Here is a 121,896-nt window from a genome sequence, read left to right as displayed (position 1 = left end):
GGGCCTGCCCTGCGGCAGCGGGGGCGCTCCGGGGCCGCCGCCCGCCAGGCTGGGGATGCGGAGGCTGCCGCGACCCCGCGTGCGGCGGCCACGGGCACCCGCCGCCCCCGCAGCCCCGAGCCGCTGCCTGGCGGGGGGCGCCGCCCGGGGCTCCCGCAGCCCCTGTCCCGGGCCAGCCCCCGCCCGAGGCGGCGGCAGCGGCCCGGCCGTGGTCGGCGGCGCCCCCGCGGGCGGCGCAGCGGGAGGAGGCGCCGCCCCGGCCGTCATTTCCGCCGAGTGCGGGGCGGGGGAGGGGGCAGAGCGCTCGCCTCCTCCTCCGCGGCGGCCGGAGACACAGAGACCCAGAGCGGGGCCAGGGCAGCTCCGCCGCCGCTGCCGCCGCCGCTGCCGCCGCCGCGCCCGCGGGCCGCGCCGCCCCGCCAGCCGAGCCCGGCCCGGCCCCCGCCCGGCATCCCTCCCGCCCCCCGCCCCGGCCCGGCCATGGGGAACGCAGCCACCGCCAAGAAGGGCAACGAGATCGAGAGCGGTGAGTGAGGGGGACGCGCCGCCGCCTCCGCCCGGCTCCGCTCCCGGAGGAGGGCCTGGGGCCGGGCCTGGTGCGCCCGCCCAGCGCCGCCGCCGCCGCAGGCCCCGCGGCCTCGGGCCGAGCCCCCCGCCCCTACAGGCCCGGCCGCGGCCTGCGCGGCGCCGCGGGGTGCTCGCCCGACCCCGGCCCCGCCGCGGGGCTCAGCGGACTCTGGGGAAACCAGCGGGCCAAACCCGCCTGCGGCCGCCGGGCCGAGGCCGCCGCTGGGCCGCGCGTGCGGCTGTCCCGCAGCAGGTGTCCGTCCCCGGCGGAGGAGGAGCCCCCGGCGGGGCCGCGGTGTCGGCGGGCAGGTGTCGGCGCCTCCGCCAGCCTCCATCCTCGCCCCGGCCCGCTCGCTTTCCCCACCCCCGAACACACCCTGCCGGCGGGGGAGGCCGCCCGCCCGCCGCGCTCCGTCTGCGGCGGGAGGGTTTTCATCCCGCTGCGGGGAATGTAGGTCAGAAACTCCTGTGCCCGCCCGGATCGTGCAGCCCCGGTGACCCCGCGGCCTTGCCCGCGCCCCGCGGCTCAGCCACAGCCCCGCGACGTGTTTACATCGCTCGAGAGCGCGCTGGGAGAGCTCTCGGTACAGCGTTGCTCTCCTGAGCCCTGGGTAAAATGGAAGACAAAAGCATTGATCTGAACTCGTCATGGCAGGGAGCTTTCTGCTGGTGTTTCTGTTCGTTTGTTTGCTTTGTTTTTGTTGTTTTGTTGGGGTTTTTTTTTTCCCCTGTAAGTATTTCAGCGTAACTTTAAACAATATAAAGGCGATTGAGCTGTTGGGAAAAAAACCCTAGACTTTTTTTTTTGTATGTTGACTTCCTTACTTCGCTTCTAGTAAAAAACTTTGGGTATGTTTGTGATGGATAAGAGTAAAGACAAGACGTAGTGAGCAGGCAGTTGTGCAAGCTCAGTGTTGTGACAACAATACCCTTTGTTACTGGAAAATCCTAGGGCATTAAAATGGAAAAGAACTTTAAACGTCGAAGTTAGGGGATTTTGTGGGTTTGGCTTTTTTGTTGGTTGGGGTTTTTTTTCAGTTTGTGTACTTTTTGTGTATTTACTATTGAGGTCTGGGGTAGAACTGGGTAACCCGATTTGCATAGGCCGGGTCCTGCCCACACAGCATTCCTCTGGTTTCCCAGGGATCTGCAGTGGGTATTTCCAGCGGTGGGACCAGGGGCTCTGCTTGATCTACCTAGTTCTGGGATTGCTTTCACCTTTCAATTTTTGTGTCTTAGCTCACTATTGTTATGGACCTCACAATCCAAATACATTGAGTATTTGACCATTATTGTTTAGTGGTTTTATTTTTTAATTGAGTGCATTAATTTTGACGGGAAGTATTGTAGCCTGGTATTTTAGTATTTATCACTATAAAGATTAGTGTGGGGAGAGGGTGGATTGTTTGAAGTTCTTCAGATGACAAAACACTGCATTTTGTACTTCATGGTAACTGTACTGATATTAGTTTGTGCAATTAAATAACACTACAACACACAGTAGTAATGCATTCTCGTATTATAAAATACAGTCATTTTTAAGTTGCAGAAGGAGTTTCTTTCAGAACCTCTCTCTCCCCTTTTTAGTGTTTAAAAATGAAGTGCTGCTAGAGCCATCAAGCTCAGATGTCTAATTACTCAGTATATTTAGCAGCAAAAAGCTCTGTAATGATACAACTCCTGTAACTAGGAGAAGAAATTGGTCATCATTGACATACTGCTGGGAAAGACCAGGATTCACTTACCATGGAAGATTGATAATATATGAATACTATATAACTAATAAATTATTAGAAACAAAGTTTGGTTTACTGTCCATGAATGTTGATTTTAATCTATTCATATGATACCTGGCAACTAAAAACTAAAGAAATATAAAATGTGTTGGAGCTATAATATTTCTGAATTATCTATTTGCATTGTTGAACCAGTTTTCTAGTTTTGCATGTTAAGTGTCTTTAGTAGCATGTATTCCAGACTACAGGACACTGAAAATGAAGTTGTTTGAAGGGGTAACAGAAGAGTATCCAGGTTTGAATTCTAAAGGTGATGTTATGCCCTTGATCCATGCATGGAGCTTATGGAATTGTGTGGATCAAGGACATGCTAAGGTCCCTGAAAGAACAATGAAGGGTAACGCAGCTTCCCCTGATAACTATACTTACTAGTTCATGAAATGTAATTTGAGACCTCTTTCACTGTCGATGGTCAGCACGGTAAATGCTGTTCACCTAATTATGGTCCTTATATCCTTCTCACTTATTGTAGCTTTCCATGTATATTCAAATATCTTTAGTACTTGTTACTTCACTTAGGCTATGAAGTGGAATAAAACCATGTGTATGTGAACACCAGTAGTAGATGAGAGCAAATGTTTTGGAGTATTTCTGGGCTGAAGCTGCAGGTGAATGGAATCTGAATACTGGTGGTTTCTTAAGTTTGGTCACCAAAAGAGTGAATCGGGCTTGTGTAGCAGGGAGGGCAAGATACCTGTGTGTGTATACACAAGATGGAAAGTTTCAGTGTAGTCTGTTAGGGGTTTATTTCTATGGCCTTCTGTTCCAGCTTCTCCTAATATGCATTGGATTTTGATTTGGAGGACTAAAATTAGAAGTTGTCCTTTAGTTACAAGAAGCTTAAGGGTTCTGTACCCATTTTAAACTTTATCTGTTTTAAATGCCTTCATGATTTTCCACAGGGCACAGCAACCTACAAATTCTGAGGGCCTTTTAGAATAGTAATACAAGTGTCTTTCATTTGAAATCTGGAGAGGCACAATTATCAGTTGCCATAAAAGTTACTCTATTTGATTTCTCATCCTAATATTAATTTAATTATTCTCTTCATTATTTGTTGATTTTTTTCAGCTGCTCAATTTGCAGTAGTTGAGAACTTTTGCAACCTAGAAGTTAAAAATATCAACGTGTAGTAAGTTACATTTTTTTTTAAAGGCCACAGGGAATGTTCCTTAACTTGTTGCAATTAATGTAGGAAAATTTTAGCTTTATTATTATTCATTATCTTGGAATAATTTGTGAAAGTAGCATGAAACATAACTACAACACATCTGAGGTTTAAAAAAGGTCTCATAACTTCTTCAGCAAGTGAATCTGTTACTTTCAAAATCATTATTGATTTTATGTGAAACAGGATGTTTTAACTTTACTAGAACTACTTTCTAAACTAGAATGAGTGTCAGCCCTACAAAAGTATGTAGTTTGTAGAAAGTTGTGTGTTTTACTTCAGATAACACAATAATACAGATTTTTAAAGTAATTATGATGTATGGCTCTGAATTATTTGCCCTATTAGATATGCAAAGGGATGTCATACATGACAGCAAGAAGTTTGGCTATAAATGAAGAGTAATCCCACTTGGTGTTTTCTTTATGGTTTTTGTTGGGTTGTTTCTCCCATTGTCCATTCCCCTTTTCCCCCCAACAGTGTCAAGAGTACTTAGTTGTGATGTTGTCTGTTTCTTTGTAACCACCTGGATTAGAGACCAGGTGATTAACATACACTCTTCAGGGACTGGAAGATTTGTAAACTTTCTCTTCTTCCAATAGATCTTGATGACATGGGCTTGGCTTCTGAGTTTTATTTGCTGGGATTCGTATGGTCTTTGCTGCTTTTTCTGTGGCAGTATGTGGTAGCAAATTGCTCTTAAAATGTATTTTAAAGGGAAACAATACATGATATTCAAAGTATAATTCTGTACATGTGTCTTCTTACCCGGTAGCCAGATCTCCGGCTTTATTAATCCAGCATGATTTTACTAACTTTGGCTTCTGTGGTCTTTAAATAGCCAAGTACAGCATGTGTGATGTGTATTCTGCATGTGAGTTTTATGTTCATTCACTCCTCCTTCTCCTCAAAGCATTCCCTACAGTATCTTCAGTATGACAGAGTTCCCATTATAGTCAATTCTTTGCTTTTTAACTCCTATAATTATTCTTTAAGTAGTGCTCCTTTGAAGTGTGCTTGACAGGAGGATGCAGCCTTCTACTTTTTCTTTTTCCAGTAGATTTTAGCCTCCTCTGGGTATATTTCTTAAGAACTGAGGGGTTTTCTTCTTATTTTTCATGTGCATTCAGTGCTGGGTCATTCTGTTGTATTTTCTTGTTGAAGACCAAAAGACACCACAAGTATATTTCTTGTAAAGATTAGATGAGGCAAGGCTCTATCACTGCTGACCTTGGTTAGATTAAAATTGGTGAAGTAGAGGTGAAAAGCTCTGTATCCATTGCTATCCCAAGGTTGCTAATTCCCTGTCACTTTTCCAGAGACTCTTGTTTGAGTGGTTTTGATCAGAGTGTAGTTTTATTCAACAGAGAGTGTCTTTTCTTTTGTTCATTGTATTTAACTCTCCAATTTTGAAATGAGTAGCTTTTGGAGCCTTGTTATTGGATTAGAGCATCATCTTAAATATGTATTGTATAAAGAGTAATTAACAATGTATATTGGAGTGGTGCTGGAATGGTCTGCAAGAATAACATCTTTAAACAATGTATGTAAAGCTTCTTTCCCACTGTGTTGGGGTTGTATCATCTATTAATCAGGTAGGTTTCAGCAATAAGAAAATAAGAAATAGTTGTAATTACTCGCTGAAGAAATATCTGAAAATTCCTCTGCTGTAATCACCAATGTAAGACTACCAGTATCCACCATGTGAAGAGAGGCACCATCTGAAAATTCTGCTTTAATTAAAAACAAAATGCTTATTCACAGCTTGGACTAGCAAAGAGAGAGGTTATCACTCATTAAAGATAGCCACTTGGTAGCATAACAAAAGGTCAGAAGGGCCTCCAAGTGATAAATTGGTTTGTATTTAGCTGTTGTGGTTAGGCCTTTATTACAGGCTCAGACTACTTTAAAGACAGAGTATTTTAAATTGCTTGGCATTCCCTTGTTGCTGGGTTTGTTCAGTGTTTGTTCATTTACCCTTATATCCACATTCATAGAACTGACAGAATCAAAAGTAATATCTTGAATAATGCTGGGATTTCTCATATTCTTTCAAGTCACTTTATTCCTTAGCCTAATTAAGGCTTTGCTGTGCTGCAGAAATGAAGCCTCTCATTGGTACAGGGAGCAGCATGTAAGGATGCAGCAGTGCAGGTTACGGTGTGGAGTGAAGGGCTCTGCTCCACTCCACACCAGTCTGGCAGGGAGTCTTCTCCAGGTAATGAAAGTTCTTCTGGAGCCCACAGATCCCTCCTTTGGAAAGGCTTTTGGATGGCTTTCAGATTTTGTGTTTTGTCTGCATCCTTACTAGGCATCATAAAGGACTTGTTTGTCCAGATGCTTTTTTTTTCTAAACTACAGTGGTTGATTTAATAAAGAATATTGTTTCTGCTATACAGCAGGTGAGTTCCAGATCAGATCTGAGTAGACAGGTTTGTTTTGTATTGTTTTATTTAATCAGTGCTTCTAGCATTTAAAGCTTGCAAAGTTCTCAGTGTTAGGAACCTTGAGTCAGTGGGGATTTTCCTTATAAACTTGTGAAATTTAGGGCTAGAACTTGGTAAAAAGTCTGCCCTGCAGTGCTGCTCTCAAGCTTTGTCTTCATTTCAGGTGCAAGGTGCTATTTCATAAGCGTTTCTTTCAGTTGCAGTTCTGCTTTTCTGTCTCCTGCCACTTGTTTTCCTGTCTGTGTGCCCTCAAGTGTGCTGGAGCAACTATTTATGAGACAACAAGGTGAACTGAATTTGAGATTGATCTAGGTTAAAAATAACCCTACAGAAAAGGGAAAGCAGAAGGGACTTTAGTTAACCTGGATTTGGCTTCCTGATCCAGTTCACTGCAGCCACACAAGCAGTTGTACCAGTGCAGGTGGGATATGGCACAGAGAAGAGAGTGAATAGCAGGCACTAAATAGGAGCTGCCTGACCTACTGCTGTTGCCAAAAGGAGAGCTGTGGTTTCAGGCTGTACTGCAAGTATTTTCCTTCCATAAGCAGTTTCTCCGCTGTGAGGTAGAAATGCTTCCTGGGAAATGGGAAAGAGAACAAAGTAGCAGTGGAGCTCTGAGGAGGTAAGTGAAGTGAGAAATATGCTGTCTAGAGTTACAAAACTAGAAGATAAAATCACTTTGTTTCCTTTTATTTTTTTTCCCTTCCGCTGCAATGGTTGGGAAAGGATCGCACGCGTTTTATTTCTTCGTTATCCTGGTGTTCAGGAGGGCTAGTCGTAAGCTAGGACCCCATTTTGTTTGTACAAACGTAACATAATTTTTTCTCTGAAACCCACGTGTTCTGTTTTGGAAAATAAGGTGAATATTGACAGACAGGAAATGAAAGTGAGTCTTGGTTTGTGAAGCAAGAGAATTGGAATACAGCAGTTTAGAGGGTATGCTATGCACGGAGCTAAAGGGAGATGCTGCCCTGCCTGTGGTGTTGGGATCAGCAGCAGTAAACAAGAGTCTCTTCAGGGCTCCTTTGAGCCTCTCTTTGCCATCTCCCTTGCTGTTTCTTCCGCATCTCAGCAGAATCGTGTCTGCTAAGAGTAAGGTTTCACAAAACAGCTGAGCCCATCTGGTGACTTGCACTGTTGAGAAATCAGGTTTTATTCCTAGAGCCGTCATGGGTCACAATTAAAGTGTTTCTCCAATCCACTGTTAAGGTCTTTTGCATAGGCAGAAAACAATGTGGGTTTTATCTCTTTGGGTTATCCATAATTATTTTTGCACACCAAATCAATTCACTGAGGTGTCAGATGGCAAGAGACAGATTCAAAGGAAGCGCTGAAAGCACCATTGGCAATGAAATCATCAGGTGGCAAGAAAAAGGAGTCTATTTTTTTAGCATTGAGCTCTTTAAGACCTTACCCTGCTTAGTACTTGAAAAAATTACTACTCTAAACTACCACTTTATTGTATGCATTTGTTCATATAATGAATTAATTCAAAACTTCAAGTTTTTGGTGGGAGACGTTAGCACCTAGCAGTTAGACATCTAGAGCTATATATGAAGATAGAGGAAAAATAGAGCAAAAACATTCTTTGTTTCCATCCCTACACTTGCCATATGGGTCTTAAAGATAATAGTATTTTAGAAGAGGGGTGTTTTTTTTCTTTTTAAGTTTTTCATTTTATATTTATATGGTCCTTTTTGTTTGGGTTTGCTTTTTTCTTTTTTTTTTTTTTTTTTTTTAATTTGATATTCAAACTAAGAAATGTAACAAAGTTTTCATTTCTGCCATTAAAATGCTCTCTGCTTTTCCCTGCCCAGAAAGAGAAGGTGTTTGCTGGCTTCTGATAGAATGAGTTCTGGTACATATTCCTTGTTATACATATAGTAAGGGTTAGGCTAACTTCTTAACACTATGCTACGCAGCAAAGGTGTGGAAACACCTTGGTGTTTGTTTTGTGTGGGTTTTTAAAGCCACAAATTTTGTGACTTTAGAATAAGCAACCAGTTTCTCTACATTGGGATGTCATCTATCTGTAGTTCTGAGCAATAATTCTGAAGGTTTTAGAAAAACTTTTCCGTAAATCAGGGAGGCATATTAATATGCTCTGCATGTAAGAGCTATATGGGTGTCCAGATTCTGAGAAAGCAAAAATCTTTTCTATAATGCAGCTGATCTCCACCAGAGAAAGCCTCATGAGCGTTTTGAGCCAAGTTCTCCCCTTAGGAAGGGCAGAGAGGCACGGTTCTACTTGCAGTGACCCTTTTCTCTAGAGAGACACAGTAGTTCTGTGATACCTTGCTACTTTTGTGTTAGTCTATCTTACCTGTGATGTTAAAACTAGAGACATAGGAAATCCTCCTTTAAAATGTTGCTAGGTGAATGAATATCTAAACCGTTTGGTGATTTGTAAATGTAGTTGTTAGTTTGTTATTCTTCTACTTATTAACTTGTATCTTTTTGCTAAAATACTGTAATATTTAAACAGAGGATGTCAGGAACTTTTTGTTTCTTCTATTTCATTCTGGTTAAGCTGCTTCCAGGAAGTATGTACTCATTAACATACTGCACTTGCTGCTAGCACTTGTCTGTAAACCCAAAGACATCCACAGCTGCCATGTGGCTCAAGAAATTAAAACAAAGGAAAGTGCATTTTTGGCAAGAAGATGGAAACTTGAAAGATAGAAAAGACTGTTACTTTGCCTGTGCCTAGGATCAGTTTGCTTTTCCCTCTCACAAACAGACATAATTAAGGGTGTATGTACTCTGCTACTTCAGCAGTTGCATTGTTACAGTAATTAAGGTTAGTTTTGATTGCTATAACATTAGGCTGTTTGAAATTCTTTGTCTTGTAGCAAGTAGCAGTAACAGTTTTATTGTGTATGTATATTCTGATTGTTAAGCATATGATAATCTAGCCTTACTTTGCACAGGGTGAAAATGTGATTTAACTGCACCAAAGTCTATCATTAAGATAAAGTTTTTAATGCAAATTCCCTGTATTCAAGCATTTTATTAACTGATCCATAGATTAATGGGGAGGATGGAGTTTTGGTCAGGATTTCTCATTGAAAAACAGGGTAGGTGGTAAGAGAGTGAGAGGAAAAGCATTGCATAGCTTAAATCATGCCAAGCCCATTTGAAAGATGACGGTATTTCCCTCTAGCAGGTACAATGAAAGGAGGTATGTTTTCATTGACTTTCATTTTCATTGACTTGATTTTATATTGGGCAGTTTTGAAAAATTCAATGCCAAAATTGTATGTTTGCTCCTTGTGAAAACTTGTGTAGTGAGAAGCACACCCTGCAAATATCAGCACTGGTGCTTTGGGAACTATGGCTTAAGCATTCTAAAGCAGTAGACTGCAACAGTGCATCCTGTATTCAAGCTGGATTCTCTCCATTGGCTGAAAAATCTACATTTGTAGTGGTACATGTTTATGTGAACAGAGAGAAATGAGGTGCTAGATCTTTTAGCTTAATTCAATGGCCTATATGAATACCAAATTGCAAAGCAAGCAAGTTTTGAAATTTGTTTATGTGTACAGCGACTTCATGGGATGTGGAATTGCCTGGGAGCTTGAGTGTAGTGCTTTGTAGTGGTTCATAGGGTGTTTCCTGGTCCTTTTGCAAATTAGCAGGTTTTTTTTTTTTTCCTTTGGATTTCTTGAGGGTGAATGATCAGATGCAAAACTGACACTAAACATCATTAGCCTCAGTTTTTCACACAGATTGCACTAATACTGAAGAAAGTTCTGTTTCTATCTAAATTTGTTCTATTGTTATGACATGCTTTCTGCCAAAACAGTTGTTCTTTTGATACTACCTACTTCATCATCCAACTGTTCATTTAATATTCAAATGCAGAATTTATTTCATTTGCATATTAGCTTAGGTTTTTTATATTGAACTCCAAGGTAGGACATTCTTGAACTTTAAATGAATGTGTTCAGAGTTTGGGGTTTTTCAATTTCAATTAACAATTCTCATTGTTAAGCAATACTTATTACCACGTGTTGGTGATGAGCATCAAACACCTTGCACCTCATGTGAACACTCAGGAGAAGGTTGGCAAGGATGGAATGATGTCCATGTGAAGAATTATTATGTAATTGCTATGTAAGTGACATCTCTTATCTAGAATAGCTAGAGGGCATGATCTGTAAAACTGTGGCGTGGGTAGTGAGGAATGTCCTACACTTGTTTTTTTCTTGCTTTTTTTAAGTAACTGCTTTGAGTCATTGTTTCTGTTGGCTTTTTTCTTCAGAACAGATATCAATTTATTCCTAATAAAACATGAGAGCCCTCCTTGACAATGAGAAACTACAGAAAATGAGGATGGAGAAAAACAGGCAACATGAGGTAAAAAAAGGAATGTGGGTCGAGACATGTAAAAACAGGGAGCCAAAGGGAGCTCTAAGCAGAGTATGGTTTGGGTCTTGCCTACATACTCCCATCCCAGAAAAGGGAGCTGATGAATGCTGGCCAGAGATGCTCTGCCTGAGGAGGTCAAAGAAAATACCACATGTCTGGACATCCTGAAAAGCTTCTTCTACCTGCTTGCAGCTTGGTCAGAACAGTAGAGTCTCTGATGAAGAGATCCTGCATCATGTGGAGCCTTAGAGGGGAAATGTATAAATGTAAAAGTGAACTAAGAGCATCTTAAAAGGATGTTTTGGAGAAGCTGAAGTAGAGGTTGTTATTAATCCCGCTTGGGCCATGGCATACATGTGTTCCACCTTATCCCAGAGGGAACTAACTCTCAGAACCCCTGGCAGAGCATTATGGATGTGCTCATGTCTTTAATGTATTTTTCCTGGCTGGGCTCTGGATTTAGCCCAAAGTACAAGCTGATCCACCTGCCATCGTGCTTCTCCTGATCGTAGGAGATCCCATCCTCTGCTGTCTAGGCAGGGCAAATGGTGAAAAAGTCAAGTATGAGGGCATAATGGAATTTTCCAAGATGAGGTGTGAAGATGAACAGGATGCCATGAAGCCTACTGAAATACTGCATGGGGAAGACATGTATTTCACGTGACAACAATCTTCTACTGGTGTTACTTTTGCCTCAGTCTTATAGTTGAGTTCAGCTCTTGCTACAGAGGTGGCAGAGAGGATACTGACCACCTTCATGCCAGACGCCCAAAGCTGCATTCCGTGGTTTTGTTCTGCCACAGGTTCCAGGTGTACTTGGCACATTGTATAGTTTCAGCCAGTTCTTGTGGGGGTTTTGGGATTCTTGTTTTGGTCTGGTTTTTTTATGGATAGTGTCTCTTTAGAGGCTTGCTACTTTCAGGAGCTAAAAGGGTATTATGAAATTCTTCATTTCAGAAGAGTTGGGATTTTGTGGTGGTGGTGGTTTTTGGGTTTTGTGTTTTCTGTTTTTAAGCAGATACTTGGAGCTATGCCATTTATTAAAGAAAAATGTTTGCTAAGTAATTGACAGGAGAAATATAGAATATAATTTGGCCAAATAACTGTTGTGCTTTTCAACTATAAGACAGTGTTGTATGATGATTTGGTTGAATTTTCAAACCAGTTATAGCCCCCATTACTCATTGCTGTTTCTTAAGAGTGGTTTTCTCAGGACCTCTTTTAGAAGCAATTTTATAGTGTCTATTGGGCAAGAGTTTTCAGAGTAGAACCTGATTTTTGCTGGTATATTTTTGAAAAAACCCAAAACATGGTTGTACTGTCTCCAGCTTGAGTTTTGAGGCTATAATTACAAAACGTTCTTCAACTTGCTGCTTATGGGGTACTTACGTGACCAATTTTCTTTGCAGTAAAGCTGACTTGAAAAATGCCTGCCCTTACCATCCCTGCTGCTCTGCTCATAGCTACAATTCACTGCCCTTCCTGTGCTGATACAGCTGTTCAAGGACTGCTCTGATGTCTCACCACAATGGTTAAGACCCTTGCTCCCACCAGGCTCTGCTGTTTTAACCCTTTATTTCATGGACCTATCTTAAAACAGTGCCCCACCTTTTGTTGGGCTGATACAAAGGAGGGCTGCAAAACAAGGGTGAAATGGTATTGCAAGTGGCTTTTGCACTGAAGAAACACACATTTCACTGAAGGGAAGAAGAAAATGCTACTGTTGCATGGTGTTGATCTCACCTTTTGGATACGTTAACATGAGATGGTTTTTAGTTTGAGGGGCTCTTTGGAGCCTTATCTTCATCCAGAGATGCTACTGACTGACTTTGTAATGATATGCATCACCATGCCATTCTCAAGTACTATCAGCAAGAGTTGTCCCATTTTTTGCTTACAACTGAGACTAAAATAGTGTTTGTATCATTTTAGTTCTGTTAAATGTGATTTATCCTCATGGTTGTCAGACCACAATTTATTTTGACAAAGTTATCAAAAAGATCACCAGCCTTCCTCTTCATATCTTTAATTGCTCCAGAATGTTCTCAAGTATTTGTTAGGACAAATAAAACTGGAAGATGACTAATACATACATACTCCTTTTAGATACAGCATGTGAGTAGGGAGTAACAGGAGGGAGAAGAGACATGCAGAACTGTGCATCAGCACGATGAGAGATGCAAAAGAATCCCATACCAGAGTTAGGTTAAATGGTAGGATAAAGCTAGAGATGTAAGCATTGCAAATTTAGTATGATCTTTGGCAAGAAAAGTTCAGGCATCTCTTGCATTTATCTTTTCTGCAGTTGAACTGAATTTTCCGCTTAATGATAAAGATTTTCTGCAGGATGTATTTTTCATTTAAAATAAAAATAAAGTTCATAGCCTTACTGTCCCTTCTTTCAAAAATAACTTGTGATAGTTCTGCCTTTCTTTGTGTGAAAATAATTCCAAACAAAAAATAGTAGTTGGCTGGTTTTCCACAGTTCTATTCACAACACTATAATTTTCTCCACCAACTAAATTGACTCATTCATTTCCACTAATACATACAAACTTACTTGTTCTGCTGGCAGTCCTGCTGTTAAGAGAACTAGCCCAAGACACAGTGGCTGAGAAAACAGAGCAGTAGGTGTTCAGTATGGAAAGCATGAAAGTGCAATCCTTTCGCATGCAGCCCCTTTGGACTTGGACACAAATTTTTCACCAAGAGAGCTACCAGCCACTGGAATAATCTCCCCAGGGAGGTGGTGGACTCCCCAACAGTAGGACACTTAAAGTTCAGCTGGACAGGGTGCTGTGCCATCTTGTCTAAGGTGTGCTTTTGTCAAGAAAGGTTGGACCAGGTGAGCTTGAGGTCACTTCCAACCTGGTATTGTATGAGTCTCTGACATGTTACAGAGAAGCTGAGTAGCAGAGCAAGTCTCTTGAGCTTGAGATTGTTTGTTTGATACTTGTGCAGCACTAGAGAGGGCTTTAGAGAAAGTGACTGCGAGCTGGGAAGGAGACAATAGATAGGTAGAGTTTTAAGAATTAAAACCAGGGTGAGATTTTTGATTCTTCTCATGGTGTGAACAGTCAGATAGTCTTAAGAAGGCAAGAGTTATATGAAAAACAGTTTTGATTTTTTGTTGAATGTATGTTTAATAATGAAAAGGAGACATTTAGTGAATTTGGGGAAAATGTATGCTTCAGTTGCAAAAAATGGAATATATTCAGTTTATGGGTGTAAGCCACAATATTGCAATTTTCTGAGTCAAAATAATAGTAAATACTGAAGAAGGAAGATGCAAGAAAATTAAGAAATAGTATTATTAGTCCCTATTAAGTATTTCCTAATGATACAGGTATCAACAATAGCATTGTAGCATGGAGAGTATTTCTTTCCCCTTCCAAAATACGGAAGTACACTAATGTTATGTGTTTAAAAAAAAAAAAAAAAGAAAGAATTGTTGACATGTCTCTTGATGTTACTCCTTTTTGGGACCCTTATTTCCCTGCTGATAAGAGCCCAATTGCCCTTCGTTGCACTCCAAGAATATGATGAAACACTAGATCTCTCTATTTGTGGTTGCATCAAGAACTATTCAATGAAAGGTAGCATTAAATTTTTTCTGGTGTTTCATCACATGGCAGAGTGTATTCTCTCATGAAAGATTAAACTGCAAGTGCTGCTGACATCTGTTATTGTTTGGGAAGTTCTCATTTCTTTGTGTAGGTGGAGGAGGGTTATCTGAATCAGAATTACTTGCCTGCTGCAGTGTCAACTTTGCAGTATCCTCTGAAACAATACCAACCACAATAAAACCAGTATTTCATTTTTATAGATACCTGTACTTACTAGGGTGGTTTTGTTGTCCAAACACAGAGTAATTGTCACAGTACTGGATAATTTAGAACTGAACTTAGAGGACTGCAATGTGAAGTACTAAAATACTGTGCTTAGAATCAGACATCATTGCTGTTTAAAGAGTACTTCCAGCTAATCATTCTGTTCAAGTACTTCTTCACTGGTGATAGTATTTAAAAAGGGATGGCAAAATTAGAACAGTTTTGAAAGATGACCTGCAAGCAGATATAAATCTGGTCCTTGAAATTTTTACAATTTAAGAAGGCAAAAATGTAGTCCTAACAGTAGCTTAACATTTATCACTGCTTTATACTTAAGTATTCATAGTGTGTGTATTGATGGAGTTCATTTAAGTGAAGGAAAAACTCTGAACAAAGGCAAGAAGAAATTTTCCTACCACCACCTCTTAATGATTTTTCATGTTGGAAAGAGGCCTGTTTCAAGAGAAAGTCTTTTAATATGTCATGGGGGACTTTTTAAGCAAATGTGTTTGATTCATTTATGTAAAAGGAAATAAAGTGTATTTGAAATATTTATCCTCTTAGAGAATTTTTAATTTTTTCATTTGAATCTCAGAATGTGTGGGTCATACTGCTATTCCAAACAGCAGTCATTTTGATCTGAAGATAATGATATATATGTAAGCTCTCTGTAAATAGGCCATCAGTCATTTGTAGTCTATGGTGGTGGTATGGTAGTTAAATTTTGAATTTGGATGTCTGGTTAAGCATAGAAAAATTTGGACATTTATGTTGAAAGTCAATTTTTTTTTAATTATGTCATTAATAGGTAAGGGATCTGCCTTTCTTTTGTTATTCTATTGGCACATACTAGCATGGTGCAATTAACATTTTTTCTTAACTCATGAATTTTTTAACCTCTTAACAAAAGCATTTTTAAGAAGACTTTCACTTTCAGAAACTGAAAATCTTTTCAAAGTGAAATCATATATTCTGGTCCTCTGTTAGACAATGCAAGTATGGCATTTTCATTAATTCAAGCTACATTTTCTTGGTGATTTATTAACAAAGAGAATCTAGCTTAAGAACAAATTAATTTATGAGGATCAAGTCAGTTTGTCTAAATTCAGTGTTTCTATTTTAGTACATGTAACAACAAAAGATGTATCTCCTTCACTGTATTTTCTTTACATTCTTTGCATTTAATGATTTTAATGATAAACACTATTACGATTCTCACTAAAAGAAAATACTTTCTTGCCAAGAAGTGTTTATACACCATGTGTCTGTCTTCTGTTTTGGGTTTTGTCTTCTAAAGTCTGGTATAGAAAGTACTGTGGGCTAGCCAGTTTGTCATTCTTAAGGAACTTTACCCCTCAAATCCTGCGTCTGTTCAGGTAATATTTAAAAAAGAGAAGGGATGTGTACATCTTGTTGAAACAAGGTGTCATGGGGTGTTTTTTAACACCTTTTTTTTCAAGAAGGTATTTTTATCTCATATTACAGTATAATAGTGCTGGTTTAAATAGTAAACAGTGATGGCTATTGCAAACTAAAAACTATGCATTTAAATTTTTTTAACTACTAGATATTAGTTAAAATTTGCTTTGCTTAGAAGTAAAGGTTGCATTATTTTAGTGTGGTTTTCAGTATCTGACTTCGCTTGGTAAGAGTAGGATTATGCAAACACTTCTTATGCTGTCTGTTCTTACTATCAAATTTGTGACATTATGGGCTGGGTAGATTTCTAGTGAAAATGAAGGCTGGAAATGCAACTTTCCTGTTCTTGGTAAATAAACTAAAAAGTCCACAAAACTCAAACCAGTCAAATTGATGTTTTCAAATTAAAAAAACAGGCAGCTCACTGGTGAAATATTTCAGGAGGGAGAACTTGTGTACTTGAGTATCATTTGGGAAAGATGAGTGTGTGTTGTTTCTGAGGGGAGTCAAAAACACAGCAAGAAAGACCCAGACAGAGTTTGAGCAAACAGTGGAAGATGGCCTCTGAAAAACACAGCAAGACACTTTTTGACTGAGCATGGCTAAAGAAGCCTTATTATGGACTTCTCACGTTCATTTCTTTGTAGAGGTAGAATTTTATACATTCTTTGTAAAGACCCAGGATTGAATCAAGATAATCTGCAAAGAGCAGCATTTCACCTATTTCTGTTCAATGATGGAAACAGGTAACTTGCTCAGGTCAAGTAGGTAGCAGTGTGCATTTGTGTGAGGAGCATGGTTGTTTTTTTCTTGACTGGCAGACCTGTAATGTTCTGTCCCAAAGGTTCTTTTGCTGTATCACCTAGTTCCTTGCCTTCATTTTATGGTTTAGTGTTTCTGTCAACAGGCCGAGATGTACCTTTTCAGGTGATATATAATTTTCCTTTCCTGGGCAGTTAAAAATCAGTATATGCTTTCTGTATAGAAACAGCTTCTCAGAGTTTGTGATCGCACACCACCAGACATAAAGCGTGCCACTTTATTTTGCAAAATGTACGATGGTCTCTTGCTGCTAAGAAAGTTTGTGATTCTTATGTAAATTTACAAGCTTTAAAAAAACTCTGGTGCAACTATTCCAGTTCTGTCAGGCCTCTCTTGTCCATAATAAACAGTCATCTTAAAATGAACTTTTATGGTTATATAGCTCTGATAACAATTGAAGGATTCCTTGCTCGAGCAAATTAAAATCAGTCTCATGATGGGGAGGGGAAGGATTTTATTAAGGAATTGAAATTATTTCCCTCATTCCTATAGATACTTCTTATGATTCCTCTTGAACTTCTTTCAGGTGTAATTAGCATACACACAACAGCCCCTCTCTGTTTTTTCATTACACCTTTTTTCCAAGCTGTCTTTCCATGTAGATCTGTTTTGGACAGATTAGTTTTGTATCCATTGTGGTTTTGTTCATATTGGAGTTTTTACAGTAGTACACACACACATTCCTTTAAACCACTTTCTACTGAAGTTCTATATGAAAGTTACTTGATTTGTTACCAAAAGTTTAGCAGTGCAGCAGGTAGAGAATAAAATAAAGCCTTATTTTGCTCCCTGCTTGTTTTCTTCCTGTTCTAATAGCTTTTATTTCTTCTTTGTGAAATAGGCACCCAAATACCATTTCATCATTGTGGGGATAAAAAAGCAGCAGTGCCTACAGCTGAAAATCATATGGTTTAAGTAACTTGTCACAGAACAAAGATAGTGTCTGCTCTTCAATGATGGTATTCAATAGCCTGTGGCAGCAACTTGTCCTGATGCTGCTGAAGGCTACTCCATCCTGCTTCCAGAGTTCTGTAGATCTTTCCATCCTACACAAAGGAGCTCAACCAATACGTTTCCTTCACTGCCTAATCCTGAATGAGTGCCAGGATAGTTCCATACATTGTTCTGCAGGAAGTACCAGTCTGGGGAAAAACGAATACATGACCGTATCTGTTGTTACAAAGAACATGTAAACAAGGGCCATGCAGATGTTATTAAAAGAATGCTAATTCTGACTTTTTTAATGCCTTTGAATGCAAAAATTTGAAATACAAAAATAATGTCTTTAAAACATAGTTTTCTGTTTGAATTAAGGTATGTAGACAATTCATTGTTTATACAGTTTGATTTGTAAATGCCTTCCTATGAAAAGGCAGTAAACTTTACTAGTCAGTTATTGTCTTTACTCATAAATATTCATTATCAGTATGACAATAGTGGTTTAGTTGACTTTATCCAGTGTCACTTGAATTCCTGGTTATTATTTTTAGAATGTGCAAAAAAGCTAAGAGGTAATACAGTAGGTTTTTCAGTGACATAGTTTTTAGCATGCATATTTTTATGTTCAAGTTAGAGGAATTTATTAAGAATTTTAGGAAGACATCAATTTGCATAAATATTATTTCAAGTTTAAGAAAGACAATTTGGGATCATAAGAAGGGAATAGGTACTGGTGAGAAGCCTTTGCTCTCTGGAACTCTTAGGGAGTTCTTTTTTCTAAGCTCAGAAGTACTCCTAAACACTTCCTTAAAAGCCCACCCATCAGTGTTTTGTAAGAATAACAGAAACGTGTCATGCTCTGGTATCACAGTATGAAAATTGTTTGTAGATGCTATTTGGCTCTTATCCGAGGTCAAACTGCAGTATTTGTTGACCTTCCTACTTAGGCTTGATGCGCTGAAAATCTGGGCTGTTAAACTTGGGAGTCATATGATTGTCTAAATCCTTACTTCTCATTCGCGATGTTCCAGAAAAACAAGGCAGAGGCAATGCAATCAGGCTTAACAGTCCTATTGCTTTTAACCATTTCTGAATTTCTGTTAGGGAAAGTGTAGCTTTCGAGAAAATAATTAGCTAATTAAATTAATTTAAAGTTAGTTGGCACTATTAAGCACCTTTCATCTGTAAACTGGCAAGTAACTGCAGATATTTATTAAACAATTAACTCATTAGAAGACCTAAGCACACAGCAATACAGTGAAGTGACTTCTTATAATTACTATAGGCTTATAGTAACACTTCTAGTAACTTAAAATAATGCGTATCTTCATTTTTTGCCAGTTATACATTTAAATTGGCAGTCTGTTACAGAGAGAAAACTATACCTTATTTTATGGCAATTAGTATATCAATTTACTTCACATTCTCAAAGTGCTTATTAATTTTAGCTCAAAATAGATCAAATGTACCACATGTGACTGCTGTATCATAATACTACATATCTATTTTTAAACCTAAATGGACTCTGGGAAAGCACTTTGCAAACTTTTGGCTTCTATTGCAGAGCAGGTTTCCCATATGTTCCTGGGTAAAGTGCCTCCTAATGGGGTCCTGGAGTATCCATTGGTCTTTCTGGCCATGTTTCAAGCTTTTATGTTTTTTAATTAAAAAACCCTGAAATAAAGTCAGGTGAATTGTGTAAATTCTTTTTCAAAATGAGCAAGCTGGGGAAACTTCATCTTCTTCATTTCAGTCCTGAAAATGTTCAGATGCTGCAAAGGAAGATGAAATTTATGCTGGACATCATGAGCTCAGAATCATAGTAATGGTATTTTGTTTTGAAAATGCTTTCTGTGTGAACTTACATTTAACACCAAAGAAAAAATTACTGTTTCCCTGTGTGTAAGTTACAAGCTTTTCAAAACTTAATGTCTGTTTTTAAAAATACACCAGCTCTTGGAAAGCAAACAGTCTTTACCTTTCTCACTCTGCAGTCATGGAGTCATGGCTCAAAAGTTATGTTTAAGTTAATATGTATTTTGTAATGGCCAATTGGGATCTCTTTATCCCCACTGCATGTGGTCCAAGTTAAATGTTAGGACTTTTCTATCAGAATCTCACCTCACCAAATTATCAGTCATGAAAATGGATAAAGTAAGAGAGAGTCACCAAGGTAGTAAGGAACTTGAGTCATTTCTAGGTTGAAAGCAGCTGTAGAATACAACAGATAAGTCTATGGGAGAGCAGGTGAAATGTTACTAAACTGGGTGGTTCCGTGGCTCTGTCAGAGCAGGCAGTGCTGTTGTACACTGATTGTAGTTGGGCTTTTGAGCATAAATGTGTGTAATAGCTGCTTGTAGTAATTCAGTCTGAGAGTTACAAAAATACCAATGACAAGCAGCACCATAGATGCCAGTATTTAACAACACATCGTAAAGGAATATTAATTATTTTTGCAGTCTGAGCTGCATCATAATTTGGGATCCAAAGAAGTACTGTTAAGTGGCAAACACTGACAAATGCAATCTACAATAGACTTTAGATGTTTTCATTGCTTAGCCTGTGAGCTAAGGAGCAGAAGTGCTCTGGAGGCTTTCTGAAGTTGCTTTTCGTGCTGCAGTCTTGGCTCTGGCTGAAGAGATAGCACCCCAAGGTCATATATTTGTTTTTTATTTCATATGAAGACATCAACATATTAATGATGCTGCAGCCACTAAGTTTTACAGCTTAATGTCTTAATCAGCATCTGTAGCAGCATCAGATAAAAATGAAGGATAGCAAAACAAGATCTAGCAAATGTTAGCATTTGAGGGGTTCATTTTCTCAGCATGCCCAAAGTGTATCTGCAGTTTGGTATTCATATCCTAAGTCAGCTATAGCCAAGTCATAAGTTGCTAAATTACTGAAGAATATTAAAGAAATGGGTGTTTCATCTTTCCTTTGTGTCCACTTGGCAGTCAGTAACTAAATTAAGCTTCATTTCAGTTTGAGAACTGAAAAGAGTTGAGATTGTGTTAAATCACTTTTTGGCCTTTGACCTTCTAAAATGAATGTCTAAAACAGAATTAAGGGTGAACTTGCATATAGACATGGAGTATTGTCCTTTAAATTTAAACAGCTGAAAAATTGGGGCAGTGAGGGGTTAGGCTATTTTCTTCTCCATGTACAGTGATAGGCCAGACCTTTTTATCTGGAAAATTTTTGCCTACACTACACTCTTGTAGGCTTGCATTGTACAACTTTTTTTTTAATAACATAAGAGAATAAAACTGTTCTAATTGTTTGAGACTGCTGGTAAGCATGCTTTTTCTTGCTCTATAACTTACCCTCAAGCTCAGGTTTTGCTTTCCCTCACAGAAGTGGTTTCAGATGCAGAGCCCACATTCTGTGCTTCCTTAGCTCCTTGTTTCACTTTTACCTCTGCCTTGTTCCAGATCCCTAATGCAGTCTTGCTTCAGTTCGCAATTCTTTGCCTGTTAGCCCTTCCTCTGCTTTTTTTTTTGCCTTTCCTCCGCCCAGTTCTGTTGTGAAATTCTGATTTTTGATGGAGTGTTGGTGACATTCTGGTATATTCTGATATTGTTATGTTCCCCATGCTTTTGTGTCATAGTTGTTCCTGAAGTGGACACTTAATGGCAGAGGAAAGGAGAATATTTTAATTTTAAGCTGTGTTTTAATGGCTCACTAATTACTTGTAAGCAAAGAAGCAAGCCTAGTTTCCTTCATCTTTCATATTTCAACCTGGTTTAGCAATAATTAAAGTTGCTGGTGTAAATATGTCTTGGAAAGATCTATTTCACTCAGTATGTTTTCTTAAGAGGCCTTAATTTGGGGTTTATTTGATTTAGGACAAAAATCAGACCTTATTAAATGTGTCTTTTTTATGTGTACTTATAATTCTCTTGATTTGTAATATGTCAGCCAATTTATATTGTTTACTGTCAGAAGTGTGATGTTAATCCATCTTGTCTGATGCAAAAAAAGAATTAACAACAATGTTTGAACTTGAGGATGCCAATTTAAGCATGAAACATCAAAATAAGTCTTATTTTTAATTTAAACAAAAAACAGTTTTATTTGAAATTGTTTCCCTGTGTATGGCTGAGTTTTCTATTAAATTTCAGGCTAGCGATTATTTTCAGACTACACAAATTAATGAGAACAGATGGAATGTATGATTAGAAATTTTGGCGTATTGAGCAGTCAGGCTGAACTGAAAAATACTTGAATGCATAATATGTAGAACGAAATTATATTAAAGAGGTATTTGCAAAACCAGAGGTGCAAAAAGATTCTGTGAAGAAAGGCAGAGAGAACATCTGAGCTCAGCCTCCACTGCACGCTGCACGGGACATGAGTAAGTGGCCTCTTGTCCCACAGGTGGCTGTGTCCAGTCATGTGTCTGGAAATTGTATCTCTAGATGTGAGTGCACTCCTTTAAGGGAGTGAAACAAATAATTTCAACAAAAACTGTCTAAGTGAGAGGAAGGAGGAGAGGAATTTTTTCAAAATACTGTGTAATATATATATATTCATGTAATGATGTTCATATATGATGTTCAGAATTAAAATATTTACCTAGCGACATGAATTACATTTTTTAATAGTATTGAGAAGAATTTGTCTTTGTAGAAAAGGAGAAGAGTTAAAGGTTCATGCTGAGTTTGCTGCCCTGCTATTTTCATACCTATTCTAGGTGACTGCCAGCATTTTGTTATCAGGGTTGTTATGGTAGTTATGGTTTTGTATGCAATTCTTCTGGAAGTGTGCTTTTCTTATCTATATTCCTTGAGTTCGTTGCTTTAAGTAAAACAAAATTTGTACCCAGGCTATCAGCCTTTCTTTCCTGTTTCTTAGAGTGAGTATATATGTACCCGTTTTTCCTTAGAGCAAGGAAGGAAGATAAACTTTGTGAATGGTGATGAGGCTGCAAGTTTTCCAGCAATGTATAAATGTATTGTTAGCCTTGGACAACTTTCCAGAAAAATCATGTATCAGCAGTGCTTTCAAAAATTGCAGTAATACTTTGCCTTATTTGGCTGATAAATTGAGCTGATATTTTCTTCTGAAAGTGTCAACTTTACCAAGATGAATGCAAATGTCATATGTTACCTAATAATAATATATAAGCACTCATTTTCACTTCAGATAAGTATTCATTTAGGCTTTTATTTCTTGTAGTTTAAGTATTGGGCTTTTTTTATCATATTGGAAAGGTGAGAAGAGGGCTCAGTTACTGCAATTACTAAGTTCATTATTTTGATACTTCACTTAAATGGGATGCCATGTGTTTCCTTCCACCCACCCTCCCAAGAGTGGGGGAAGGTGGATCTTATAGTGGAAATAAGTTTAGAAAAAATTGCCCAATGTAGTGCAACTGTTACCTCATTTTGGCAGTTGGCAGTTTTCTTGGGTAGATTTTAACTTGAGAGGATTTGGAAGAAAACCAGAACCTTCCCACATGCCATGTGACTCCCAGAAATAACAATTCTGTATTGAGCTTGTTAGGAAGAGCTATGAGCATCTGAGACTGGCTCAAAGTGAAACATGTTTGTTCTTCCAGGAGGAAGAAATGAAGCCTCTGGCTAGTTACAAACTTTTAAGCATTTTTTCCCAAAATGGTTCAAGTAAATTAAGATGAAAACTCAAGAGATGTCTTCCAGTTCTGCCAAATTAGAGAGATTTTTATTTCCCAGAAATAAGAAGGGCCTGTATGATGCTATCATGGGATAGACTTTACCCATTCAAAAGAGGAGTATTCAAAACATTTTCTTTGTTTTGGAGTAATCACAATTAGGATGGCCTGTCTTATGATGTGACCACTGCCAGATGAAGGATAACATTCCCAGTGATTAGCAGGAACCCCCTAGATGGTGAAGCCTGTTTGGCAAATGATGTGCTCTCCCTGTGTGCAGTGTGCAGCGGAGGTGTGCACTGGAGCACACGGTGGTACCGAAGACTCACAGTATCCTTGTTCAGGAGGGTATGGGGTTGATTGTCACTGCTTTGAGAAGTGGCTTTTAGTGGCAATTCACAGTATGAAATACAGTGATTTTCAGAATGCATTTTTAATTACTCTTTGCTCTTATTTCTCTTCAGAGAAAATGAAAGGTAAATACAATTACAACTAATGGACATTCTTGTATCTAATTAAAAAGTAGCTTCAGGTAGATTTACAGGAAGGTTTACCTGACAGTTAAAAGTTTATATTACACTTAATTTAAAATTATTTCTTTATTTATTTTAAATATTGTTACTGTGGAAAAGTTTATTCGTTGTGAAATGTAATGGAGTGAGCCCTATTTCAAGTAACCAGCATAACAAAAACCTGTTTATTAGAAAGAAAATATTTGGTTTTTAAACAAAATGCAAAATTTTCAAACTTCTCAGAATAAAAATATTATGTATTATCAAGCACTCATTTTGCACCAAAAATAAGAAAAAATTTTATGTTCAGCACAGCTTGTAACTTATTCTCTGTAAGCTGGTGAAGGAATCACTAGTTTCTTTTGATCTTTTAAAAAAAGTCTTTGATCATGTTGCTTTGAAAGGGAAAATACAATTGAAAGGTTGAGGATACAGTATTAAGGAATTATATCTTTGCTGACATTCATATTGCATGTGGAGCTGGCATGCCATGTGAATTGTTTGACTTTGTTCAGAGAATTACAAAGATTGGTGTATTTTTTCCATAAAAAAAGAAGAAAAGAAACACTATGCATTTAATCTTATAGTGTTTCTATCCTGAAAAGTGCTTTCTGCTTCCCTGTGCTTTTAAAAAAGTATAAAAACAAATTAAATAATACTTTTAGTCATGTATTTATCTCATTCTTTGTAAATGGAAGAGTGAAAGAGATCTTTTGACCATTCTTCTTTTCCAAGCTTTAGTTGTTTTGGCCTTTGTTGTAAGGTAACACTTGGAAATGCCACAAGGTAGTGTGGACTGGGAAGCAAAGTGCCTGTTGCTTACTGGTAAACACATTTCTTAAATAGCCAAAGGCAAATGTTTAAGAATTTTTTTTTCCCTTGGTAAATTATTTCTGTTACATCCAAACATAAATACTATTTAAGAATCTATTCAGACTAGTAGTAAATAAATTCATTTTATGTGAAATAAACTCAATGTAAGTTAGAATTTATAAATTAAAATGCATCACAGGGAAAAAAGTAAGATCTGTGCACTTTGTTGCTGCCTCACTAAGAAAAATAGTCAATAATTAGAATGTCGGTGTGTGAATTATTTCCCCTCTAAAAAATCTGAGATACTCAGTTGTGTTTGTACAACACATTACAGACGAATGACTGAGTACTTTTAAAATTTTCTGTTCAGTATTACAGTTCTTGTACCTCACTCTTTGTTTGGTCTTAAACCAGCAGATGGCATTTGTTACTCTGTTTAAGTGCAGACTAACATAAATTTTGTCAACACACTGTAATTAACTTCAGTATATAGAGAAATCTTGTTTTCTGAGCTGTGCTTCTGATGCCTCTGCATTCGTGCAAGTTCCTGTAGTTGAGATTCCACTAACTTAGCACAAGGTCTGTTAGGGGCATATAGCAAACTCCAAAATGCCCTCTTACACATTGTGCAGGCTCTTGTCCTGTGGCCAGCAGTATCCTCTCTACTTTTCAGGGTTTAGTGTCAGTGTTCCTCTCTAGCTGCTGTGGGGGGCAGTGAGTGCGTCACTCGTTCCACTGTTCTATAGGGTATCTGAAGTTGAGCAGGTTGGTAGGAGTGGAGGGACCAGGACTCTAGGGCAGCCTGTAATCTGGTGAGGCACTGGAGTACAGGGGCTGTGTAGTGGTGAGCACATCTCTGCAACACATGGCCAAATGTTTTGTACTTCAGATCATACTTTATGAAAGCCACTACTGTATTCTAATTTGCACTCCATACTCCTCCAGTCTATGAAAAAGTACTGTCCCTTCCAATAGAGTTACTTTGAGTTTGATTTCTTTCTTATTTGGATATTTTTCTAATTGAACCGAAGTGTCATATAATCAAGGAACTCTCCAGTTTTGGAGAAAAACAAAGGTATAAATTCAAAATATTTAGCTCAAGGTGGAGTCATTTGTTTTTGTTTATTTTTTCCTCTAGGAAGTGTGCTGGTGATTTAAAATGCAGATTGGCTTCCTGAAAGTGCTACTAAAATGTCTCTAGTTGCTCTAGTATTTAGCATTCTGGTCTTTTACTGTACAGTACAGATCTGATAGTGGAGTGTAGCTGCTAATATAGTGCATATTTTTTGCCTATGATACTTCAGTTAAGGTGAACATTTTACTTCTGTGCCTTCTCTTACTTCCTGCTATTATCCTGTGTCAAAAATTACCTGTAAATGTGACTCCATATCATTCAGGGTTAATAATAATTTGCTATGTGAGGCACTCTGACTCAGAACACGTTATGCTTAATGTGTCCTCGGAAGGGGTTTTCTAACCTAAGTGTGCCTCTTATGGGGCAGTTCCTTACGAGTTTCTTTAGCTAAGTAGCTAAACCAGGGAAGGATAGACCAAACCTGTAGATTTTGGGAAAAGTAGAGCTGCTCTACCCAAAGCTCCCTGTAGCCAAGATCCTCTCCACAGCCGCTTCTCACCTGCAGGAGCCTTTACGGTTCCTGTGAGAGCCGGATTTTCAGCATCCCTGTTCTGATGGGAGAATGGCCAGAATGGAAGCAGGGAGCTTCTCCTTGAACCCAGTCAGATACTGAGCAAAATGTCTGCCTGGTTCTTCTGATTCAGGAACTTCATCTTACTCATTTTGGATCGATAACCCATTAATGCTCATTATTAATCAACAGTAGTAATTAGTTTGATGTAAGTTAAGTGGACCAAAACCTTTATTAGCTGTTAGGTTTTTCAGAGTGGCAGAGCTACTGAGTTCATGCTGAATTGCTTAAAATTTAATCTTGGATTTTAATTTAAAAATTCCACACACTTAAATGTTTTTTCTAGACCTCATTGGTTGAAAAGCAAAAACACTTTACTCCTGGCAGACTACTATTTTGTGTAAATATAACAAAAACCACTTACATAGGTACTTTCCCTTTTGCTGAAAAGTAACAAGTTTCATACAAAACTTCTGATTGGCTGTCAAACTATTGTAAATTGTGCTAGAACATAACTACAGAGGGTTATTTGAGCACTGTGTGATTTGGAAGGGCATGGACCAAGCAGATTTCACAAGTACTTTCAGATCTCTTGTACTTATGTGAAAGCAGCTGTTTCAAAGATGTTTCCTGGCTAACCTTTGTTTTATTATGGAGCAGTTGTGTAATTTTTATTCACATTCTGCCAACGTCGATCTTGCAGTCTGAACTGTTGTATTGGCAAGCACCAGTGAGCACAGCACCTTGAAGGAAGCTGTGAGAAAAGCATGGAGCAAGGTGATGTGTTAGAAGAGAAATCCAGTTGTCTTTGGCAAATGGGACAGTTTTGTGGAAGATTTGGCCTTTGTACTGAGAGAGCTCTCTGTCCCCTTCTTGTTAGCACTAGATCTGGGACTATGATTACAAGGTATTTGATTTCAAAAAGGCCAGATAATGTGTTGGTAGAAGTGAAGAAACTTGATCTGCTGCCATGGTGTGTGTCCACAGAAAATCACATCATCTTAGATGATGAATTTGTCAAATTTTGACAAGAAAATTGATGGGAAGAGCAAAAACTTTTAGCTTACATATGAAAAAGCAGATGCTGAATTTGATGTTTTTCTTTTTTTTTTTCCCCCTCCAAGTTCTCACTTATTTTTTTATTCATTTCATGGTTAACAAATAAATGATGCTGTTTGACCATGTAAGCTTACATTAATGCTTCCTGCTAAGAGCTGAAGGTATGAAATGTGTGCTGCAGTTAAACTGGTGTACAGTAGATGCCAGTAGAGACCTACTGAGTCAAAATAGAAATATGACCAGTGTTTCCATAGCAACAACTTCCTCCTGGCAGTCCTATTTATAGCAGTGCTGCAGTCCCAGCCTCAGTGCAGCTCTCGGAGGGACTCTCTAGGAAGGGTTAACCTTGTTAGAAAAAACACAGGCATAAAGGTGCACTAAGACTGTATAGGTTTGCTTTCTTGTGTTTTATTAAACAATGAAGTTACTGATTGTGTTTGTTTTCTTTATGTATGTTTTGAAAAATCTTTGTTTCAAAATGGAGAGCCATTAAATCTGTAAGCTGTGAGCAAATACTGCTCCTCCTTCCATGTGTTTAAGAAGAAATGCAACCTAGTGGAATAGTGCTGGATGTATAGTGAAAATCAAAACACATCTGCTTTTTCAAGAGCCTTTTTCTGTCTCTCTTTCTACCCATAATTCCTTCGGAAATATGCATGCCTGGCAAGACTCAAAATGGATTGTATTCAATTACATAATTTTGGATGAAAATGTAGGGGGGTTTTTAAGTTACAAAAGGGCTATCTGTATACTTCGTTTTACATCCTTTTCTTTCAAGGCTTATTTAACTAGAAAAATACCACACATATTGCCTAAGGCTTATAGCACAGACACTCTCAGTTTATATATATATATATAAATATAGTGTAATAAATTTGAGAGTCATTAAATGCTTATAAACGTTCGTATTTTCTAATTCAAAATTAGATACTTAAATTGTTTTCTTTTTATGAAATGTGTTGTCTGCGTCTTTCAACTTACAAATACTTTATTGGTCAATAAGAGACCTGCAAAATTTGGCAAGATCCCTAAGCTCTTAGAAATGGAGGATCCCCCACTAACACTTTGTATCAAGTAATTGCTCATTCCTTTTGTAATGAATAATAAATGCTGAAGTTGGATTTTCATCTTTCATTCTTGAAATAACTGATGCATAAAGAAGAAGATGTGTTTCATCAAGTCATCAATTTTTAAAGCAAATAAATAAACTTTCTTTAACCTCTAGGAAAAAAAGTTCTTTATTAGTCATTTATAAGGTTTAAGTTATTTTTTCCATTGATTACAAAAAAAAAAGCAGAAAAATGTTGCAGTATATCTCTTGAATGCAGATAGAGGCCTCCTGTGAAAAAAAGAAATATTTCAGTTTAAAATAATATATTTAATATTTAAAATAAGATAGAAAATAATATTTTTATTAAAGAAATAGAACATGAAACCAGAAAAATACTAAGTTTCAAGATTTGGAATTAAAACCTAAATTTTAGTTGGTTGTAGGTTATCTGAAATTATTTTTGTATCCTAAACCCATTTTTCTAGGTTCTTTCAAGGAATACAGTTAATTGTCTTTAAAACTCTTGTTCTTAATTGCAAGGTTCTCAGGGTTAACCTTCATTAAACACTAGGGAATGGTGTTATTTGTACAGTCCTGCTTTGCCTTAATATAGAAAAATGCACACATTATCCTTTAAAAATATTTAAAACGATTTCCAAGTAAAGTTACAACACATGGTAACATGCTGTTACTCAACCATCTGGGTCCTTTGAGGAGAGAAGTGTTCTCTCTTTCTTAATCCTTCATTTTTAAGGCTTGACTGGTAGGGTAAAATTTCTTCTTAGAAATTAAGAAATACCATTTTAGCAGAGATCATTAAAAACAAATTGTCCATGTAGCTACCTGGTCGATTCTTTTTCAGCAGGGAGCTGGAAGGTCTGTGTCTGGGTTATAGTGCTGTGTGTTGTAAAGTGCCACAGGGCATCAGCCCCTGGGAAATCTGCCCAAGGTCATGGGCTGGCCATAAGGAAACGTGTAAAGGCTTTGTTGCCTTTATCAGCTATGGGGACCGCTGTGTTAGCCCTTGTCCTTGGCTATCATCATGATGGGTTTTTTAATAAAATTATGGGAGAATTTTTACTGAAATACTGTTTATCAAAATAGCAGAATTTGCACATGCAATATTCAAATTCAAAGTTGAATGTCTTACCGCTCTGAGTTTTTTTATGTGTTTTTAAATTTTGCCAAGATTTGGTGGCCAGAAGATAGCAAAAATAAAATTTCTGTCTAAAGGAAATTAACATTTCACTGTTGACTTTGGCTGCAAGAAATTGGAACTTCGTTACCTCTTACAGAACAGAAATTTCAGATTCTGTTTTGCATTCTGTTCTTCCTCTGTAGCATATAAATTACTTGGTGTAATAATTAATTGGAAGATCAGTGTGTCAGTAAGATAAAAGATTAAGTAAAAGGAAATAGGAAGTTCTGCCTTTAAAAATCATGGACTTCATGTGAAAACACTGAAAGCCATGTGGGATGTGGGTTTGTATGGTAGCTTTTTGTATTGTCATTGGGCAATGCCAATCAATGCCAAGAATTTCCTAGGTTAGGGAAGTGTATTACTATCTGTGAAAATGTGACCAGCACTTTCTTCTCATGTTTTATGTGTGCAGAACTTCTGTAACTGTGTATGCTGGCTGTCGTTCATAAAATTCTGGCAAACTCAGGCTTTCTCTTAGGATTTCTTCTAACAATTCCTTTATGGTTTTCACTTAAACCACTTACTTCTGTGATGTCAGAGGATGAGTATTTATGATTCTTATTTCTGGCTCCTAACTCAACTGTCCAGGTCAGACATTTGGGTGCATTGAAAGCTCTGAAGTTTGGTGGGCAGAGTTGCTCTGTGGCAGTTTCCACATCTCTCCGTGGACTCAAGATGGCTGGCAAACTCTAACTTACATAATGTGAATTTTGTTAGTTACTGTCTTTCAAATCAGGGAAACAAAATGGTTTAGCTGAAGACCTGTGTGAAAGATAAGATGACAGTAGTGTAAAGGCTCAGAACCATGGGAGAGGAGAGAGACAAGATAAGCATGCCATCATACGAGGTAATTTTGTTTACTGGAGAAAACAGCCAAAATTAGAGAGAATATGAGTCTCTTGGAAAGATTCCCTCAATGCCCAAAGACTTGCAGTGAGCTACAGGGGGAGCACATCTGTACAATTCCAGAGAGGCTCTTCAGCTCCAGGAAGTTCACCATGCAGGGAATAAGCATCTTGATGTTGTCTTAAGTATTCTTTATGTTGTTGTGTAAGAGGTGCATGGCCTTACTCTGTTTTAAAGTGTTTGGTTATATATGGTGTGTAATATTTCCTCTCTGCCTATTTGTGACACTTGGTAAGGCAAACAGATCCTCATGATCTTCACTACCTCTTGTTTCTGGCAGCAGAGCCTTGAACCAATGGGATGTTGTGGATGTCATAATTGGTCTTGGAATAGAACAGGTGAAAGGCTGGAAGGCATGAGGTGGCATGCAGGGAAGGCTGCAGCACCAGACCCTGATGGAAGAGCCCCCTAGTCACCACCAAGACAGCTGATGCTCACCCAAATTGGCAGATGGCTGTGCAGAATGTAAACATTTAGGCAGTTGATCCAAATTTTGAATAGGGACTGGCGAAAGAACTTATATTTCCAGAGTACCTGGAGCCTGAAAGCACAAGGCATTCCTGGGCTTTGTGTAGGGTCTAGAAATATAATGGGTTGTGCTGGCTGAGGCTGATCACAACTGTAGCAGTGCCCATGAGGAAGAATGTAGCCAAATTTGTAAAGTCTGTCTGTCGGCATTTTTATTGTTTTATCATTGCAGTGGGCAGTTTGTCAACATGAGGGTTTTTTTCTGAGGCACAGGGCTGTTATGAAATGATTATATAATGTCCAAGGGTGGGTATCTGCTGACATTTGAAAACTATGCAGTGAGAAGTATGGTGGTGAAAAATGAGAGGTATGTCTTTAACACGTGTTGACTGTAAGACAGGAGACAGATTGTGGAAAAGATATTTCAATCTTTCTTAAGAATAGCCTAAATTTTTAAGAAGCCACATTGTAGATGTGCAGAAATATATGTGTTTCCATTTTCACAAAAATGAATATTTAGTATTACCCATTGTAAGCATGCAAAATTACATAATTTGCAAATTAATATAATGTTAAATGCAGCTTTCAATTTATTTTCCTTCTATTTTGTGGCATTAAAAATTACACTATCTAGACTACTCCACAACTGAAAATAGTAAAATTTCTTGCAAAAGAATGAAATCTTATCAGTAAAAAGTTAAATGCATTTGGTTCATTCACAGAGTAAGTAGAACCAAGTTTGAAAAAGTAAAATGCAGTTGTGTTTAAATGTGTGATAGAATTCAACTTCTTCAATGATTTTTTCCATAAAGGAGGAAAGCAATACATTTTTTTCCTCCAGTAATAAAATAAGTTTTATAAAGTAAGTAGTGTTTGCCAGTAACTTCCTTGCTTAGGAAGTTGACTAGTTGAAAGCATGAGTTTACTAATGATTAGATTCCAGCGGGTTACGTTTGCTATGATGATGTAGTCCTCCATCTTGATAACAGGGGAGGAACTGCAGAATAGTTACTTTTGGTTTTTTTCACACATGGTTGTGGTAAATTAAAAAAATATCTATCTACTTTCTAATCTTTACTTCTGAACAGGCTGTTTGTAGTACTCATAAAATGTGTATTTAAATATGAAGTGTAATGCATTAAAAAGCTATGAGAACACATGCTAGACAAATTATTGCTTGTTTGTTTTTTAAAAAACAAAACACTTTTCAATTTACATGAAAAGAGACTTTTCACTGAAGAAACCAGTACATCATAGAGCTTTCCTTAACAGGAAGTAGAAGAGAGTCGTGGTTAGCAAACATTGCAGGCAGGAAGCCCGACACATGCACAGCTCTTTGTGGCGCTGGGTTGTCCAGCTGCCTTCAGATGTTTTCTCTTTTGCTTTTGTGAGCGTCGCTGGTGTGTGTAGATGGTAGGGCACAAGGAGGTCCCTTGTAACCAGGGCACGGGGACAGCCACGGCGCTGCAGAGACTGGAAGGGTTCGCTAATCGCCTCTTCCATAGGCACTCCAAGAATGGTGCGCATGAGCAGAGGGCGGCTCTGGAAGATGAGAGCCAACGGTGCTCTGAGTTCACTGTCCAGTGGGACGAAACAAGTAAGTGTGGGGAGGGCATTGTTTCTTTTATAGGTATTTGCTCTGCGGTTTACCTTGGGAATGAAGTGTGACCACTGATGTGTGATACGTTCTGGGGCAATTTTATAATTCATTACCTAAAGGTATTAATGGGAAGACCATATTGCATCAGGCAGGGGGAGATGGGGGCTGGTTCATGGGCTGGTGGCTGGCAAGAGAATTTATCCCTCTTTTCCTTCTTTTCTTTCAAAACACAGTTGACTTGTTTTGGCAAGCCCCCCCCCCAGTTCTTACTTCTAAATTACTTCTTTCATTTTCAGATTAAATCAGCGAGTTCAGCAGAAATAGAAGACTCTAACTAAAGACTAGAATGTTTAAACTTTGAAATAGGCAGACAGATTAAACTTCTAATTATAGGGATTTTCATAATTCATAGTTTTCTTTTAAGGGATATATACATCAGAAACACTATAGTGGTAAACAATATAAAATTGTGTTTGATTTTAACTATTACATATTAACTTAGTGTGGGAATGCTGATTAGCTTTAATTTCTTAATTAGTGAACATTTTACAGTATTATTAGTATGGATTAAAGTTTTCGTGATTGTATTTGGAGTAATAAAAGAGATTTCCAAAAAATCACAATCTAAAAAAAATGACATTTGATTTTCTTTTTAATTTTAAAGCTGTGTAGTATTTTGCAAAGCAATTCTTGTCTCTGGTTAAATACTCATTTTAAAATGTTACAATATGGTAATTTATGATAATTTTGTTCCAAATTTCAGATTCATTGATGGATTTGAGATAGCACAATTATTTCAGTTGAAGATAGGCCATGTTGGAAATGCTTAGCATCACAGTGTTACCATGAAGAAAATCAGTATTTATACTTCTTGCTTGAAATTTAAAATATTGTATGAGTAGGGAGTGAATCTATTCTCAGAGGATAAGCAGTAAACATGGAAACAAAAAGGTGTTAATGCAGTGATCTAAAATAGATTAAATCTAGGTCTCCCAAATGAGATGGGAAAGAATTGACTCATTTTGTTAGGAAGATAAATGATGAAAGTGCATAAATTCTGAGCTTTCACTTCTCCATAATATTTTCAGCTTGGTAAAAATAGGTGCATACTTGTGTTTATGTAGAAGCTCTTATTTATGTAAATAGCTATCTGAAAAAATAACTCTGAAGCATTTTTGTTTATGTAACGTGAAGAAAGTAATGGTAATGACCTACTGACACTCACAAATTGCGACCTGTTTGTGTACAAGTCTAGTTTTTCCCCCTCTGTGTAAGGCAGGCTTCCTAGGGTGGCATGTTTGATGAGGAAATGGACTGTTGTGTCTCTTGATAAACATGGTGAAAATGGCTGTTCTGTGAATGCTATTTTAAGTCATAGTTAAGCAGAGCAGTTGCATGCAGTTTTCTGAGCTGAAGTTGCTGAGCTGGTAGCTGAATTATGGGTGACTGTGTAGCTTTGGTTTTGGGGTGAAATTCTGATTCTTTATCCTAAAACTCTATTTTCAACTTCTAGATTTTTTTTTTAAATAATAATTTAAATTACTGTAGGTACCCATGAACTGAGTGCACATTTAAAGGTTCTCATTTTACTACCACTGTAGCCAGAGTGATAGAGAACATAAGGAGTACAGTGGAGGAGGTTATTTCTGTCTACTTCTGGCTCCTAATTAGATCTTCAGAAAAATACATCATCTCTGAAAATAGTTTGTAAAACATGAAAGAGAAACAAGGTGTTTGTTCATTCTGTTTTGGTTGCTTTGTTTGTTTGGGGGTCATTTTGTTTCGTTGCGGGGGGGCAGGGGGGGTTTATATCCAAGAGTGCAGTGTCATAGAATTGCCTAGAGCCACTGAATTCAGCTTATAGATTAATTTCACAGAAAGTTTAATGAATAAGCAGTGGTTTAGAAACATGCTGGTGTTTGTCTTGGAAGGATATTTGAATATTCTCAAATATTCTGCCAATGTCACTGCAACTTTAAAACCTTAGTGTAAAGTTTTAGGTGGTGAAGCTACTTAGCAGACAGCATGAAATACTCTTGAAGTTCAAGGCAAAAGCACTCTGATTCCTGAAAAAAATTGGAAAGTGTCTTCTCAGAATTTCTCTTGGTTTAGGCTTCAGGTAGAATCCATTTGAAAAGGAAGTTAATGTATTTATATCTTCTGCTGTAATGAAATACAATAGCAGGTCTGATTCTGTTCTTTTACCAGCAGTTTCTGCTGAAGCTCTGGGTTTGCTGAAGGGGAAGGAGCTGCTGCCTGTTTGGGGTGGACTTTGTGTTGTGGGTGGCTGTTGTCAGTGCTGTGGGTTTGAGTAAATTGCCATGTGGTCTATGGCCTTAGGGGATTTTCAGTGGTTGAGTTTGAAACTTAACATCTTTGCTTTGTTATTTTGGTACATAAAGCGTACACTTTCTCTGACTTGCCTTGGATACTTGGTTGATGCATGAAATTAATGTGTTTTGTAATATGCTCAAAGTCCAGTAGGGCAGAGGGTAGCACAGGGCACCACGGGCCTCGGAATCTGTTTTAAAAAGCTGACTGAGCACACATGTGATGGTGCAGCCTGGACTGGTAACCAGGTCAGTTGTGCTGCACTGCCCAAGGGTGAAAGGAATGTGATGGCAGCCATCAGAACAATGCATTTCATTCTTTGTTTAGAGGTCTTGACTGTGACCACTTACAACTATATGGAGCCTACATTTTGATTTTTGCTTTGTTTTTTTAGTTGCTTGTTACTCTTTGTAAAATTGAAATGGGAAAGGAAAGGAGAATGGGGCTGCTTGGTTTTGAATGTAGAGACAGGAAGATCAGTGTGAGTCTTACATTCTTGAACCAGTAAAAGTGTTTTCCAAATCTGCATAAGAATATCTACAACTTGGATAACTGAAATGGTCAGGAGAGTCACCACTAGTGCATCTGCCATCTTCATAGTCCCTAAATTGAAAGTGGATGGGTGATGAACAGTCAAAGGAATATCATTTGGTCTCTGATTCAAAATAATACCAATATACTTCCAAATACAGTAGAAGGATTTATAGAGATTTAGCTGAATAGTTACTTGTATGTGTGTATGTAGAGAGAGAAAAATGAATACGAAATATAAAATAATGTACAGAGCATACTGTATGAATTGCTTAAAGCTTTAGAATAACTACTAGTTGGGTACAAGTCAACAGATAATTCTGGTCTAAGGTTGCCATGGAAACAACCAGTGCTTGATATAATTGAGAACATCTTAAACCCTCCTGGTGTTTGCATGCTTTTTTCCCCTGCCATTTTGAGTTGCTTTAGACATGAATAGGTAGCATTGGTCAGAACAGTAGTAGCTAATGAGCAAAACCAAATACCCGTGTCCTGAATATTGATTTTGATATTCTACTGGTATCTTGTGCTTTGTAGTTTTTTGCATCACAAGGAGCTCATAAGGAAGAGCAGCTCTCTGGATTCTGTGTGCTCTCTTTCTGGTTAGTGTGTAAGTGTGTTTAGAGATTGAAGCACTGATTTGGTAGAGATTAACATACTTCATCAACTGTTGGATTAATATTTGGAGCAATATGTTTCTGAAAACTAGCTCTTCAGCATGAATGGTAAGTCTTTTCTATTCCCTTTTGACACGTTTTTTTGTTCCGTCTTCACAATCAGGGAAAATCTACCAGGTTTCCCTTTCTTGTCTGCAGAGCTGCATCGACTGCTGATTTCTTTGTTTTTGTAATCGACTCACTGTGTGTTTCTGTGTAAAATTATTAGTCTTAAAGATTTGCAGGTTTTTTATTAAACAGTTTGCTTTGCATGACTGGTATTTAGTGTTTTAAATTTTATTTTAAAGCTTTCTTTTGGAAATATCTGATTTGGATAATTTTGTAATTGAATATATACATGTCTGTTCACTTAATTTTCTGTGCCACTCTAAATTATTTTCTGGGAATTGATACAAATCAGAGAGGCCTTCTGAAATTATTGTAATCATCATCTAAAAATTCTGATCAGGCTTTTGTTGTTTTTCATCTGAACCAGCTTATTCTGCTATAATTTTTGGTCTTCTAAATGCTGGGATGGCAGAATAGTTGAGGTCATTCATGGAAGTAAGGGAGGGGAGTCTCACTTGAAATGAGATACTATAATAGATCTAGTAAACTTATCAGGCAGGTATTTACTTTCCAAAACCACCTTGACTATTTATTATAAGGTACTTTGAATATAATGGAGTTATGAAGTGCTATATTCTTACTTGTAATATTATTGAAAGTTGTTTTTTAAATATATACTCTGTAAATTTGTTTCCTTAGAAAAAGATACCCTTTGAAAATTGTTTGCAAAAAGCCCAAATATGCTAGTTTCCGAAATGATGCCTTTTTGTTTCAGATAGTCTGGAGCTTTGGAAAATGACTTGAGACAGAGTTTTTTTGAAAAGAAAGAGCAGTTAATCATGTATGTGGGGTTTGTGTGCATGTGTGTCTGTGTGGTTTTGCTTAATCCTACAAATTTAAAGGACCATTTTTACAAAGATTTCTCTTGTGTATATGGCATGAGATAAAGACTGGGAGGAGTTATCCCACTGCCTTATCTAATATCAGCTTGTCTATACTTATCTCATACAAATGTGTTGAGGTCATCTTCCCCAGAATGGAAAGTGTGGCTGTCATTTCCTTGGTGTGCAAAGTACAAATGTCAAAACTGATACAGTTATTAAGACAGTGTTTCAATACTTTGTACGTACATGATGGAGATTTGTGGTACAGCATCATTCATGGCTGTTTAAGTAAACCTAAATGCAGGCTGTCCCTGAAAGTGGTGTCCCAGCCCCTGGTGGGTGCTCCCCACATCCCTGCAGGGGTGCTGGCAGGTAGGAGCACAGCCTGGACCTGGTGGGGACTTGGTGTAGCCACACGGGCCCACGGCCGGCCTGCACTTGCCCCGCAGGGACGCAGTGGCATCCCGACATCCCCGCCACCAGCTGCCCTTGCTCAGCCTCTGGGGGAAGTGGGGGGAAGTGACAGCCTCCCTGCACTTCCTCCATGTCGTGCGGCCGCCTCGTCTGCTCACGGAGAGGTCCCTCCTGGGGTCTGAAAGTCTCTGCTTTTCACCACTTGTTACCAGGCTGGCTTTTCCATCGCGTTTCTCTTACCATTTTTCATCTTGCTGTTTCTCTTACCATTAGGTGTAGCCTCCACAGGAATTGAGATTTGTGGAAATCAGCTCTGTGAATGTTGAATTTTGGGTGATTTTGGTTTGGATATTCTCTTATGATTGAGTTACAAAAGGAATAAATTTCACATAAGCTAGGTGAGAAAGACATTATAATTGTTTGTAATCTCAACAATTGCCTTGGTTTTTTGTTTCTTTAGTGGTGTGGGTTTTTTGGGGGTGGTGGTTGTTTTTAGGCTTGGGGTTTTTTTCTTTGCCCTGGAGGTTTATTCTGCATTTTGCATCTGCAGATTTCATTCATCTTGACATGCAGGCTCCCAGTTCCATTAAAAAATAGAAATAAATAGCTACAACTTCTAACAGGTGTTGATTCCCCATCAGAAATACCTATGAATCTAATTTTGACAAGGGAAAGATGACTATCTCCTGCTCCATCAAGATTCAGTCTTTGCTGTAAACATTTCCCAGTTTAAACCACTTAATGCTTTTCAATGCACTTTTGTGGCTGTCTTCACTGCAGCAGTGTTACATTACACCCTGTCAGCGGACAAAATCAGATGCTTTCCTTGTGAAAGATAGCCAAGATGCAAGTGAAACCTTGATGAAAACGTGATGTATTTTCTTCAATTGCAAATACAAGTGGCTAATTTTTTTCCCTTTTATTTCTTTTTTTTTTCCCCTCCCCAAAAAAAAGCTCTGGTTACATGATTAGATTTTTTTTCCTAGAAAAACTCAAAGAAAGAGCCGGTTTTTAATTTCTTTGGACTTGGATTTTTGTTTTGAACAGCTTGAACAGATAAAACTGTAAGGTCAAGTAACTTTAATAGCCCCAGCTCCCAGGGGTGAAAGGTATAGTCTGCTACATCTTCCGTTCCACTAAGAATAGGCTTAATATTCTGAAGTATCACTAATTACATGATTGGGCTACTGCTTTCCAATACTGCAAATGGAGGCAATTGCTGGTACAGACATTTGTACTCAAATGGCAGTTACCAGAAGTGTGTGGAGACAGATGGAACAGTACATGGAAAGGGCGTGAGCCACGCCGATGGACTCTGCTGAAATGTTGTCCAGTTTTGTGCACACTAGAGCATAGGCATGTGTAAGGAGTGAAGGGAGGTAGTGTAAATATCTTAGTTATGTGCCCTGGGAACATTTTTAAGGGCAAGGGACAACAAGTAGCAACTGATTATTCCTGCTGCTCAAAAGATTATAGAAAATGGAAGGATGCCATGGAATTTCCGGGTGCCAGAACCATACAGCTTCCTATGTGTGTCTCATGGGGCTAATTAACGCTTTCTTCTTTTCAAAAATTTCCCACTGTTACCCATTAGCCTCTGACAGCAAACTAGGGCAACTTCTTGGGTGTTAACTTGGGTTCATGTTTTGTTCTAGTTCTTGTACAAAATATTTGAAAAAGGCAACACAGAAGTTGCTGCATTGACATTGTTCTTAAAATGCATCCACGTAGTGAACACTCCCTCACAGTGCTTGGTTTGGGATAGAAGCAAAAAATGAGTTTAATAGAATCAAGGTTTCTTCCAAAGGAACGGAAATTTGGAATCTTGAACTTTGACTGACTTTAGTCCCCATTGCATTACTTACGTATATTTTGTTAGGAGAAAGATTTGTTTCTTGCCCTGAATTTTAGTTTACATCTCAAATTGTTTATATATTTGTTGCTGGTTACTCTGAGAGTTGCTGTTAGTTTTGCTGTTACAGGCCAAAGTTCACAGGAGTTCCCCAGCTTTAATTATGGAGGTTCTTACAGAGAGTTTTGTAACTTGCACAATGTTTTTGGTGTTTTTCCTTATTCATTCTTAGCTGTTGACAGATACCCCAGCCCAATAAGAATTAATGCAGTTTAGTTTCTTTAGCTTTCTTTTTTTTTTTCAGGTTTTGCAGTTCAGTTCTGTGCAAGTTTTATGCCTGCCTTTATGCCAAATAAGTGCTGAATTTACCCAGTTTCTCTCTAAAATATCATTCTTTATCAAAATGGATAATAAACACTCTTACCTACATTTGCTTGCCTTAATCCTGAGGCAGACAAAAACTTGTTATTCACTCCATGTGTTGAATTGTGAAATGTGTTTATTTACATAAGACTTCCTTATTCAGGAAGCCAGTCTCTGCTATTTAAGGGTATAAATGAACTTCTCCTGCTTGGTTGGTTACTGCAGGCAACCCTTTCCTGTAAATATTGAAAGCATGTTCTGCAGGAGATATGTCAGTGCAGTGATGTGTCAGAAGCTCAGATCTTGTGAAGAGATGAAGAGCTATTTTGCTGATTTACCCTGACAGCTATGAAGATGTCTTGCTGATCCCAAAGTATCTATATGAAAATTTGTGGAGTTTTATTAATGCAAGGGCTGGGACAAGGTAGCTTATGGGAAGTGGACTTTGACATGAGGGCACATAGACCAAATTTGGTGCACCTACTATTATTTTTATGCCTTGTATTAAACATTTGATAAAAAAGAAGCAACAAAATAGTTTCTCTTCTCAAGTAACTTGTTAAATGCATCCATACAAGGAGCAGCCCCTGCAGTTGTTTAGTTTGGAGTATAAGGAAGAAGTTAGTTTAGTAAAACTTCTAAAGATTACTTTTAGAAGGAAGATCTATTTGTGCATGAGTGTGTGTGGTATTATTCCTGCTTGCAGGGAATTCATTAGTCAATATGCAGATCAGATCAACTACCTGCAGATTTATGCCTACTGTTGCTAATAATCTAGCCATAAAGCCTTGTCTCAGGGATAGCTGCCTGGCAGTATGTTACCCTTTGTAGTCACGGAACTTTTACAAAGAGGAAATGTGGGGCAGTAATCTGCGGAGGGAAGTGGGTGCTGACCAGTTAGCCAGAATCTTAATGGTGCAGAGGGCTTAACCAGAGGGAATCTGCAGCAGGTGCTGTAAACATTCTTCTTGGTAAGTGGTTTTGACTGTAAGAGGAAAATCTGATTTTTTTTTTTTTTATTTGTATTAACTACTAGAATTTGCTAAAAACCTTTGCTCAAAAATGTGGTACATTTACAAGATATTTTATAGTAGTGCCCTAGAAAATGTTGTTCTTGGAACTCATTCTTAAAGTGTATTCTTTTTCTTTCTCCCCACATGGTAACCATGGAAATATGTGCACTGCAGGAACAAAAGATGTTTGAATTTTCAAAATTCTCACACAGTTTTCAGTTTTCTTTGTTATATTGTTAATATCTGTTATATTTCACACAGGAAGATAGTCTTTTACACTACAGGTCCTGTGGTAGTTGTAACATTTTAGATTATTTGCTGGATAAAGTTCAGCAACAACTATAGAGGATGGTACTGCACAGCTGCAGCTTAATTCCCAATTGCTTACAAAGTACCTCAGTGTATGATAATTTAGGATATTACGTGTTAAGGTTCTTCACACAGATTTTTTCTGTATGAACAAATTTTTTAGGTAGGGAGTGTTACGTACTGCATTTGAAAGTAATTGTATTAAACACATAATTAATTTTAAATTTTAAGATAATAGAATTATTCAATACAATAATTGAAAATCAATAGCTTAAAATTAGATTTCTCAGAATCCTTTTCAGCAGTTCTGTGTGGTGTGTTTATGGTCTTGTCACACTAGGACAAGCTGGTACCCTTTCAGAAAAGGAGCAGTTCTGTCCCCCGTATTTGTCCATTTCCACCCCACTTCTCCTTTCCCTCACCTCGGGAAAAGCATTCATGGGAAGAAGAGGGAGCTGCTTCTCTGGTCATTCCCTGCCTTCTGCCCATTACTTTTTAATCTGGGCTGGTTCCCTGACCTGGCTTGGCAGTCAGACCCAAGAATGCTTTTGCTCTTTCAAGGAAGGTCATTACAGAGAGGCAGGAATGAGTGACTGTGAGAGGACAACACTGGGGTGTGGGGGCTTTTTGAGCCCATACTGAGCACTGAACTGTAGCCTAACAAACCAAACTGCTATTTCTTGGACTTTTAAGCCTCAAATCATATGGATTGTTGCAAGAGAAGAAGCAGATTTATGAATATGTCATCTCCTTCAATGAATGCTTCAAGGGCAGGAAGAAGGTATGAGAGAGACTTCTTTCATTAAGCCAAAGACTAGTTTTAACATATTCCAGAACTAATTGAATGCCAGTTCGAACTGGTTCATTTAGAGAATTGAAACAAAAACCCCAGCTCTAATCAACCAGCAAAAGGTTGCTAATAGCACTTTAATTTGAAAGGAAAACTTGGTTAATAAAGAGAGGTGCCAGCCTGAGGGACCAGAATACCTTAAGGTGGCATGGAACAGCTCTTGGGCCACCAGGAATCTGCAGCAGACTTTGTCACATCCTATACATGGATGGGCAGATGAAGCTATTCTGCTTGTCAGCATTGAGGAAATCTTGCGTATAATTATTACTTCAGGATTTGAATAATAGATCCTATTTTGGATCATAAATTTTGGTTGGCTGCTATGGGGGTTTTGGCATTTATCTTCTGTTGAGAAGTCACTTCTTAAAGTATGTTTGTTTATTAATTTTGATGAACATTGGGTCTGGGTTGTCTTGTAGATCAAGAAAGCAAAGTTTTATCTCATCTGTATATTCTTTTGTGGAAAATGATTGAACTGGGACATATATGCATGTACAGCTCTGCTGAACAGTGCTAGTACAAGATTTGGTTGCATTTGTGACTGAAAAACTTTACTGCTTTGCATCATACATTTGACTTTACTGATTTACAGTATGCATTTTGCAGGGGGTTAAACAAAATTTCAGGGATTCATATCCTAAGTGACTCTGTTACCTGGTTTGCTTCTGTCTCCCCAGAGTGGCCCCTGTTATACTACACTTTTTGGCATTAGCAGGGTTTACCACTTCTGAAGCAGTACTTTGGTATTTAAGAAAAGAACAAGGGAGAAAGACTGAGCATTGGATTTGGAAATTAAATTAATATATTATCTGTAATAAAAATAGAAGGAAGTCAATCTGACTGTGGCAGTTGTGTGCAGTTGTGTGCAGTAGAGCATCTACTGCTCAGAATTCAACAAAGATCAGTGTTATCTCTGATAGCTGAAAACCTGGCTCCTGTTCTGGTGTGTCTTAATCTGTCACATCTCTTGTGCAGGCTGTTGCTGTGTAGCCAGCCAAGTAAAGAGGTGAACTGGGTTCTTTGCAGAACTCTTAACTGTTTTAAATTTGCTTTTATAAAATTCACAAAATACTGTTTAGCTCAAGACATCCAAATCATGGACAGGATTAAAAAAAGATTTTGCCTGTGTTCCAAAATTGAGCCGTAATGGATAAGAGCAATTTGTATTTTACAATTGCTTCACGTTTTAAATTAACTCCTGAATGTGCTTCTACGAAGATCAGATTCTAGTGCCTTCTTCTCGTTTTTAAGCACAGCAGCTGTAACTGGCCTTAATTTACTGTTCATCCTGTTTATTTCTCTTTTTTTCCCATGCCTTTCTCCTTTCCACTTCTTCTTGTCCTTTCTGGTATTCCATAGAAAGGTTTATAGTTAGATAATTAGCGCTTCCATTTTAATAGCAAACTTATATTAAGTTAATAATTCTTCCATGATCATGTATCGACTAAGAACTTTCAGGTTTTGTGTTTCAGCAAATGGGCTCTTTCAGAACTGCTCCATGTGTTTGGCTCTTTGTTTTTGGGGAGTGTTGGGTTTTGGTTTTTTGGTTTGGTTTTTTTAACTGAAGGAAGGTTCTTACCCATTTCAGCTGGTAAGTTGCTTTGCTCTGCATCACCTGTTTTTATCATAGTTAGTGTTTAAAGAGAAATATAAAGTCAAAACCTTGCTCTCAAAGAATCATGATAAATGAGAAATTGATGCAGTTCATTTACCTTGCCCTAGCAGAAACAAGACAGACTCCTTGCTGGTCAGCTCTTCACAAGAGGGCCAGTGGCTGTATTCACTGTCCTGAATAGGACTGTTCAGACAAGGTGGACTTGCCCTCGACCAGGCTTATATCACCTGGACTTTTTTCATCCACCATTTTCATATTGTGAGAAACAAGGTGTTTTGGTTTTGTTGACAGTCTGTTTCAATGATACCATTTTAGTTTGTGCTTTGAAGTGTTTTCCAGCTATTAAAATGTTAACTGGTGCTCACACTGCTTCCTCTGGGTGTATAATAATACTTAACGCTTAGCTGTGTTCATTTTGAAACACTTGCCAGGGCGGAGAAACCTTATTTTGAGCCTTGTTATATTATTCCTGCTAATCAAAAGAGAAATTTAAAAAATTAAGACGACAGGTTAATGGTATAAGAATGGGGCTTGGAACTGGAATCAGAAGTTTCTCACTTGCTTCTGAAATATGGTACCATAACCACAGGATTGACTGAGGTATCTATATACATCTTGATAAAGTTTAAGGCTATAAATACACTTTTTATAAAAATGCAATATACATATACATTTACCAGAATCTCTTCATACATATTCATTTTTCCATTAAATGATTTAATTAAATAGCCCATTTAACTCCAGACTTCAAATGATTATATTACAATTTTGGAACAAAATTTGAATTGTATTTTGATAAAGGGCATTTTAAATACCAGACAGAGATTGGCATTTAGCACAGCAGATGGGGGTTTGTAGTGGTGCCCAGTGTTTAGTCTTAATCAGTTTAGTTCTTGCTTTCTTGCTGTGAATCCTAGCCAAATACTTTTTTTTTCCCCCCCTTACAAAAAATAAAATCCTGGCTTGCTGGCTCTTGTGGGAGATGTGATTGAGGATAACAAATACTGTGCATGTGGGAGGTGGGAGAAAGGCAGAGTAACTCATGGTAACTCTCAGGACTGCTCCATCTGTGACCCTTTTCCCTCTGCTGTCATTGCAATCCTGCAGCTGAGAGGTCCTCACCCTCTTGATTTTTTCCAGGAACTTTTCTTCTGATTCACTTGCTCTTAAACTGTGTTTTAGGTCAAAGTACTCATACCCTTGGTTAACAATTTTTTTATAAGCATGCTAACTTTTCATACAAAAGTTGATCAGTAAAACAAGCAAACATATTGTGAACTGTGTGAATATACTAATACAGAGCAATTTCCTCTTGTTTGGGGGTGGGTTCATGGGTGTTTCGATTTTGTGTGTAGCAGAGTTTTTTCATTTGTTTGGGTTTTGTTGGTTTGTTGCTTGCATTTTTTTTAATTTCTCCTATGCTGGCATTACCTAGGAACCTCTGGGTTCCTCTTCCCTCAGAGCACTGTTCCAGCAGACTTTCCTGCTTATCCTCATGTTGCCTTGGTTCCAAGTACAGCTCCCCACAGGCCACCTGTGATATGCAAGGGGGTAGCTGAGATCGTATGTTGTAGTGGTTGCACTGCTTCTGACCAAGGTGAACCAAAGTAGGCTGAAGCTGTAAGACTGCTTCAGGCCATTCAGTTGTGGTCCTGGGCCGTTATTCCATTTCTTCCCACCTTCTTCCGGATCTCACCAGATTTTCTGCTTTGGGTGTTTGCATTGCACAGAACCTGCCTCCTGCAAATGCTTGCTCATGCTGGTCACGGAGGGCTGGGTTTTTGATGTGTGTTTGTGCTTGCCTAATCCTGGGACAACTGGTGCATCCTCTCCAGTTCTAACTGGTGTCCTTCCTGGCACGTTCAGTTGTTTCTGCTGTGGTCCTTGTTGTTGTACTGGTGCTGTTACCTGTGCTTTGCTGTCTCCTTCCAGTACCTTCCTTTCTTGAGCAACAGCTCCTCTGGCTTTGGTTTCAGCCTCCACACTCCAACTTCTACTGTACCAGTAAACCCAGTCTGAGTAGGGTCTGTTGCTGATCTGTGCATACACTCCTTCCCCACTCTCATCTTCCCTTCCCTCAGCCATAGACAAATGATCCTTGCTCTTCAGTGTTTATGGGAACCTGTATATCCACATCTCTTTCCTTAGTTCCTTTTTTTTTGACAGTCTTACAAAATTAAATTGTACTCATATGGTGTCCATACCGGATCCTGTGTACATTCCACTTTGCATACAGTAACTTCAGCTGTGCGGTTTAGACGTCTCAAGTTGCTGTTATTGGGTAATAGGACTGAAATCTGATTGAGATTTTTTTTTTGGAGACTGCTTGGCACTTCTGTGCTATCTACCACATGCCATGCAATTCACACATGCTGTCTTCTGGAACAAAGTGCTAAGTAGTGGGAAGATCACCCGATTACAGGTTTTATTGTGATCCAGCATGCTGTGATGAAGATAGATACACTATTGTTAGCAACAGTTCCGTGGATGTGTATGTCTTGGAATAGATTAATTATTAAAGATGCCAGCTTGATCTCCTGAAGTTTTCTAAGATGTGCTTATTTCTGTGATGCATCATCTTTTTTTCATACTGATTTTAGCTGCCTTTGGTGCTTTTTTTCTTTCTTTGCTCAAACATTCTGTGATTTAGCATGAGTCATTCTGTCTGTGTGGGAAAGGGCTGGTTTATTACAGGGTCTGTTCCTGAGTGGGGAGGGGAAAGGGTGGAATGTATTTGTGTTTTTTATGTGTTTGTTGTGGAAATGCATAAAACTTTTTTTTCTTCTTCTCTTTCTTTCCTCTCTTCATCATCTCATCTGTGTGGGTGAATGTTCCTGCAAACCCTTGGGGAACCTATAGAGACGTTTGGTATGCTCATTCCTTCATTAGTGCCCAAAGTCACAGATGCTAGGTACAGTTATACTAGAAAAGCAAACAAGAGCCACATTGTCATATTGTAAAGTGGCTAAAAATGTGCACTTGAGGACAACCTCTAAGTCATCATCTAATACACCTGTTTGTCATCGCAGTAATACCAGTGGCCACTGCTACCCAGTTGGTGTAAATTTTGGTTCTGCACTTGAAAGCAGAAATTAAATCTGTTCTCCTGTAGCAAGAGCTGCTCTTTTGTGCTTGAGAGATAATTTTCAAAAGTTCAAATTCCAAGTCGTGTTCTGAGAAATGACTGAAGTGCATGCACTTTAATTGCCTAAGTTCTGTTTGTAAGCACCTGTGGAATTGTGTTGAGGTGTAGGAGCCCAGGTGACCTCTGAAAGTGAGAACCAGGCACAATTTGATCTACTCTCTCATTAGGATGAAATCATGGTTTTAATAAAACACAGCACAAAACATGTTTAAAAGACGGGGATTTGCAGATAAATTATTACCATTGGGTAGCTGTATTTTGAAAATTTATGTTCAATTCTGCTTTCTAAGAAAAGAGAGCCAAAATAAAGTAGAACAAGGTAGGAGTTTTGTTGCAGGAGAGCTTGTGGCTTAGTGGTATTCTAGAAATGAGAGATTTTTCTCACAAATCCACAATTTGAATATTTCCAGCTGGATCACATTTCGTTCATAAACAGCATTCTTTATTCCATAAGAAGAACAGAGACAAAAATGACTGTAAATGTCATTGTATATTTTTATAAATACTGAATAGTCATACTTCAGTGCAAAATATGTGGAAACTTAAAATATTTATTTATATGAACAGAGATGGCATAAGGGATATTTAAGACATATGTACTGTAATAACATGAAAAAACAACACCAGTTCATGTTTTAGTTGTGCTATATAGTGTTAATGTTCTCTTCTAAGCTACAGCCGCTTCAGTTTGAAGGCTCAGCTTTTTGGTAGTCTTAATGATTTTCATGGGTTTTTTCTTGTCATTAAGAGAAAGTATTTGTGCTACTTCAACATAAATTGGTGTTTGAAAAACTGTATCAGTATTCCTCATTTGATCAAGTCATCTCTGTTCTCCTAATGGAAGAAGGATCATCAAACATGAATTTGGGCATTGCTAGTTTCTTTTTTTTTTGTGTTGAAAATTATTTCACACCACAGGAAATCCTGTCCTCTCTTCAAATTAGGATAATTAAAAGTCATTACATGAATAACCTCTATAACTTAAAAACAAAGGAAATATTTTCTACACACAGGATAAATATGTAAGCATTTTTTGCTGATTAGCCACTGAAATATTTTTAACTCTCAGTTAGTTTTAATACCATTTTAAAATAGTTTCTTTGATATAAACTATGTTTTTATTGCTCTACTTAACCATAAGTTTAGAATACTGAATATGTTCCTCCTCTGTGATATTGCTCGTTTCTCTTAAAATAAAATTACTGAGCGGATATCATCTTTAAACGCTTTTCTGATGTTGAGGTCTGCCTGAACTTTTGACAACTTTTGTGAAATTTCCATTTTATTTATGCTCCATTAGAGCCAGCAGTAGTGGGAGCCATAAACCTACTTTGAGTGTTTTGTGATAACCAGGTCCCATAGCACACCCAAGAAGGGGGGGGGAAAGGGAAAAAAAAATTTACAACCAGCCTTCTCCAGGGCTGCTGTTGTTTTTACTGCTGCTGGAAATGTACCAGTGTAAGAAGAGAATTTTTGAAGTTTTCTTTGTCAACATTAGTATTCACTGAAAAGTACAAAGAAGTTCTGATTCATCAGGTGATTTGTTTACAACCTGTTATAAACCTAATTTTTTGACTGTTGAAATGTAAAATACAGTTGCTAAAACACAGATTTCTAGATACTGACCAGAATAATCTTGACATATTGCTGTGTATTTTTAGCAATTGCTTGTCCCAGAACGTCACAGTACAGAAAAGCCACTGTTATTAATGTAGTATTATGTGAAATGATTCAGAGAACACAAAACAAGTATGATATTTTCTTGATTCTGTGACTCTTTCAGAACCACAGCAATTTCTGAAACACCTCCCATTAATGACTGTGCATGAAGTAATCTGCATTGATCTGGCTGAGCATTGATATTAAAAAAAAGAGAGCAGCTGAGAGATGATCTGAACAAAATATGTTGGTGCACATTTTAAACAGTCATCCAGAATTTTGCCATTATAGTTTCCTTCAATTTCAATGGAAAATCAATATTAAAACTTCATATTCTCTGACTGTGGGCATGCCTAATATGCAATGTCGTTGTAGCCCTGTGCTTTGTCTTTGCTTGCAGTAATGCTGTCCATTTGGTCCTTGAGCTTGCAAACAGCCTTTAAATATAGGTGATGAGGGGAAAAAGCAATGAGATTGACATTACACTCAAGCAGCTGAAAGAAAATGCAACATTTATTTAAAGAGATAAGAAGTCAATCTTTGTGGAATGGCTATTTATAAATGCCAGGTGGTTGGTTTTTTCCCAGCTGAATTAAGAATGTCTAACATCACCTTAAAGCTTGCTTGCCTATAGAGTATTGTGAGCTATTAGAGCTGGTAAAGTTTAAGTAATTTGTGTAGAATGATGTAGTTACTTCAGAAAGCTTAGATATCACCTGGAGATACGGTACAAGTTCTAGAGACATCGATGCTTGCTTTCATCCATGATGAAAATAGCATATTATGAATTGAAGAAAGAAGTTGATAATGAAGTTTATGTATTTTGTTAACAAAGCATCTCCATTGCACCTATGATTAATTATATTAATTAAAATGTACTTTTTTTTGTGTGTTTTCAGTGAAAGAGTTCCTAGCCAAAGCCAAAGAAGACTTTTTAAGAAAATGGGAAAGCCCCCCTCAGGTATCACTCATTTAAGCATTCAGTAATTTTCTGTATTGCATTTTTTGGATAATGTTATCAGTGTGTTGTCAGTCTGTAATGAGCAGTGCAGAAAACAGAAATCATTTTAGTGCAATTCGTAAAGGAGTTTCAGGTTTTTTAATGCCAGCTTTGTCACTTTTCACTGAAGTTCATCAACAAAGGTTCTCAGGTCTTCTCCAGATATGAGCTGATGAAATGCTCCGACTGAACAACAATTTCTCTTATGAGAATGATGTTCGCAATCAACATGGCAAGACTCAAAATCTATTGGCATGTTTTTAGTTGGCTTTTTTTAATAACCAGAAGTGTTGGCACATCTGTAATTTACCATGTTAATAATTTCCCCCATAATAGTAAGTGGAATTAAGAGTATTAAGACTACTGCATAGGGCTTGGGAGCTGGTTAAGGAGCTTGTTAGAGAGAAATCTTGTAAAATTTGAGATTTGGGGGAAGGATCATTCTTGTTCTAAAGCAATATTTGAGATGCTATGGCAATGAATGTCTGAGAAAATGTACTCAGGGATGTGGTCTCCAGTCAACTCTCATGTAGAACTGTCTTTAGAGCTTGGGGGATTTTGAATGTTGTAATATTCTTGATCATTAAGTATGAGGGGGTTGTTTATCTGCATGTTATAATTATGATCTGTTTACTGCTAGATGTTCCTTACTAAGCATGTATGGACAGCTGTATGGACAAATTAAGGAAATGTTGATATAATTCAGTTAAGTCTTCTTCTGGTTTAATGAGTACAATGTAAAATCTCTTTTTAAAATTTGACAGGTATCACATTATAACAGTATAGTTGGCTATAGTTTCTTTGATAAATGTAATATTACTCAACTTTTTTCATAATTGAATTCATACAGTTAAAATTGTCTTTGTGTATTCGTTTGTAAATAATGTGATTATATCCTACATGTAGAATACTGCTGGCCTAGATGATTTTGAGAGGCAAAAAACCCTTGGAACAGGATCATTTGGGAGAGTAATGATGGTGAAACATAAATCCACAGAACAGTATTATGCTATGAAGATACTGGACAAACAGAAGGTTGGTAAATTTATAGTGGGGTTTGTGCTACAGAAGAGTTTGATGCAAATGAACAGCTACAGCTGTGGCTGAACTGAGTTGCACATACTGTGCTTTTTCTTATCACACTTGGATACCAGTGATAATTTAATGCTTTATTTTCTTTTTTAGCCAGTAGGTTCAGTTGTTGGGATTGTATAGACTTTGTACAATTGCCAGTAACATTAACAACAGGCTAAAGAGGCTTTAACTAGTGTCCAAGGCATTAATAAAATGTTATTGGGTAAATTCTTTGCTTAGATTTTGTAAGGTGGCCTGTATATTCTTTGGCAAAAGCAAATTGTAGTGCTATAGTTCAAATAAACAAAAAAACTTTTGCAGGGTAGCTCAAAACTCTGGAAGACTCTTTAGATCAGAAATTCTCAAAATTTTCATTTGTGAACCGTAACTGAAATTAAAATTGTCTGCATAAATAATTTCTTTTCCATTCTTGATCCTATGAGGTATTACTTTCTGTATGTTTAATTATGTAATAATCCTGTTGCATCTGTAGTAACCTTGTAGATAGAACAGGAGTCTCAGAACAGCTGTCGCATAATGGACATTTTCTGCGTTGAAAACTTCAGTGCTGTAGTCTGAGCCTGTATTGTTGCTCCAGCCTGATTTTTTTTTAGCCGTTTATTACTCTTAGATTAAGTAAGCAATGTCATTTGATAAAGTTTGAATTTTAAATAGTACAGAATTCCAGAATGCAAAGAAGTGTTTTAACAGAATTTATCAATACAAGTAGTTTTTAATGGTTTTGACAAGTTTTTCAATAGTGCATTATTTAGATTAGTAGATTCAAAAGTCCTCAATGTAAGAGCTGTTCTAACTTTCAAGACACTATACGTAACTTTGCTGCTGTATAACAAAGGTCATTTTAAGAGAATATTAATCTGGCAAAGAGAACTTAATAATCTGCAACTAACAAAATCAAAGTCAGCCTTGCCTCAATGTGGACTTTTGCACTTAGGCATTATTACATTTCTGAGGAATTTTATGTAATGGAACTATGGCAGTGACATAGTCAAACTGTTTTGCCTGAGTTGCAGTTCCAGTATTCTTTACATGTGATTGGGGTCCTGGACCTTGAATAATGGTTCATTTAATGAAGGACTGCTTTATAATGGTCATACAAACAGAAACTAAAGTAAACTTGCCTTTTAGTGTCAAATCTGACATGATGGGGTTTTTTACTCAGAAAAGCTGAATTTTTTGCAACTAAAGCATTCTCCTATTATAATGGTTTCTAACTTGTATTTTAAAAAAAATCCAATTAAGTTAAAATTACATTCCACCATAGTACAAATAAAGACAGCCCAGACCATTTCCACCCATGTGGAAATGTACCTCAGCATTACCTCAGTATGGCTGGTAGCATCCTGCAGCCAGAGCTACTGTAGCATCTCAGTGCTGCCCTAAGAGCCCACCACCAAATTTCAAATTTTCAGCTGGTTTTTTCTTTGAACCCTTTTTCATGAATGGCTGAGTTGTCATCACTGGAGCAATTTAGGAAATAATACCTTACTTCAGAAAGCTGCCATAAAAATACTCAAGGATTTTAACAAGAAAGATAATTAAGTTCTTAATTACTCCCTTAAGTTAATTAAGGTAGTAATCTACCTCTTAAAATTGGAAAGTTTTTTGCTGGAAAAAGCAAAAAGTCACATTTTTAACAATTGCAGTGGACTTGTAGTAAATGATTCCATGGGATTATAAAGATGTTTGCATCCAAACATCAGTCTTCTGTTAGTAAATTAGATGGTTCTGTCTATAAAAAGAAGTCTTGATGTGTTCCTTTATGAAATACCTGCTTTTTCAACTTAGCATAATTATTTATTTATGTGTTCTATTAGAAATATATTAGTAGCTTCCATTAATTGTTCAAAAAATAGGATATGGTTTGGTGAGAACATGTTTCTGTTTCTTTGTTTATTACAGAAAACATACAGATATCTGAAATCAGACGATGGGCAGTCTGCCTATAATTTTTCATTTCCATTTTACTTGGGGAAAGCATCCCGTGTATGTCTTTGTTATCCAGTCTCATGCTTGATTCATAGAACATGAAAAAAAATGTCATAGATGTTGATGCAGCCAGTAGTTTTCTGTGTAGGGATGTTATTCCTTTGTCTGCCTTGCATTAGGAAGGCTGTAACATGCCAGACACCATTTCTATAAGGGAAGGTGACACTGGCCGTGCCCTGAGCCTGGGCTTAAGTGTGAGCAAAGCTGTGTCTGAGGCCCTAGCTGGACATTCTGAAGTGTTAAACAATAGCTTCAGCCTGGGGTACTGCTGCCATCCCCCTCCAGTACCTCACTGGGAGGGGCTGCAGGAACAGGGGTGAAGTCTTGTCTGTGAGGTGTACAGCTGCAATGCCAGACAAGAGCCTCAGCTTCTTACTTGGAGGGACAAGGTCATTCCAGTACCGTAGCGTTTTAGGGATGAAGGAGACACTTCCCACAAATGAGTCGATTTGAGCAAAACTTTATTTGTACCCTAAAGATCTGGGATTCAAAAGAGATTTAATGGTTTTTAATCATTATTTCTTTTGTATGACATTTATTTCAAAGCAGTAGTAAGTTTTTTACAGGTACTACCTTTTGTATCTAAAAGTTAAATTTATAAATACAGTTTCAGGCAGGGTTGATTATCTCTTATTTATAGCAGTTAGATTTGATTTCCAAACATAAAAACAGACTTGTTTTGATCACTCGTACTTTTTCTTCTTGTTTCCTATGGAGCAAGGAAAAAAAGTCCTAACTTTACTTGAAAATCATGCCATTCTCAAAATGAGTTAGAGATAAATTGTGCAGTAGGGATTAAGTAAAATGGATATAATTCATTATGCAATGTTGGGGTTTAACACAAGGAAACCAATTATTAATTGCTGAGAAAGAACAATTATCAGAAATCTGCCACTTGCTGCCTTGTTAGCAGCCTAACATTTTAATGGATTACAAGAAGTAACCTGTTTATAAAAATGGAGATTTTGAATTTGTATTCTCCTTAGTTTTGTCACTAATGTGTGAGCTGTGTAACATAAGCCTGTTTACTCCTGTTCACAGGTAACAAAATTCATAATTAAATGTGTCCTACACAGTTTCCTGCCTTTCTTAGCAAGGGTCCAAGGATCACGTGGATTTTATTGAAGTGCTGAGGAAGTATGTCCATAACAAACACATGCAATTCTTAGAAAATGCAGAGAGGTTTTCCTTACTGACTCTTACACTCAGCAAGTAGGAAGAAGCATTATTTGTAGAGTTGTCTGCCAACCATATTGCACAAGTGTCACTCTTTAAATGTTGTTAGACTTTTTAATCCTTTATTGGTTCTTTTATTGTACTAGGAATCCATAAGTGAAGTTACAAGCTTGCTTTCAACTAATTGTTTAACACTAAAAAATTTATCGACAACTATAAAATATCACACTTAAGCTGAAGATTGTTTTTTGTCTCCTAGGTTGTCAAACTGAAGCAGATAGAACACACACTGAATGAGAAGAGAATATTACAAGCAGTGAACTTTCCTTTCCTTGTTAAACTGGAGTATTCTTTTAAGGTAGTCATTACTTTCAAAGTAGTTGTTGGGTTTCAGGGAAGTGCGTGCTTGCACTTGAGATATTAAAATGTATAACTTTTACAGTACCATAGTTCAAGTATTTTTGTTTTCAAAGATGCTTCATTTGGCACTGTTGCCAGGGCTTGAGTAGGAGTGGAGTGCACTCGTGTACACTTCATATACCCCGGTTCATCAGGTAATGATTGAAAGGATATCTCCAAATAAAAAAAAAAAAATTAAATTAAATTAAACTCGTCAGAGTTTTCTTTTGGAGGGCAACTGGAATTTGTAAAGCAAGGGAGCTTTTAGGCATTATTTTATCTTAGAGAGATACCAAAGCATGTCTTCTGTACCAATATGTAGAATGGTAAATTTGTAATTGTTCTGCAGATTTTTTTGCTTGAGATTTATACTTGAGGCAGGTCTTTATGACAGTTTTAACCATGAAGGAAAGAACTTTGAGCTTAGCTTCTAATTTCATGACAGTACTAGTCAGTCTGTAAAGAAATGGAGTAGCTTTCTAGTTTATACAGTGATATGTGCCTTCTTTTCCTTCTTTTTTTTTGTCTTTTTTAAAAATAATTTTAAATAAGCAGACATGTTATTTTTAGAGTTTTGAGGTTTGGGGCAGGGGCTGTGCAGACAAGAATATCTCAGGTTGTCACATATAAACATTTAAGAGTTCAAAGTCTTGCCTGGCAGTAGGCATCTTACCCTCTCTTCCTTCAGGTCTCTTACACACCATTCTGCATCTGGACCTCACTAATTATGTTTATAATTTGCTTTAAAATAGATTTCTTGAGATATGTGATGGTTTTTTTGCATCTTTTCAATAATTTATGCCCATGTTGCATTATATTTGTCAATGTCATCGGATGGCTACAATTTTTCATTTTCATTTATTAATAAAATGTACTCCACATAGGAGTTATGGAGACTATAGTATGCCTGATACGTATTTGTGTGTGTTTACTAGTTTCCTTGATTTCCTTAGGACAATTCTAATTTATACATGGTAATGGAGTATGTTCCTGGTGGAGAAATGTTTTCACATCTAAGAAGAATCGGAAGGTTCAGGTAAGAGTATTAATGACATTATTCCTTTAAAAAGGCTTAATTTGCTGATTTGGGAAGAGGGTTTTATAAATTTTTTTAGCATTGAATAAAAAATTCTGAAGGGTTAAGTGCATTTAATTTACCTCTTGTTCAGTGGATTTAAATTAGGCAGTGAAGAACTCCTAATTATTTTTCAGTTAATACAGGCATTTATGATCTGTGCATGATGGAATCTTGGAATTCCTATACATATTGTCACTGAAATTCATGATAGTTTCTAAAAGTAAAATTTGAAGTCAAAGCTCTGCATCGTGGGTTACGTTCATCTTGATTTGCATGTGTATTTTAGCTGCAAGACTTAAATTTAGGGAATGCATGTATCAATTCTGAAAATGTTTGCTTTTGCTTTTTCTTGTTACACAGTAAAAGAACCAGTTAAAAGGTATTTGATTTGTGTGTCCCTGACAGTTAGGTGGTTGTTTCAGTACCTTAGCATAGCATTGGGGTACTTAATATTCTTTTAATTCTTCACAGTGAACCACATGCACGGTTTTATGCAGCTCAGATAGTGCTAACATTTGAGTACCTCCATTCATTAGACCTCATCTACAGAGATCTAAAGCCTGAAAATCTTTTAATTGATCAGCAAGGATACATCCAGGTATGATATTCTTCATATATTTAGGGAGTGAAGTTTCGTCTTGCAGTGTAGATTTAGGTAATTCGAGAAAATGCATTTTGAATAAATGGTCTGAAGCTGTTTGCCATGTTAGCATGTTTGTGTGGAGCATTCAAATGCCCTACTGCCTAGTAATGGTTAAAACCTTTGGGTTGTACTTCCTCTGACTAAAATTAAGTATGCACAGTAGAGCTGTCTGCAGTTGAGCCAGTTGTCAAAATTTCCCTTGGGGTCTGTGGTGAGAAGTAGGTGATTACATGGCTCTGTTCATCTGACCTATTTTATACATCTGCCCTAGAACAAGATGAAAGGTGCCCTAAAATGTCTGTTTCTCTGCATTGTCTGTATAAGTAGTTTAAGAAAACCAGCTTAGATATTAAACCGGATGCTATAGTACTTAATGTCCAGCAGATGAATCCCACCCTTGGAGAGTCCTAGCCTTCCCAGCACATCTGGAGTGTGAGCTGAGTTGAGGTCAGATCAGCACTGCAGTGCTCAAATGACAGCTTTGGTTTTACAACAGCCTCTCATGGGACATCCTCATCTTCCTCTTAGCTCTTACGTTTTTAGCTAAATGGGAAATGGGAAGGCAGAGTGCAGCAATAAGCACTCTGCAATGCTGTGCAGTCCTTAAATTGTGGAAGTTCTTCTTTCCTCATTGTGTCACCTTTTGCCACAGCAGAATCTAAACAAGAAAATACATAATAAAATGTTTGAGAGAAGTAGAAAGGATTCATATCTTATATGTCGTTTATAACTGTAAAATAATTTTGCATGGAGTGTAAGATAATACTGTGGGGAGAGATCAATACAAGTTCCTTTAATGTGGTTGGGCAGCACCACTAATGTAAAGCTATGACTGGCTTACTCCAGAACTGGCAGCTCTCTCTGCAACAGTATGTTTTTGTGATGGTGTGGCAGAGGGAGGTTTGTGTTCATATGTTGATGCTGCAGCTTCAGCTTCAGGGTTTTTTTGTATTTTAAAGCCATTACTGTTTGTCCCATGTCTGCAGCATATTTTTCGTATGTAGACTGATGTGCATTCCCAAACACAGAAATGATTCTTTGCTGGCTGAAGCTAGTCAGCACGTCACCCACTCTGTTCAGTTCCAGCTGTTGATGCTCTTGATTCTACCAAAAATGAAGAAAAGCTGCCTTGCTAGTTTGAAGTTTGGCTTCATTAGTGGCACTAATGTACAGCAACATCAGCACGGGTTATTGTATAATTAGTGGCGATTCTCATTGTGGTGCAGTATGTTTTCTCCGGGAATGGGTTGAAATTGAAACCAAGAAGGAGGAAACAAAAGAAACAGATCCCCAAACAAGCATAGACGTGGTAGCTTGAAACTGATGCCAGAATTTCACATGTAATACCTGAGCTCTGTATGTATTCCACAATAAGGTCGAGGAAAAATCACAGAGAGTCGGATATTGCATACAGAGCTCTGAAAACTTACTGTAGAAAACAAGACAAGTGAAATGAAGAATTTATAATATTCAAGTACTTGCCATTTGTGGTACAATTATTGCTACATTTTCCCCCCAGGCCTCAAATAAACAAACTTGACTCTGGTGATGCTTTCAAAGATACTCAGAATCAAAAGTTACTGGAAGACCTCTTTCATGTTGTCTTATTCCCACAGTAATTTGACATACGACCTTTATACACTTATGTAATAAAATTCTACATTTACAAGACTGGGGGATATATTGAACCCTTTTTGTGATTCATTTATTTTTTAACTAAAGGAAAAGATAAATATCTTATTTATGTTCTTTAAATTTTCAGCATTACAAACAGTCTCATGTTAAAAGTGTAAGAAAAATTAATAACGTAATTGCAGTACATGTGGAAGATTAGTAAGCCATAGTTCCCACTGATTTTTAAATTATAAATAGAAGCTGGTGTCAGGGTGATAATACATATTTTGTGTTCTTTATTAATTTTATCATGAGACCTTCTATTTATCTGAATTAGAAGTACCAGGAGGACTGACTAATAAAGGTACATCTGACTAGATGTGATTTGAGAAATAATTTTTTCCCCTGTAAAAAACGGCTTTCCAAAATATATCCAGAGCACTTAATTTTAGATTTCTTATCGCGATGCACTTACAGTCAATTTATTTTTCCCGATGACAGGTCACGGACTTTGGCTTTGCAAAAAGAGTAAAAGGCAGAACTTGGACGTTATGTGGGACTCCAGAATACCTGGCACCTGAAATAATTCTCAGCAAGGTACTTTGTCTTGTTACTCAGCCATGGATTTGATGTAGTTAAAACTTCTCATCCAATTATTAAGCTCTGGGGGATAAACAATTGCTGATACTTCCAAAAATCAAATCTTGACTAGTCAGTTCTTTAGAAATTACACAAAATGAAGTCATTGCATTGTAAATATTCTTTTAGTATGTCAAAACTTGTGCCAAGTAAAGAATTTTCACATAACTGTACAGAACTTTCTACATATGCTTGCCACATAACTTGTGAGGGGAAAAAAGATCTGTAATTAAGTTATTTAACTAACAACCTTGCCAGAACAACAGATCTGAGTGATTACATTCTGAAGTGTTAACATACTAGAAGAGGAACTCCAAAGGTAACAAGAACTCCATATGGGATGAATCAGTAGTCATTACACAACTAGTTGCAGAGTTTTTCAGTTTTAAGGCAGTTGACATCAAATCAAACATAACAATCCACTGGTTTTACATCTAAAGTACGTGCAATCTAAGCTGACTGTAGATCTGTTTGTCTACTACTTGCACTAAGTGTTCCAACATAGAAAAGTTATTATTCATCCTATAGCTGTTTAACTGTAGCACTGCATGTTTTGCAAGTGGAAAATGTAGAACTGCTTATGCTATAAAACAATCGTAGTGCATAATGTTAAAGTAAGCATCTAACATATGGTTTAATTAAATACCCTTTGCAGATTGTCAAAAATGAACAAAAAATACTTCTGTTTGGGGAAAAATGTTTCTTATTTGCGTAGTTTTTTTCCCCTGTGCGGCTAAAACAGCAAAAGAAATTGCAATGCATCTACTACAAAGTCTTCATAATAGGTTTTTCCTTAAAGACTGACTCTGAGCCCTGAGCTTTGTAAAAGGTCTCAAAGAAAATACATGAAATGGATGGGTTTGGTGGTTTCTTTGTCTTTCATAACACTGAATAGGACCTACTAGTGATTGAAGGTTCAGGCTTTTAAGATCAGATCATAAATGACTATAACAGCTAATTAACTAAACTTCCAAGCTCTTGTAGCTCATTAACTATCTATGAAACTGAATGTTCCAAAATGCAGATAATCAAGCAAAAAGGTGACAGTGTACAATATAGGAAGTGCTGTTATATATGTTGTTGTAATGAAATTTCCCTAAGCTTTGAAGAATTATCATTCTGTAGCAAGATTGTTTCGATTTCAAATAAATAGAGAAATTGTTCCCATTTCTGTTACTTAGGGAGTCTTGTCACTTGTCAAGAGTGTAAAGAAATCACTGACACTCATCACAGGAAATGTGTGCAAAATGCTTCACTTCCATCAGTGTTTCCATCTCATTGCTGTATTAGGTTTCAAGTGTATTGCTCTTGGAATCTGTGAGTGCCAATTTGGTTGGAGTTAGGTTGTAAGTTCTGCATTAAATGGACAATAATGTATTTGCTTTCTTTGTATTCCATAAATATACAGATATATACTGAAAATTTTAACCTGTGTTAGAAACTGTACTAACAGTGGCGTGTTTCATTTTATTCAGGGTTACAACAAGGCAGTGGATTGGTGGGCATTAGGAGTGTTAATCTATGAAATGGCAGCTGGATATCCCCCATTCTTTGCAGATCAGCCCATTCAAATTTATGAGAAGATTGTGTCTGGCAAGGTGAGTTAAGGCTCTGGGTGTTTTCACAAACGTAGTTGTTTTTGTAGAACCTGTGTTTTGGTGGAGGAGATGCAGAATTTACTGGCCACTAGACAGTGAGCAATCTGAGAAGGACATAGGAGAAGTTGTAATGTACATTTCATAAGTGCAGACATTGTTATTTGAAAATCAGAGTTATAAAAATCTGTTCCCTGCCTTCAGATTTAAAATGCAAGTTACTAAATGTACAGACATTGTGGTATTATATCCTTTTATGCTTGGATTAAAGTGATCCAATGACTATTAACAACTACTTAGCTGTGTGCTTAATTTGCCTAGCTACTTTCTAGAATTTTTTTTGCAATTTTTGAGAAGCCCTGGAGAGTTTCCATCATTCCTAGTAGGTCTCTTTACTTCCACAGTTGTGTAGCTAGATATATCTAATGTTCATTTGGCTTTCATTGTTATATAAAATTTTTGAAAAGTGTTTCCAATGTTTCCCTTTTATTTTTCATTATTCCCATTTTATTTTTCATATTTGCTGCTGAATAGCACCAAAATGTAATCATTCTGGTGTTTCTTCTGCCAGCCAGTGTTGTTTTTTTGGGCTCACTTGATTTGTTACAGTTGTTCTCTTCCTTGGCCCTACATGGACGCACGCTGTGCTGCATCTCAGGTGCCTCTGTAATTCTAATCAAGGGCAGTACCTCGGTAGGCCTGTGGTGCACTGCACTGAGGTTGTTTCATATTTAAATAAAGAAGGTGGTTGGTGGTTACTCTTTGAAAGGTTTTAATGCTATGAATCTTCAGCTGTGTCCATGAATATATGGGAATTAATTTACCAAGACATATTTTCAAAGAAATCTTTCTCTTCTAAACTAAAAAAAAAAAAGTTGGGCATTTTTTGTATTTTTATCTAACTGGCTTGACATTTGTACTGTTGATCATCTACCTTTTTTCTGAGTCCATGGAGGGACAGCTGCAGAAACAGCACTGGATATCAACTCTGGAAATTCTAATTCGATCCTCAGCTAGCAGTTCTTTATAACCTGGGGTCTTTCATTTATTCTACCTCATTTGCTTAGTTCTCTGCTTAAAAATTTGAGTTAGTATTTCCTTACTTCTCTGTGGTCTAGATATTATAGTCATTAAAACCTGTGAATTTCTCATAATCTACAATAGAACCATATTGGTAGGTAAACTGAAGCAGGTTCCTTGATAATTGGACTTCTTGATTTCTTGAAATGTTTTTATGTTAAGTAATTCCATGATCTGTATTTACATCATAACTGATCAGCTGAATATTGGAAGTGTCAAACACTGGGACTATGAGGATGACAGACACAGCTTTCTGCCTGCTCTTTTCCCCTTCCTTCTCTCTGCCATCTCAAATGGTGTCAGTCGATCATTTGTTAGTAAAACCCTTTGTAATTACATCCCACGAATCATCTTCAAATATCCTTTAGCTCAGTTTGAATGAATTGCAAGTCACTAGTGTGCTATCTTCAAATAGTGCTGTTATGTAAGACTTTTGATGTTTGGTGCATTTAGTTACCAGAAACAGATTGCAGAACAGCATAAAGTTCCAGATTGACTTTTCATATATGATTGCTGAATGTACAGTTATTTCAGAGCATATCTATATTTTTATATGCTGTGTATATGCTATATACTGTGTCTCCTCTGTGTGTGTGTGTGTATAATATAAAAATTTATACCTAGAAAATAGCTGAGAATGTCTTGAGATGATGTGTTGGTGAGACACCAAGTTGAACTTATCTTTTAGATCACTGTTACATTAAATTAATATTTTGCCTCCTAGAAACTTCCAGTTCAAGAAATGGTAGATGGGCAATGTAATGCTATTGATAAAGGCTTTGTGAAACAGAAATACATGTGCAACAATAATCATCTGTCTCTTCATGCATTCCTGATTGATTTGGTTTTAGAAGAAAGACAGAAACTATTGCCCTACTGTTTCCTTTTGTGTGAAGTTGTTTCCCTTCACAGGGGAAAGAATCAAATCTGTATCATGTTTTTTAATGTTGTGGGTGTATAATTTTAGGTGAGATTCCCATCACACTTCAGTTCAGACTTAAAGGATCTTCTAAGAAATTTACTCCAGGTAGATTTGACCAAACGATATGGAAATCTCAAGAATGGTGTAAATGACATAAAGAATCACAAGTGGTTTGCAACTACAGATTGGATTGCCATTTATCAGAGAAAGGTAAGACCCTTCCTGATCCTTCAACCTTTAAGAGGTTGAAGTAAAATTTTTAATTGTTGTACTTATTTTTTATTTCCTAGATCTGTGACTTGGAATTGAGAAAGGGTGAAAGTAGTTTAATCTTTTAAAACTCCAAAGGATATGTATTGATTGAGTTATGTTTGTTTCTTTTGGGTATTTTATCCTGGACCTCTGTGTACATTCACGTTCTCTTTAACACACATATTGTGTGTTAGTCTATTTCTGGATTATCTCAGGATGAGGCATCTCCTGCCTCTCTCACTTTTTATTTAAACCCTGCTATAGTGGCATCTATAAATACTCCTCCACAGCAGAGATGAATTTGTTTTCCTTTCCAGCCAGCTCTTAGCACTCAGACTGTGCTTCAGTGTGGAGAAGCTCAAGCCAAAGCTAGAGCCTTTCTTTTTTCTCCTAAAGCAACCTGCTCCCTCCTTGTTCTTGCTTTGTCTTGATACTGTAAAAAAAAGCTAGAGATAAATGATAATATTTAAAGAAATTGGTTTGAATTTGAAATGCTAACAGTCTTGACTATAGAGGCATGAACTTGCTGCTGTAACAGCAGTATTTTAAGGGCCAAACCTAAATACCAACAATAGTTTATAAAAAGAAACTGGTTGTTTGGCTACACAAACTGACAGTACAGTTGTTGAATTATTCATTAATGTATTAATTACTAGAAGACAGGGTACAATTAACGCATCCTGTATTCCTTGCATTAAGTATAGATATTTTTAAGAAAATATTCCCTATTGTAGAATTCTAATTATCTGTTCTTCGCTTTCTTAATGCCTCTTTGCAAGGCAGATTTATATGCCCTGAGCTTCATTTGCCAGTATGCTGTTTGGGAACACCCAGGTCCCATAATATTAAAGCAGGTGTTTTAATACTGTGCTAAATATTCTTAGCATTCCTAATGTACTGCTATAGTGAATTACTTTCACAGAAATAAGAAATATTTTTAAATGTTAACACGTAGTACAGTCAGAATAGCTATTACTAGATTTAAAGGGTTGTGAAAACTGATGCCAAATAAGTTTGAAGCTTCTAATTATAAAGAATAAATACTCTAATACTGAGGGTCTGAACAACAGCATGGATTGTAATATCATTCAAGTAGTCATAGAAATACAGCAATAAACTTTCGGTTAATACTAGTTTTTCACAGTGGCTGTTACCACAACATGTATTCTCCTGAACAAACTTAATGTTCCTTGGCAGCTAATGTCATGTGAATGATTTTTTTTTTTTTTTTTTTAATGCTACAGTCATAAGTAAACCAGTCAATTACTAAATATTTCGGATACAGAATCACAAAATACGCTGAGTTTGAAGGGACCCACAAGAATCATCCAATCCAACTCCTGGCTCTGCACAGGATACCCTAGGAGTCACACCATGTGCCTGAGAGCATTGTCCAAAGGCTTCCTGAACCTGTCAGGCTGTGATCACTGCCCTGGGGAGCTGTTCCAGTGCCCAACCACCCTCTGGGTGAAGAAGCTTTTCCTGATGTGCGCCTAAACCTCCCCTGACTCAGCTTCAGGCCATTCCCTCGGGTCCTGTCACTGTCACCACAGGGCAGAGATCAGTACCTGCCTCCCGTTTTCCCCTCCTCAGGAAGCTGGAACTGCAGTGAGGTCTCCCCTCAGTCTCCTCCAGGCTGAACAGACCCAGTGCCCTCAGCTGCTCCTCACACGGCTTCTCCTCAAGGCCCTTCACCACCTTTGTTGCCCTTCTTTGGACACTGCAATAGCTTCATGTCTTTGTTACCTTGTGGCACCCAAAACCACCCCCAGGACACGAGGTGAGGCAGCCCCAGTGCAGAGCAGAGCAGGACAATCCCACCCTTGCCCGGCTGGCAATGCTGTGCCTGATGTCCCCAGGACACAGTTGGCCCTGCTGGCTGCCAGGGCACTGCTGACCCAACTTGCCATCAACCAGGACCCCCAGGTTTGTTCCACAGCACTGCTCTCCAGCCTCTTGTCCCACAGTCTGTCCAGACATCCAGCGTAGCCTCATCCCAGGTGCAGAATTTGGCACTTTCCAATGTTGAACTTCATACACTTGCTGATTGCCCAATTCTCAAGTTTGTCAGGGTCTCTCTGCAGGGCCTCCCTGCCCTCCACGGAGTCAACAGCTCCTCCCAGTTTTTTATTGTCTATGAACTTACTTAGTATCCCTTCCATTCCTGCATCCAAATCATTTATGGAGATGCTCAAGAGCACAGGGCCAAGGACTGAGCACTGCAGAACCCCACTAGTGACAGGTCGCCAGTCTTATGTCACCCCATTCACTGTAACCTTTTGTGCCCCACCTGTGAGCCAGTTGCTCATCCATTGCATGATATACAATCAAGTCTTCCTTTCTTTGTGTGTTTTCATATTTATTAACACACTGCCTGATAAGATGATTGTACTTAGGGCCAAACAGGTATTTCCACTATAAACCAGTGTTACCTCCTGCAATCTCTTTAGAGATTCCATAGTGAAGATAATAGGGAAAGGTCTGACATGTCTCATTTGAAAGTGTTCTAAAGTTCAAGCAGTAAATGAGGTATTTTCTGTGCTCTGAGTTTTGTTGTAAGAGAGTGACTGAAAGTCAGTTTAAGAAAACAGAGAGAATTCGGATAATGGTCAATGTGTGGCTTTGTAGGCTAGGTATGTACATAGACTGTGTGCTCACTCAGGCTATACTGCTAAAACGTGTATGTTGTTTCAGGAACAAAAGGATATACACATGGCAATTGCACTCATGAATGCACAAGTTACTGTTTCTTCTTGGCGGTGTATAATGTTATTGCCCACAGTCAGTGGAGTTTAATTTGTGCTAGTCTGTGCTGTACCTCTTCAATTTACTGATCTACACACATGACACACCCCCCCACCATCAGCAATCTACCTGGTTGCACAATGTGGTGTGATCCTCTGCCTCAGCTGCAGCTGGAGCTGTGCCTGTCCTGCTTCATTGTCGCCCCACCATTCTACCTCTGGCATACTTATTCCTTGGGATGTTTGGCAGAGACATACTTGTCGGATTACATTGTGTTTCCAGGTTTAAATTTGCATCACCTGCACAATTTTGTTGTAATTTTGCTTACCTTATGGTACTGTTTTTGAGTGACTCCTTCAAGTCATTGCTTGTGTCTCATTGTGGCCTAGTTTGGAGAAGGCTTTCAGTTCTCACCTAGTTAGGTCCTAGGAGGAACTTCATAAGATATGCAGAACAAATTCTTTTACACTTGCGTTAGGTTAATTTTTATTTGGAAATAGAAGATTATTATTAAGTAGGAAGGAGAGCGTTCCAAACTTCCCTAAGACTTTTGTGTAGTGGTGGTGGCCATCAGTGTTCTCCATGTCCTGTGCTAATGAGCTGGAAGGAGCAGGATGGCCTCTGCAAGGAGAAACTAATCTTTGTTTGGAAGTGTAAGTCATTTTTAATGATGCCTGTCAGCAAGAGATTAGTCTTTTTCAATTTAGATTCACACATCTAGGCCTGTACCTTCTTAGGTTGGTTTTATGAGCCACAGCTTAAACCTGTAATACCTGATTTCTTGGCAGGATTTGAAAAGTAATGGGAGTATTGCTGTGCTCATCATTACAATGCTAAATCTACTGGTATTAGGCCAGTAACATTTCATGTGCCTTTTTGTGTCTCCCACCAATACAGGTAGAAGCTCCATTCATACCAAAGTGCAGAGGTCCTGGAGATACCAGCAACTTTGATGACTATGAAGAAGAAGATATTCGTGCGTCTCTAACAGAAAAATGTGCAAAAGAATTTGCTGATTTTTAGTAGGAGTAAGAGGACAAGATGACATCAGGGCTCACATTGGGATCTTTGCACTCTGTTAACAGATGAGGTGGAGCTGAGACCATCATATGTCAAAACAGTTACCTAGTTACTTCATTCCACAAAGCTGACTGAGGTCTTTATTGCCATCTTCCATGTGTGCAGTTTGCACCAACCCTTCTAACTAGGCACAATTAAGCAAGCACTGTTTGTGCAGTAACACAGAATAATAGACCACTTTCCTACTTAACTTTGGTTTCTGTCGTTCTTTGTTTCTGTGTATTGTTCATTTTCCCCCTTTGAAATGAAGTAGTTTTTTACCCAAGAATGCTCCATTTTATTTTGAATAATGTATTATTTGTGTGAGTGAAATGGAAGGTGTTGCGGCTAGTGTGATTTAGACTGAAGTGAAAGATAAATGTTGCTTCTAGTCTGTGCCAGCCAATAATTCATGTCTGTCTTGTGTCTGATGCTACAATTTATAATAATTTTTTAGTAGCTCAGACTAAACCTAGCCAACATTTTTAGCATTTTTGAAGGTAGTATTTATCGCCATATAAATGTCTGCTAAATTAACTTAAAAACATTTTTTTCCTGGAGGCTGACCAAAATTCAGTAGAATCAATTGGATGGCTTAAGTAGGGGACAGTAGCTAGACCCCGTGCCTTGGTTTTCTACATCCCTGCAGTTTTCGTCACTGCCTCCTTCCTTTGTATTTCCCACCTAGGCAGTAGGCAAATTGCCATAACCAGACTGTACCATGGAAAGCTTACAGTCTCATGAGAGGGAGTAATTCCATCTGGTCTGGATTTTGGACCATATTAAACCAAGTCAACTTACCAGCATTTCAGTTGGCAGGTATGAAATGGCTTGTTTAAGATCAAGAACCCTAAATTCTTAAAGGAAGTTTTGGTCAGTACTGTAGAGAATTCATTTTGATTCACCTTTTCTTCTTTTTTTTTTTTTCCTAATTTTTAAAAAGTAGCCAATGTTTGGGCTCCCAAAGTATTCCTTGCTTCAAGCCTTTTTTGATTAAAAAAGGCATCCATTAGAATAAAAACCACCATGCCACAAAAAGCAAAATGCGCTCTGCCATTAGCTATGAAAAACAAATGGTTTAGCAAATGCAAAATAATGTTCTAGATGCATCGCTGGATGAACACGGTTATTTTTTGTTAGCTGTTAAGAATAAGAGGTTATTGCCAAGTTTTTATTCTGGTATACTATATTAGTAAACTGAGGATGGAGTACTGCTACAATCATTTTCTTTTTAATTACAGCACTTCATTCAAGAAGAAAAGAGATCAAGTTTAAAAACTGCAACAGCTGAGTTTATTTTAGTTGCGTTGTGTCTTCATTTCTAACCTACTTTCTTTCAATCAATCAGAATGTATGGTCACACAGATACAAGTATTTGGGTTTAATTATGTTTTGTATACTCTCACCAACTGACTTAAAAGGTATTGCTACCATGTGCTAGCTTTGGGCACTTTTACACATTTATTTCAATGTTAATAATCAGCGGCTCAGCACTTTTTTCGGGGTTGCTTTTAAACTTATTCATAGTAGTTTTATTTGTACACTTGGTTCTGGCTGTCTCAGTGACCTGTCTTAAAACAGCACATCTAAAAGTTTAAACTAGACTCATGTTTTATGACAAATTTACATGCATACAAGGATGAATTCTTTTTTTAAAAAATGAGCTATATTGATATATGGCCATTGGATTTCTTTGAATGCCAGTGCAAATAAACAGCTGGCATTCCTTCCTTTTAATCTGTACGACACTCCTAAAAGAAAAGCCTTTGTAGACATTTTACAAAAGAGTATGAAACATACCACCCAATGTTCTGTATGTTTAGGTTGTTGAGCATTTTTGCACAACGTCATTAGGAGGCTGACACTGAATGCAGTCTTTGTCCACCCATATTTACATACATGCAAGAAAAGTATAAGATACTTTGCTGTAGCAAATTTTATGTAACAAAGATATATCGTCACATTAATAAATTTAAAGAAATCCTTTGTATGAAAATGTTAAAATCTTTTGTATTTCATTTAGACCAAGGACATGCTGCTGTATGCTAGCTGTATGCGATAAATTCTACAGTAACTTTGTTGTCGTTTATGAACTTTAAAAGATTTTAATAAATGTTGGAGATCACAATTTGATTCTGTTATGATTTTAATTTTTAATCATTACATTTATAGTTCTAGGAAGGTTCAGAGATTTTTCTTTTCTGTAAAATACTGTAATCATTCATCTTGCGTGTACAATAAGACAGAAGTCTAGGAAATTGGTTCTGACATGTCTGTCTGATATCCAGATTAAATTCTACACGAGCATAAGTGGAAAAGTCATCATAATGCCATGATATTATGCTATTTTTTAATTTTATGAAAATCCTGTTAGAAAGTAAAACACTTTTCCAATATGGCATTATAGACTTCAGTATGGAAATGAGATTCTATTTTGGAAAAGGAGGGGAAGTGTGCAATTTCCAAGGCATTAGTGAGTACATTTGACAATGTGAGTATTATACAACCCTCTCATTTAAACACAGTCATGAAATATAACTACAGAATATTATGTTACCTGTATTTAATTTGAAAAATCCTTTTCACAATATGGAAAAATTGTATATCTATGACAGTAGAAGCTTGTTAATTTTACACATTTGAGGAATTAAGTGTTGAACTATATGGTATATTTTAATTGTACTCTAGTTGTATGTAACTTTCATTTCCAACATAAAGGATTGTATCTCATTAAGTAAATTGCTTTTTTTATTATCTTGTCAGTTGCATTAAAACCCTTATTTTTAAATCCTTTAAAGTATTTTACTAATTTTTGCAAATAATTAGATGTTTTTAAGTGCTGCAATAGTGTGCAATAGTAAACATTTATATACAGAAGTGCAAATTAAATTATGTACAACACTTGTGCTGCTTCTTTGTGAATCAGAATGTTGTATAATGACAGTTGTTGCACCTCCCCACACGTGAGCAGGGTTTGAGAGCAAGAGGAAAAGGTTGTGAAACGTATGAGTTGGGACGCATTAAGCTTTACACTAAACCTTTACACTAGGGTGTCTGGAGAAGGTGGTGTGGAGAACATTAAAGGCACTGTGAGAAGTCTTGAACTTCTCAGACAATCAAAAGCAAGCAAGGTGATCATTAGCTTCAGTATTGTTTGTCTTCATATTATTTTCATTCAGACTCGATGCTTTTTATTAAAGATAATTGCCTGTTTTTAAACTGTCTGCAGATCCCGCTGTACAAACTTTGTGCTGTGTCTCATTGTGCTGTGAAAAACTGATAGAAGTAAAGACTGTTCATGGTCTTGGCTTTGTCTGTCTTGAGGCTTTTTCTGCAAGTGGTGTTCAGAGAGGCTTCCGGTGCCTGCTCTGTAATGCAGCTCCTCCTCTTCCCGCTGTCTGAGCCGAGCTGTGGCCTCTGTGCTTCTGCTGCTGTACGCCTGCGACTGCAGTGTTGTGTTCTTGGTTTCCTGGTACTACTGCTACATTACATTTTAAAGACCTTTGTACTTTTTCTAAAGCTGAGCTAAAAAACCTGTGAAAATACTGTCTTCTGCTTTTACTACAGCTCCTAAACAAACACAGCATGCTGAGCCACAGATTTGAAGGTGTCATTAAAATCTGTTCTTCTGATTTGCTGCATAAGGAGGATTTATCCCAGATCAGAATTGAAGAACCATTCCATTAGAAACTGGTAAAAAACCAATTCTGTTCTCCAACTTAGGTATATATAGCTGATCTGGATGTGTTTAATGATATTTAAAAAAAAAAAAAAAAAGAGTTTGACCACCACAGTTTTACAAGTGTGGGTCTTGCATACATTTTAAAAATGTTTTTATTGGAAGGCTTGAGGTATTGAATTATTTAAGGTCTCTGACAGAAAAGGTAAAATACGAGCACCTAACATCAGGCTGGGCAGTAAAAGGGTTAGAGCTCCACAAGGATGTTGAAATGCCTTATAGATAGTAAATGTTTGTCATCTTATATAGGGATTATGTGAAGTGTTGGAATTTTTTGAAGTATAAGATGGGTACCTAGAGGCAGGACAGGATCTCAAGATATCTTCCCTTTCTAATTTCTGAATTTGATGACGAATAAAAGTATGAATTCAATCGGAGATCTAGTCACATTTTTACCTTTTTTTGTTGTTATTGTGGTTTGGATTTGGGGAGGGGTATCATATGACAAGAAGGGATGCCTGAAGGAAACTTGCAGATATTGAAAATGTATTTTATTCTTATAATTGACTACTACAAAAAGTAGTCCCTCAGTGGGATGAAAACAGCTTGAGGTTTCTATGAAATCATTGGGATCAGTTCCCAACAGTGTTTTCAAGGTAAAAATTCCTTTAGAATCCTTACAGCTTCATTGTGCTGTTCCCTCCCTTAGAGGGTCAAGTACAAATGTCTTTGCAAAAACGTATTTCTAAGAATTGTGTATGTGTGTCTCTTTGCTTTGAAGCTTAAAAGCAACATACTTGTGATGTTCATTGACATGAGCTGCTGGTCAGTGAAGCACAAATGGAAGAGCCAGTGACAAACTTGCACATTTCTTACTGATGCTCAGCTTAGAGGTGTAGATTTTGATGGATCACACAGTGGCAATCTAATGTCTGATGGCAAGGTTGCAGCACAAAAACTCTTCAGGATGAAAGGTTGCTGGAGTTTGAGAGGGAGGTCAGTGATCTGTTCCCATCTGTACACAACCACGGTGACAGGTGTTTTCCTTTGCTGGGAGGTCGTTATCAGAAACTTCTTCCTTTGCCTTTGCTTCCAAGGCACTGTGGACAATGGGAAAGGACACAGCTGCAGCTGTGTTGACACAAATGGAGCAAGGTCTCAGCAGCCTGGCAAGCAGTGTGGTATGTCCTGAGTGTGTTCAGTAAGTTCCAGGAAAAATTACTGCTGACTAGGGCAACAAAGAGAAAATTGGAGTGATGGAAAGGCTTGGTTAACTGAAATTCTTCCCCCACCAAGGTAATTTGATTCAATTGAAGAAAAAAAATTATCCAAGACCTCATTTCAATTTAGTGGTGTATTAATGCTTTGGTCTACACAGCAATATCACAATACCAGAAGTATTGCTCTTTACTTTGTATCTACATTGCTACTTTGAGTGTATATGTAGTTATCTAAGTAACAGTTCAACAAAATGAATGCTTGATTGGGATGTTCCTTCAATTTCTCCCATCTTTGCCATCGTCCTTCTACTTGATGTTTGCATGGGCTGGGGATCTGAGTGTCAGGATTCCATTAATGATAGGTAACACCTTGGATAAGTAAAACATGATTCACCTATCTCACAGACATGTTAATTCAGGTTAAGCTATCAATATGTAATCATTTTATAAATGCCCAGTGTTTATAAAATACCTGTTTGCAAATGCCCCCCTAAAAAAAAGGCACTGTGTGTCCTCAGTTAATACATTATCTTCATTTCCCTTTTTTTCTGGCCATATTTATTGGGAAATGTGCATCTGACAGGCTTGCTTACCAGTGGGAAAAACGTAAGAGAGGAACTGAGCAGGCAGCCTTAGTAAAAACATCCCATTGTACCAGAAACAGGATCATGGTGGCAGAACACGTAATGTGATGTAACGTGCATGTCATGATACAGTTTGTTAGTGCAAGCACATTAATTCATGTCCAGAGTAGTTCCACTTCCATAGAAGAGTCTGCTCCGTTTTTAGGACATAACCCAGGGCCTTGGCTCCAGGAGGACATCCACTCCAGAGAGCCACCTCCCATGGCCACAGCACCCACAGCTCATGGACTCTGGAAAGGAATTTCAGAGCAGGACTGAGTTTGCTGCAAGAGACATTGCCTGCCAAGAGAAGCATTGCAGTGAATGCTGGGAGGAAACTAACTCCCTAAAGTCTCATAAACTTTTTTTTTTTTTTAAGCCCCTCAAGGAAACCTGAAATATCAGCACAAATGCTTTTTAACTTGGGATTTGTACAACACAAACCTATGCTTTGGGGCATACCTAGTATTATGTGTGAAGTTATTAAACTGGTCTTAATTCAGCTACTACTTACTGACTAATAGAACTCAACTCTGACTTTTCTTGAACTTTTTTTTAATGTTTTGGGTTACTACAAAATCCTGTAAACTAAAATCATGAAAGTAGATGATCTTTAAGGTTCCTTCCAACCTAAAGTATTCTATGATTGCACCTTCAGGAGCTCTCCATAACCAACTGCTCTCATTACATTTATTTGCCAGTAGATGTCACATTTACGTGGTGTGGAATCCTGTGTAAGAAATGGCAGCTGCAGAGAACAGTAAGAACGAGAGACTTGGAAAATATTTAAGAGCAGTAGGGAATGAAAAATTTAGATTGTACCAGTCACATAATATGTCAGGTAATACATGCAATACTAACCATGAGTATTTGTTCTTTGTGTATTAGTAGATTTTGCCTTTAAATCCTTTTAGAGTTAATAGTTGCAGTATTTTTGTACGGGTTTTCATATCATATATATGAGCAAAAAAGAAGGTTTTGACACTAATTTGAATGAAAGCATTTTTTCATAATATGTATTATTGCATGACCTATATGAAAATTTCACTAAAAATCCCTGATTGATAGTTCCTATTTTCATTTCAAGCTAGAACTAGAGGGAAGTGTCTGTTCTAATAGCCCACAATCACATTTCTGTTTTATGTGCCATTGAAAGTTCAGAAATACAGTTTTTAACCAAAGATTGTCACCAATAAAAATTGAAAAGTGCTCCTAATCTGATTAGTTAAGTAAATAGTATTTATAGTAAAGCAGATATAAATTTTTTTGAGTTGGATGGTAATCAAATTTAGATGTATCTCTACTAATTATGTTTACAGGCAAAAGAACAACTGTTCATATTTTTCTGAATTATGTGATCACCAGAGCAGTTGGAGAACAAGTTAGAGCAAATGTGCTCTTGAGAGCACCCGTGATCAGAGCCTCATCAACCAATTCAAGATCTGAGTAAGTGTTTAAATGATCAGTTTAACTGTTACAACCTTAATGCAGAACTGTTGAATGTCGTGTCTGCTCATGTTCAGATGCATCTGGGTTTGGTTTATATCAAAACAGAGAGTAGAGGGAAAAACAGGGTCTCTAATGTGTGACTGGAACACTTGCCCCCCTGTAACAGCGGTTCTTTTCTTGCAGTCTGGTTTGGCAACCACTGTCCACCAAAACAACGTGCATCCTCTGAGCTTGCATATTGACACACAAATCATAGGGATGTCATTTCTTTGGTCTGCTCATAGTTCAGTGCCTAAGAGCAGAGCACCCAGTAAGTTCCCCCAACAGAACCAGTAACTGAGAGCTGCAGAAAATGCCCTTCCCTAGGTCCACAGTGCTTTCAGAGGGCTGAGGAGCAGCATCCTCCAAGGCTGAGCAAAGAATGAAGTGCCAGACTCTGGTCTTCCACACCTGGCATCACTTCTGGCAGTTACACCAAAATAACAACATGGAAAGAAGATGCCAGTATTTACTGGGACGTGGTCGCTTTACAAATGCTAAAAATCTGGATATTTCTCACAGTCAGGTTCTTCACTCCTGGGAGAAAGCAGCAAAGTAGGGAAAAAACTAGCACTGATTTTTTAATGTACTCTTTGAAATGAAATTGAGATTTCTGCTTGTGTTTTGTTGACGCATGTCTGTCTGTAATTGTTTTTCTGAGTGCATCACCATGTTGTGCTTTTTCATTTGCCTCACTTCGTACAACTAAAATGCTACATTTTAGATTTCCCAGAGAAGTAGTAGTTATTTCACTGAGATGTCCGAGCCATGTTTCTATAAAATGTTTTTATTAGGCTGAATTCTGTTTAACAATGTTGGTATTTCATATGAATACTTTTTATAAGCTTCTTGCTACATTATTACAAGTTGGGCAAATATGTGGCAGGTATTACTGCTAGTATGGGCACAATGAGCTGTGTTTTATACAAGGATTTTTTAATATAAAGTATAAGCTTTAAATTAACAAAGGTTTAATTCTAAACAGAAGCTTTATTAAATATGAGAAACTACCACAATAAGGAGTTGCACAACAAAATAAGTAGGGCAGGAAATTCTCAGTGAAGTGGATATAATTCACGTGCAGGAAGATTTATTTAAGCAATTCAGTCTTGGAAAAAAGATGAAGCAAAAGCAGAAAGGTATCACTGGCCTTGGACTGTAGTCAGCTGCTCTACACGTTCATTTTTAGGCTGGTGTGTTAATGAAGAGGGTGCAACTCTAGTCATTACTGGAGATTCATAGGATTACGAAAAAAAGGTCGGATAATGCATATTGTATAAAAAGTACCTTAGGATACTAAAGCAAAGGTTTCAGGGCCTCCCCACCAGGACAAAAGTGAGGTATTTGCCCCCCTGCCTGGTCAGTGAGTCGGAGCAGTGCTGCTCCCCTCAGGCTGGCAGCCAGGAGCTGTGTCACTGCTCCAGCACTGGGCACCTGCAGATCTCTCAGCCTGACTACCAGAGCTTTCACAAAAGGTTGTGCATATCTCCAGACCCTGTTCTTTACCTCGTAAGAGTGTACCCAGGTAAATGTATGGAAGGTAAACTGAGGCCGACTGGCTGCTGTGCTCTGACCTTATGTTTAACACACACTGTAACATAACTGCCTCAAAAATGAATGCCAGGCTGGTACCACGTTACTCTGCTGCATTCTGGCCATGGGTTTTCTGCCTCTGTTCCCTCCACACTTGCTTAACACCACTGCTACTTTTAGGCTTTTGTCTAGGCTTTATGCAGAACTTCAGAGAAACATGAAAATACCCAGCCATGCAGAAAACCCTGACAGGTCAGAAGGGGACTTTGAAGAAGACACAGCAGGGTTTTTGGAGGACCTTCCTGGCCAAGGCAGGAACTGAAGAGAGGTACTTCCATTGCTGGACTCCATGGGCTGGGAACTGTCTCTCTGTGCAGTGCTGAAGTAGGGAAGGAAGAGTAGAGCAATAGGTATTAAGCTGTTGACGCTGTGGAGAAAGATAAGTGGCAAAATTCCATTCAAGAAACTAAAAAGACTATGGACAGGCGTGGAAAAGATCTTAACTGAGGAAAGAGTTTTCGGAGAGTAAAATGCTGGAAAGGTGCAGCTGGACCAGTAACAGGGATTTTTCCTCTTTCTGGGTAGATAGTAGTTGCTAGGAACTGTGGAAAAAAACCTTAGTTACTTACTAGTCCAAGGGAGGTCTCAAAGCATCAGTACCATATAGGTGTGATACAAGTGTAGTGTGGAGCAGTGGGCCATTCAGAGCAGACTGGAAAGGGAGAAGGTACTGCTGAAACCCTACTGCAGCCCAGGGTGCAGCTCCACATGTCCTCTCCTGGAAGGTGAAAGGGGAACAAGATCAGAAAATGCAGACCATACAAGGGCTGTGGTCATTCAGACAGCTGAGTCTATATAAGAATGTAAATACCAGAGAAACAGGGAAGTCAAATACTAAACTAAACAATATTAAACTGGAGATTATTACTACAGGAACAAACAGGTATAAACTGTTTATATATTTTTCAAATTGTAGATTAATTGTTCCTAATCTCCAGCAAAGAGGAGCCGGACAGAGCCTTTCTGCTGGGCAGAGTGGGGTGAGATTCCTTATGGGCCCCACGCCAGCGCTGAGTGTGGATGGGGTTGTGTGAGGGCTTGTGATGGCAGGAGATCAAACCCCATGGCCTGGACAGTCCCTTTTCAGTCTTGTATTGCTAGGAGGGAAATGATGCAAAAGGGATTTTTAGACTGTTGTTATTAATTGACTGGACATAGCTATACATTAATTCAATTTGCAGGGCAAGCTGGCATCTTACACCCATGTCACTTCCACACCCGTGTCAGAAGTTACTTTGAAACAGCCTGTGCCCCCGTTGGATTTCCATGCCGCCAGTGCTGTGCATTACGAGGAATTTATGATTTTTTGGCCGCCAGCCACATCTGGATGAAATCTCTCTGGTTTACTTTCTTCCTCACAGTGAGCAGCAGGAACCACAAACGAGCCCCGAAATGTCTCCCTGAAAACCCAAAGGAGAAGCAAACACCTTCAAGCGTTTGTTCCACGCTGCGGCTCAGGTCCCAGCGGCACCGGCATCTTCCAGAGCCGGCCCCGCTGCTCCCGCCAGGGCCGTGAGGGGAAGGCGCGGCCGGGGCGGGCCTGGCGCGGCCCCCGCGGGACTACAGCTCCCAGCAGCCCCCGCGGCGCGGGGCGTGCGCGGCCTGCGCGGCCTGTCCTGCTGAGGGCACGGGGCTCTCCCGAGGGCTCTGCGATATTCGGTCGTTGTTGGCAAAGAAATACGTGTTTTATACTGGGCTAGATCCCTTCTGCTCTGTATAGTGCTAGCTTATTGAGAGGGGCTTTCTTCAGTGTGTGTTGTTTCCTCACTCAGCCTCCACAAGTATGCGTTTTAACCATGTTTTTACTCAGGGCACTGAAATAAAGAAGGTTCAAAGAGCTTTATTTAGCTCTGGAGAGCTGAAATTCAGTACCCTTTGCACAGCTAACAGGGTGCTACACTCTCCTTTGCCACATGCGCCATGCATTTTGTTTTCTGCTGTTTCATTGCCAAGGACAAAACAAAAGGATAGCTTTGCAGCGGGAAACTGGCATTTTTCATTACCCAGAAAACAGGGTCCACTGGTGTCTGGTACCCGCACTGACCTTTGCGTGTTTCCCCTTGTGTGATAGTGGAAGTTCAGACACACAGGACTGACCCCTTAACCTGGATCTACCAACCCTGGTCTCACTTGATTCCCTGCATGGCTTGGAAACATTTGTTTTTTGGTTTGGTTTTTTCTTGCCAGAAATGGGATGCAAATAGTCAAACAAAACACAAATTCACTTTTCTGCTTTATCTCCCTCCAGACATAATTTCATTATAATTAAATTACCTTACCCCAATGAATGAAAATACAAGCCACAGATCATATTCCACACTGAATTTTTCCACAACCCATTTCCTTAACATTCCTCTCTTTGCTGTTCAAGGTCCTCTAGAAGGAATGCATGCTCTGTGTGAGCCTCACTTCAAATACTCAAAGGATTAACTGAAGAACATGATGAAAGGGAGAGTGTGAGTAAAATAGCTCATTTATATTTGTATCCTCAAATGTCAGTTCTTTACCAAAGTTAGAAACCCGCTGATGCAGAAAACTCATTATGGCTTCTTTTAGAATGTTTATTTCTTTAGAGACAGAAAAGAATTTCCTTGCTCGGCTCACTTGTCCAACACAAATATGCCATGTTTTACAGTATGCTTTGGGATGGGAAGAGGGTTTTCTTTAGGGTACAGTACACTTAATACTCTATTTATCTTGTTTATCTGCATTTATTTAAATCCCAAAGCAGTGAGGACTGTTACTGTCCTCTGTTCCCAATGCTTCTGTCGATACTTGAGTGCCGTTGCTTGCAAAGCTCCTGCAAGCTTCGGTTATTTATCTGACAGCACATAAGTAAGACAAAATGAAGGGTTGGAGAAGTCGTGTCTACAGTCCTTTGCCCAAAAGTCCATTTTTCTGGTAATTTTGGTGCTTGTAACTGTGTCCAGTTAGCAGTTAGGTGACCTGGATCTCCGTGCAGCTGTGGTGCAGTAAGCTTTGTCTGGGAGTGAGACGGCTGCAAAGTGCCTGGGACAGCCCCATGTCCCCACCCTGGTGGCCAAGCAGGCTCTGTCTGTCTGTGCCAGCTGGGCACTTGTGTCCGAGCTCTGCTGTGGAAATCAGGATGGAGTCACCAGTAGGTTCTGTGTGAATCCCCAGGTAATTTGTAATGTCCCCCTAGCCTTGCAGCAAACAGCAGGAGTTTGAGTGGCTTGACTCAGAAGGAAATTTTTCAAGTAAAACATCCCACAAATTTGAAGTAACCCAGGCTGTTAAGGATAGTCAAAAGGTCACAGCATCTCAGTAGTGGTTGGGATGCCGCCCTGGTTGCAAAGCCTGTGTGTGGGGAAGGAAGGGTGTGTTGATATTCCTTGCTTGATTCCCCTCGCACTGACAGTGCATCCATGTAATGTTTCTATGCCATTAGAAATCAGGAATCAAGGAGATACTGAATAAATAAAAAAATAGTGTAAAAAGAAAAAAAATAAATGTTGCCAGAGAAACTTGAGAATTTCTGTATTAAACTCTGTGGGTGAGATGTTATTGCTAGTGGGACAGACAGTAATTTGTAAGCTCTTTGAGTTGAATCTTTCTGTACAGTAAATCCCGTGGGTATGGTCTCCTTCTGAAATAAAGTCTGGAGCTTAGACGAGTAAGATCTGTAAACTCAGTGCCTCCATCTCCTCTCTTTCCCCAGTGCCGGCGGTGGCACGGTCGGGGTGACTCGCTTTTGCTGTCTTTGGTCACTCCTCCTCCCCATCGCCCCGAGCCTGCAGTTGCACGAGTTCCACAGAAAGCCAAGTGTCTGCTACTCACATGTGTGTTGACGAACTCATTCTGCGAATGAATTTTTTTAACTTTATCAGTTTTCCGAGATCTGGCGACTCCTATTTCCTACCTTGTGTAAAATTTCTTCGGCTCGGTACTGCACCCTTCAACAACTAGCTGGGGATTTGTTTCCTTTCCGTTACCTCTTACACCCCGCTTGGTAGGAGGAGTAGAAATGTCCACAAGGAGGCCCCAGGAACCTCAAGCCATGAACCGAGCCCCGAGTGCTGCTCTCCGGCCGTGTGCCGCCGGCAGGTCCGCGCCCGCCCATACCGCCCCCCCGGCGCTGCCCGCGGCTCCCCCGCAGGTAAGCGCTGCCGCTGGGAAGCCGCTCGGCGGAGGCGTCGCTCCGTGCCCCGCCCCGCTGCCTCCCCGGGTGCCCTCCCGCGCCGGGCGGGGCCGGGGTGCGGCGCGGGGGTCCCGCGGCGCGGCGCCTTTAACGCGGCGGCCATGACGCGGGCGGTCCGTGTGTGGCGGGCGCGTCACGGGGCCGGGCGGGGCCGCTCCCGGTGTCACTCGGAGCCTCCGCGGAGCGCCCGCTGCCGCCGGGGGGCGGGGGCCGCGGGCTCCGCCGCTCCGCAGCAGCCGGTAGCCATGAGCTGGTTTAGTTGCTCGTAGGTAGGTTTTTCTGCCTTGCTTCCCCCGCCCCCAGTCAGAACTGACAATGTGGTGCAGCGCGAGCGGGCTCGGGGGTGCCCGTGAGATGCCGAGCGTGTGTCACAGCCCCGGCGCGGCCGCGGGAAGCGGAGCCCTGGGAGCCCCGCCGCCCGGGCCCGTGGGCTCCGCGGGACGTGCCCGCCCCGAGCCCGGGGGCTCCGGGCCGTGCGCGGTCGCGGCGCGGCGCGTTCCGCAGGTAGGCTGGTGCGGGTGTCGTCTGCAGTCACCTCAGGTGAACCGAGAAGTGATTTCAGGGAATGCGTAGAGTTGTTTGGTCAGCGGTGCAGGAAGAAGCATCTTTTCGATTAGTTCGTTACTGTTTTCTTGGTGCTTTACATGCTGCTACGTGTATAATAAAGGGTCTTCTTTTTTTTTTTTCCCCCACAGCAGTATTAATTACTGTTCTCTATTTTTGTAAAGTTTTAGCTGATGAGCATGATTTCCCTATTCTGTACTTCCCAGAGCTTTGAGACATTTCACTGGCATCCATTAATGCTACAGCAAGAATATCCTGAGTCCTTGGTCCGTTCTCTGGTGCTCTCTGAAATAGAAATGGCTTACTTGAGAACAGAAAGGAAAGCTTGGGTCATTTCTGCGTGTTCTGTGGAGTGATGGTAAAAGCTATGTGGTGAAAGTACTCCAGCGTGCCGCAAGGAAGGAAATAACTGGATTTTCTCCTGTGTCCTTCGTGTGCTCCTTTCCTTTTTGGAGTTCAGTGTAGCATACTTATAGAAGAAACTGCTCTAGTGCCGAAGAGAGGTCTTATGGATAACATACTGATTTAGGCCTCAGGAGTTTGGTGCTCCATTAGTAACTCTGCTTACTAGTTTTATGCATGCAATGGGCATAAGTGACATGCTCATCTGTATCCAAGTCCACATTCATAAAACAAGGCTATGGATTTCCAAACTTTTCTAAAGATCTTCCATCTGTTTGGATCATCTGTATCACAGGATGACTGAAGGCCTATTAAGCTCTCTTGATACACAGCTATATATTGCAGGTCAATCTCCAGCTGTATGAATACATACAGTTTGATCAAAATTTTAGCTCTTGTGAGAAAGATTAAATGTAATATTACCTTCCTTGATTTTCAAGCAAGAAATATTTCTTGTGTTTGAAGCACAGGTCAACTTTTTTTTTTCTAGTTCATTAGCTACTACCAGCTTTGCCAGGCTTCTGAGAAAATCAGTCTTTGACAGCACTATTGATCTCAAGTGGAAACATGCTTGTGTCTCTGTAGAATGCTTGTCTCTGTTACATTATCCTGCTCTTGTCATACTACCAGTAATTAAAAACAACTTTTTTTCCTCCCTATTGATCAGTTGCTGAAGTAAAACTTCTCCCCATGCTAACTGTTGACATGGAAAACAAGGAAAATGGCTCTCTGGATGTCAAGAAGTAAGTGTTCCTTTTACATGAACAGCACATGGATTTTGAATGTAGTTTCCTTTCAACTAATGTGGTTGGCAATAGTGACCATCTCCATCTTTGCTCATTTCAAACCCTCCCTGTTCTTAATTACTTTTATTGTATTTCAGCTTTGGAATAGAAGAGTCCAGGGCACTGAGTTGATTAAAAGTGATATGTGGTCAGACTGTATAGCAATGAAGAGATGTAGAAGCTAGTAACTTAAGTTAGGGGTACGTTTTCTTTTCCCCTCAGCCAGAGACTAAAGCAAGTGGTAGCACTGTAGCCAATACCCTGCCTCTGCTTACCTGTCTGTTAGTGGCTTTTGCAGAACCAGTGCCTAATGAGAGAAGTGTCCTGCGCGGAAGTTCTCTCTCTGTGCCCTTCTCTGCTGACAGCCCACGTGTCTAGGGCTGAGAAGTAGTAGCAGCGTATCACTTAGGTGTCAGTTCCCTTCTGAAACAGATACTTTAAGCTGTTTATTGAAGAAGCCTGAAGTTGCTGGGGTTTTATTTCCGATCTAGGGTGGGAATAAAGGGTGGTGTGTACTGCTCTACTGCTTTCTTTTGTGTTGTAGACCGCAGGCTAAACCGTAGGAACTTTTTTGTAGGCTTTTTTTACTTAAGGTCAGAAATTCTTTAATTAGGACTAGCAATTCTGAATGACGTTATGATCTGAGAAATGAACTTCTGTGTGGAAAAATCTGGCCTTGCTGCTTTAGGGTTACAGAAGCCACAGTGAGAGAGATATACACATATGTGTATATATTAAAGGAAAAAAAAGACCACAAGAAAAGGTACTAGAGTGAGCTCTTAGTCTGTTCTGTCAAACTGCAACACTTCTGTGCAGCTGCACGTCATTATTCTCCTTCATATCTCTTTTACATAAGCTGTCCAAAAAAACGTGACAACGTGTAGGCTACCAGGCACTAGAGTAATGTAAATAATAATGGTCACTTCAGGCTACTGATAAAACACCTGATTATGACATAGCATCAAAGATCCGATGGCAGCCATTAAAATCAGCATCCTCCCCCTTCACTTGAGACGCTGGCAACACCACACCAACATAAAGAGCATTTTCCTATTCAGTGCCTATGAATAAATATCGTGTGTGTCCCTCCGAAACCACCTTCCTTTTGACAGTCTGGTTTCTACAATGAGCACTCTGAGGTGGGAAGGGAAAGGAGGCAGTCAAAGCAGGGACAGTTTACGTTTAATCATTTTCCCCAAGGCTTGGGGTGATAAAGACTCAACTACTGATCGCTAAGGTGGCTTTTTAGAGTGGATGGAAATTGTAATTAAACTGTGGGGCTGTGGTTTCTAGATGAATGTATATAGTATGTATGTGGGCATATCTACAAAGGAAGTATTCGACACTTTCTTGAAGTGCTTATAAATAGCTTGGATAAAATCTGTTTGTTGTCAGCTGTATCCTTTCAGACCTTTCTGCTTCTGCCACATGATGGCAATAAAGGCACAGGGACAGTGATGAAAAACAGACAAGCCTAATTTTTATTCATTGTCAGTGCATCTAGTATTTTGTTTCAAAGCCTAAAATGCCAGTCCTCTTTAAATTTTAAAGCATCCAGGATGTCTGGCATAAGCCAGTGCATGGCTAAGCCATGGATGTTCTATATTCCCTTTACTTGAGTAAAGAATAGAGCCATGTCAACAGCAGGGTGAGAAGGAAAGTAATGAAGTCTGTGTGGGTAGATGGGTTAAAAATCCAGCCAGCCTCCAGCAGTCTGCCACATGCCTTCCAGTCTTTTGCAGCTGTAGCTGTGCAGATTGGCTCCACTTGAGGTCCAGCCTGATGCTATTCCTTGAGGCAGGAACTTGCAATTATTTCCTATGATTAATTAATAATTGAGGTAGAGCCCCTGAAGTCATTACAGTTGAGCCCTGGATGGGGTGGACCAAGCTGTAGTTCCCTAGTGAGAAAAGAAGAGCTACAAGAAAAACCAAAGCACCTGGGCTGAAATACAAAATTGTGGAAAAGAGGGTTTGGGGCCATATTTAAATTGAAATTAAAGTGTTTGGAGAAGTAAGCAAATTACAGTTAGGTGGTATTTTTACAGACTGAACCTTTTATTTCCTGTTTAGGAAGGATCAAATTCAGTATCTTTTTTTTTAACTGAGTTGTTTGCATTTTGCTTATTTTTAAGTAGAAAATGAATAATTGAAAGTGACAGTCTATGTCTTAGGGAAAATGCAAAGATTTAAATATAATTCCTCTAATGCTGCTTTAGTAAATATGTGCGGATTTTGTGTGGCAGTTTTCACATTTTACTTCTTAAGCCTCAGAATGTGCACAATGCCAAAAAATCTTAGTCAAAAGGCATTCTTTGATTTAAAAAAAAAATAAAAAGGAAAAAATTGCAGCTCTAATAAGGCCAGATAGTCTCATTTTCAATTTTGCTGAGTGTTGCTTTCTGTGTAATCACAATCAGTGAAGCAATTCATGAAGTAAGTCATTATGTGATGAGCAAGAGTAAGAAACTCCGTTTCTCATGGCTCGGAGATCTGTGATGAACGAAAAAACCTGCTTTAGAAGGCCCAGTGTAACACAGGTTGTGGATGATCCCTGTGGCCAGATTTTGTTGCCATATCGACAGGCACATTTCAAGACTTTGGGGAGATGCAAAAAAATCATTGTTTCCACAAGTCCTCCTTCCCAGCCAGGACTTTGTTTCAAAGCCTAAAATGCCAGTCCTCTTAAGATTTTAAAGCATCTTATTCTTGTAGACATTTTTATTTCTTGTAGAAATAAGAATGTTGTAGAAACAGTGATTGGAGGCACTCTATGTATAGATTCCCTCTGACTGCTTTAAAAAATGATTGGCCCTTGATTCGCCCAGTTATTTTGCTGAAAGACATACAAGTCCAGGCAAGGCAGAGAGGGTGACAGTTGGAAAAGAAAAAATTGAAGGACAGAACAAAAATTATACTCAGGAGAGTATAATCTGTTTATTTTCTAGCTGGTGCTGTTGAAATCAAAGTCCTGACTCTAAGCTTCAGACCAGAAAATGGACAGGATTCTGACACCTGCCCTGATCTGTACATTTTCAATATTGCTTCATTAGCATTATGGTTAAGCATGCATAACAATGGAAAATATTTGTCATGAACTTCAGGACTTCTGGTTGGAGAAACACGTTAAAGAAGCTCTTTGATGTCTTGCTCTTCATCCTCATAAATTGCGGTAGAAAAGGCAGTCCAAGCTCGCTGGGTCTATTTTTACCAAAATTTTTCAGATACACAAAGGTTATCTTTGTGATAGGGTGATTACAGTTTGAGGAAAACAAATGCAGGATAAGGATAGTAATATGAATGTTTCGTTGTTTTTGCTACTGTGGAAAGCAATTGCCTGAGGTTAATCACAGAAGGAATTAATTCTGATTGTGTTTAACAGATGTTTTCTCAGATGCACAGCTATTTTAAAAGTCCATGGATTTGTCCAAAGATGAGTCCAACAACAGTTTTGGGAAATTTTCTATATTGAGAATTAGTGCAATCATTTGGTGCCTCTTTGTTTTGTTTTGGCTGGGGAGTTTTGTTTGTTTGTAATTTATTTGTTGTTGTTCTGCAAGGTAAAGATGTCTACCAGTAATTTCTATGCATGTTACAAGAACAGTCTCATCTGTGTAAAGAATAATCCACATACAATTCTTTAAGTACTTGGTAGCTGAAAGCAAGCTGCAGGCATGAAAGGCAGGAATTTGGTACTCCAGCTATGGCAGTTTTCGTTCTCCAACAGCAAACACAGCACACTTGTAGGAAGATCCTAACTGATTACCTTTGGCTGATGTGACAATTCATGTACTTCCTTCTTTTCTGAAAGGATAGGTATCTCAGTTTTCCCCAGCATCATGTCTTTGGAATGTAGAAAGACAGGAGTGACTGTTCTGTATTGGGGTGGGGGGGAGATGTATCAAAGAACACTTTTCCTGGAGAAACAAGGAAGGAGGGGATGTACATGAGGCGTGCACAAAGAAGCAGCAGATGTTCTGCACACCTTTAGTGATTACTTGTCTGGATTTGCACTTTGCAGTTCAGTAGAGAATGGGAGACCTCTGGATCCTGCTGACTGGGCTGTCACCGATGTTGTGAATTATTTCAGAACAGCTGGATTTGAAGAACAAGCCAATGCTTTTCAGGAACAGGTAAATCTGCTAGCAAACACCTTTTGACTGCCGCCAGTTTCTCACATTACACATTTTTGCCATAGGCCTGGTTATATACTGTAAAATGGGAGAGAAAATCCCACAATAATGGGGGGATTTGAGTCTGTTATTGGGTGACAGTGCATGGGACTGTAATCTCTGAGTAATAATATTGTTAAACAAGCTGTGGATAATAAGTTGGAGTTTGTTTAAAATAGGATTCAGAAAGGTGAAAAATCTAAACAAATTTTCTGGCTTGAACTGAGTCTCCCTATACAACCCACTCAGTTTCACTGTCTTGTTATTTAAAATGTGAATGGTATTTAAAATGTGAATTCCCTTCTTTCTTAGTGTATTGTGCAGATACACTCATGAGTATTTATAAAACCTAGGACTTCTAAGCAACAATTTGAGTTTGAAGGCATGGGGTAAAAAAGGGGCTGCTGTGTTGCATTGAACTTGGTAGTACAAGTGAATATGGAAAGGACAAGTTGGCAGTAAGTTGGCAGAGGGGCAGCATATTTGTAGGACTCAGTCTGAGAAAGAGGTTGGGTCTTTGTTTCTGGGCCTTGTAACTGCTGATACTAATGGAAGGCTTCTTTTGGTGGATTAGATCAGCAAAGAGATGAACAGTCAGATGGCCCATTGTAACTCCCTTGCCAGCAGCTGGTAAAGGTGTGTTAGTGGGGCAGAATAGGGAAGTGAGCTTACTTGGCCTACACCAAGTTCCATAGAGAAGTAACTTACATCAGGTTGGCAGTTCACCACCTCCCCAGATAATTCTGTAGCTTTGTGTGCGGCTACCAGGAAATTAGTCACCCACACTTGTAATTAGTTATCAAAACAGATGGCTTGACCTTCCAAGGTGCTGAGCTGGTGCAAGTTATTGGCAGCTTTGCAGGGACATTGTACATTGCATATGAAATAACATCATGGTTGATCAGGTTAATGTTGCTGACCTTCAACACCATGTCTGTGAAATCCCATCTGATTGTAACTGATGCATATAACAAAGTATTTAAATGTAGCTCTTTGTTCTTCAGGGTGAAAAGCCTGGTGTTGGGTGGTTCTCTGGCAGGTTGCAGAGAGAGGTTCTTTCTGCAGCTGCTACTCATTGTTCAGAATCTGAAGACGGGTGAATGTGCCAAAAAAGAAAACGTTTAAGTGTGTCCATTCATTAATACCAGCATCCATGTCTCCTCAACAGCCCTGGAAATGTGGCTTAAAAAAAGCACATGGGCAAAGTAATTGTGGCCTCTGGGAGTCTTTTCCTTATACTGACAGATACCTCTGACTTCCGTCAAATATCTTAACCTCTCTGCCTCACAGCTGGCTTGTCAATAATACTGCAGTAATTACTACTGATTTTGCAGCAGGAAGGTGAGGCTAACTTACAAGTTTCGGCAAATCAGTTTGCAACAGCCTTATGGAAAACAGCGTAGAAGTAGAGTGTAAAGGCTTTATTAGTGTTCTGCAGCGAGGGCAAGTAGTTTCAGTAGGGTAACTGAGGACTCTGCTAGGATATCTATGTGCAGATATGTGACTGTGATTCCGCTGCCAACTTCACCTTATGCTAAAGCCTTGGAGAGAGAGGCTGACAGCTGCCACCAGGATGTGGCCAGGAGCTGAAGGATGGACAATCACAGCAGAAGTCATTGCCACTTCCTTCCCCCTCCTTTCCATTAGCAGCATGAAGAGCAGCAAGTGCCTGGCTCTACATGCCAGGTTTGCTGGTCTATTCCCTGTCTGCACCAGGAACTGCCCCATAAACAACCCTGTCCCTAACTTCTTCTCAGTGGTGCTGTTCAGTTTCTTCTGTCCTATTTTCTACCGCTAACTTTAACTGTGTTCTTACAGTATTTTTTATCAGGATCTTCTAGGTATGGCAGTGCAGACAGGTTCATTTTGAACTCTTAGCCATCCTTTGTCTATAGAGCACCAGGCATGCAGCTGCAATTCTGGCCATCTCTATTGTCCTCTGTTGTTTGCAGTTGCCTGGGCCCCAGAAACCTAGTTTCATTTGATCTACTGCCCTGAATATGTACTGGAAGAGGAATGAGTTTGTAAGTGGTAAAGAAAAGTATTCAGTTTCACCTACAACACTGGGAAATTGTTTTCCACTGAACTGCTTCTGTAGGGGTAGCACAATGGTTTCCTTACAAAATATCCTTAGCCCAGAATGTAATCATGACATCTGTTATTACACTGAGCTTTTACTCAACAGTAATTGAGTCCACACTTTCTTTTGATGAATCTGAATACCTCTGGACTCACCTAAAACACGTGATTTTTTCTTACAATATTTTAAGGAAAATTAGAAGACATTTTAAGGGCTGCAGAATGTTTTATTAAAACTGTATTGTAAGTGCTGGTAAGAAGTGATGCTTATATGATGATTATCTATTATTCCTTCTTGGAGTTCCACTGATGTCAGCAAATCAAAAGAGCTCACTGATGAAAACAGATTCAACTGAAGGATGTTTCCCAATAACAAAAAACCATAACATCAGCAAGCAAATCAGACAACCCAAGAAGCTGGGGACACAGGATACCTAAAGAGGGAGGAATACCAGTTGCAGGATGAGGGTGTAAACACCTTCAGAGAAATATAGCCTGCTAGTATGTGGCTGAGTTTTCTCTAGGAGCCCTGAAAGCACGGGGGACTGTGGCCCACTCCAAGACTGAAGCCGTTTGCAAGGTCTCAAGATGTGCTTGTATTCTGACCTTTGTTATTTCCCATGTGGCTTCTTAACCATTAGTGTTGTGATAGCCAGATATGCCCAAGTAACCCAATACTGGTTTGCTGGCCTCACTGCAATGTTTTACCGGAAGGGAAACTGGGATTTGACTTCAGCTGGTGTCCACTGCTGCTTTCTGGCAGAGCCATCACATGGAGGAGCACGTGAGCCTGCTGGCTGCCATGCTCTCATGTTGGCTTGCTGTACAACTTTGCAATTCTCAGTCACTTAGAGCAGAAACAGTGGTGGGAGGACTTGAAACTTAAGCAGTCTCCTGGTTATTTGCTGAAGACAACGTGATACTGCTGTTGAGGTCATCCTGATAAAGTGGGGAGTTACTGTTAGTTTGAGTTGTGCAGAGAAGTCTCTCTGCAGTTAACATTAAAAAGGCATACTGAGAGCTGGCATTGAAATTGCATCTGAAAAAAAATCCAGAAAATAGAGAAATAGCAGAGAAGAAATCAGAGAAGTCACCAGAGCATAGAAAATCTTACCTGGTGCCAAAAAAGAGTTAACTGTGACAATTCTGCAGAAGCAGGTTAATGTGGAAAACATAAAGGAAGTGAAAGAGGTAAAACTTACAATTCACACAAAGACATAAAATTCTTGAACTCCGAATATGTAATCACTCATTCCTACACAGATGTGTTTAAAGAATCAGTTTGCTATTCAGTGAAAGTCTTAGGAGTTACCAGCATTTTTAGAAACCACAGGGAACCCTGTGGAAGAAGAAGGGAAAGGAATAGACGCTTTTTTCCTATTCTTGGAGTTTCTCCTATTCCAGGTACTGGCTTTACTCCATTTGGATCCTACCAAGCTGGAGGCTGTTCTTCCTCCATAGCATCGTTGAACAGCAGCAGAAAAGGCAACTTCAGATCGGTCATAGCAATGAGCAAAATACTCACTGGTGTCAAAATTCCCACAGAAAAGAATTGTGACGAATGGAAAAGAGAGGATAGAAACTGGTTTTAACCATTAACATTCTCAACAGTAATTGGAAAGAGGCACCTGCTATAATTGGGTAAAAAGTTATTGGAAACTTTTTTTTCTTTTAGAAATACTGTTACTTTGTGCTCCCCTGAGGGATTAGTAGTCGTATACATCTTGGGGATATTTTAAAGAAATGCCACTTTCAGCTGATCTTTGACTATGTTGTGGTTTGTCCATGTATTTTGTATTTATAAACTTTATCAAATTGTAAGAGAGATCAGTCTGGACACATTCCTGCTGAACTCTAATAGAAATTTTCTTTTCATGTTGAGTTGTAATAAAGGATGGGATCTCTGATATTTCCAAGATAATATTTAATATTCCGAAGGAACATGCTGCAGTGGGATAAGTTGATGCGTAATGTTTATAATACTTATAAAAATACTACATTTTGGGACAACAATAAATGCCAGCATTTGAATTAGTTGTTGGCTATTGATAACAAATTCAACAGTTAATACTAAGAGGTTGTAATTAAAAGTATGAAAAAGAATGAAACAGCAGAGTAGAGTCCAGTGCAGGAGAATGTCAGATAAGGCTATATACATGTTTGGGCTATGATGCCCTTTGGCAATCTGGCTGTGTTGTGAGACACCAATCAATGCATTGCTGTGTAGCTGCAGCTCATGTTTCTGGAGTAGTTCAGTGTGACTGAACTGTAAGAATGTGTAATGAAAAAGATGGTCCCATGTCTGCAAGGGAGAAGAGAGTTGAGAGATGTGGATTCTTTCTCTTCCATTTTGACAAGGTTTTGAGATGGAAAAAAACACAAAGCCTACAGGATTTCTAACCTAAACAGATCAGAAAGTCAAGGTCTGAGAGGAAATAAAATCCCATCATATCTGTGATTTACAAAATGTATTTTAAGCAGGAGAGTGTAGGGTTTTTTGAGACCTAACCTGGCAAGCTGCTGCTTTTCCCCTCTTCCCTTGTAAGTAGAGGAAGAGAAGTTCCCTCAGAGTGTCAAGCTCCAGTTAGGCCCTTCTAAAATTTCCAATTGCAAGAGCCTTTTCCTTTTTTTCCCCCCACAGGATGCATCTGAAAGAAGGCATCTGAAGTTATTAGCAGATACTCACTAGTCTAAACTTGCATATTGCTGTCAATAGTAATTCTTCTGAAATGCACTTCATAAGCTCCCTTCTTAGGAGTATCCTTCCCTTAATGGCTTATAATTAGGCATTCTTCACTTGTACCTATTAATTTGAAAGACGTTTACAAGGAGAGAATTTTGAAATTAGGCTCATTTGGATTTTGTGCTTGACTAAATATTATTTATGCCTTAGTCAGCACAGGTGAGCACTTGAAAAGTAAACAGCAGAGTTTAGCAGCTGTGAACATGGTTTCAGGAAAATCAAGGCTACTGTTTCTTTTCTCACTGATCCACCATAGTAGTCTTCCATTTGTTGCATGACTGTTCTCATCTGTTAGATTTGTATATTTGTCTTTATCAACTCTTTAATTCTTCTTATAGGAAATTGATGGGAAATCATTACTGTTGATGACAAGAAATGATGTACTGACTGGACTTTCATTAAAACTGGGGCCTGCGCTGAAAATCTATGAATATCACGTAAAACCTCTACAGACACAACATCTAAAGAACAACTCTTTATAGCTAATTGTCTCATTGGGGTCATGCTGTGCCTCAAAGGAAAAATAAGCAATTTGGTTTCATGTGATGGAACTTTGTAAAGAGAGAATATATCTATTAAGAGTTTAAACCAAATTACAATATATATCCTATTGGATAGAGTTGGCAATATACTATATACTGAGTCTGAACTGAGAGAGGTGGTGTGTATTTTTTACATAGTACATAATGATTTTCTCTTTTAGGAAGTGTCAATGAGCATGTTGAGATCACTGTATCCAAGAACAAAAGGGAGGTATGTCATTCTCATTTTTGAGCCAGACATGTTCTTGATTTTGTTAATTAAAATACCAAAAAAATAAAGAAAACCAACCCCAAAGTTTACATGCATCTTTAGAGAGAGAGGAACCAATTAAAGTAGGTTTTGATTTACACTAAAGACCTACTAAAATTATTGCTACTTATAATTTCAGGATGGGCCTGACACTTGCCAAGTCACCCTTTTTTGTAGAGGGTCCTATTTTGACCTTATTAAGGTTTACTCGTGGTATGCTGCAATGTTTAAAGCTGTACATAGAACTAACAAAACTCCTTCAGTATCAGAAGGTGTTGCTGACAGGTGAAACTGGGTTGTATATTTTTTGCTGTGCTTTAAATTTTCAGCTTTTCACCTGTTTTTAATAGTAGTCCTATGTAAAATATAATTGGTTTTTAAAGGTTTGTGTTGCTTTGCAAACAAAAAAAAAGCTTCATTTTATTCCTTTTTTAATTTATGATTGTTTTCTAACATTATGCAGAAATTTGTAAAAAGTAAAATTCTGCACATTTTTAATATTGTCTGTCTTTGGTGTTGTAATGATTGATTTTTTTTTTTTTTAAATGCTTTACTTAACACTTTGAATACTTGTTTTAAGAACTGAAAGAAGCTGTCTTGTCACCATACATCTCTGTTAAAAGAGAGTCATGTTCAATCTGTTTGTACTGGTTCCCTATTTGATAGGTTGCTTGCTATATCCCAATAAAACATTGCTTATGTTTGGATTCAGTTTACAGATCTTTTACTTTCTCTGTTGTGGTATACTGGAGCTCCTTTTCTCCATTTTCCTATTAAAAAGGTACCAAAACCTACTTAATATTCTATGTTCTTGTGGTTAATTTTAACATCAGCTACCATAATATTTAAATATTTAGTTATTTTTGCTCTTTCTTCTCTGGTGTTACTGCTGAAAGAGAAGCCAGTTCCTGGCTGGTCACAGTTCACCAGTAACATCTGTGTTTCCCTTGCCCCTGTCTGGGGCTGTCAGTGGTGCAGAGACACTGTGCTGGTCCTGGTACACAGGGTGGTTTGATTTACCCCAGAATGTCTGGGAGACAGCCCATGGATGGTGCTAAGCCCTGTCTGGGCTCACCATCGTCTCTGGCCCAGAGAGCTGTGTCATGACCCCTGAAATGGGGATGTGGAGTTACATCAGTGATGCTGAGCAAAGGAACCAAGAAGCAGGAAATAAGCACGGGAGTGTGGTGAAAGTGGAAACAGTGTGGGAGGAAATGGTGAGGGGGTGCAGTTGAGAAGGGAGAAGGGTGCTGCTTTCTGCTAGGTGGGGACAAGATTCAGGGAGAGGAAGGAGAAACTCCTGCAATCTCCTGCCTAGGCAGTGGCCCTGTCTTCACTTTGATTTGACCAAGTGTGAGGTGGCTGTTCATGCTACAGTGCTCAGAGAGTTGCTTGTAGTTACTGGTGTTAAAGGGAGAAAGGGGAGAGAAGGGACAAAGCCATGGTAATAGCTATGCCAGAGGTAAAGCTCATGGTATATGCTATATTACATAAATATATACAGCAGCATGCTTTCTTGGATTCTTAACTTTTACGTGGTACAATGTATTTATTTGGAATTTGAGACAACAGGACAGAGATGTATTTATTCATCATTTTTGTCTGTCCCTTGTATTATGCTTACTTCAGGTATTGGTCTATGAGCAGCAGGTTTGCAAGCCGTGGTCTGAATTCCGCTTAGGATTTTATTTATAGTTTGGTCATGTCCAGAGATACCCACTGGGAGTAGGGATCTTCTGCTAGATTAGATTCAAATAGAGATCATCAACCCTGCCTTAGGGAATTTTGAGCTGTAGTCTGTATCTGGCTAATTTTGGGCTGCAATTTAAAAATTATACATGAAACTCCTAAGTATTTTAATACAGAATTAGGTATATTTATGAAAAGGATCGTGAAAACAGTCTGAACATGCTAACCAGCACTGTATTTGTAGAATTATTTTGGTTGAGAATACATAGTGCTATGTTACTGAAGGATTAATTGAATATTCTTTTTTTCTCCATTTGCATGTTGCATAAATGTGGGATTTACATTTTATGGTCCTATGGAAGTCAGAATTAGAAGTAAAACATACTTATTCCAAGAGGGAGTAAAAATCTCCACTGTGCAGACATGAGAGTACATTTGATGACTCCTGAACACAGTTCTTTCTTTTAATATGTTTAATGAGCAAATGAATTACATTCAGAAACATCCAGATTGTATTTCCCTTTTGCTCAGCACCACTGAGTCATACAAATAAAGGCCTTACAGAAGTCTTGTTGCAAGTGCAAAAGGGAATTTGGAAAATATTGGTTGAAACTGTGGCAATTTTTTTACTGTCTCTGATTTTTATTGTAGTTTCCTACTGTTCTCTGAGCTTTCTAATGCTGCTGTTCTCTTTGTGCAGTTGACCGTTCTGGTTTTGTTTCATACATTCTCCTTGCTGTTTCTGGGAGAACAAAAAAATCTTTCTAAGAGACTGGAGGGTTTAAAAGAGGAAGTCAAAGCCAGATTATTTTTAGCTACCATTCCTCTTGCAGAAAACACAGCTGCTGTTGAGATGAGGAAGCAACTGATAGGCATTACTGGATCCAGTGTCAGTACCGCAGCTCTGAATCGCAGAGCTGTGCAGGAATCCAATTTAAATCATGCCCTTATATGTGCCTGCAGCTGGGAGAGTCCCTCTTCCTTAAAAGCCCTGCCTGTGCTCTGGTTAAGCTGCCAGCATCTGACTGCTCAGCTGATACGGGGGGTGAGCGTGATGTCTTGGCTTTCACACCAAACCACAATTTAGAGAGTGCTCTTCTTCTCCTCGAGGCAGCTTTAAGGAGTAAAGGAGCACTGAGCTGCCCTGCCCTGCTGTTGGTCAGCACAAAAACAATCATGCTACAGCCAAAGTCTTCCTCTTCCCTGTCCTTCCTCTCTGCTAATATGCACTACTGATATCTATTAGAATCTTTCATACACTTTTAAAATTATTTGAAAGTATCACAGTATGTCTATTCTGGTATGATGAGTGTGAAATATATATTGGAATTGTTCATCAGCTGGTCACTCTCCTCTCAAGCTGTTGATGCACAACATGGCATGTCCTCTTTGCATCCAAACAGAGCCAAGTACCACACTTAAAGCACATGTAAGGCAACTGTCAGCAAAGTATGGGATCTCTGGCTGTACCTGTCCACCAAGATCACTTTCTCAGCCCAGAAAAAACTGTTCTGACTACTTGCTGCCATCTGCCATCCCTGCATGTTATTGTTCCCAGTTTGTTCTAATGTGCTGCACTTGATCAGTTTGTAGAAGATTCTTTGCCCATATAATTATAAGACAAGATTCGTCAGCTGTAATAAAGGGAGTAACCCCCATGCATCACTCCTGGTTAGAAATGGCCCTGGGAAAATGTCTCATTAGGCTGTCACTGTCAGGGTTTAATTGCCAAATTAACTCTTCCTCTTTTCCCTGCTTTTTCCAACATGTTCAAATTCTACCAAATCCTTTCACTCTTTCTCTTTTTAAAAATTCAGCATTGAATTGATCTTCTGTCTTCAGCACTCCTCTTTCTACTGCCGCACTTAAGTAACAGTGACAGTTATTTTAAAATCAGAGGGTCTTATTTTCTGTGAGTCTAGGAGAAGCTGCAAATTTATTTCTCTTTTTTTAATGGCTATATTGTATACAAGTTGAAGACTGAGTCTGAGTAGGACCAAAAAAATGCTACCTTACTTTGTCTTCATTCTGGTTCTTTACTTCCAAGTCAGAACAGCATTTCATTCTCTTCTAGGAATGGCTTTTGGCCCAAAAGTCATGTGGGAAATGAAATGATTACAGGTGGATGGTGTAACAATCACTGGCTCATAAGGAGCAGAGTGAGTGGAGCACTGCAGAGGAGGGTCTGCTCTACTCTATCCTTCACCACAGGCAATGGATTGGCTTCTTCATCATCTAATGAGAGGACTTGGTGTTTGGAGATGTCATTCAAGAGATCTCATCCATGTCCCATTCCATCACATGAAAGGTCTCTGTGCACCTTCACCTCTGTGTTGCTCAGTTTGGACAGCAGTTTCCCCAGGGGGAGCACTGAGGACAGTGGCTGTCATTAGCACACTGGCAGGGGCAGTCTTCACTGGAAGAAGGGGCAGACATTTAATAAGTAGCTTTCATTCCTGTTGGGAAACTCTGTCTTCTTTTTAATTTGATAATGCAACAAGGTCATTAAATTATTTTTTGTTTAGCCCCTATAATTAGGGAATTGCTTTAGTGATGTTCATTTGGATCTTCAATGTGCATTCCGTTCCCAGAATAACATTGGTTGGTAGCTGCCATAAATTTGGGGAATTCAGCTATAACCTCAGGCACATGAAGAGCCCAAGGGGATCACCTTGAAAACTGTAAGTGGTTCTTGGTCTCCATGTGAGAGTTTCATTGCTGCTGAAGGCTGCTGGTGAGTACTGGAGACCACTGTTGTATTTATATGCTACACTCATGAGCATCCTTGCTAAAGGAGCAGTCAGCAGTTACAACTGCTGTATCATCAGCTGATCTGCTGATAAGGCAGCAGCAAATGTCTTGGCATTGGCAGACTTGCATTCATCTCAGGATGTTCTCTTCCCTTTTTTGGATGATTGCTATAATCCAGCTGCCCCTCTATAAACACTCTTTGGTACTTACTATATTGAGGATGCCTCTGATTTTGGCAGATGCCTCTGAATTGTATCAGAAAAGGGAGGGAAGGCTCATCATTTGCACTGATCTCTTGGATTCAAGAGTAACATTGCTTTGTCTTGTCTGAGTGGAAGGAGGAAGGAAGTAAAAAGTAAGGAACTGGTGGCTGAGTTTGTTCACAAGCTGGTGGCCAAACTGTGGGGAGAGAAGCATTGAAATGGGCGTGTGCCTGGGTGTAGCAACCCTGTTTCACAAGGTCACTCTTCAAATTCCCTTCTCCCTTCTGCATAAATAATATACGCCAGTTTGCCTGAGCTTTCCTACCTGGAAATATGTATGTCTAGAGCATTTGAAAATGTTGCAGGAGTATGAGGCCATTAAAACTCGAACTCTTGTCTTTTTCAGTCAGATGTAATGTAGGAATTCATTCCTAATGCCACACTTGAGAAGTGGCAGAAGAGCTCCACTGTACTCAGGCACTCTGGCTGCTGTTGTATTTCCTTCTGTATCAAAGGTATCTCTACCCCCTTAGTTATCTAATTTTGAGTCCCTTCAGTATTGTTTGGGTTGGATTTTGTTTTAGCAAACAACTAACCCCAGATGTTTTTTCTGATTTGATTGCCATAGATTAGTCATACATCAGCTGATCTAATAAGTGTCATTTATACACATATGTGCATGCCTGCACTCAGGTACATGTGTGTATCTTTCTCAGTCTGCTATGAATGGTGAGGCTCTCAGAAAACAATTTATATTATAACTGTGTTGTGAGTTGACATTTTTGATCCAGTAACTGGAAACATTTAATACGTTTCCATTCTAGATATATCTGTGCACTTTCTAGGAGGAATATGGTTGGCTGTTGTGTGTATAAAAATAGTGGAATTCTAAATTCAGAAGTATTTATTTTGAGGTTTTTAGTCAGAAACAGTTTTTTGGTCACTTTAAGTAGCTCAGTTCAACTTAGAGTCAGGATTATGTACTCTTGATAAAAGCAAGGTTAAATTAAAAAAGAAAAAAGACAACTTTAAGGAAGAAAAGAAAAAGTAGCTGTAATAGTTAATAAAAATGGGCAGGTTTAAATGTGTATTGGAAAGCAGGTAGCAATATTTATAGAATAATACAGTCAGGGAAGACAGATCCCTTGTGCTGACCCTGACAGTGACATTTGCTCTCTGTTTTAGGTACTGGCTCATGAGTTTAGCTGGTGCATTTTATCTGTGTGACATTGGTTGTGTGTGGAGCATGATGAGCAGCTGAGGAGGGCTGTGTTGGACTGTCCTGGGCAGTTATCAGAATTGAACAGAAACAGGATGAGAAAGAATCAAAGACTAAAAAGCTAATATGTTTGTGCACTTGAAATAACCTGTTTTTTGGTAGGAGGCTTCAGCCCCTATGAACTCCTGGGATGTAGCCCAGGAACAGCAAGGTTCATGTTATCAGCAAGAAGTTGTATTTTAAACAGCAATTTTACAATCTGCTAGCTGCTGCTCATTTTCATCAAGTGTGATTTTGTCAGCAAAGCATCGCAGCTGCTTCTGAGTAAGACAAAGTAAGCAACTTGAATAGCTCCTTAGGACAGGAGCTGAAAAAAACATCTGTCTCAATGAAATTAATGCAATTCCATTGTGGAGACTGAATTTAATGAAGCCAATGGGAATTTGGTCAGATTTCAGGCCCAAGTGAGTCTGGCTAACTCACATTTTCAAGAATGATTTATGCCACTCTTGTCTTAATCTAGTTGCCATATGGGAAATTTGGGCTGCTTCCGATTGCCTAAGTGCTTTCTTTAGAAGCAATCTGCCCACGTAAGTGACTCAGGTTTGCAGTGCTGGATGGAGCTGCACTGAGATGCTCTAAAGACTTAGCGAATGTCTGCATGTCTCTGGAGGTTTATACAAACCACACTGTTCGAGTGTACGTGTGTGCTTGTTGCCACAGGAAAGGCTCAGTAAACAACTGCTTGCTGCTTTGTGTCCTCATTCTGCCATGGAGGTTACTCCAGCACTACCTTGCAGGGCCACCAATGAAGCACAAAGAGTAATGAAAGAAACCTTGTGCCTAATGCAATAAATTTCTTATAAAGTAGAAAGGAAGCTGGTTGCGCAGATCTGCCTTGTTTCGAAAAGAGGTAAATGCTGTCATGTTCAGTAAGATTCTTTTTCCTCTATTGTTAGTGAACTGTCATTTAGAAGAAGATTGGTCACTTTTTAGGTGAAATTGGATGAATTAAAATGGTTCTTTTACTTACAATGTTCACATTTATATACAAGTAGTAAATAGTCAAAAACTAGTTCATTTTTTGATGTTGCTCTTTATTTGCCTTTAAAAGATACATTAATAAATTAAAAGCACCTGGAAGTGACAGAAGTAGCAAGACATAAGCCTGCAAGTACAATACAACACCATCTAAGAAGGTAAGCGAGAAGGTCCCCAGGAAAAGCTAGAAGTGTTGTAAATAAACCTTTCAGAATTGGCTGGTGACCAGAGAACATCACATCTGGGACAGCTTCACTCTGTGGTGTCATTTTTCCTGTTGTTCAGGAGATAGCTCAGGCTGGTGGACAGTTCTTCCTTCCCTTGTATCTATTATGCCCTGCTCATCAAGGCAAGTTTCTATCCTGCAAAGCACCTCAAAATGTCACACAGAGCAGGACATCTCCCCCATTTTTGGTGCCTGTGAATTTAATGATTGTACCCAGAGTAATGCTGCATGTCTGCCAACTCAGGAGGCACAAAGGCAACTAAATTGTAGTTTTTAGGAGTTACGTTGGGCACTTCCCTTTGGATCTGTACTCTGTCACATGGAGTCTGTGAAAATGACACTCAGAGAAAATGAGAGCAAGGGTTAGAATCTGTTGGAAGCTGAGCAGAATTCCTGTTGCAAATCTGGTAGCCACAGTTTGTGAGATGAGAATTGTTGACTGTATTGTTTTATCTCTGTGTTCAAAGCTATCACCTGGGGTAACTAAAGTAAAATATGCATTATCTGTCTGTCTAGTTTTGTCCCTACCCCTCCCAAATGTAATAGGGCCACGTAGGTTGACTCCTGCCTGCTCAGAAGTCATGATAAGATTATTACACTAAAGAAAACTATTTAATTAAACCTACAGAGATAGCCCAAACCCTCAAATCACCTCAGTGATTAATATAAAAGTACTATAGTAACTACAGTCTGATGAGTAGCAGCAGCAGTCATGCAGTCAGAATACATGCAGAGAAAGTAGTCAACAGCTGTAACTATTCACACCACAAAGGAGATATGAGAGATGCTTTTTTTTTTCTTTCTGTTTCTCATTTCCTGTGCAAAAAAATCTTGATTCTGACTGATTCCCTGTTCAGTCTCTGGGTCAGAACCTCAGCTCTAGATCAGTGTGGCATCAAGGGGTCATAACAGGTTATGTCAATGTAACAGCAGCTCTCATGCCTGTATATTCATTTTACTGAAGAAATATTAATAAAGAGAATATTCCTGATTTTACATGTCAAAAACATGTTACAGACATCAAATGAATTGTTTCATTAAAAGGTCTGGGAATAGCTAGTTTAAAAATGAATTTACTATAATATTTCCAGCTGGGATTTTCCAAACAGCTTAGGGCATTTCAGTCTGCAAATCACACTGGAATTCAGGGACAGACTTTGATTTCTGAATTCCTGAGGGTCCTTCATAAATCCCATGTTTAGGAGTTCATAGAGGGAAAAGTAGTCAGCAATGGAAGAGGCCAATAAGGAGTAAACATTGATAGGAAAACCATGCTATTAAGTTTATCAGGAAGGTTGAGTATAGCCAAGAGGTTTAGTTTCCCTGGGCAGCTGCCAGTCCAAGCTGACATCTCCTCTCATCTCTCAGCATATGGCCTTGTGCTTCAAAAAACTTCTTCCGACCAAGTGTGCAAGCACAGGAGCCATAAGGAGCTTCCACTGGAACCAAAACCTGAGGGGGAAGAGCACAAACACAAAGGTTATGTTTGAGACAGGGATGTGCCAGCAGAAATTGTGACTATTCACCTCCTTATAAAATCATGCCCAGGCCCTTTCTTTCTCTTATGAACATCAGTGGAAGATATGTTATCACAAGTAAAAGTGGATCTATAATGTCCACCTGAAGGAGGGCAAGAACAGGAGAGCATGGTAGCAGAATTACAAGACTTCGGAGAGAGACTAGAGCATAAACAGACTATAGACAATTGATGCCAAATGGAATAACCCCATTTCTCTCTTTCATGTGAGGATAATGTAACAGACTTTCAGCTGGATGTAGCTGGCAGGTAGAGCAGCTGTGGAGGGAGGAGCAAATACATCTCATCCCCTACCACTTGCTCTCTCCCCGATCCCAGGGTTGTACCTCGTCCACTGTTGGACCAATCTGGGATGCCACAGTGCATTCTGCTTGGGTAAATGGACAGGTTGACATTATCATGGACAGTCAAATTCAGCAGAGAAAACAGCAATAATTTTTCAGAGACAGTCTCTGTTACAGATCCTTGTGATGTCCAGAGTATTCCACTTGCACCTTTAGCTTTTATCAATAACACAAGCACACAATTATTTATCCTCCTGTTGTAATCAGTGTAAGTATTTTTTAGAGGTAATGTGGAGCTTTTACCGGGACTGGGAGAGAAAGTTTGCTCACTTTAACTCTGTTTTATGTAGAACTGCTGCTATGCTTTAAGGCTGAGTATTTCTAAAGAGGGCAGTGAAGTTGTCTTTGAAGCATTTACTTACTTCTTTGTCATTGGTCAAGCCTAGATTCTTCATGTCTACAACATTATAAAAAGTGTTGTTCAAGACGACTTCTATGACCTGTACCTGAAACCATGAAAATGGATGAGACCATGAATTAGGGCACCTTTTCAGCCAACAGCCTGGCAGGCTTTTCACTCGGTGTAAAAAAGAACAATGCCACCCCCCCAGTACACGTGATCAAATGCAATCTAGTGAACACACATAGCACACCTTTCACTTTTATTCAAGTGCTGCCAAGCACTGAGTGATGTTGGGGAGTTTCCAGTCTTACAACTGACAGAGGAAATAATAGTCTCATGTTGGTCTTGCCAGTGGTGTAATTAACATTCGCTATTGTTAGTAAATTGAGGTAAAACATCATTAGGAGGAAAGAAGATACCTGTGACACTCTGGAAAGGACAAGCATCTGGATACAGTTGACAGTTTTCTGGTAAGAGGGTGAATATTCCCCACAGTCAGGTGGTCCAGCAAAGGCTTCAATGATACATTCACGGATTTTCTTCCTAGAGGTAACACAGGTTCTTACAAAACCTTGTATCAGCTGTCTCTGCTTAGATTCATAATGCTCTACTGTAGAGTGGTTTTTGTTTGTATTTTGCATGTCTTTTCTAACAAATATATAGCCTATGGGATTTTGTGGAAGAACAATTTGTCTTGTCACCCAGATTCTGTTTCCTCTCCCCCCTCCCAGCAGATATACCATTCATAAATAGGTTTTGCTAAAAGTATTTAACAAATTAGTTATTTTATTCTCCTAAAGAGTTCTGTACTGAACACTGAACTGTTCGTTTGAATCCTGTCCACTGATGTACCCTGAGAGAGGAGTACCCCTCTTACCCCTCGTAACAAGAGCTTAGTGCTGCCACTGAGACCTGAGTGGCTGGTGCATGGCAGCTGCAGATCGGGCCCTTAGACCTTCTGTATTGTATAGAGGGACTTTGTGAGTATAGATGGGGAAATTAATATTACTTGATATAACATATACCATATGCAGTCGAAGTCAAAATCCTTGCATTCACCATATGACCATTTGCAGAAGAGCTCTCCACATAGAATCCTGTCATGCCTTTCAGGCAGTGTGGTGTGTTCATTCTTATAGAAGCCTTCAAATCCAGACTGCGTTGTCTTCATAAGTTTCAGGTCCTTAATTCCAGCAAAGACAATCACAGGACCTGTGATTGAAAATTACAAGAAAATACGAGCTTCTTTTCACACAAAGAAAAGAAACCTTTGGGTGCACACTTGCATTGACAGCTCCAGAGCTAGAAAGCAGACAGTAACTTTCTGCACACTGATATTGGCAGAAAGGTAAGAAACAAGACAGAAACCACTAAAGTCAGAGGTCAATCTAGAAAATGGAGAATCCCATCAAGTGATCTGCAGTTACGGAAAACTGAAGATAGACTTTATTTATCTCACCTGCTTGGAATTGGGATATGTTGGTTGGCTCACACTGATGTCAATTTAGGAATAGTTCTAAAGGGAAATTAAATAGGCTGCTAGGCTGTGATGTACAGCAAGAGGTGTGGTGCCTTTTCCAAGAATACAGAGAAGTGTAAAAATTCTCTGTATAAAGACAGAGCCCCGGTCAGTAATTTGCTTTAGATACCCGTCCTGTTGGGATTTTTGCATCTCTGAGAAAGAGCCAGGAGCCAATGCAAATCCCTGCAGTTCAGCTAATGAGCAGGAACTGGCACTGATACAGAGGCCACCCACAGGTTCAAACTGACAGTGGCTTTGCTCTTAGCCACTATTTATAAAATGAGCTGTTGAGGATCCCTGCTGCATGGGTGGGTCATTGTCTTCTAAAGACCAAGCAATTGTGACCTGAACATTTTTTTCTGACACACCTTTTGAACAGCAGCTAAACAATTTCAAGCAGTCAGTCATTTAGAGCACACCAAGCTGGTAACTGAAAACTTCATTGACCTGAGCTGCCAAAAAGCTGATTCAGAAAAGAGAAACTTCATGGCATGCAGGCTCATTCAGGGCCTGTGCAGATAGACAGTGGCCAAAGCCCAAGCTGCTGATTTTGTGCTGCTGCTGGTGCTCACACAAGTTAGTTCAAAAATAATTCTTGAATATGTCAAGTGCATAGTAATCCTGCCTTGGATTTGGAAGACTCGCAAATTTTGCCTTTAAATTATGTCTTTGAAGGAATTTATACTGGAAATAATTCCACTGTGATAGACATTTCTAAACTGCATGGTTATTTAGAGGTTTGGGTGTTTTTAAACTGCTCTGTGACTGGATATTATTGAAACTGCATTTTATCTATTTCTTTTCTTGTTTACATTTCTTATTGTTTTTGAAAGAGTATAAAGAGGTATATCTATCATTTTTTCTATGTCCCCCTGTTATTTACTAAAGCTTTAAAAAAAACCTGAAGAAGAGACTGACCTTGGACAGGATATTCTGGGGTTTGTACAGATCTTGAATGATTTATCACTTGGGTATAAGACTGTGACATAGGTACTAATGTAGTGCAGATACTATCAGTGAACCTGGAGAGATATTTGTCTTATATTCAAATACTTAGCCTTGTTTGAAAGAGCTCTTTGCAACAAAAGATTGACTGAAAGGCTGGCTGGTTGTGCAGCAATCAACCTGAAACTCGCTCCAAAGGATACGGCACCCAGGGAGAGTTTCCAAGGTGAACAGCTCATGCCGTGCTTTCTGGAGGCTTTGTGCTCATGCTGTCTTCAGTTGACAAATTTTGATTCTGTTAAGTTACTTATGATGTTTTGAGTTTCCAAAAAACTCTGATCCTTTTATCAGCTGATATAATGGCAAAAAATAATTCTGTTAAACCTCACTAGGTTGGGGTTTTTTTTCACGATAAGAAAATTGTTAAAAGATAGGATTAACTGAGAAATTAACTCCCATGTCTGGCTGATAGGTGCATAGGAGGATGCTAAATATAGAGAACATTCTCTTAGAAGAAAAATAAAAGTGATTTGAAAATCTTCACTTTGGTTATTGTTCAACTAGGCAGGGAATTCTAAAGAAACAACTAAAGGACTACATGAAGGGAAGTCTAAGAAGGAAGTGTGGTTTCTTCAGTAAGCCATTAAGGCTTTCTGTTTGTGTAGAATCTGAAATTGCAGAATTTCACGCTAAATTTTCAGAATGATGAAAAATTTAATTCAATCTACATTAAGAGCAACAGCTTTCCAAGAAAGTATAAACTCTTCTTGTTTGTTTCGTTTTAAAAAAAATTCGGGTGTCTTTTTTAACATTTTCCAGAAAATACAGTCAATACTATTGAAGCAGCCAAAAGTACAGCAGTGGTTAATATTACTAGTAACATTTAAAAAGGTGATGCCAAGAGGCACTGGAGACTTGTACAGGTTTTGTCTTTTCTTTCAGCAGGCTGTTCAATCCTGTGGCAAGATGTAACAGTTCTGCTGGATGTGCTGTTATAACCATTTCATATTTGGGATATACATACAAACATGAGCTACATTAGTTCTTCAGCCATGTCTCAGAGATCAAGAACGTCAAAATTACACTATAAAAATATTCTTTGGTTTAGACATGTGGGGCAGTTTGGCTGTGCCCTAAGCCCTGTAACACTTCTAGCTATCTCTAAAGCCATCTTCATCTCTCATTGGCAGAAATATTTACAGAGAAGTAGGGGACATTGCCAATTCTTTTCTCACCATTCCGGCACTGCTCAGCTTCACAAAAGCGGATCCCATCAGGAACACATATGAATGAGTGGATGTGGGGAACGCCATCCTGCAATGTAGAGCAGACATGTAAGTAAAAGTGCCATAAATACTATGTTAATTTGAAAACAGGAGCTAAGAGAGTGAGGAATGACTACAGGATAAAGAAATGGAATGTATTAGTATTTTAGATACCTCATGCAGACGTTGCCATGGTACTTCTTGAACGTAGGTTTTGACGTATGCCACTTGGCAAAATGTTGTCATGAAGTGATTGCAGATATCTATAGCAAACTGTTCTAAACTTGGGATCTAAGATAGCAAACAGTATTATTAGAAAGAAGCAATTACCTCATGTACAAAAGTAGATTTTTCTGGTTGTTTTAAGTATTTGAGAAGAATCAGTGTGGTTAAAAACACATTTCTCTTATTTCTGGCTTGGCTCACTGTGCCCAGTCATTTGACCAGCTTGCAGCATATGCTGCAAATAGCAGCTACAGTTGTGTCAAAAATCTCCCATTCTGTGGTACAGTGAGCTGCAGTCCTTGGACTGAGAGAAACTGCTGTAGGAGTTTTATGCTTTGAGGATATAATGCTGAAATAATAATTTGTAGTGATTATTCTGATTGATATGGGGATATGCTAATTAAGGTTTTCAGGGTAAAAATGGGATTTCATTATGGAGAAGTTCAGTGCTACAGATTGTCATTACGATACATGCAATTGATGGCAGTAAAAGCACAAAAGAATTAAGAGGAATGTCATACTTTGAGACCTGTTTAAAAATGCTATATAGGAATAATGCAGGATTATGGGCTATTAAATTAAAAAAAAAAAAAAAGAAGAAGAGATGGCTTTTAAAAAAAGAAGAGATGGCTTTTATATGACAAATTCACAAAAAACAGTGCTAGCTCTTGGGAAAAAAAGGCTTTGGAAAGCTAAGACAGAGTCCACAGGAAAAGCAGTGGAGGAGGGAAAACTTCTCTCTCAGATCACTGAAAATGACTTTGGTACTGATCTGATATGCCAATTGAAAATAAAAAGTTAGTATAACAAATACTTCCAAATGAAGTTATAAGAAACAGCAAGGCTAGTTAAAAAATAAAAAATATACCCCATTTTTTTTTGCCAACACGAGGACAATATTCTTTATGGTATCTGTAGGTATCACAAGAGAGTTGTTTCCTTCCAGGTACTCCTGAGGAGAAGTCAGTCGGAGATGTGCACACACTTCCAGTTCTTTAACAAAATGCTTCTTTCCCTCTCTATGAAGGCGAAGGAACTTAATTGTATTCTTGCCATATTCACAGTTGAGGACTTCAAGGTCCTTGATCTGCAAAGAAAATACGAGTCAGTTGTAAAGAAACACAGTGGAAGCCCGAGTTATGCTGTCAATGAAACATAAACAATGCCCATGGCCTTTATTTTTTGTGATTATCTGTGATAATGAGAATATTTTCATTATAAATTGCAGAGTCCTGATGGGAAGAAAAAATGCTTTAGGAGACTGTTATTATATTAGTTGCAGCTGTGATAAAATTTTAAAATTTTCTGGGGGCCAGATTATAGAAGAGGAGTCACAGTGGACTAGTCTCTCATTTGTCATCCTTGATTTAGTCCTGACTATATAGACCTTCACTGAGTCTCTTCTCTGGGATTATTGGTTTTGTTTGCATTAAGCCCTATTATTAAGTCTTACCTTGCTTCTGTCAAACACACCCCATTTACACATCTCTTACAGTGTTGGAGAGGCTGTACTAGCAAGGCGACAAAATACTGCAAAGCTTGTGAGGATTTCTGTTGCACTAAAATATCCAGAGCTCATTGCACTGGACCTTCCCTGAGGCTGAAATATCCCATACTCCGTATTAACATATTTTAATGTAAATCAGCCCCTTTTAATGAGGAGGGAGAAAGCATTTTACACACCAAAATATAAATTGAAGCTTTTTATGTGTGAGTTGCTAAAAGATTATCAGATGTGAAATTGCTCAATTCAGACATCTTTGTTCCTAAGAGAAATGCTAATACACTTAAAAAACAGTTTTAAAAAGCATTAACTAATTGTAAGTCAATTAGTTTGGTTCAGAGATCAGAGCGCTTCTCCGGCTCAGTCCCTACGGGCTCAATCCCCAGGGGTGACTGAAGGTCCCCAGCACCGGAGCCAGGATCGGGCGGGGCCCAGCGCTGACCGCGAACCCTTTCTGCGGGCACGGTGCAAGGGCTGCGCTCACTACGAGGGCTGGGCGGAGCAGTGAGCTGGAAATGATGTTGTTTTGTTTTTCCGAACACCAGGTTTTTTTCAGATAGTTGTGAAAAATTTGTACATCAGTCATGCAGCACTAAAAAAAAAAAACAAAAAACCAAAAAGGGTTTCGGTATCTGCAGGGTGGGGCTTTTAAAAAGAAGAATACTATGAATATTCTAAATAGTCAAAATATTTTTTTGCTCAAAAACATAACTTGTCAACTCATTTTGTTGCCCAAAGAAATCGTGAGCAGTTTCCGGCAGCTCCCAGGAGCCCTTGCCCCGCTGCCCATGGCCGTCCCTGGTGTGGAACCCGATTCCCAGGCCGGCTGCGCCGTCCCGGCCGGCGCCCGGGGTGCGCTCGCCGCTCCGTGGGCAGGAGCGGACAGCTAACGCAGCACAACTTCTCCTTTTAGAGCCACTCGGGGCTCGCCCTGCACAGCCGGGAAACCAAAATGCCTGCGGGATCTGCACGGTGCCTCCCTGCCTTGCTCTTACTTCTCTCCTCCGTGCCCCTGTGGGCCGCTGAGATTTCCTGCAGGAATGAAGACGGGGAGACGGTGGATTGGTGAGTAAATACCGTGCAGGGGAGAAAGGTTGGGTGAGTATATAAACACAGTGAGATCAAACCGCGGGAAGTGGGTGGGTCACCGAGAAGCAGTGCAAGGCAATCGCTGGTTCAGCCCTCTTTGCCTGGGAGTAGTGGCTGAACTGAGCATTTGAAAAACCTAGGATAAGTTATTGAAATCTGATTTCATTTCCCTGAGCCAACCACCATGCTGCATTATGACTAACTGCAGAATAATCACTGTTTTACACGGCGTTCGTGTCTCAGGGAGCATAACCTGTGTTGCGATGCCAAGGCTGCGCTCGCCAGCGGCAGCCCCGGGGGCACCGGCCGGGCCCGGGCTCGGGCTCAGCTGGCCCGGGAAACACCGAGCGGGGAAAGCGCCTGCATCTCCCCTTTGCCTGGTACTGAACAGCAGCGTGGGGGCCGCGTCCCCTTGCTCCGGCACTGAGGGGCAGCGGAGGCTGAGCCGCCGCGGGGCTGGTGGCAGCAGCGTGGCCGAGCTGTGCCCTGTGAGTGGAGCAGAGGTCGCTCCCTGCCCGGAGCTGCCGTGACGGTGCCGCTAGTGCCATCCTGCTGCCAGCAGCGAGCCCAACTTTGGGTATTAAATGATTAATTGGTTAATGCGCTTTCAAGATGAAAAGACGCAAAGTACAATTGCATAATATCCAGCCTAGGTTTAAAAAGTGAAATGAAGGCTCTTTAAACAAAGAGCACATAAGCTTCCTGAAGATAAATATCAACCAATTTCAAAATAAAAATGTTTTTCTTGTGAACGATGATTAGTTTGGATACAAGTGCTAGAGAAGTAGGCCCATCCCTTCCCTTGTGCACAGAGCTAACTGCAGGGAAGGCAGGTGCTCCTCACACACGGGCAGGAGCTTTGCTCTCTGTTGGCATAGCATCAAATGTATGAGGGTCTAATCCATCCCTGTGACTTGGCACCTTTGCCAAGGCCCTTCTGGATAACGTAAGTTTTTCAGGAATCAGACTCTTAGTTGGTGCAGCTACCCAGCAACTTAAAGGTATGAGATATTTACTTTCTCCCTGAAAAAAAAAACAAAAAAACCCAAAACCAGACCCATATGTATACAAACTATCCCTTTCTTAAATGAAGATAATTTTTGTAATAAAATTTTCTGAGAAATTCTTTGAAAGCTGGGGCTAGGAGTAATTCACCTGTGCCTCCATGTGAATGCTAGTGACATGGGGCCTGTTCAAGGAGGGAACTTGGGAGTCTGCACAGGCAAATCCATGTTCCCTTTCACAAATTTAGCAGGTAGGACAGGGGGATTTCCTTTCCAATGTGCCCTGATCAAAAGAAGAGAAACTTGCCTGTCTGCCAGGATCATCATAGTTTATTGAGAAGAAAGAGTTAGGCTTTGGATTCTGGATTTGGTTACTATGAAGTTGACAGGAGAAGCAGAACTGAAACTGCTGAGAAGAGCCTTCTCTTACACAAAACATGTCAATGCCCTTTTAAACAAACAGCACCAGAAGTGTTATTTTCATTTAGGAAGAGGTTTATGCAAATTCCTGATATGCAGTGGTTTCATCCTGCAGTATTCTATAATTACTCAGTATTCACACACCCTTTCATTTGTTGCTGAACCAGAGGAATCGCTTGATCTGACCTGATCCCATCTGTGCTCCCCAGCTGGGCTGGCAGATCCTCCCCATGTGCAGTGTCTGGGCAGGCAAAAGGCTCACACTTGTTTTCATTCCACTCAGGACGTCATCCCACCATCCTCACTGCACCTCCTATAGGGGCTACCAGAGCAAATGGCCATAGGATCGACTCTCTGAGGAGGGCAGAGTCTTTCCTTTATTCATCTAAACTCACTGTATTCTGCCAGATGCCTTCCCTGCAAATAAAAGCCAAAACTGTGCTTTCTGAGAAATGTTTAGACAATGACTGAAGCCACCATGCACATTGTTTGTTTGGGCTTTTTTTATCGGGGGGCAGGGGGAGGGGAAGAAGTGAAGATGTGATTCTTTGTTGTAAGTTGATTTTCAGTCACAAGCAAACAATGTGACAATGCTAATCGGGTCTAAGAGGCTTTGCATTTCCTTGGTTCTCAGGAGAATAACTTTTGCTCTGCTCCCACAAATGCCTAAGCTCTTGAGAAATTTCCTGTGCACAAATAGCAGTAAAGATTTTATACAGCTTTAATTGGTAATACACTCAGCTGGCTTTCTGGAAAGAGCCAAAACATGTATCCACTGGGAATTGTCAGGCAATTTCCTGATAGCTCAATGACTAGCATTTCATAAGCATACCTGCTTAAGGTGGATTTGTCTGATGCTAGGCTGTAAACACTTCCAGAGCATAAATCTTTCAGTATATCTCAAAGGAGTTTGGGAAGGCTTCATCTACTAATTCCTGGATCTGCTCTTACTACTGTAACTACTGCTATTCCTCTCCTTTCCAAATCTTCATTTCAAATCTTTATTTCAAATAAAAGGATTGTTGTGACTCCTGGTGCATGTATAGGCACAGACCACTCTCTCCAGCCTAGTTAGATAAATCATTTTATTCTCTGTGATCTGTCATCAGAAATTATTTCTCCTGAGATACTTTAGGGAGATCATTCAGTCAGTGGCAATGCAGGTGGATTACCAGGACCACCACTAGTGTGTGTGTTTTTCTTCTGCCTGTACGCCTACGTTTCCCATGGATTAATGGGAATGTTTTCCCAATAGCAGAATGTTCTTCTGCCACTTCTTACCTGTGTTTGGAGATGTCTTTGGTGACTGACTTGAGCCTGTAAATCAGCTGGGCAAGGGTTACTCCTCCTGATATACTTGAGGGGTTAAGCACAGGCTGCATTTTTGTTAAATAGTATAGATTAAAAATAATTCAACTCAGTCCTTACTGTTGACATTAATAGCAAATTACTCAATTACAGCCCTCAGAGAAAATGGCTGAGTTAATTATACTGTGATTACTCCCATGGACTTGTGCACTGGGAAAACTTGTTTACTTTATCAGGAACCTTAGTATGAACTGAGCCATTTACTGACAATATTGAGTACTTTACAATTTTGAAGAGATTTGTGTTCCTGGCTAATGGTTTGAAAATTTCCAGTCTGCAACAGTTCATCAAAGTACAAGTCTGTTATGAAAACTAGGATTGGAACAACATTTTATCACTTTATACTTACTTTGTGATTGGGATACATATAAACATAATATAGTGCATTTTTAAATTTCAACACCTAATTTTATCTATTTCATATAAAGCCATATTAAAAAATATATAAATTGTTTGATCTGGGGGAATGTTAGACTGGGTTTGAGACTTGAGGTTCTTTACCAGAACCAGGAGCAATAGGGATTTCATGGTCTCAACCAAGGCTACCACAAATTCTTTAGGTGCACCAACAGCAGTCTGGCCACAGCAACAGGAGTTTGGTGCTGAATCAGCCTCCCGTGCTTGCTGAGAAGCAGAACAAATTTGTCTGCAGTAGGGATTGTGCTGCCAAACTGCAGCTGGTTCCTGGGCTGGGTCATTGCTTTGAGGCTGAGATGTCCACACCGCTCCTCCTCCAGCCCAGGCATCCCTGGATTCACCCTTCTCTTCCTCAGGGAAGGAGATACTGATTTATACATTCAAACAGGGTGGTGGTAAAAAACCAATTGCTCTTCACTGTTGCAGGTTCGCTCTTTACAAGTTGCCAAAACATACCAAAGGACAGATTCCCATGCTGGGACTGGAATACCTGTACATGGATGCCCTGGCTCCACAGTGGCAGCTTGGTAAATACCTCATCAACATGACACAGAGTGCTCTGGGACAGACACTGCAGCAGCTGTATGAGACGTATGAATCCAAGGCAAGTGACATGTCATTTTTTTGGTATGGTTACTTGATATTATATGCAGATGAAATGAAAGCAGCCAAAATAAGCACATAGAGGGTAAGGCCAGGCCTGACCAATAGATCTACTAAAACACACAGAGGGGAGGAGCACCTCGACAGCTGGGCAGATTATTTGCAGTTTTGCCTACAATTAGGAATAATTCTCAAACTTCTAATTTCTAGTCAAGCTTTTCATATGATTAGAGTATTATCCATCAAAAAAAGAGTATTCGTACTTTCTCCCTTTGGCTTCTTTTCTGCAATTCATATTGGGCAACATCTGAAGTTGTGAATTCAAGCCAGGGTCAGTGGTAATTGTTACGGACACTTGTCCTAAGCCTTCCTGTATGCATATGTTTCATACTCTGACTCAAATCAAATCTGGGTTTTGATTTTCCCCCTGAAATCACTGTGACTGCTCCAGCAGTGATATATTGCTTGTTGGCCTTCTTTTTTTGCTCCCACAGTCAGACACCTCACTTATGTTTGTGTGAAGCGATTGTAAAATATCACAAGATCTGCCTATAATTATTTTTCCCATCTATGTAGTACTGTTGGGAGTCTGGGTGTGTCTTTGCATTTCTGCTGTGGGTTTGTGGTAGGGTGAAATTAATTTGTATGTAGAAGAGACTCCCAGAAGTCACTCAAATGTTGGCAGTCCAGAAAACTGTCCTATCCCAGGTCTCACTGTAGCTGTAATAAAGTGTTTGCAAACTCATAATACATTGGAAGGGGAGACATGTCCCAACTCCTTTGAAGTTCTCTATTCAGGGGAAATAAGGTGTGGCTGTATGCAAATATTTTGCAAAAAAGCTTTAATTGCTTGTCCTTTATAAGAACAGTTGTCATGTCTATTTTTGCTCAGCAAATATTTTTCCTGGATCTGACTGTTAAATCAGAGAGAGGCCCAAAAAACAGAGAGGGGAACTTCTTTGCAGGCAAGTGCCCACTAAACCCATGTAAACTGGCTTAGCAAGCATATCCAATCCTTGGGAAAGGGCTACTGCAGTGACTGAGAGTACAGTAATATCTGTGGAGGCTGTGTCAGCTGAACTGGGAGCAGGATTAGGTTTGCGATGGTCACACAGAGGAATCCTGAGTTCTTTCTTGTGTTCCCAGCAAATGTTTGCTTAAATGCCTTCCTTTTACTGAATGTCGTGTTTCAGAAATGTGTGTTTCCCTGCAGAGGAACACCACTGCATATGCGATATACAACGATGAGATCCCTGAATCAGACTCCAAAGGGTGGAAATGTGGACACACCAAAGGTACAGGGAGAGTCCCAAACTACTGTTTTCTGCTTTCTAAAGTTGTGGATAGCATCTGCTTGTGTGTCTGTTTGTCTATCTGCATATCTAAAATTCCTGCCTAAAGCAAAACTGAAGAGTGATTTGCATGGTGTGTGTTTTTTTATATAGTTATGCTGTAGCTTCTGTTTTGCTTTTGCTATGCCTGTGCTGTGTGAAGGATCTTGGGGCTTATGGACTCTTTGTTTCAAGAGATGGAACTCATACTGGTCCTTTTAGTAAGTACGAACCACACCATCCCGCGCCTAATGGCAAAGCACTACAAGATGTGAAGGGAAAGATGCCCTCAACAGAAACCCCTCCAAACTTTCTGGACACGAAGCTGCTGCCAAGATCATGGAAATGCTACAGGATGCAGTTACAGAAAATCAAGATTTTAAATAAGTGTAAACTTCAGTGGAGGCCTAAATGTTACCCTGAGGAAGCAGATGGGGTTTGCTGCGCCTGACATGGAAATGAGCACGTTTTGCAGGGCTGTATTTTCAGGCTGCAGCAGTGGGCACGGCTCAGGAGAGACGGTCACAACCACTAAATCATCAGAACTTTTAAAGACAGAGGAAGGAGATTTGAAAGGATTTTTTTCAAATGAAACATGATGACAGTTTGAGTTAGTCTATGCAGGAAAGAATTGATGCGATTTTAATACAATATTAGTGTCTCCTATGGTCTATTAATCTACTCTAGAACAGCTTACTATAGACATTAACACATTGAAATATGGTGTCTGCAGCAGCAAAACCAACAGCTCTGTCATCTCAGGGTTTTTTCCTCCTTAATTCATTTGCAGTAACTTTTTTTTTTACAGGATTTCTGCTCTTGGATAAATCACAAGGCTTCTGGGTGATTCACAGTGTGCCCCTGTTCCCTCCCATCCCTGAGGATGGTTATGGATATCCATCTACTGGGGAGTCCTTCGGACAGACAGCCATCTGTATAACTTTCAAATATGATCAGTTCACAGAAATAGGTACGAAAAGCTTCTCCCAAAGAAAGCCTTTGTCCCACTACACCTCTCTGATTGCTTTCCTTGAGGTTTCACCTCAAAAATTCCTTGTTCTTGACTGGTTTTTGTCACATTGGGAAACCAAGTGGGGCCTGGAAAGAGCATTCTTGGCTTCAGTTATGTTTGTTCAATGATTTCCTGTGTGAATGTGGGAAATTCACTCTTCCACTCTGTTTTCATCTCCCTCTGGGGACTATCAGGATAATAATAGTCACAAGTGCATATTAAGGGTAAACTCAGTCCATGCATACAAAATGCTTTGGAAATATGAAGTAGGATGATTAATAATTTTTAACAGTAATAGCTCATTCAGCAACAGTCATCTGCAGTTCAAAAAACGTAAGGCAACCACTGCTTGAGCTGGAGTAGTAGGCTTGACTCATCAGAAATATGAAGTATGGAATAAATATCACCTAGAATTTCCCAAGTATTTCTTTGCCGCAAAAATTGCCAATACTAAATATATAAAAACCCTCAAAACCAACAAAATATAGCTGCAAGATTCAGAACTATCTGACAGTGATAACTGGTACTGGAATCCTGAAAAGGGACTATCAAAAGACATCACAAGAAGTCATATTGTCATGTTCCTCAACTCTTTTCACACTGTTTTTTCACTCTTTTCTCAGTTACAAACCTCAAATCATATTAATGAAAGACATGCTTTGCAAATTGCCAGGCTGGCCACACCTCAGAGCTGTCTAACCCAGGTTCCTGTTTGTGGAAACACATCTATGCATGTGTTAAGTAGAAGAGGACAAAAAAATGAGATGCATATGCTAATGCTTTTCCTGCCTCATCCTCCCAGCTTCTGCTAATCTGTGGTTCAGGGATTTCCTGAGCCAGAAAGACTGGAATGTTTCTGATGGACTTGTCTTCAATTAACTCATCTAAACAGCCCATTTGTTCCCTTGCTCTTTATGTTGTCCATGGCAAGGACTCCTACAGTTAAGCTGTGCCCTGTTCAGAAAAGTTGATTTCTTCTGCAAATTCAATCCAGATGCTGAAAGTTAAGTTCTGTTCTCCCTAAAACCAAACTAGACCCTTTGGCAGCTCCTCTGCATTTGGCTTGGCAGCTGTAACTGGCTGGAAACTACTCCTGTAAATAGAGACAGGTTTGGATTTGTACGTGATGTCTGAGTGCTGTGTGGCTGCAGAGAGGCTTGAAGATGAGCATGGGTGGAAGTGGCCATGGACCAAGACCACCAGTTAACTGTTCTGCTAAAAATAATGAGGTGTAAGTGGAAAGCCTGAGTGTAGTCTCCCAGCCAGTCTTTGTGCTGCAGAGCCAGTCAGAATACAAAGCAATACACAAATTCTTGATTGCTAAAATAAGATACTTTGACACTTAACTCATCCAGGAGATAGGCTGTGAAGATTGAAGGATTTAGCTTCACTGTCCAAGACAGAATTTTGCTCTCTTGATTGCTTTGCTTTAACCAATTTTAATTCTGCATGTGTTCATTTCTGTGGGTTTTTCTCAGACCAACAGATGCTGAGTTATAATCCAGGAGTCTACAGCTGTTCCATCCCTGACATCTTCCAAGCTGATCTCCCAAATCTCCAGAAACTCTGTGCAAAGTCCCGGCTGCCCTCGGTCCCCGTGCGCCGCCTCTCCAAGCTCCAGTCAGCTCATGGGGAAACCTTTCTCCACTTTGCAAAGTCACACTTGTTCATAGATGGTAAGAAAACCTGTTGCTCTCTCTATAACACATTCTCAATTAATTCTTAAAATATGAATTAATCAATTATTTTTAAATTAATATTTTCTCTGAGGGGGAAAAGAAGTTCAGCTTCAGAAATAATGTAACAGAGGGCAAGGCGTGCTGTCCCATCCTAACGTTCTCTTAGCCCCACAAAGCAAAAAGCTGTCTGGTCCATCCTAAGGTATTCAACAATTAGATTTTTCAGAAAATTTATGTTCCATTATTCAACAGTAACAACAAAGAAGAAATACAGGGTTTGAATCAACTGGGGGTTTTCTGTTACGAAGAAGACTTGCAATTTTTTTGTCCTTTCCCTTTTTTCCTGCTGATTGTTTGTAACAGGTTTTCTAGAAGGCAAAAAAAGTAGAAATGAACTTCTGAAAAAGTCAAAATAAGGGGAGGGGGCAAAATCCCCTCTGACTGACTTCATGCATTACAATGAAATGAGCACAATTTAGATTATGCTTTTCAGTCTGTTCTTAAATGAAGGAACTTGAAACACTGATTCCCCACACACTGTGTTATTCCACAGATATCTATGTGGCCTGGATGGCTCAGGAACTGAAGACTGATTTGTTGGCTGAATCCTGGCAGCGTTCTGGCGAAAAACTTTACTCAAATTGCTCTCTTGACTACCACGTCTACAACATAAACCTAATAGGGATGCCATTGAACTCCTCCTTTCATTCCATTAATGATCATTCCAAATGGGCTGTTTCAAGGAAATACAAAGATCAGTGGACATGTATTGGGGACTTGAACCGTGCTGCTGAGCAAGCTTGGAGAAGTGGTGGGTTCATCTGTACCCAGAACGATCAGATCTACAAAGCCTTCAGGCATTTGATAATCCACTATGAAAGCTGCACTTCTGCTCCCAGAGTGCTATAACAAACCATTCCTCCCAACCAGCACAGCCCTTGTCACATGGAAAGTGTAGGAAATGTCTCCCTTGAACTGTATTTTCACTCTGGAAAGCAGCCCTGTGAGTTTCCAGACAAGCTCTGCTGTCCCCTTGTTAGCTGTAGGAGCAGGTGGTGTGCAGGTAAAGGGGAGCTGTTTTCCTGTGGTGTGGAGCCCTTGGGGTGTGTGCTGGGCCCTGCTCCACTCCCCCAGCTCCTCTCACCATCCCCCCCTGGGATGGGACAGGAGGGACGCTGCTGCACGGGGCTGCTCCAAAGCACATCTCTCTGAACACCCTGCACAGGCATCCCTGGGCAGCTTGGGAGTGGGGCTGGATGTGGGACAGGAGGGACAACAGAAACCTCTCTCATGAGCTGGGCTGTCAGGACTGGGCAGGTAGCAAGGCATAAGTATCCCCAAATACTTCAAAATTGCCCTTGATTTCTGGCACTGTCGAGATAAATCACAGCATTTCTGCTCAGCTTGGGCTGAATCTCTAAAAGAGCTGAGAAAATTTGATCCAGACAGGGAGATGAGTAGATCTGTGGACAGGAAGGCCTTATTTTTACATGATTCATTTCTAGAGAATTAATGAATTTTAAATCATCTTTAAATTATCTGTAACCAATAGCTTGGGAATATTTCTAGTGCTTTTATTCATGTACAGCAATTTTATAAACAAATAAACACGTCCAAAATACAAATAAACAAAATAAGGAGCAAAAATGGAATGTTTACATTCTCCCTCTTCCATCTGCATAGTTATTTCTGGTTGGTTACAATGTTATATAGCTGCCAAAGGAAAAATTGAGACAATTAGGAAAAAACATGAAGAGAAGAATATATTTGAAGAAAGATGTTATTTAACCTACACAACAGATGTGGCTGTTAATTTTCAATACCTCCAGTCTTAGGCTTAGGACCTAAGTTTGCATGGTCTTGCTATAAAGACAAAGCTGATTTGCAAAATCCTGACACATTCTTGTGTTCAAATGTCAAAAATGTATCTGTATTTAATATGTTCCTAAACATATTTATATGTTTCTATATAATTCCTTTTTTTTCCCTGAATTGCTAATATAAACTCCAGTCTGAAGAGCTGGCTGTCCCACTGAAATTTCTGTTTTGCTGTGTTCATAGTCCTTACCACTTGATCCTCCACAACAGTGTCTTAAAAGGAAGTAGGTATAAAGAAATGCTCCACAACCACAAGAGGTTGCCAAAGATTTCCTTCCCTTTTCATCCCGAACAATCAGCCAAACTATGAAGTGTCCAAGGTGTCAAATGAATTAATTTCAGAAAATATTTGTGCATATTTCTTGAAGAGATAGAAATAATGTATGTGGCCTGCATAATGAAGAGAACTGTACAGGAATAGGTTTCATAATTAGCCAGTCTGGATTGAAGGTAGCTCATAGCTTGAGTCTCATAGCTCAGTGAAAATAGTGTTGTTGCTTAGGTATCCTGCAAGAAATTTTTTATTTTCTCTGCATATGACCCAATAACATTTGATAAATAATTTGTTTGATAATGTTCTTTCTCTGATGCCTGTCAAATTGTTTTACATACTTACTTCTCGCTGTTTTGCTAGCTGTGGTCAAGCAACACCTTTGTGGCAGCAAAAATTGCCAGTGACACGGAACACTGCGCCATGGGATGCTAGGGCATCACTCAGATAAGCCAAGACAAAATTAATTTCTCTTGCCTATCTTTTCATGGCAGACACTAACCTCACCTACCTGTCTGAGCTCTTGTATCTTGCCCACAGCTTTGTGTAAGCATGCCTTCAGTGGACAGGGCTGGCAAGAAATCCTCCGCTGGAGACAGTGCTGACGAGCTCACCGTGTGTGTCAGAGAGTGCCTGGATCTGTGGCACAACCTGTATTTCTTGTAGCATTTTCAAATGCTCAGCCACAGCATTTGAGTCACAGGGTGCCCTAGCAAAGAGTCTGCGTCCCACTGGTTGTCACAACAGTGTTGCCAGCACCCTGCTCCCCAGGCCAGACGTCACCAGTGCATCACTTGAAATAAGTGCTGATTGCTGTTCTTAATTATTTGGTCAATTAATAGCTGTCATAAAGTTTTACAAGACTACTTAAACATTTCTCTTTCATTATACCCAAGACTGGTTCCCTCCATTTTAGCTGTAACTGAGGAGGCATAAAGAGCAGAAGAAGATGCAGAGAAACAGCTGTACCATACAGCACTACAAGCACCTCAGCAGCCTGGCTGTGCACACGCTCATTTCAGTGGTGTGGCAATAAAAAGGCTGCAGATCTGGTTCTCTCATTTTTTTTAACTGTAAACAACTTCAATTCAGTTTTGCTTTTGTTGTGTAACTTCTGTATTTGCATATCCTAGTATTTCTGCTACACATGTTATGACACATGGGCAGACTCTTTGTTTCCCAAAAGAGACTAATAATCAACAAAATAAACCATATATATTTTTAAAGGGTTTGTAACTCTAAGGCTTTCTTTGCAAATGCAAGACCATAAGCCCCTTACTCAGCCTCATGTGCCCTCACAGCACACCCTGTGTGAAATGTTTACTTTTTGCCTATTATATATATATTAATAAATTTTTTAAATTTAAAATATGCTATTCTATTTTAAGATGCTGAACAGCCAAGAAATATCTGCCTGTCCCAGTGATTCTGTGCTGCCTGTGCTGCCCACTGTGACCCTTTTGACTGGACAGATTAGTTCCTGCAGAAGGGGACATGTGGCATGGCCCCTCTGCAGTTTCAGGGGGACCTGCTCAGCAAAACTGACCCTGCAGAAGGGTCCTGGCATGGAGAGCAAAGAAAGCTGCTCTCTTGTGCAGAAACCTGGAGTCTCTTCTCAGCATGCAGGTTTGGCTATTCTGACCCTTGGGCTCTGTTCTAGTTAGACTAAATAAGAACATTTATTATACATGAAAATTGTTTGCCAAGGGAGTAGGAGAGGCCAAAAGCAAACATTATTAATCCACTAAACATTACTGTACTGCAGCCACGTTTGTAACAAACACAGCAGTAGGGATGGTTGTTTGGTATAAATTGCCTTGTAATAATTTCCACAAGCCGAGGCTCGGTTCCAGCATGCCTGACATGCTCACAGGGTGCAGGATTTGCAGTCACAGCCTCTCCAAATCCAACCTGCCACCTGCCCCCCTGCACCACAGCATCTCCTGCCCTCCCCACAGCCACTGCCACCCCAGAGCAAGGCCAGGACTCTGCCTCCCTGACACCACTTAAAAAACCCAGCTGATTCTTCTATAAACGTTTGTATCCCTGAGGATGCTTCCCTAATGCTGGTAATTGTGTGTCAGTAGGGCAGTGGTTTGCTGTGTTGGAACAGTGCAGTTTTACACAGAGTTAATTCAAGAGGTCAAAGGATTAGACATTGAAGAAAAGCTAAAAATATTTTAAAAATTTGAAGGCTTAAAAATTTAAACTGTGAAGTTTAATTCCAGCTGGGCAATTACAATACTGGAAAACAGGCAGAGGCATGGCAGCCTGAGCCCACATCACAGGGCAGCCTTTGGGGTGGAATTGCTTCTGGTACCTCCACAATGACTGAACATACCCTGAGCTCTCATGATGGGAGTCATGAGCAATGTATTGGAGAATTTCTCAAGGACTGGGGCTCCATGCCAGCTGCCTGCCAGCAAGTCAAAGGAAGCTTTGGGAGAAATTTCTCTGAGCTGGGAACCTTTTCTCCTCCAAGGCATGCTAACGTAGCCTGGTGCTTGGTCTTGTCACAGGGGTCTGCAGGTGTACTTCTGACTATGGAAATGCTCAATAACATCATTGTGAGAAATTTTTTTAATGTATCAAAGCATCCTTGGCATTATTAGCATAGTCAATAGTCACATAATTATCCACAGAGAAACTTACACCCATATGTTAACGCCCATAAATTGTTGTGCAGATTTCTTTTATACCTTTATTTTCAGTTTCTGGGAAGGATATATCACTGGGTACTTAATATAGTAATTGCTTCAGAACATGTAAGCTGCCCATGCCTGCAGTAAAATGTTCAGGAGGCAGAGTGGTGCTGGCAGCATCATCTGAAAGCTCAGTAAGCCAAAGCCTAACTGTAGTCAGAGTGTGATGCAAGAATATGATGCACCTCTTTAATTTCACAAGAGATTTCTTAAAAAGACAGGAGTTAAAAAATGAGAATGGAGATGAACAAATTTGTGTTAGGCTAAGTGTGAAAAAAAACCCTTTGTAGCAGGGAAAAAATTCTTCATAGTACAAAACAGAGCACCTGATCTGAAATTCCAAGCTAGGATAGCTGTATCGGTGTATTCTAGATATCCTGATACCCTGAGTAGCATAGCCATATCTGACACTTTTTTATTTAGACTGGAGATACCAGATTATAGATCTAATCTTAAGAATTTTCTCATAATCCTCACAAATTTGGCATGAATGCAGTAAAAGAAGTTGTGTTTGAACCAAGTAATCAGTTGTAGCACTTTTAGAACTTGGATTCAGACAGCATAATATAATATTTTAATGTAGACCCACTGTATGCTCATCTTTATGGTCTTTAAATGATTTATCCCAGTATTGAGAGTATGCTATTTTGTGCATATATATGTTCATTTTACTAAAACTGTTAACTACAAAACATTAGGACTTGAAAAATATATCTTGCTTTTTATAAATAGCTGTGTTACACTTTTACTCAAGTTATTTTAGTAAGTCCTTTTGATTTTTTTTTCATTTGCTTTTGCTTGACATTTCTACACAAGGTATCTGCTGACTATTCTGGTTCTCCTGTAAGAGGGATAAAAGTAAGGAACATTCTTCCCCTCCTTTGATCACCTTGCAGCCTGGGAACTGCAAACTGATGTTCAAATATTCAAAGCTTACAGGAGCAGAGCATAGTATTTAATGTTTCATGCTGGAGTGCTACAAGTGGCTCACTGTAGTACAGTAGTACCAGCATTGCCTCATTTATTAATCATAGAAACGTTGCCTCCAAATTAGCCACAGAGTGGTGCATCATAATACAGTAATCCAAAAATCTGTCTTCACATGTATTAATGCTGGCAAATTAAGGATATCACATTATAGCACTGCACAGTTTCTCCATTACATTCCAAAACCTTCCAAAAGCTCACTAAAAGCTGTGTCACCGAGTGTTTTCTTTTTGTTGCTTACTTCTGGCTTTCTAAAGAGTGAGAGTATTTAGCTCCAGGGCGCTTTTGTGTCTGCCTTTTCTCAGGGTTCTTTTTTGGGCTAACATTCTGTCAGCCAAATATCAATATTTCTCTTGCTATAGCGCAATTTAAAAACGTATTTTTGCACTGGTATGAACATGGTAAGCACCACTGTCCTCCACTTCAGTACAATTTCAGGAAATCTTCCCTGCTCTGAAAGCTGTTCCTTTTCACATCCTGACCTTGAAAATCCTAGGCACTGTGCAAGGAAAATCTTATCTTTTAATCTCTTGCTTTCTAACTACTCCAAATATTTTTTTCAGGACAGTCAAGGTGAGAATGAAGGAGCTGACAATTTTGCATGGAGCATTTTGCAAAGAAAGAAACACTGCACAGCAAATAGGGACAATTTGTGCAGTTGTATTCCCAGCTGCTCACCAACCTGCCAAAAGATGGGAAGAAACAGAGAAATGGGAGCAAAAAGAGTTTGCAGGAGAAAGGAAGAAGAGGGAACAAGACAACTGAAGGTAAGCCAGAGAGGGGAAGCAAGGGAAAAGCAGAAGGAACATTATAATGGTCAACACCAAGGGGGTCAGAGACCTTGGATGTGGTGACGGAGAAACTTTTGGAGTTAGCTGTGCAAAAATCCAGTTAACAGCATGTTTCATTTACTATGATAGCAACCTAACATTTACCCATTTTACAGATACAGTCTCCACAGGCTACACCACAAAGATAAAAGCAAAAGGCATAAACTGAAGTGACTTAGCCAAGTGGTAAAAAAACATAGCACAAACCAACACGCGAGAAAGTCATTACCTTACTGTTTCCAAACCTACTAGAGGTGGGGTAAAGTAAACTCAAATGTGCTAAACAGGTAACAGTAGGAGGGAGAAATTCATAAGCTAGGCTAACCAGTTTGAACCATACATATTTGAACAACATGCTAAACCATTTTTTTAAAAAAGAAGGAAGCTACTATTAAGGTTTAAAGTGAATATACAAATGCAATAAAAACAAGAGATGCAAAACATTCACAAGAGTAACGGCAGATCATTTCATTACAGCTGGTGACACTAAAGTGAGCTGCATTCATTCTTGTAGCATTGAGAGTACTGCAGGCAAAAAGAAGTAAATACAAATATAAAAGAAAGTAAAAAGAACATACATAGGGATTAGCAAACTGATGCATTTAAGACTTTGCTCCTGGGATCATTATTATTATGGGTATTTTGTATAACATATGGCCTTTTATTGTCAGGTTAAAAATCAAGCTTTGTTTAGAAACCTCCCCAGTTTTATGTTCAGTTTCATCTCTGATCCTACTTTGCTCTCCTGCACTATACAAACCACCACTGGTCCAATATAGTAGTTTCTCGCTGCACTGAGTCAAAATCAGTAGTCATTCCTGGGTATTACTTACTGTCACTTGGCTCATGGTGGCTGTTTTGTCACCTCCTGGTCTCGGATCCCACAGAGGAATAATGGCAGTATAGAAGCTGTAGCTCTATAAAAAGTGTCATCTTAATATCAGAGGAGGAGCTAGGCATGAGGGGTTGGCTTCACAAATGTAAATATTTCATAATTTATTTAGCAATGTGGCTTTTCTTTTTCCCCCAGGCAAAAACTTTAATAAAGGAATAGGTCTACTGCAACAAAGGAAACAACAGCAAAAAACAGAGACAAGGACACATCCTAACCCCATTAATCTCAGCGGGAATTTCCCTTCATCTTCAGTGGGAACAGAACTTCAAAGACACAGGAATGACCCATGAAGCCTGAAGGGTAAAATCTGAACCTTCCATAGTCTCCGATACAAACTGTGTTTGAGGGTGGTAGTGTGGTCCCAACACAAGGAAAAATGTCCCCAGCAGGAGTTGTATGACCTTGGCCTGACCATGACCTTGACCCTGGCACTGCCAGGGTGGTGTCAGGACAGACCTCAGAGAGGCCTCATGCGGGGGCAGCTGCCTTGTCAGAAGAACCTCTCTGAGGCAGGACTATGTGGGAGCTGGGCACAGATGAACCTTTTGTCTCTTATGGTTCATGGCTGTACTCTCAGTGCCCTAATCAGGAAGAAGTGATATCCCCACTTTTACAGGTACATTTTTTACATCTCAGTAGCTTAAGATATTCTTTCAAAGCCTGTCTCTGGCAGAATGAAAGTTCTGTCTCCTCAGTCCTGTTTGTGTTGTTCAGACTGAGGAAGATGAGTGGTGTGGATATGAAGAATAGTTTCTTCTCTAGGAAGATTTAAGATCTCCCGTGAAGACTAACAACATATTTAAGTGCACACGGCCTGCTAAATGCTGGGAATGTGGGAAAACTGGGATGAGGGAGCTCATTCCTGGGTATCTCTGCAGGTCTTTTTTTGGTACTGGCACCATACAGCAAAATAGAAACTAAAAGAACAGAGGTACTAAGAGCAGAATTTGTTTTCCTCTCTTTCCTCTTTGGATGACTCCTTATGCTTCTTCTGTTCCTGGGAATGCATAATATGACACAGTATCAAGTCACTGGATGAAAATGTGTATAATGTACAACATGGAGAGGTTG

At 39.3% G+C, this 121,896-nt stretch overlaps 4 protein-coding genes across 7 annotated transcripts in view; 3 read left to right on the top strand and 1 right to left on the bottom strand.

The window, feature by feature from the left end:
• The first annotated feature begins 363 nt into the window (after positions 1-363).
• Positions 364-68,128, top strand: PRKACB (protein kinase cAMP-activated catalytic subunit beta). Its single transcript, XM_082287273.1, has 10 exons — positions 364-526; positions 48,841-48,902; positions 49,848-49,976; positions 53,461-53,559; positions 54,554-54,636; positions 55,150-55,276; positions 57,437-57,532; positions 59,050-59,172; positions 61,217-61,381; positions 65,066-68,128. The coding sequence occupies exons 1-10, from the start codon at positions 481-483 to the stop codon at positions 65,189-65,191; spliced, it is 1,056 nt and encodes a 351-aa protein (XP_082143399.1). The 5' UTR covers positions 364-480; the 3' UTR covers positions 65,192-68,128.
• A 10,027-nt stretch (positions 68,129-78,155) lies between these two features.
• SAMD13 (sterile alpha motif domain containing 13) lies at positions 78,156-89,223 on the top strand. Of its 2 annotated transcripts, none has more exons than XM_082286949.1 (4): positions 78,156-78,258; positions 79,623-79,698; positions 83,761-83,872; positions 89,072-89,223. In XM_082286949.1, the coding sequence occupies exons 2-4, from the start codon at positions 79,646-79,648 to the stop codon at positions 89,213-89,215; spliced, it is 309 nt and encodes a 102-aa protein (XP_082143075.1). In that variant the 5' UTR covers positions 78,156-78,258; positions 79,623-79,645; the 3' UTR covers positions 89,216-89,223. The 2 variants fall into 2 exon arrangements, with proteins under 2 accessions (XP_082143075.1, XP_082143076.1); XM_082286950.1 differs by lacking the exon at positions 78,156-78,258 and adding an exon at positions 78,406-78,493.
• An 8,745-nt stretch (positions 89,224-97,968) lies between these two features.
• LOC309576236 (uricase-like) lies at positions 97,969-104,321 on the bottom strand (the record flags this gene model as incomplete). Its single annotated transcript, XM_082287392.1, has 8 exons — positions 97,969-98,106; positions 98,898-98,981; positions 99,298-99,421; positions 99,904-100,090; positions 102,581-102,659; positions 102,785-102,901; positions 103,704-103,922; positions 104,289-104,321. 8 exons carry the CDS (start codon positions 104,319-104,321, stop codon positions 97,969-97,971), a joined length of 981 nt encoding a protein of 326 aa, XP_082143518.1.
• The window catches only part of DNASE2B (deoxyribonuclease 2 beta), a 21,217-nt gene continuing 1,862 nt past the window's right edge, over positions 102,542-121,896 (top strand). Inside the window, exons 1-9 of one of the 3 annotated variants that reach the window (XR_014226632.1) lie at positions 102,542-102,679; positions 105,253-105,404; positions 109,064-109,241; positions 110,454-110,535; positions 111,380-111,541; positions 113,062-113,259; positions 113,816-114,265; positions 119,664-119,867; positions 120,961-121,125. Coding sequence is in view for 1 of the 3 variants with exons in the window: in XM_082286948.1 (XP_082143074.1) it covers positions 105,292-105,404; positions 109,064-109,241; positions 110,454-110,535; positions 111,380-111,541; positions 113,062-113,259; positions 113,816-114,171 (1,089 nt within the window). In the remaining 2 variants the exon portion in view is untranslated. Of the gene's footprint in view, positions 102,680-105,252; positions 105,405-109,063; positions 109,242-110,453; positions 110,536-111,379; positions 111,542-113,061; positions 113,260-113,815; positions 115,254-119,663; positions 119,868-120,960 lie in introns of those variants that run through there. The other 2 variants (XR_014226633.1, XM_082286948.1) reach the window with 2 other exon arrangements.

Source organism: Coloeus monedula (genome assembly GCF_965178545.1).
Source record: "Coloeus monedula genome assembly, chromosome: 9".
In the NCBI taxonomy this organism is placed as follows: Eukaryota; Metazoa; Chordata; class Aves; order Passeriformes; family Corvidae; genus Coloeus; species Coloeus monedula.
Note: the sequence above shows the minus strand (reverse complement) of the source record. Positions and strands in the feature narration are given on the sequence as shown.

Excerpts from the sequence above, each read along its gene's own strand:
- PRKACB (XM_082287273.1), top strand. The coding sequence starts at position 481 with ATGGGGAACGCAGCCACCGCCAAGAAGGGCAACGAGATCGAGAGCG. Across the intron at positions 53,560-54,553 it reads AACTGGAGTATTCTTTTAAG|GACAATTCTAATTTATACAT; the intron begins GTAGTCATTACT and ends TGATTTCCTTAG. Across the intron at positions 61,382-65,065 it reads TTGCCATTTATCAGAGAAAG|GTAGAAGCTCCATTCATACC; the intron begins GTAAGACCCTTC and ends CCACCAATACAG.
- SAMD13 (XM_082286949.1), top strand. The coding sequence starts at position 79,646 with ATGCTAACTGTTGACATGGAAAACAAGGAAAATGGCTCTCTGGATGTC. Across the intron at positions 79,699-83,760 it reads GGCTCTCTGGATGTCAAGAA|TTCAGTAGAGAATGGGAGAC; the intron begins GTAAGTGTTCCT and ends TGCACTTTGCAG. Across the intron at positions 83,873-89,071 it reads CCAATGCTTTTCAGGAACAG|GAAATTGATGGGAAATCATT; the intron begins GTAAATCTGCTA and ends TTCTTCTTATAG.